Consider the following 143210-nt stretch of genomic DNA (forward strand, 5'->3'; position numbering starts at 1 on the left):
AGCGGCTTGAGACAACACAAATCCGTTCTCTAGCAGTTCCTGAGGCTTCGCTCTCACTGCATGGAAATCAAAGTGTGGACAAGGCCATTTGTCTCCCTCTGGACACTGACAGGAGGACCTGCCTGCTGATGTTCTCCATCTTCTAGAGCTCCAACTCACTTCCCACCTTCCTTGGCCTTTTAACTTCAGAGATGCTGGGCTGAATACCCACAGCATCTCTCCTCTTCCCCTCTATTTGACTTCAACAGGACTGGTGTTTGCACTGAACCCAGTTGGATGATCCCTATGTTAAGGTCAGACTCTCAGTGACTTACATTTCTTCTGCAGCCTTAATTCCTATTTGGCAGGTGTGGCAACACTGAAGTCACATGACCTCAGGATTAAGAAGCCACATTCTCCAAAATTCCCCAAACTAGGGTAGTCAGGGTCAAAGGACAGTGGAGATGAGAAAGAAGCCTTTTTTTTTTTAATATTTATTTATTTGGGGGCTGGAGAGATGGCTCAGTTGTTATAGAGCACTGGCTATGAAAAAGTATAATGTAAAAACAAAATTCTAGGCCTTTAGGCCCAGGCTTGGGAATGTGACCTTTGTGACTCAATGCTCCAAGGTATGCTAATCATAAAACAGATAGCGACATTCCTCCACCCACCCGCTTCCTGGGTTCAAAGAGTGCTCATTCAAAGAATGTGCTATTGTTAGGGGCTCTTAGAAACTGTCTTGAGAGATAACCTGAACAATTACCAGGTATTCCTTGTGACACTTGTGACTTTGCACTTCCTTGTGACTCTTAACTGGTATCTTTGGTATTTTCCAACAACACCCTCCCCACTTCCTTAAGTTGTGGTTTCTTCCTTTAAATACCCCCTTACCCAGCTACTCGGGGTGCCACGGTCCTCTACCCCTGCGTGGTGTATGACCGTGGGCCCAAGAGTGCTCTTGAATAAAAATCCTCTTGCAGTTTGCAGCAAGACCGTTTCTTATGAGTGATTTGGGGTGTTGCCTCTCCTGAGTCAGAACATGGGGGAGTCCTCACATTGTGGGTCTTTCAGCTACTCTTCCAGAGGCCCTGAGTTCAATTCCCAGCAACTATGTGGTGGCTCACAAACATCTGTAATGGGATCTGATGCCCTCTTCTGGTGTGTCTGAAGAGAGTGACAGTATACGCCAGCAAATCTGCTGGGCGTGGTGGCTCCCAGCACTTGGGAGGCAGAGGCAGGCGGATCTCTGAGTTCGAGGCCAGCCTGGTCTACAGAGTGAGTTCCAGGACAGCCAAGTCTACACAGAGAAACCCTGTCTCGAAAAAAAAAAAAAAAAAACCCACACAAATCTTTTCCTTAAAGATTTATTTATTTTATTTTATGTGTTTAAGTGTTTTGCCTGCATATATGTGTGTGTACCACATGTGTGCCTGGGACCGTGGTGCCCCTGGAACTGGAGTTATAGATGTAATAGACAGTTGTGACCCACTAAGTGGGTGCTGGGAACCAAACTCCAGGCTTTTGTAAGAGTCACAGCGCTCTTAACTGCTGAACTACCCCTCCAGGCTCAGAAATCAGGTTTAACGAAGATGGGAGTGTCTGTCTGGTGTAGGAGGAGCCAGAAGGGCTTTCCCATCATGCTAATAAGCTTGAAAGGGGTGAAAAGATCACCCAAAGTGGCTCAAGGAAGAGAATGCCCATTTGTCTGCCCTTTCACACTCTGCGGTTCAGCTACTCATAGGAACTAAAGTCTGAAACCCTGAACAGAAAGGAACAGCCTGAAGGTTCTAAGTCGCACACTCACTCGAGTAGCATGGTGTGTGTGTTCAAGTGTGAGCCGTTTCTGGTTCTATGTGCCCTGGCCGTGCTTATCACTCGCCTATGAGGCATGGGGTACACACTTCGTCTGACTGACTGTGGCAGTATCACAGGCTTGTGTTCAAGTCGGCCTCGGTTTACTCAACAAGTAAACAAAGTTGCTACCTAAGGTTTCCAATTCCCACTGGGGTCTTGGAAAGTGTTCCCTGGAGGCAAAGGTAAACCTTGCTCAAGGAGTTGATGGGACAACCATTTCTCTGGGCGTGGATCGGCAGAGGGGGAGCTTGGTGGAGGCGTGGCTTGGTGGAGGCGTGGCTTGGCGCAGGAGACACTATGGTAGCTATCTTCCAGGTAGGTGTCTTTATCTCAGGCTATCCACCTCAGGTCACTCCTTAGCAGCCACTCCTGCTTTTTAGCAATGCCCCAAGGCACAGGAGTAGTAATGCTGGTAACTGTATCGCAGGGCAGTATTGTATTCATTTTATTTTATTATTAATTAAAATTGTTAATTCCTTACTGTGCTTAATTCATATGTTGAACTTTATCATATCTACACGATTCTATATAGGACCAAACCTCACTAAGCCTTGCTCTCTCACCTGCCCTCTCTTCCCCAACACATCCCCACCGCAGGCTCAGTAGGCTGTGCTTAATCCAAATCATGGGTAGACACAGGGAAGGCAGAGCCAGAAGGGAAATGCTGGTTGCCATGCACCAGATAAGTGATGGTCCCCACCCTGTCCTAGGAACTGTGGCCAGTGTTTCGTACTCTGCTGCCCTTTGCTGCGTGATAGTGAGCAACTGTATTGATGTCTCTAGGCCTTTCTGTAGAAGGCGGGGTGGGACTGGATGCTCTTTAAGGACCTTCCAGCTCCCACAACCTTTTCACTCAGAGGCTTTCCCCATCTGTCTACTCCATCTGCTCTCCTGTGCTTGCAGACACTAGTAGCAACTGTCCTTAGAAAACATAGTATGTTTTCCGTAGAGAAGGCTGCACAAGAGTGATGCTTAGTCTGAGGCAGGGCTCCATGGTAAAGCTTAACGAGGGTTTGTGTTCCATGAGATGTTAGAGAGGGGGCTAGAGAGATGGCTCAGCAACTAAGAGCACCTGCTGCTCCAGTAGAGGACTTGGGCTCAGTTCCCAGCACCCACGCCATGGCTAACAATTGTCTGTAACGCCAGTTCCAAGAGACCCCATGCCTTTTATTTTTTAGCCTTTGTGGGCACTGCACACATGTAGTATATAGACATTTATACAGGCAAACCACTCATACATATGAAATACAAGAATGTTTAAAATGGCTAGGGAGTACTGTGGGGAAGTAAGTATTGGGTTCCTGGAGAATTTGCCAGCTGAGCACAGTCAGGGGCCAACCCGATCCAGGACTCTGGCTTGCCACGGGACTTCAGCCTTACCCTGTGCTTGATGTCAAGGCCTGGTGGTCAGGGCTGGGAGTGCATCTGAATTGGTGAAGGAATGAATGATCCTGCGATGTCTGAGTTAATGACAGTCTGGATCTGGGGTGGGCACAGGCCAGACATTCATTGACAGCACACAGGGCAGGCCCGTGGGCAATTCAGATGTCCTATGGCCTCGTGGGACATCTCGAACATTTACATCATTTGACATGCTACACATTTTATTGTTCCTTGTCAGGCCTGTGGACTAGAATATCAATTCCATGTTTTTTCAGTGACCTTGTTCTCTGTAGTCAGGTTGGAGTGACTGAATAATGCAGAGGGGCCTGCAGCCAGGGGCAGCAAGAACTGTGCACACTAAAGTATAGTTCTGTAGCTTGGCTGCTAGTAGAACCATCTGTGGGGCTCTTCAAAACCCCAGTGCCCAAGCTGCACATCATACAAATTGAGCCGGAGGGGTGGGAGTCTGAGGCTAGACATCACTATCATTTTTTAGATGATTTTTCCCAGGTCCATTCCGCTATACTATGAAGCCTGAGAGCCACTGTATCTGGCCGGGGATAAGTGGGCATACACTTCCTTGGGAGGACACACACAGCAGGCTGTCCATACCATGCAGATGGCAGGAGGGGGGCTGGAGATGGAGCTGCAGTTGGCCCCAGCTTCTGGATGGTTGTTGTGTGAGGAGGGGAAGACATTTTGTTCCAGATCTCTATCACTTTTCTCTGGACACCCACTATGGAGGTGACTACTCTGTTATCACAGAATGGAATTTGGCTGCGAGTCAAGAAGAGCCCTTGTTTCCCAGCTAAAACGACGGCAAATCAATTTGAGGTCTTGGCTGGAGCTGTTGATTAGGGCTGGCAGCCAGGGAGCCTGGGGCTGTCTGAGCCAAGGCAGGGCTCAGCTAGTGTGCGGGAGGAGGTAGCAGGCAGGAGCAGAAGGCCAGTGTTGGATCCAAGAACCCTGTGCTGTCTCTTAAGGCTTGGGGTGTGTGTGTTATAATCTCAATGTGTTTATAATTTGCAGAATTAATAGTCTTTATGCTTGTGTACTTGTTTGGGGCAGGGTTTTGCTATGCAGCCCAGGCTGGCCTGGGAACTCACTATGTAGCCTAAGCTAGCCTTTAATGCACAATGTTCCTGCTTCAGGTTCCTGAATGCTGGGATCATAAGTACGAGCCACCGTGGCTGATGAATATCTGTAGCATCCAGAGTCTTAGATATCATTTATTGAGAAGCTGATATCCCTGGGTCAGGCGTTCTAATATATTTTGTGGCTAACTGCATGTACTGCCTGGTTTTCTGTGTCAACTTGACACAAGCTGGAGTTATCACAGAGAAAGGAGCCTCCCTTGAGGAAATGCCTCCATGAGATCCAGCTGTAAGCCATTTTCTCAATTGGTGATCTAGGGTGGGAGGGCCCATGGTGGCTGGTGCCATCCCTGGGCTGATAGTCCTGGGTTCTATAAGAAAGAAAGCTGAGCAAGCCATGGGAAGCAAGCCAGTAAGCATAACCCCTCCATGGCCTCTGCATCAGCTCCTGCTTCCTGACCTGCTTGAGTTCCAGTCCTGACTTCCCTTGGTGATGAACAGCAATGTAGAAGTGTAAGCTGAATAAACCCTTTCCTCCCCAACTTGCTTCTTGGTCATGATATTTGTGCAGGAATAGAAACCTTGACTAAGACACTGGACATTAGACCGACTCAGCCTTGAAGAAAGATCTGTAAGGTAGGTTGAGGCACATATTGTGAAGTAGGTAGCCCCCACATGTCCCTGCTCCCCAGCCATCTTTCTTTCTAGGATTCATACTCTGTAGAGTCTCCCACGCTGAATCAGAGCTGGTGTCGGGGACCAACAAAGTCCTACGCAAGCAGTGATGTGAGGTGTGCGGCTTCAGAAGCAATGCCTTAAAGTCTTCTCAGCTTCTACCTGGTTCTCTTGGATGGTTCTTTCCTGAGGAGACAAGTAATCATTGTGGGGAGTGCATCCAAGAGGGGCTACAAAGTAGCTTCCTTGGTAAGGAGACTTGCAGACAGCCAGAACTGTCAATGCTGGGACTTAGCTGTTGCAGAGGTATGTCATCTGGACACATTTGGTCAGTTGAGCCTTCAGGTAAGGTTATAGCCCAGATCGCCACCATCTTTGCCGTCGTTTTGGTTTTTGTGACAAGGTCTATGTATCCCTGGCAGGCCTCAAACTCAATATGTAGCATGGGCTGACCTCGAACTCTTAGCTACTCCTGCCTCTGCCTCCTGAAAGCTGGGATTAAAGACATGCACCACCCCTCCCGGTGATCCAGGCCGCTTAATGACATATCCCCATGTGGATACTAAGATGGCTCTAGATAGCCCAAAAGAAAAGCTAATATTTTCTGCTGGAAGCCACTAAGTTGGGGGGGGGGCGGTTTGTTATGTGGCTGCAGATAAATAACTAGTATACATTGCTATCGTTTTGAAAACCAAGAGGGAGTCTTGAAGGAGACAGGTATTATTATTTTTTTATTACTTTTGTTTTTTTGTTGTTTTTTGATACTGTATTTACTTATTTATTATATGTAATTACACTGTAGCTGTCTTCAGATGCTCCAGAAGAGGGTGTCGTTTCTGGTTATGGATGGTTATGAGCCACCATGTGGTTGCTGGGAATTGAACTCAGGACCTCTGGAAGAGCAGTCAAGGCTCTTAACCCACTGAGCCATCTCTCCAGCCACCGAGACAGGTATTATTATCTTCATCATCTCGGCTCGTTTTGTGTTGTTACAATGAGAAAATACAGAGGCAATTTGGTTTTTTATTTGGCTTTCTAATTTGTTTTTCAGGTAGCTGGAGATGGGTTCTCCTGGTCATTTTATATTTCTCCACTCTCCTCTTCCCACTCCCCCATCAGCACTGTTGATATAGTAATAGTGGTAATATTTAGTAACCGTGACAGTTACTTTTAAGATATGTGCCATTACAGTGGTAGACTTACAGGCATCCTTTTACCCAATCCCTCCCATGACCTCCATGGTTAGACATTATTACACTTCGTGTCTGAGTTCCAGGCAAAGCATCTATTTCTGCTGTACAGCCATTTCCCCACAAGAAGTCCCAGGAAGGCCATGAAACCTACATGGCCCACAGAGCCCTTGCTGGGAGAGAGGAGACTGTTTTTCAGAGATGGAACGTGGCTTTTGTGTGTCATCTTTCCTGCAGAGGTGTGGCTTTTTGCTGATGCAGCTGCCCAAGGGTTGCCCACACTCCTGTAAAATAATCCCAAGAAACTCATCAATCACCAAGTTGGACTCGGGCAGAATAATTTTTTGTTTTTTTGTTTTGAGTCTGTTGCTCGTGCCCTATCTGGGGTAAATAGACATTTGTTCATGTGTCCCCAGGAAAAGCCACACAACTTCGAAGCTTCGTCTTTTCATGTATAAGGTGGAGGCAATGATGATCTAATAGACTGCTTTCAAAATAGGTCCTGTGTTTAAAAGCAATCATCTCTTGTGAGTGGCAAGTAGCAGGTGTTTAATGAGTGGGGGAGGGGCGCTCCCTTTTCCTCCCTAGCTTATTGTATTAACATGGCCTCGACACAGACAGGGCCACACTAAGCTTGTCTCCCAGTGAGTGCATCAGGGAGCTGATGTAACCAAGAGCTGACGAGCCCTGGGCCTGCCTCAAGATGGACAAACCAATGCATGCTTTGGGTCTGGAGATGGTTATGCCAGTTCTCATGCAACCTACGAGCCTAAATTTTTTTTTGTCAGCTCTATGCTTGGAGCTGGAGATGCCCCGCCTGAGCTCACACAAAGAGGAAGGACTGGAGTCTGCATTTATACCCAGGTCAGCATGCATGCAGAGGCTGGGTATGAGAGATGTCTCCCGCTGGAGGAACCTAGCTGAGAAAATACTGTCTTCAGGCAGTATCAAATCATCTCTCAGATCAGGCAAGAAACCCCAATTAATTACAAGTGCTAAGTGAATGGTCTAGAAGCTGGGCTTTGCAGTCAATTAGTGAGATAGCGAAGGAGGTTTCATTAACCCTCTGCCTCCTGGCAGTTTAGGGAAAGAAGGGACCTTTCAAGCTAGAGTGTGCTCCAAGACATTGTGGGGCGTGCCAGACATCAGAGTGCCCTCAGCCAAGGGTGGCACAGAGGGGTTCCTGAATGCCCAGGAGAATGGGCTTGACTTTAACTCTTGCCCACTCTAGACTTCTTAACTTCACGATCTTCTGGTCTTGTGGTAAAGTCATCGGTCAAATCCTTTCCAGCCAAGGTATTGGACCGTGCAAAATGCCATCTGTGCTCCCTGTGAGTGAGCCAGTATGAAACATATACCACACACTGGGCTTCACCCTGGTGCCTCGAGCCCAGAATCCTCAAACCCATGACCTTCCTCCAACTTGACCACACCGGGCCCTGTGTTCTGTATCCTGGAGACAGTTCTACCATCAAGTGAGAGACACAGACCCTGGTTGGGATGCCTCCCTCCTGCATGCTCTGTGTACATGGTTCTGTCTAACTGATTCCGAATGAAGGGATCCCTTTATTCTGCCTGCTTCATCCCACCCTTCCCGCAATGGCAAAGGTCAGGCTATATCTTCTCCTATCTTGATATTGCAATGCTCTCTTTCCTGGGTTCTGGGTTCCCAGCCTCTTATTCCCAGCCTGAAAACTCCCTCTGTATCTCTGCTTAAAACCACTCTTAAAAAGGCTCCAGGTGGCCTGCAGGTAGAACCCATAATGGCTGGGCACCTCATTTGCGGTGCTCAGCCTCAGCCTCTCTACAATGGCTCAGCCAGCTCCTGCAGACATCTCTCTTGCCCTTTCTTGCTCTTTCCAACACCCTGGATTGGACTGCTGTTGTCTCTACCTCTCCCATTGGCTTTTCTCTGGGTACCCAAGGTACCCCACTTCTCCACCAATCAGTCTCCTCCTCTTTTCAGGCTCATTCCAGTTGTTGCCTCATCCAGGAAGCCTTCACCAAAGGCCTAAGTTTTCTTGAGTGACCAGATATGCTATCACGTGCTATTGATCCATCTCTACCTTTACAAGTAGTGTTTCGGTTAGATTTGGCTGTGTGGTCGGCATTCTTGGTACCTAATACAATGCCAAGTAGGTGGCAGAAGTTTGATTTAATTAAGAGATTAGGATGCCTAGGGAAAAAAAAACTTTAGAATTAAAAGCAGGAGGGTGGTGGTGTTTATCTGCCAGGGCACAGGTGTGTTGGCGCTTGCTGTAAGGAGAGGAGATGCATTGGGCGTCTGGGTTGAGCTGTCACAAAGCCCATCTGGGTCTTGGGGGTGGGTGGGTAGGGCAGTGTCTTGTGTGACTGGCAGAGTCCACTGTGTGGTGGACTCTCAGGGAATTCTGAGGTCCACATTCTTTTTCTTTCCCATGGTTCTGGGTCTGACCTTGGCTTGCAGAACTCCCCAGGACCTCACAACCTGCCCTTGCTCCTCTGTGCAGCATCTCCTCTACCTCCTGGGACTCTGCCAGTGAAGGTACCGGACTCCGGCACTTTCCGAGGAAGGGAGGCTTTGGGCTTAGTCCTGATAATCTCTTTGGTGCAATTTCCTCCCTGTCAGTGTAGGAAGAACTTGTAATTTCTTCTAGCCAATAGCACATGGCTAATTTACGGCACCTAATTTCTACAATTAGGTGATATAAAATTGTGGCTCCCGCTTTTGCCAGCAGACTCACCAGGAGTTGTCTTGGCTTGCACACTTGGGTAGAACAAGCTTTATGTGTGAGCCGCCTCAGTGGAGGGGGCCCACAGGGCAAAGGATGGAGGATATTCTCCAGCCAACATTCGGCAACTGCATCTTTCCAGCAACTGTGCGAGCTTACAAGTGATCCTTGCTCAGCTGAGCCTCCCGATAAGGACCCCAGCTCTGGTGGCTGGCAGTTTGCTTGCATTTTGCTAGCTAGCATCCTTATGCAGTCCTAAAAGCATAGAATCCAGCTAATCTTGTGCCCAGACTCCTGACTCACAGTCATTGGGAGGTGACAAATGTGCTGCCCTCACAGAGACTGCCTTTGTGGGGGAGATGTGTGCAGTATCATACCTTAAATAGAGTTCACAATGCTAGCCCGGTGAGTGCTTGGTACTTGATGATAAGGACAGGCGTGCAAAACACCACTTACTCTCCACAACGGTGGAGGTTAGAATAATTATTGTCATCCCGTTTCCTGTGTGAGCGGACGCTCAGAGGGGTTAAGTGTCTCGCTCAAGATGGCTCTGCTGGATGACAGTGCCTGTCTGTACGCTTGGGCTTTTATGGCAGCACAAAGCTATAATGCTTTGTGCTCCATGTGCTTGGTGGCAGACTGCTCTGGTCAAGAGACAGGCAGCCATCTCTGTCGGCTTTGCAGAGGGGAGTGACGACTGAGCTAGATCTAGAGAAGCTCGAGAATTCTTAGAGGGTACAAGGAGGGGCGAGGGCAACCATTCATTACGGGTAGAGGGAGATTTATGCAAATGTGACGTGGCATTGGATGTGGGGGCAGAGCTGAGTGCCCCCTGGAACACCGGAGTGGGTGTGGCTCTGACTTAGCAGGTTGGAATCACTGGAGTCAATCACACAGGGACATTTTGACCATCTGGATGCTGTTCCCCCACACCAGGGGTAGATACTATCCTCTAGGCAGGCTGAAGGTGCTGGGCAGGGTGGGGGATGTATTCATGTTTGTAGTTTAGACAGCCGCTCTAGCTGGGGCTGGGGTGCCAGGGAAAGGATGGGGTGGGGGGAGGTACAGCAGTCTGGGAGGACAGACCCATGCATTACATTAGGAAATACTGAGAAGCCAGGAGAAAGGGGGCCTCACTTTGGGCTGGCTATGCAGTCTGACCAGAGGCAAGGAAGTGAAAGGGGTCTTACCCTGAGCCCTCAACGAGGTGAGTCTGTGTCCAAGAGGAAGGCTGAGTGCAGTCCTTTCTGTGTGCCCTCAGCCTCCCTCCCACAAGCCTCCCAGGCTCAGCAGGGAACAGATGCCCCATCTATGGTAGAATGAACAATTGATAGACATTTTCCCATCTATTGTGTTCATGGTGTTCTTAGGATGCCACCCCCGCCCCACCCAAGAGTGAAGCAGGGCAGTCTGAGATGGAATGTGAGTGAGGGTCAGCCTGCATCCCACCCCCACCCCCCAGGATTGTGGAGTTGGCCTTGGGAAATAGATCGATCCTGGAACTTGGGCCAGCCCTAACTCTGGCCTCCATTAATCTCTGAGGTCTTTTCCACAATGTCCTGCCTGGAAGCTGTGGGTATGACTGAGGGTGTTTGGTGCATCCTTAGCCATTGGTGTTGGTTGACTCCCATCACCGGGAGTGCTGACAGACAGACAGAAGAAGGCAGACAGATGGACAGCTGCTGTACAAGGTCTTTTTCTTTGTCGTCATGGTTGGTTTTGTACATCATCTTAGCATTTGCATCATACAAAGTGGGGAGCACGGCCATGGCTTTTGGTCAGGTTCAAGGGAGTTCGGGGGGCGTGGCCCTCCCCTCCCCCAGAGACTGACACATTTAAAGGAAGCAGAGCAACAAGGACACAGCACAGTTGTGGGAAAGAGGTTCCCCTACATGAGCAGGATGGTCCATCTCACCTGGGTCTCAGTGGGACTTCCCACTCCCATCCCGGGGCCAGCAGGAGCACCTCGGGTCTCTCTCTCCCTGGTGAAAGGGCAGGATATCAGGAATGGGGACTAGAGCAGGGGACATTGGCCGGGAGGCATCCCCCATGGGAGGGAGTCTGATCCCCAGGTCTCCCAGTGAGGTCAGGGGCTGGCCAAACCACAGGAAGATGGAAGGGGAGTTGTGGGTGGGCAACTCTGCTTGCTTCATAGTGGGCACTCTCGGGGCTGGAAGCCCCATGCTTAGCCCCCCCCCCCAGCCATGGGCCTTTAGATGGTTTGCTCACCAGCTCTGCCATGTGTGAGGGGTCTCTGGGCTTCTCTTTCCTGTTCTCATTTGCCTGGGACGGCCTATAGAGCTCCTACTTCCATGGAAGGAAGCGCTGTGGAGCTTCGTTGCTAAGGGCTCACTCTCTGGAGCTGAAATGGGGGACATGTACCCTGGATATCCTGTGTCATCTTCACAGAGGCCCAGAGAAGCACTCTTTCTTCTCACTGCTGGTGATTTCCAGGTGTAGGAGCCTGATGGCCTTCCCAAAGAGCGCACATGCCTGTCAGTGATGTGCCTCATCCCCCCTCCAGCCATCTTCCATGCTGTGTGTGTGTGTGTGTGTATGTGAGTGTATGTTTATATATGTGTGTGTATGTATGTATATATGTGTGTGTGTATATGTATGTTTATGTATGTGTATATGTATATATATATATATATATATATGTGTGTGTGTGTGTGTGTATGTATATGGATGTATGTATGTGTGTATCTGTATGTGAGTGAACGTGTGTATGTATGTGTTATATGTGTGTGTGTGTATATATATATATATGTATATATATATATATATATATATATATATATATATATATATATATCCTCTTCTCAGCATGCCAATTGCACACTGCATTTCTGCATGATCTATTCATCTGCCCATTCCGTGGACCACACACACCTCCTGCTCTAGGTACACCAAGTGAACAAACATCCTTTCCAATGCTCAAGCGCCCAAGTTCTGCCCTCCCATGCATGTGTGGTACACAGCATTCTTCCAGGGTCGCCTGTTATTTGCTCCCTATAGCCCAGGCTATGTCAGAAATATCAATCATTACATCTCCCTGGGCTTTGTGTGGGTGGAACCAGGTATGTACCAAGTAGAAATTCTCTTACCTCCACCTTCAAAGGACCTCAGAATCTGCTGCCTGGGCATAGACAGGAGACATAAATCTAGACTAAGTCAGCCCAGCCCGGGGGGGGGGGGCACTGGGTGAGGCTGAAAAGCCCTGAGCTCTCTCTGGGCTCAGAGGAGCCATGGAAACCACCAAGGACTTCAGTTGAAGGGTCTGGGCTCTCTCAGGCCCATGCGGGTCTTGCGTGGCTGGGTTTCCTTGCCTATTTGCACCTCTACAGGTCTTGGTCTCCACTATCCATCTGTTGCTTTGTACTGTGTCATTCATTACCTTTGAGGTCTATCTGTGAAGGGTTAGGCCTTTTTAAACACTGGTGTCCTTCCCTGCCTTCAAGGCAGGGGGGGGCGGTAGGGGTGGGGAGGGAGAAGTCACACTCAGGGTCTAGGGAGACCTGGGGCCCCTGGACTGGTCCCTGCCTGTCTCTGGCCCAGGACCCCAAGGCTCTGAAGAATGACCATCCTGCCCAGGATAAGAAACAGAAACAAACAGACAATAGGGGTGCAAGATGGCTCCCCACCACAGACATAGACACAAACACTGGCCCCCTGTGGGATGACACAGGGGCCCAAGAGGGTGGGGGTGGGAGGAGGGTAAGTCCCAGGAGCTGGAGCTGCCAAGGCCCTGCTCCTTAGAGGAGGGAGAGACCAGGGGACTTTTCTGGTTCCCTACACATATGGATTGTTTAGTCTTATCTTTAAAGTATTGCGGTCTAACTGATATGGCTTTAACTATTGGAAACGGACAGGGAAGACGTCTGTCTTCTCCGAAATAAAAGCGTAAGTCCACTAAAATGGAAAATCTGCAGAATGCAAACTGGGGCCAGAGGGACAGGAGCTTTGGGGGAGGGCAAGTCGCCCCCTCCCAGGCCCCTGGTTTTGGGATAGGCCCTGGTAGGGGCCCAGCATGGCTTCCTGGGGTACTGCCTGGGTCTGTCCCAGTAGCATTCTGAGGACCTCAGGTAGGAAACCCCCAAGGGTGGGAGGACTCTAGGCCAAAGTAAGGTTTCCTGTCAGATGTGGCCATCTGTGACTAACAGTCTGAGGGTGGGGAGGAAGCATCTTACTCCGATTCTTGCATACGACTTCCTGGTTTAGACCCACACACATGAACACCAGTCTTAGCCCACGTGACAGTTGTCTCAAACACACATGTCTGCAGCTAACATGTAACCTGTCGCTCTTGACACACATGCCGTTTTGCAAGTACATGCATATACAAGCTAACACATGCAATCTGAAAACACACGAGATGGCTAGCACATACCAAGAACATTAACTGGAACTCAGGCACACTACATCCCACAAACACATATACACGAGGTACATCAGATACACAGCCTGCAACACAGAGCTAACACATACACATGCGATCTCAAGACACAACCACATCTAGATGTAGGATGGGCCTGCCGTGCATTGCCGAGTGTGTGAGGACTCACACGCTCACCCCTCATTTGCGCCTCCCCCTCTGTCTCTCCATTTCTCCACAAGTCACAGAGCAGGAAGCCTTGACAAGGTGGTATGTGAGGACACATACCAGTCCTATACATCCCAGAGGAGAGCTGACCCTTGGCCAGTGGGATGAATGGACAGTCTTTTGTCAGGTGGCAATTGGCTTCTCCCTAGCTGTTTGGGGCTTTGGCCAAGTAGAGTCCTCCTGGGGACAATGGGGACTTGGAAGCACATGGACAGGACATGGAGGGAAGAAGGGTGGACAGGAATGGGGGCAGTTTGGCTGTGCCAATGAGGAGCCTCATGGCACAGGCCACCACTGCCCGATGGCTCCAAGTATTTTCTGGGGGTCTGGGCAGCCCCTTGGCTGGGCAAACTAGGGCCTAGCCTGGCAGTGGGGTCCCAGGACCTAAGTCAGATGAGAGAGAAATAAGGGTGCTGCCCTGCCCTGGGTTCCTCCACAGATGTGCTAAAGTCCAAAGAGGATCCATTTGGAAGGAGCGGCTTGGCCGGGGCCGTGCTTCTTTAGGTCGGATCGGGGAGAGGTGTGCTCCTGGCCAGCAGCCGCACCAGGAAGAGGAAAAGAGGAGAGCCCAAACCTCCTGCCCAGATTTTAACCTGGCCAGACCCAGCTAGAGCCTCTCGGAGCTAGGCTCTCCAGGACAGGCTCCCTCTAAATAGCCTTCCTGGAGCCAGACCACTCGGTGCCTCTGCCCTGACCTGGACTCCCACTGGGGGGTTCAGAGGCCAAAGGTCAGCATGCTGGGCAGGGCTGGAATGTGTCATTACTTTGGCTGGCTGGGGACAGTGGTCCTCCTGGCAGTGGGGAGCATGAAGGAATGTATGGGGGGAGTGTCACCACATTAACATAGACCATGGGCTTCTTCTGGTGGGACAACCAATGCCTTTGGCTCTGGGTTCAATGCCCCCTGCTAGAGTAAAGCTATCTTCTTCTTTTCTTCTTCTTCTTCTTCTTCTTCTTCTTCTTCTTCTTCTTCTTCTTCTTCTTCTTCTTCTTCTTCTTCTTCTTCTCCTTCTCCTTCTCCTTCTCCTTCTCCTTCTCCTTCTCCTTCTCCTTCTCCTTCTCCTTCTCCTTCTCCTTCTCCTTCTCCTTCTCCTTCTCCGTCTCCTCCTCCTCCTCCTCCTCCTCCTCCTCCTCCTCCTCCTTCTCCTCCTCCTCCTTTTTTCAAGCTACTTGGGAGTGAAACAGGACTAGAAACCCTGGGATGAAGGGTCTGTCAGGGACTGCAGAGGGGAGGAGTCCTTGACTAGGGTAAGGGGCAGAGGTCGACTAAGGTTTTCCCCTTTGGAACTGAGACTTAACTGAATAAAAAGAAAAGAAAGACTAAGAACACACACACACAAAAAAAAAAAAAAAAAAAAAATCCTAACGTGGAAGGGGCCAGAGGAGGGCGGGTTACTTCTTGAACATGTCCTGCAGCGGCCCTGGCAGATATTTGAGCACTGTGTCCAGGATGCTCTCCTCTTCCTCCTCCTCCTCGTCCCCACAGCCTGCAGGGATGGCCTTCTTGGGTCGGGTCAGGCTTCCCTCACAGGGCTGCTCCAGGGCTGCCTTCTCCTCTGCCTCTTTCTCTTCCTTCTTCTTCAGCCCATACTGGGGGAGAGAGGGCAGAGAGGGGCATGAAGTAAAGTCAGAGAGAGCAGAAGGTTGGCTGTGTGTCTCATCAATACGTTTAAGCTCCCTGGGGAAAGCTGCCTTCCCTGGAGAACTGAGCCCAGTCTTTAGCAGGTGACTGATATAAAAGACCAGGACGCCGCCGTTTCTTTCAAAACTCGCACTTACCAATAATACCCCTTTATCCGTTTGAAATCCTCAAGGTTCTGAATGTTGAATGTCTTCCTACGGTCTGAGGCACATTTCTGTGACAGGGCTGGCTGGCTGAAGGAAGGCTACCTGTGCTCTGCAGTGTGATGCTACTAGACACTAAATGAATGGCATAGGACGGTGGGCCGTAGCTAGCACTGTGTTTTCTATGTGCTTAGTTATGTATAATCCTTGAGGGCACGTTCCAAAGACACTTGTTTTCCTGATGAGAGTGAGGCTCGGGGAGAACCAGGTCTTAGATAAGATCTGGGGCTTAGGGGAGTCAGAGGTGGGGCTTGCAAGGGGGTGCTGACCTTGTCTCGGATCTGCTGCCGGACCTTCTCGCGCTCGGCTTCCATGCGGGCGTGTTTCGCCTTGCGCTCTTCCTCCTGCTGCCTCAGGGCCTCCTGCCGCTCCTCCTCCTTCTTCTGTGCGTCTGGGTCCTTCTCCTCCTCTCCCCCCAGCATCTTCCCCATGTCCTTGGTGGCCCCTGCAGGGATGTGGAGTGGTAGGGGAGGAAGGGGGTGTGGTCAGTGGGGCAGGGAAGGCGGGTGGGTCGAGGGTGCGTGGGGGGTGGGGGTGAGGGAAAGTGGCAGGCTCACCTCCGAGGGCTTGCTTCATGACGAAGTCCATCCTGCAGGCTTTGGTTAATGCTCTCTAGCCCGTGGCTGAATTCGCATTCAGCACTCCTGGCTGGTCTGCCTTTGGGAAATGAGCCCACCTGCAAACGGGGAGATGGGGTTAGATGGAAAGGTCTCTTCCCAGGTAGGGTGTTAGAGACTGACGCAGGACAGCCTTATTCTTGTTCTGACAAGGGATCATCAATTGAGAGTAAGGCTCAATGTCTTGAAGGAAGAAAGAAGAGAGGTATTTATTGAGACTGTATTATGGTCCAGGTGTGAATCTGCAATTAAACAGCTTCTCGTTCCTATTCTGTATTATGTTTTAAGGAGGATTAATTAATTAATCAATCAATTAATTAATTAATTAATCATGTAAATGAGTGTTTGCCTGCATGCAGATGCGTACCAGGTGTGTGCAGTGCCTGTGTAAGCCAGAAGAGGGCGCCAGATCTCTTGGAACTGGAGTTACAGATGGGCTTTGGGACTAGAACCTGTGTCCTCTGCTAAAACAGAGCACCTTTTAACCTTGAGCATCTCGTGGTGGTGTACGCCTTTAATCCCAGCAGTTGGGAGGCAGAGGCAGGCGGATTTCTGAGTTTGAGGCCAGCCTGGTCTACAGAGTGAGTTCCAGGACAGCCATAGCTATACAGAGAAACCCTGTCTCAAAAAACCAAAAAACACAAACAAACAAAACAAACCTTGAGCATCTCTTCGTTCCTGTTTTATAACCTTGATTTTGAACACATTTTTTCTTTCTAATTTGATTAAAGCAAGGAGGGTTGCCATGAAGCTGGATTTGGGAAGAGCTGTGTTTTAATGTTCCCCTCATTCACTCTCTGTCACATGACCTTCAGTAAGTGACACCCCTTCCTTAAGCTCTTGTTTCCTCTTCCCTGAAACAGAAGTAGCAGGGGCAGGGCTACTGTGGAGAGCAGAGAGGAGCCAGGCTGGGCCATTGGCTCAACTCACCAAGCAAATGAGCCTTGCTTGTGGCCCCAGAAAATCAGGGGTGTATGGAAAAAAAAAGGGTATAGCTAGCATGAATGGGAATCTATCCAGACTTTGGAAATTAGACACATAGAAAATAACTTATTTTTCATTGTAATGTGTGTGTAGGTTTTGTGTTTGATAGGTTAGTGTTGATTTTTTTTATTTTGAATCACACGTGAGGGCATTGGGGATATTATCACCTCGGTGCTTATGTCTTGTACAGAGGGAGGTCTTTGGAGGAGCTCTGCTAATCTTAGTTTGATAGCCTTCTCCCTAAATGACTGGTTTTCCCTTTTTATTATATTTTTTTATTGTTTTTTTTTCCTCAGAAGATTTTTCTCCAAATAAAGTCATAATTGGAATGCAGTGTAGAGAAAATGAGCAAGTGGGGGCTAGCAATGGCGGTGGAGGGCCTACAGACGGGACACTGGGACCCTCCTGCTGGAACCCCCACACCTCTAAGAATAGGCCCCAATGCTCTAATTTAGAGTCTCCTATCTTGATTGTTGAGTTGTACTGATTCCTGAAGAATGTCTTTAAATGTTTATTTTAACTTACGTGTATGGTTTCCTTTTTAGTCTGTGTACCACGGGTGTGCTGTCCAGAAGAGCGTGTCAAAGCCCCGGCAGGGTTACACATTGTTGTGAGCCATCATGTGGCCACTGGGACTTGAACCTGGGTCCTCAAGAGCAGCTCTTAACCCCTGAGCTATCTCTCCTGCCCCCGAGTGATACTGATTCTTTAACAGACAGGGCTGCTGCCCACATGGCTGCATCTGAAACTGCCCGGAATTCGATGTGGGGCAGAGGTTAACTGGGTCTAGGCCTACCCCTGCTCCGGGGCCTTTTAGCTCATACAGACTTAAAGTCTCTATTACTTTCTAGGAAGAAAAAAGGGCTCTGGGAAAATGATGACAGAGAATTCTGCCAGGCTGGTTTTTGCAGCCAAGTGGAGTTCAAGGTCACAAGCTATTCGTTGATGGATTCTCTCCGTTTCTTTCAAAATGAGAAATCATTGGCAGACGGAGCTTCTCCTAATGAGGGAATCCAAGAATGCATCTACAGAGTTAGACCACTGCCTGGGATCTTTTTGGTATAGAAAAACCATTATGTACTAGATGAAAAAGTTCCCAAGGGCTTTGGCACCAGACTGGTTAAAGATTCCAGACTGGGTCTCTATGAACACTTCAGCTTGTTCCAGATGCGGCAGCGCTAAGGTGATATTTGTTCTGATATTTAAAGGAAAAAGAAAATGCAGGCCAAGTGTCTGGAGGCGTAGAGGAAACTTACACAAAAGGCAGCCAACGCTGACTACATATTTACGGGACCCCATGAAACCCAAAAGGAATGCAGGCTTTCCAGTTAAAGGCAAGAGGACCTACCCTGACCCAGAAATCTGAGTTTGGAGGTTGCTCAGCTCTGTGGAGATGGCTCCCGTTGATTTCAGACCTTGGGGAGAGGACTTAATTTCTAAGAACAGGAAATGAACGGTGAACAAATGGAGTGGTTTCAGGAACTCTGGAGTCTCTGCGTGGTGTTTACACAGAGCTCAGAGCATTGCCAGGTGGTGGAGGAAGGTGCAGCCTGCCGTCTAATTTGAGAGGATTTCCAGTTGGAAGGCAGGGCACCTGGGCTGGAGCTCAGCTCTGTCCCTGACTTGCTGCACGGCTCTCCTGGGACCAGATGCTCCCCCCCCCCCCCGCTCCTCTCCCCCACTCCCCTGCAGAAGCCTCCATGACCTAGGCCCGTACCCTCAACAACTCCCTTCTTCCTCCTGAAACTCAGTTCTCTCCTTGGCTCGCATCTCCCCCCACCCTGCCCCTTCCTCCCTAAGGAATTCTGAGGCATACCTTAGCTTGGCTCCTTGGGTCTACTCCGAAGTCCTGTTGTCTAACCTTGGTGTGGCCCTCTTAGCCTTGAGGCGACCACCTTGCTCATCTGCCTGAGAGAGGCCTAAGCTGTTTCTCACTTACTTCCTCTTCTCCTTCTTCTTCTAGTTTTAACTTTTTTAAAAAAATATTATTTATTTATTTATTTATTTACTTATTATCTCTCATATATTACATCCCAACTGCAGTTTCTCCTCCCTCATCTCCTCCTGGTTCTTCCCCCCTTCCCTCTCCCCCACATCCACTCCTCCTCCATTTTCCTTCAGAAAAGGGCAGGCCTCCCAGGGATATCAACCAAACGTGGCATATCATGTTGCAATAACACTAGGCACCTCCCATATCAAGGCTGGATGAGGCAACCCAGGAGGAGGAAAAGGGTCCCCAAAGCAGGCAAGAGTCAGAGACAGTCCCCACTCCCACTGTTAAAGGTCCCACAAGAACACAAACAACAACTCAGCCGAGGACCTGGGTCAGATCCATGCAGGCTCCCTGATTTTTGGTTCAGTCTCAGTGGGCTCCTATGTGCTCGGCTAGTTGATTCTGTGGGCCATTTTCTTGTGGTGTCCTTTACCTCCCTGGCTCCTATAGTCCTTCCTCCCCCTCTTCTGCAGGGTTCCCTGAGCTCCACCTAATGCTTCACTGTGTAACCCCACCTCTTTCTTTTTTCTTTTCTTTCTTTCTTTCTTTCTTTCTTTCTTTCTTTCTTTCTTTCTTTCTTTCTTTCTTTCTTTCTTTCTTTCTTTCTTTTTCGAGACAGGGTTTCTCTGTATAGTCCTGGCTGTCCTGAAACTCACTCTGTAGACCAGGCTGGCCTCGAACTCAGAAATCCACCTGCCTCTGCCTCCTGAGTGCTGGGATTAAAGCATGTGCCACCATGGCCTATTGTAACACCCCCCCCCCCTTTTTTTGTTTATTTTTCGAGACAGGGTTTCTCTGTGTAGCCCTGGCTGTCCTGGCACTCACTTTGTAGACCAGGCTGGCCTCGAACTCAGAAATCCGCCTGCCTCTGCCTCCCGAGTGCTGGGATTAAAGGCGTGCGCCACCACGCTCGGCTGTTACACCCCCTTCTTAACAGGAGACTTCCCTCCAGGTCGGGCTGGCTGTTGAAGGGGCCCTTTCTTCCAGTGAGGCAGCCCTTTGAAACTGGGTCTTCTCTATAAAAGGAGGGCTACATGGCCAGTCTGAAGGTTAGAAATCATCTGTGAGATGTGTTTGTCACGTGACAGGTGCTCAGCAAATGGAAGTCACTCACGATGTGATTAATGAAAGCTATTGCGCACACCTGCAACCTCCCCTCTCCTAGCTCCAGGGAACTCCCTCCTCCTAGATGAAACCAATCTAGATTTTTCTCTCTGTCCTTTCTCTATCGATCCATCCCCACACCTTCCTTACATCTTTACTGTCCTTTCTCAGTCTCTTGGGTCTCCTCCCTTCCCCAAGCCTTTCCTTGAACTATGGCTTTCTTTGACTCTCTGCCCTGGAGTGTACTGGAGAGTCTTCCCTCATCTCCTCACCTCCTTACTGCTCCTGAGACCTGCTGTCTTCGCACACAGCCCAGAAGTCACCCCCACCAGCATGGCTAGGAGACCCGTGCCTGACCAGGAGTGTCCACAGTCCTCTGCCTCTTTCTCTTTTCATAGCGTTTAGTGCTGATCATCACCCCTCCCCCACTTTCAGCCGTCTCAGATCTGAATTCCATGACACAGCACCCTTGTGGTTCCCCGGGTCTCCCCAAACAGGTCTTTTGTCCTCTTCCTTGTTGGTCCCTTCTCTAAGCAAACTCTTCCTTCTCTTTCCTCTGTTCCTCCCATGGAAATCTCCCATCTGTGCCTACTGATTTAGGAGCCTTAGTTAGTTACACAGATGCACGGTGGCGGCAGCTTTCTCTCCAAAGCCTGCACGTTTTTAACCCTCTGCTGTATGCTGTTTCCATTTCAGTCTCTGGGAGATCAAGCCTGTCCTTACAGGGCTCCCATCTTGTTCTCCTGCATGCTTTGCCAGAATTGTCTCAACCAAAACCTCCAGTCACTACACACACACACACACACACCCACTCACTCACTCACTCACCCATCCTGCACTCCTGAGTACCTACTGTCTACCAGGGGCCATGGAAGAGAACAGGGGCATTTTCCAACACTGGTCCTCCCAGCTGTTAGTTAACCTCATAGCAGAGCACACAGGCTTAGGTGGCCTTGGCTGGGATCGAGGCACAGTCACTGCTTACCCGCCACCTCGTCCTACGGCTTTACTGCCTTGGTTCATGACTCTGTCTCTCCAGCTCTTCCCTATCTTCCACATCACCCTCAGGTTAATCTTCCTCAAAGGCAGATTTGCTCATGCAAACTTAAGACCCTGCAACTGGCTTCCCATGGCCTTTGTTAAACCTACCACAGTCTGTGCTCCAACCTTCAAACCCTGCAGTCTGGAATGGGACATCTTTCTTTGCCTTTCATGTCTCATCTCTTGTACATTGCTGTGTCTTAACCAGCAACCCCCTGCCTCAAATGTTATTTCCACCTCCACCGGAGGCAGGGTGATTTGGTCGTACTAGTCCCACAGCCTCAGGACCGTTTAACGGCATCCCTGCTGACTCAGATCTTGGCACTGCTACTTATTAAATGATCTTGAGTACCTGACTTAATGTTTTCTCATGTGTAAAATGGAGACGGTTGATGCCTTGTGCAAGGCCTGCTGTGAGCACTGAGATTATGCAAATCAGGTGTCTAAGCCAGTAAGTGTCCTTGTTGTTGTCATAGGCATCCACAATAGTGGTAGTATCAACTTTTCTAAGACCCTTTGCTAACAGTACTTCCCTCCGTGCAGACCCTGTTCTCCCTGACACGACAGGATGGGTTGCTTTTGTGAGACCTAAGGCACTTTCTATTCATGCTCTTGCTGTCTGGGTATCTTTCCTTTGTGATCTGGAGAGCTTCTCTGTTGCCTGTCTTACCCATTTCACCTATCTGGAGGCTCCTCAGAGGATATCTTCCTCAGCGTGCTTGCTCAGTGGAATTTAGTGTTGTGTGCACGGGCTCAAAGCATGAGCCTGCATGTCTGATTCTAAACCTCTTAGACACTGGTGTGTGTGTGTGTGTGTGTGTGTGTGTGTGTGTGCGCGCGCGCGCGCGCGCAATTGCTTGCTTGCTTGTGTGCCTGGAGCTACCAGGAGGACCGCGGGAGAGAGGGCCTGCAGATTGTGTGCAGTTGAGAATTTGGGCCTCACCGCCAGGAGGCGCTCCTCAGCGGTGCTGTGGAAAGCTGCCGTCTGTCTCCGCGCGGGAAGGAAGCTGGTGGGGGTGGAGGATGGTGCTGCTGGTAGGGTGTTGGACCGGGGGTAAGGGGGAGGGGGGTGTAGGTAGGCTGATGCAAATGTTTCCATGCTGCCAGTCACCGGTGACCCAGGGCAGGCCCCTCATCTTTCCTCCAGACCCCACACTCCCACACCCCTGCTGTCAGTCCCAGCCAAAAGCAGCTAAGGTACCTGCTCTAGTTCCAGTTCGAGTCCCAGAAACCGGCCCCCTCCTTCTGACAAGCACACATGAGCACCTGCAGTGTTTGTCTTTGCGGCTGTTTTTCTCTGATTCAAGTACGGGCTACAATCACAACTCAATTCAACACTCCGTTGATTTTTTGTTTTGTTTTGTTTTGTTTTGTTTTGTTTTTTTGTTTTTTTTGCAAGGGACTCCACGCTAATGGCGGTGGCCGAGACAGAGGACGTCTCCCCTACTTCCCCATCCCACGCCCCTAGCAGCAAGACGTCTCAGAGGTGGCGGGGAGGGTGTGTGTGTGTGTGGGGGGGGGGGTGCGGCGAGGTCCGGCCAGAGTAAAAGGATCAGTCGTCTGGGTCATGAAAGTGCGGGGGTTTTCCTCCCACAGAAGAGTGGGCAGGCTTCCAGGCACCGCTCCCCGGGCCCTCATGGAGACCAACAGCTCTGCCCTGGGGCCCTCAGTTGGTCAGTGCGTGTCCCCTTCCCCCAACACTTGCCTCTCAATTCTGAACCTTCGCCTGCTCTTAAACTTTGCCAGGGAGGGGAGGGTCTGAGACTGAGGAGCAGCCTGTGACCCTGCACAGGCTCGTGCTACTCCAACAGCGCTCCTGCGGGAAGAGGACAAATAGCCCCCCTGCCCCCCACCGACGTGGCCTCTCCTTTCTCCACCTGGCCTCTGCCACCCTCGGGTTCCCTTGGGAACCTAACTCTACCCCTCGGGGTGACTCTCTGCTCCTGTAGCAGAGTCCCCGGGAGGGCTTCAGGGGTGGCCACACCCCAAACAGCCGGGGACCACGTCCCCCACCCTAGTCTTGCGGGCTCGAAGTTGTTCTCCAGGTTCACACTTGAGTCTCCGCACTCGGGGCGGTCGGAGCTCCCCAAGCCCCACTGCTCCGGGTGCGCATCTGCCCACATCTTCCTGCCCCGGTCTGCAGCACCAGCAGTCCCCCTGGCCTCCGCGGGGAGCTGTCCCTTCAGCACCACAGCGAGCAGGCAGGGGCCGCAGTCCCAGCGCAGCGCCCCGCGGTCTTGGGGAGCCCCTCAAAGCCACACTGCCCGGCTTCCCCGCTGTTCCGGAGCCAGAGCGTCCCCCCCACTGCCCCCAGCCCGGCTCCGCCTCCCCGGCCCACGGCCAGCACCGACCTGGTGGTCCCAGCAACCGTCTAAGCCACTGCAGGGCTCCGGCTGACTCCAGCAGGCGGTGCCGTGTGCTCAGCCAGCTCGCGCCGCTGCCTGGTGTAACTCCGCCAGGCAAGCTGGGGCCGAGGCTGCTGCTGCGGGCGGGCGGATGCCTAAGGCGCCCTCCAATCACGCCCCTCAGCCAGGCCCTGACGCCGAAAAGCTTCTCTTCCAGAAGGGAAATTCAAAACCTCTCTCTCTCTCTCTCTCTCTCTCTCTCTCTCTCTCTCTCTCCTCCCTCCCTCTCTCCCTCCCTTTTCCTCCCTCCCTTTTCTCCCCTCTCTTTCCCGTTCCCCCTCTCTTCATTCTCCTTTCCCTCTCACTGTCTCCTCCCCCTCATTCTCCCCTCTCTTCCTTATCTCCTTTCTACTCTTTTATTCTCTCCGCGTTAAGCTGTACTGATCTGCCTGCAGCTAGCTAGGCTTCATTCCCAACTCCTCCGTGTTCAAGAACCACAAGCTCGAAGGTTTGGAAGGGCTTTGGGGGCACGAGTGGAAGAAAGGATTTTAAAAGCAGAAACTAAAGTAACCACCTCTTCAGGAAAGTTCTCTTTGGTTACTCTGGGCACACTACGATAGGCACACTCCCGTTGGGGTGCCCAATTCCCTAAAGGAGCCCCAGTTTCAATCACCCCTTAGATGTGCCTGGGAGCGGCTTCTGGACTAGACAGTCCACTGTCACATCGTTTCTGCAGTTTATGACTGTAGTGTCCAGCTACTCACTCACTCCAGAACCACTGGTGTGTGGGATGAGGAAGGCCCTCCTAGTGGGTGAGTGGCTCTCTGCTCTGGACCCAGAAGCAGAAAGACTGCTGCAAAATTGCAGCAGGAACCCTAGGTGAGCCACTCCTGGTCCTCTGTAGATGTGTTATCCTCGGAAGAAGGAATAGTTCTCTGGTTATGTTATTCTAGAAGGCGCTGCTTTCCCTCCTAAGCCCAGGGAAGAGAAGGGAGTCTGACAACAGGGGGACCCCTACTCCTCGCTCAGCCTCCCCCCCATACTCATCTTTTTCCCCTCTCTCCTAATGAGCCTCTCCTTTCTGCCTGCCATCTATTGGCTCCCCGCCCCTTCCTTTCATCCAGCCATAGGTGTAGGAAAATGGCTCGGGGGGGGGGGGGGGGAGGGCCTTGCACCTGGCCTTTGGAAGCAGTGCAGGAGTTCATGCATCCATCAGAGCTATGCCAGAGTGGGGATGACTTCTGCTTCTGAGATGAGAGAGATGGCTTCTCTCCCAGGAGCAAGAGCTGCAAGCTGCGGTAGGGCAGAATCCGGGGAGGGAAAGGAGGGGTTCACAGTAGATGCCTCGACGTGGGGGAAACCTTACCAGTCAGAAGACATCAGTGTGCACCCCCTGCTCCCCTGCAGACCAGGAGCTTTGTATGATGGCAGGGCCCCTCTATTTAGGTGGCCTAAAGTGTGTGTATGTGTGTGTGTGTGTGTGTGTGTGTGTGTGTGACATGCTCCTGTTTCATTAGAGCCACTTAGACTGGCCACTAATGCCCAAAGGGAGTTCGAAGCCAAGAGATCTGACATTTTAAGACCTGCAATCTTCCCCCCCGCCCCCCCCCACCCGCCTCTGTCTCCTCCTTTCTATAAGTTCTCCAGCAAACATGCCCTGTGAAGGGGGCCTGTGCCAGCTGCACTCTGGCTACAGCTGGGGCTTTGCCTTTGACATGGACATTGATCAAGCTAGGATCAAAATCCAAGTTGCACTTCAGATAAAAAGACAGAGTTCAGCCCTGGGTGCTGCGTTTTAAGCTGGGCTTGTGTAAGCACCGGGTCCATCCAGCTCTTGAGAGGAGGCTGGGTGGGGGCTAGTGAGGTTGAAGGGCCTGAGGGTGGCTTCCTATCCTCAGGACAGAACAGAGGGGGCGTTAGTCCTGGAAGGGTTGATGAATCTTGGTTAACTGAAATTGACTCAGGTTAGTAGTTGGCAAAGTAGACGCTAAGGGTATGCTTGCTGAGGTGGATAAAATAACCAATGCAGGGGAAGACCAGAGCTACAGGGTTCTCCCTGTTCCCCCCCCCCCCACCCTGCCCCTGCTGTTGATGGAGACAGCCTTAGGACAATGGGTAAAGAGAGGCAGGCTGTAGCTCTAAGAGGAAGACCCAGACCTCAGCTGGTGCTATCCAGCCCTGCCTGTGTGTCCCAGCTCAAGGCTGAAGCTGATAAGAGGACTGGCCATCTGGGCAGTGGTCACATTTGAATCCAAGCCTTTTGTGAATCTCTCTCTCTCTCTCTCTCTCTCTCTCTCTCTCTCTCTCTCTCTCTCTCTCTCCCAAATCCTCATTATTTGACATTAACTGAGCCTAGTCGCAGAAATCTTACTGATGGACAGAAGTTCAGCTTGGCCAAGTTTTGAGGCTTCGTTCTGTTGATCGATTAGGGATAACTCACAGCAGAGCTATTTCCCACAGCCAAACAGAGGTAGGGAGAGGAGTCCTTTCTGCCCAGACATGGTTCCCAAATTCTCTGTTATTATTTAAGAAAAGTAGCTGACTGTTCCAAATATCCCCCAATGATGATAATGCCACTAAACTCGGCAATGAACTACACCCCCCAAAGGGTCCGAGGTGCCAACTTTGGGGCTTTTTATATAAATCACACCTTTTCATTTAATTTCTACAAACCATCATTTTCAAGATGCAGACATTGAAGCCCAGGGGGAGAAAGTGAGTCTTGAACAGAGCCAGAATTCCAACTGATAGGGCACTGGGACTCATGGGTCTTCTAGTGCTCTGAGCTGCTTCTCTTCTGGTACGATCCAACCTTCTGTAACCTATGCAAGTGGAACGTTTGCAGCATATGTATAATGTGTGTGTGTGTACGTGTGTGCGTGTGATATATCTCAATCTCTATCTATGTATCTATGTATCTATCTATTTATCTATATCTCACTGATATTTATAACCATTCCTGTTGTCTGGTTTCTAACACACACACATGCCTGCAAGCTTGTGTGTGTGTGTGTGTGTGCGTGTGTGGTGTGTCTCCGCACACACACACACACACACACACCATATATTTACACTCAGATCAGGATGCTCCTGTCATGCAGACTGTGGTATCTCTTCCCCCTCCTGCCTCTCTAATCCAGCTAGCTCACTGTAATTGAGCGTGGGCAGGGGAGGTGCAAGCAGGCAGCCTCTGGTCTTCACAGAGCGTTGAGAGCAGGGAGATGGATCCAGGTTTGGAAAGATTCACGATATGGTGTAGCTATGCCTTGGATGTTCACTAGGAAGCCAATTAGGAAAGCCAATGCTAGGACTTCCACAGCACCGAGGAGCAGTGCGTGAGGAGTGACAGCTGTCATAGGCTGCAAATGTACATGTCAGTGAGAATGGCTTCCAGAGAGTGCCTGCCCAAAGGTCAGCTCCCCCCCCTGACCTCCCACCCCTGCCCTGTCACCTCCTTCACCCCAGCAAGCACTCTGGATGCCATGGGGGAAAAAAAAGGAAATGACAGATCTGGTTTGACTGAAGCTTTGCTGGCTGCAGAATACCTCAGCTGGTATGGACTGGGTTCAGGGAGGCCTGAGCCGCCCACATCCTGTGGTTCTAGCTTGAGCCTGGGGGGGCAGCATTGGCCTTTGTTTGGGAGGGTGGCCTGGTGCCAGCAGAAGAAAGAATGGTGGGGGTTGAATCACAGAGAAAGGTCCCACATCATATTGCTCCCTTGGTGACTATCTTTCTTCTTGTCACCGACAATGGCTAGGGTATGGCGTGAGTCTCACGGACTACCTTTGTCAACATGGAGTGACATGGTGGGAAGGCCAACTTGCCACTGTGCAATGGTGTGCCTGTGCATGCGGCCAGCGTGGGAGTGGACAGCATCCGTGGAGGATGCGGGTGCCATTGCTGTTGTATTGTGTGACATACCTGGGTCTGCTGCCACTGACCCTCATTGCCTGCTGCTGAGTCCCTCCTGTTAAGAGCTAATGTGACAGTACACAGCTAACTTCATTTTACAACGGGACCTGTCATCAACGGTACTATGGAGGGATCCGCTGTAAGGCAACGGTACACACGTGCAATCGTGTATGCACCAAATGGCTGTGTACCACAGGGCCAAAAATAAAGTGAACTGTTCTAGATTCAGAGGTTCTAAGGGTGTGCCACTGTTTCTGGGTACTAATGTGTTGTTATCAACTAGAGATGACCCAAGGGAGTGTTAGGGTGCTAGTCTTGGGTAACTATTAGCAGGTATAAATATGAGCCACAACGGGTGGGCACACACACACACAACAGGTGGGCACGCACATCATTGTGTGGGGCAGCAGAAACAGTTAGATGTGTGCATGAGCAGCCAGAAATTTGTCCTGACCACTGTGCAAAATATGCTACTGGAGGTGACAAGCTTCCTTCCCACTTCCTCTCCATCCTAAAGGCTGTAAGCCAGTGCACCGGCTCCTGCCCGTTCAGGAAGGAGAGAGACTCCTAGAACCCTGTAGTTTTCCAGAAAGTTCCAAGATTACACACCTGCACCCTGACTCACTGGTAACACGTGAGTTACCAGTCTGTGGAAATTCTCTAGGGATCCGTTCTCATCTCCAGAGCCTCGTCCTCAGTTTGGCTCCCCACTAGCATCCACCTACCAGTTCCTCCTGGGTCCTGCATGCCCTTTATCCGTGCCCATCTCCCCATCCAGGCGCCCATTAGCATGTCAAAGCAGCCCCATTCCAGCCCACATAGTGTACTCTGGGGCATCCCTACACAGTCGCTCCCTCTCATCTGGAGCTTTCCTGAAACCTGGCATTTTCTTGTCTGTTTTCCAGTCTGCAGAACCTCGCCATCGGCCAAAAGGAGGTTGTTTGCATGTGGTCCCCTTCTCGTGTCTCGGGTTCTTTTTTCAAGCGTCCCGTTGTGACTTCTATCCCCTTACAGCTACCCTGAGCCCTTCCAATTCTTCTGGACATGGTCAGATGTCCCTGTCCTAGGATGACCTCATGGTCTTTCAGGCCCTGATTTCCAAGATCTGACCTGTGCCTTGCTTTTGCACAGTGGGTGCAGTGTTAAATTCTGTTACCGGGGTCTTTGGAGGATTCCCTTCTCAATGGTCCTCACACCTTGTAGACTCTTGGTCTCTTGCAAAAAAAAAAAAAAAAAACCTGCTCAAAGACAGTTCTTATACCACAGAAGCCTGCCTTTCAGCACATGGAAACAGCATATGAAAGCAGAAGTCCAAGTGAGAGTCTCAGTTTAAACCTCAGGAACCTCTATCTCTCTTAGACACTATCCATCAAAGTGTCCCACTCTAACTCAGAAGAGAGGGAGTAGGGGGACGTGTGTTTTTTTGTGTGTGTGTGTGGTTTTTCGAGACAGGGTTTCTCTGTGTAGCTCTGGCTGTCCTGGAACTCACTTTGTAGACCAGGCTGGCCTCGAACTCAGAAATCCGCCTGCCTCTGCCTCCCGAGTGCTGGGATTAAAGGCGTGCGCCACCACGCCCGGCCTGGGGGGGGGCGTGTTTTTAAACACTGCAGATTATTTGCAGGTCTTATCCCACGTGGAGCAAAGCAGTCTCTGGCACGGGAGTCCAGGAATCGCATCTTTTATAGGCTCTTCCAATGCTGACCCCTGTACTGACTGGGAAGCCCTGATCTTGAGTTTGAAGAATCTGAGAATGCTGTGATTTCATATCCAATCCCATGCAAAACAAAACAAAAAAACCCAAAGCAAGCAAGCAAGCAAGCAAGCAAACAAGCAAACAAACAAACAGAAAACCTGAATCATGGCGTCACAGACGGTTTTAGGATTAACAGAGGGCCCCTACACACTCACTTAACTTCACAATCCTCAGTTCTACAAATCTGTGTCGAAAGCCTGGAGTTGGGAGGTTCTCCATCTGGGAAGAACTTTTGCTTTCCAGGCTCCTTGCTCTGTTTGCTGTGGAAAGCTCCTCCCCCATCCATCCCTTGAAGGACCATTGTCACATGTCACTCGCGTATATGAGGACCCATCTACTCCCTATTGGAGCAAACAAAGGTAACTGGCAGGATGGTTGAGCAGAAAATGATGTCTGGGTCCAGTTAGGACCAGCATGCGCTGGCCCTGAGATGGATCTTGCTTGCTGATAACGGAACGGCGAGGGCATTATTGCTGTCTTATGAAAGCAACAGATATTGAGGAACTTGGACAGATGATAATAAGCCCCTGGGCCTCTGGTCAGGAGATGAAAGAACTCATTAAAGAGATTCAGGATGCTGTTTTTTGAGGTTGAGGGTGGGAGGAGTCCATGTGTTTAGGAGACAGGGAGGGCAGGAGGTTGTGAAAAAGGCATTGAAAGTTAAAAGCACACAGTGGTGGGACACTAGCCCAGTGTGCACGCTACCCTGGCTTCAATCAGGAGAACCACATATAAAGGTCGAAAGCATCAATGACAAAACTGACAGTTTTCTGTAATCGCCACTTGGGAAAAGGGGGCCAAAGTCACACAGCAAGTTCACGAACCTTCTAATTCCCGGGTAACTGTTCTTTTGTAGGTGTAAGACAGCAGCACCCAGCCACACCTTTTCTTAAAGACTCCTTTCCTACTAGGTGCTATTTTAGGGACATTACAGGTGCCAGCTCTTTAAGCCATGCAACTGCCCTTTGGGGCAGGCGTTCTTCATGCATTTGTTCATTTATCAAGGATGGACGGAGAGCCTATGGCGCACCAGGTACTCCCTGAAGTGCTCCTCACCCTCCGCTTCACACCGAGAGACGCACGTGCTCTGATTCACTTTTCAGGTCCTGTTGGCTCCCAGACTCTATGACGTGAGTGGGGGTGGTGGTGGTGGTGGGGGAACAGATACTCACAAACAGTCCAAGCCATTACAACATGCGAAGTGCTGTCCTAGCAAAGGGAGCTGGAGGGGGAAGGAAACACACACACAGCTTGCCAGCCAGATGGAGCTGAAAGCTCCAAGCAGGGAAGAGAGACATGGGCTCTGGTGCGCCTGACTTCAAAGGCTCTAGGGTATCTGAATAATCTTAGATACCTCTCCCAAGAGGAGACATCATAGTCCTGCCATGGAGAGGTGTGGATGGAGTCTCAGTTGCCCTCTGGCCTTCCTGTCTACATGATGACTCCTGGCTCTCAGTTTTCTCATTAGTACAATAGCCAAGGCCATCTCTACCTCCTGGCATAGTCAGAAGGCTTGATGGGGCTCTGCTTGAAAAATGACAGCGTAACCCCTGAGTATCAGCCTCTCCCAGCTCTCTGGCAACACATAGGGCTCTGTTCTGAGTTTGGGACAGTGTGGCCATTGGACACAGCCTCCTTTCATGACCTTCTTGGCTAAGAATTCTGCCTTTAAATACCCTAGAATTTATGTTGTGATGAGAAAGAGCAGAACAGAATGCTAAGGTAGTTAGGGTGACCCTTCTCCTCCTCCTTCCCCTTTGCTGATTTCCTTTCCAAATGCCGGAGACTGGGGTGAAGCACTCTCTAGGGGGAACCATCAGAAGGAAGTCCAGTGGGGCTCAGACATCAGGCTCGACGACAGGAGGAATTTCACACACAGACACACACACACACACACACACACATTTAGAAATGGCTGTTTCTGTTTCTCCTTAACCTCCAGCTGTTTCTCTCTGGTGAGAAAACAAAAATAAAACAAATGGTCCCTTTTTTTGGCAAGCGAAAGGTCTTGGGAAGACATGTCCAGAAAAAAAAGCTCAAAGGTACTCCAGCAGAGGGGATTCTGTAACCAGGCGTCTCCTTAGGGTAGGAGATTCCCTCTTGCTCCCTAGTGCTCCACTCCACTACCTTAAATGCCATTTACCTGCCCTCCGTTTTCAGTTAGCGACATTCAGGTGCAGAGAGGTTAAACGCTGTGTTCAGGCTGACACAGCAAGGAAATATCAGCATCCGCATCTAAAGTTGGTATGTGAGTAGAGTTGGCCATATCTCTAGAGGGGAGACAGGCAGTTTTCTGGAAGGCCAGGCTGAGTGTATAGCTGTGGGACAACTGCTCCTAGAATCTGGGTGACTCTGAAGGGACCTCATCATAGACTGTTCCTTACAGGGGCTGGATATTCCAGGTTTGAAGTTGGTCCAGTGATGGGAGCTGTAGGTCAAGGCTCTAGAACAGTGCCCCGAGGCTTCAATGATCCCCAACCCTTCCCAGCAAGCACTTCACCTCCACTCAGCCTTAACCTCCTGCCTCTGCTCTTGCCTGCTAGTTTTCTTCCTAACTGGCTTCCAGATCTGTGGGAGATGCTTGCAGAATATACATTTGATGGCATCCCTTAAAGCGCACGGTGGCCACAGCTTCTTTTACCAACCAGCACCCATTCCTTCCTCGAGTGCCATCAGCTCTGGAGATGCCATCTGTGTACTGGTCCCTCAGTATCCAAGGGGAAATCGTGTCCAGGATCCCGTGGATACCAACATTCTTGGATCTTGAACCTCTTGTATAAAATAGTGTCATATTTATGTAACCTGCCCTGAGCTTTGCAGCCCAATGACTGTGTGTGTTGATTTGTCGGCTCAGGCTGTGCGATCCAGAGGAAGCATGGAGTCCCATATCTCCTTGGGCTCAACTGAGCTGGAATCAAAAACCTTTGGAAAATATTGTCTCTGTGCTGAGGATATATGGCCTTTTCTTCTATAGTACACCTCAAGCGATACAGGACAACGGGTTTCATACAGCATTTATACCATCTTAGGCATTGTAAATAATCTAGAGACATTTTCTGGTTTTGTTGTTTGTTTGTGTACTGGCTGGTTTTGTGTATCAACTTGACACAAGCTGGAGTTATCACAGGGAAAGGAGCCTCCCTTGAGGAAATGCCTCCATGAGATCCAGCTGTAAGGCATTTTCTCAGTTAGTGATCAAGGAGGGGAGGGTCTATTGTGGGTGGGGCCATCCCTGGGTTGGTAGTCCTGGGTTCTATAAGAAAGCAAGCAGAGCAAGCCAGGAGAAGCAAGCCAGTAAAGAACATCCCTCCATGGCTTCTGCATCAGCTCCTGCTCCCTAACCTGCTTGAGTTCCAGTTCTGACTTCTTTCAGTGATCAACAGCAGTATGGAAGTATAAGCTGAATAAACCCTTTCCTCCCCAACTTGCTTCTTGGTCATGCTGTTTGTGCAGGAATAGAAACCCTGACTAAGGCAGTTTGTTTTAAAGACAGGGTCTCATGTAGCCCAGGATGGCCTGGAACTGACTATGTAGCCAAAGATGATCTAGAATTCTGTTTTCCTGCCCCCTCTTCAGGAATGCTGGCTGGGTATCTCCATGCTCATCTCACAGGTGACCCACGTCTGTGGCCTCCTTGTCTTTGAGGTATCCTGGAACTAGTCACCTGTGGATACCAAGGGGTGATTTCATGTGCATTGTGCTTAAAGGCCAGAGTATTTTCTGGCTATGGGGAACACTTGCTAAAGCATATACCAATTTCTGCCTCATTAGTAGGAGAATTTGGCACTTTGACTGAGTGATTCCTGAAGGAGATATGGCTATGGTGGGCTGAGACAAGAGGCAGCTGCCTGCTTCATGTCTTTGGACTCAGAGTCTTCACGTCAGGGCAGGGCTCCAGGAAGAGTTTTCTTGGAGGACAAATAGGGATCATCCCCAGATACCCATCAGTGGCCCTCAATCCTTCTGTGACGTCAGCAGGACTCTTCCAGAACTCTCTGTTGGTGATTTAGTCTCCATTTTCAGACTACACCTCCTCTTGGGGTGGGGGTGGGGTCACGGTTATATAAGTAACATCTTTTGTGTGCGGTTCACCTCTTCTGATGGGAGCCGAACAAAGCAATGTCCTCTGATTCCCCAGTGCTGCTCATTCCTGCCTCAGCCCAGCGGCGGGACAGCCTGCTACCCCAGTTGACTTTGATCAAGACTCCCCCTGTCTTGGTTTTTCAGTCTTCACTCTCCCATTCCCTCCACAGGCCTGTTGTCAGCCCTTTGATCAGCTCTGTGACTTTCCACTGTGTCTCCTCTGGCTCCATTAGGATAGCAAAGCTTCCCCTGGCTCCTGTCACTCCTGAGCTTAGAAGATGCTTCTGACTCACTCTTGCCTGCAGCCTGGAGTCCAAGTCCAGGAGCCCTGGATAGATGTCAGCCCTCTCCCTAGCCTGTATACCGAGGCTCTGCTCCTAAACACTACACTCTAGGATGTTTGCTTCCTTTCTTAACTTGTTCATCCTCTTGTTTGTTCCGTGGGATGTAAGAAGCTATAGGACACAGAATGTGTCTTCTTCATGTGTAAGTCTTCAGTGTGAAACCCAAGCCATCTTGACTGATGGTCTGTGGCTGTTTCCAGGAAGTATAGAGCACAGGAGAGTGGTTTCATGCCACTTGCTTGGGGTTGCAATGGCTTCCTATAGCCTGTGATATTTCCATCTCAGGGATGGGACATGTAGACGCAGGCCCTGGGTGAATAAAAAGTTCTGGGACCCTGTTGTAATCCTACACTGGCCCAGCTAGAAGCCACACACACAAAATCTCTCTGGACTCCTTCCATGCTTGAGCCCACAGTGGTGTTCTGTCTTTGGGATGTTTGCGGTGTCATTTGCTATGGGGACAACACAGTTTTAACCTGTCCATCTAGAGTCTATTTGGAGTACCTCAGTCACTACAATCTGGGTGAAGCTGATTTCATGGCTCACTCCTGTGGGTGGGCATCCAACTCAGAACCAACTTAATTAGAGCACTATATGCCTACCAGCCTCAGAGACTGCCCCTGCATGGAACCACATTAGGGTGCTGGCTGTGGGGTTGGCAGTCCTGAGGCTCTAGGTACTTCTGTCAACTTTCAGAAGGGCTCACCTGCGGACAATGGCAACCCAGAGAAGCCCAGAGCTTTGAGATTGGCAAAAGGCAGATCCCTGATGACACCGTATGTGATCTACGATAGCATGGCCCTACACTCGTGGACCTCAAGGCCAAGAGGGGGCTTGCAGTGTGAGATCCAACTCAAAGCTGTGTCTGAGTCCCAACTTTGTACTCACGGGTGGGTCCCATCTCCTATGGCCATATCTGAACATACTGAATGTATTGAAAACAGTCACAGAGTTTTGTCTGTGGTCCACCCACCTCCCTCAATCGGAGTGCTTTAGCTTTGCTGAGTGGGCTGCTGTTGCTTCTGGAGACTGAGTTGAGTTTGTCAATCACAGCTAAAATTTTGCTCCCTGATAGCAGTGTGGAGGGAGGGACTTACAGAAGCGAGTAGGAATGTTCCTCACAGTATTCTCCAGTGGCAATGAGGCTTTCTCAGATCTGGGATCACTTCAGCTCCCAACTCTATCCCAGAGAGCCATTTCTTCAAGCCTCTTGCAGAGACTTTGACCTCTACTTGTTTTTGGTACATTTGAAAGAATTCTTATCCTTGGCTGTTATAGTCTTTTCCAAGGGGATGTTTAGAATATTTTTGAACTGTGTCGTTCTGAGGTCTCTCTGCCCCAGGTGGGTCTCTTGGTTCTAAGGCATCAGTTTTCAAAACCTTTCCCCAGGGGTGCGGTCTGTTTTCCTGTTATCTCTGAGACAGTTCTGCTGGCTTGTTGCTTTGCTTCCTTCTTGTCGTGGTCAGACATTCAAGGGTGGGTAAAAGGGGGTTGCTCAGGGTACTTGTGGTGGTCCCAGTGGCTCATGAAGCCGCTGTTTTAGTGTGTGGCTTTCAAGGGCATTGTGGTGGGGGGAGGGAGTCATGATGTCACCAAGGTTTCCATGCCAAGCAATGACTTGCTGGCCACCTCCCGGGTGTCCTTCCAGTTCATCTTCCTCACCTTGATTTTGGCCAAGGAGGCTGGCCGGTGTGGCCCCTTGTGTGTGTGTTTTATCAAAAATGTATTGGCAGGAGGCAAGGAAGAGTGTGAGGTTATAGTGTCCCTTGGATGAAATTCACAATGCCTGCTGAGTGGTGGTTCTTTGTACAAGTGAGTCTGCCATGAATACACGGCTGAGTTAGCTTGTCCTCAGTTCCAAATTCTCTGATTGTGTTTATCTGGTCAGTTTCTTTAGCAACTGTTTGTTTGTTTGTTTTGTTTTGTTTTTGTTTTGTTTTGTTTTTTGAGACCTAAAAGACCTAAAGGCTTCCACTAAGATCCTACACAGACTCTTATCACTTCTGGGGAACCCAAGGCCCACAGCTGTTGGGTCATATTCATTTCAGCCTCATTGATGAAGCTACAACCCAGCTATCTTCCCCTCCCCTCCCCTTGGCTGGACTCTGGGAGGAGCAGGTCTGGCATTGTCACCATATCCTTTCTCTGGAACTGTTGTCACCAAATAAGGAAACCGAGGACCCAGCGGCGTCTCCCCGTCGCCACTCACCTCAGGACATCCCCTCCCTCCTGCATGCAGCAGCCCACACAGCATCCTGTAAATAACTGCATGTTCCCAACACCTCTCCCTCTTCTCCTTGGAAACCTGTTCTGTCTTTGGACTTGGGCTGTCAGATTTCCCTGCTCTGTTCTGTGCAGAGCATGGCAGGAGGCAGGAGCTCTGGCTGAATCACCAGGCTTAGAGCAGGGAACCAGCTTAGGTGGCTATCAGCTGGCTGACCCTTGCCACAGCACTGTTTCTCTCTGAGCCTCAGCTTCCCAGTCTAAAAGGCAGGGACATCATAGCTAATGTCTTTGGTGAAGATTGAATGAAGACAGTCATACTCAGTGCTTGGCTGAGTGTGAGGCACACAGTAGGTATCACTGAAAACAAGCTTCAGATACACTGTCATGTGGAGCAACTTTGTGGGATGACGCTACATACAGCTAGGCCCATTTTTCAGGTGAAGAAAAGGGTAGCGAGAGGGCAGGAAACAGGCCATGGGCGCACTGCTGGAAGGTGCAAGAAAGATTTGCATTGGGGCCTTTGGTCCTTTTCAATGGAGATGGGAATCTCTCCATGGTTGTGCACAATATGTCCCAAGAGACTACCCATAACAGCCTATACTGCCTAGTCTCTGTGGCTGATCTATGGTTTGAGGATGCTTTGCCAAAGTTCCTGAAAAGGAAACTTAATCCCCCACCTTGCAGCCCTGGGTGGAGCCCTCAAGCTGGGAGAATGCCTTCCTCCTGTGAGTGAATCCTGTCTCTGTCAGGCCTGATTGGTCACCATTGTTCCACAGTGTTCAGTCTTTCTCTTGGGCTCACTCGCCCTAACAACCTCAGCTTCAAGCAGAAGTGGCACAAGGCTGTCATCACAAACAGAGCAGATCTTAGTACCATGTCCTAGGGTGTCTCCTCCAGAGCCACCCTCCTTATCTATAAACCATCCCAGAGGTAGGCAGAGGTGGCAGGGAACAAACTTAGGACATGGTCAAGCTGCTGCAGCAAGACTTTCTGAAGTCCAGTCAATCCTTCAAAGTGTCCATCACTTGACAGATGTCACTGTGTCCCTTTGAAGCCAGTTTACCTCCTTTCTCTACCATGCGTCTGTCTAAATTAGAAATGTTTGGCACTGTGCTCTGTGCGCCTTTGTTTGTTATTTTACTTAAGCCAATGAGGTAGCTAATGTGTCTGCTAGGCAGAAAAGGGAGCAGGGCTGAGAGACATGGGTCATGTCGGCTAAGGAGCGCATGGGAAGGCTGGGATTAGAACCCAGGCGTTCTGATCCCACACATCTTATGGTAACAGGCCTGCCTACCTCTCCTGGGTACTGAGAATAACCTCCATTTAATACATGGCAGCAGGCTGCCTTGCTCACCCCTGCCCGGGACTGAGGATGAAATGGCAGTGTGGCTGTGTGCTGTCTACTGTCCAGCTCCCATCAGTCAGTCAGCCTGTCTGTGTATCTGTCTCTCTCTCTCATTCTCCTGTCCTTACTTCCTCAGGGAAGAAACCTTTGCAGGCCACACTTTCAGACCAAACTGTCCCCTAGCAGGGGTTATCATAGCCTACTTTGTTGTCGTTGTTTGTTTATTTAGAGACAGGCTTTCTTTGTGTAGCTTCTGCTGTCCTGGAATTAGCTCTGTAGACCAGGCTGGCCTTAAACTCAGAGATCCACCTGCCTTTGCTTCCTGGGTGCTGGGATTAAAGGTGTGCCCCAGTCCTGAATGTTTTTCTTTTTTCTTTTTTTTTTTTAAATCTTTTTATCTCTTTTACTTTTTTTTTTTAAAGATTTATTTATTATATGTAAGTACACTGTAGCTGTCTTCAGACACTCCAGAAGAGGGCGCCAGATCTCGTTGCGGATGGTTGTGAGCCACCATGTGGTTGCTGGGATTTGAACTCTGGACCTTCGGAAGAGCAGTCGGGTGCTCTTACCCACTGAGCCATCTCACCAGCCCCTGAATGTTTTTCTTAGCTTGACTGAACCTCAGTATTATTTGGTGTAGCTTTATCTCTGCACCGTGTGGGCATGCAGCGGGTCAGTGGTGACTTGGGTCTGGCCCTCTCTGCAGCCTTGAGGCCCTGGCGCAGTGCCTGACCGGTGGTGGCTGTTTGTACTTCCTTGTCCTCAGCACTGTGTCACAGACCTGTCTGAAAGTGTGCTGCTTTATTTTGACTCTGCAAAATTCCTTCCTGCTCAGTTGAAATTGGCAGAGCAGGTAAAGGGACTTGCCACAAAAGCCTGGCAGCCTGGGTACAACCCCAGAGCACATGAAAAGGTAGAAGGAGAGAGCCGCTCCGGCAAGTTGTCCTTTGAGTTTACATGCATGGCACATGTGCCTCCCCATCACACACACACACACACACACACACACACACACACACACACACACACACACACACAAAACCAGCCATGCACACACACCTCCTACCCATTCACATATACACACACCACATATACATACACCACATATACATGCACACGCCACATACACGCACACACCCCACATCGCACACACCACATATACACACCCCACATACACATGCACACACCACATACACACCTACCACATATACACACATGCATACCATATACCACATACACTCTCCACACACACATACCCCACATACACACACCACATATACACACATGCACACCATAAACCATATATACACACTACACAAACACACATGCACACACACCACACATACACCCCCCATATATACACACACCATACACACATACCACATACACACACACCACATACACATACATAACATACACATGCACACCATATACCACATACACACATCATACACACACACACCACATACACACACATGCACACTATATACCACATATACACAAACATACCACTCATGCATACAGCACACACACATACATCACATACATACACATACATTATACTTCACACACATACACACCACACACACACATCATACATACAGACATATACCACATCCCCACATACCACTCAAGATACCCACACACCTTATACCACACACATACATCACATACAATACAAACACATCACATACCCACACCCACACACCATATGCCACACAAACACACATATATATACACACACAAACACATCACACACACCACATACACATACACCACACATATATACACCATACACTTCATACACACGCGTGCACACATGTACACACACACTAAATAAGTAAATACAGATATATAACTAAAACAATTCCTTCCTGCTTGCCTGTGCTGTGGCTCCTTGGCCACAGCACCCCCTTCTTTGCCTCTGTATGTGTGGGCTGGACACTATGGAGAGCGGCCAGTGTTTCTGAGACTCTTTCCTTGGTGCTATTGATAATAACAGCAGCACAAAGACTATACCAGCTGTGTTACATACTGCGTGGCAGGCTCGGCTCTGAGACTCTGTGCCAACCCTTCAATTCATCCCATGGCAACTGTCCTGTGCACTTCTACAACCCACTGCACTCCAGGGTAAGCCGAGGCTCACCCAGGGCAGTCTGGCTCCTCTGGGTCATCAGATGGAGTTGGGTTCTTTCTCGTGGGATCAGGAGTCCTTGTTTTCTGGTGAGTTTGTAGTGGAAATACAAGGTTGACTCAGCTGGTGGACCTGACTGTCCTCTGATGAGAAAGAGGCCATTGTGGGACCAGGGACCTGTGACTCAGGAGAAGCTCAGGTCAAGGGTGGGGTGGATAAGAGCTCAGGGACGCAGTAGAAAGGGAACAGGCCTTGAGAGGTTCTTATCTGGGCCCTGGCAAGTCCTGTGTGCCTTAGGCTCACCTCCTGTGAGGCTTGTCACTTCACCTCTCTGAGGACACTTTGCAGAGCTGATGCCAGCATTATAATAACACCAGAGATGATCTATGCCAAGTCTCAGGCACCGTGCATGAGTGCAGACCTCAAGCCAGGGATGGTAAAGATTTTCCACTTCTTTGCACTCGGGTGACCATCATGACAACCTCAGGGAATGGTGGCCGGTGTCAGGGCCTGACACAAGGGCGAGGAGCTCTGTGTCCCTGGCGTCACACACTGGAGTAGCACCTCCGTGCATTTTGCCATGTCTGCGTGGCACCTATGCTGTTGACTTAACATTTCTCTCTAATGCACTCACTTACAAAAATAAAGCCCTTCACTGCATTTATTTTTCAAAGAACCCTCAGAGGGCCACTTTAAACCAGCAAGCCCGAGTTCCTTCTGTGCACAGGATGAACAATCTCTACAAAAGCAACAAGAAAGATGCCATGGGAACACTGAGTGAGCTTCCGGCTGCTGAGTACCATCTCAGGATGGGCCTTGAGGCTGAAGCTTGCCCTACAGGCGGTGAAATAAGAGTGGAATGTTAAAGGCATGTTGGGTCTTCTCATACCCATGAGGTGCACACACTGAGAGAGCCAACATGTCAGAAAGGCTTCCTCTGTGAATCTTATCTCAAGGTGCCGATATCTATACTTGATGCTCAGTTTCCCTGAGTCCTGGCACTTGGGAATTTCAGGTGCCATTCCCATTCCCAAAGGATTATAATCAGGCGATGTGTGTGTAGAAGTGACAGTCAGCTGCCTGGCACTGAGAATGGAAACCCTGGTATTGCCCCTTGATCCCTTGGTCAGGTTAAGAAAGCTCTTTGCAAGCTTTCTTCCCCCCCCAGAGAACCTGACAGCCATTGGATCAAGCCCTCTGTCTAATAGTCCCTCAGGGTCAGGCTGCTTCTCCGTACTACAGTTGACTCATTTTCTAAAGTGGAACAGCAGCAGCCACCCGTCCAGGTTTCTGTAGAGCCAACACTTGTCGCAGATGAAGCTTTACCCACATGTGAAGGCTCATCTCAATTCTCTGCCACTCCCTGGCAGTGGACAGATTCAGTGTGCCTCTGGATCAACCATTGTACCTCCCAGGAAATGTGAGCCCACACTGAAGGGCCTAGGTTCCTGACAGAGGAAGTGACTGCCATCAAGCAGGATACTGCAGTTTCCAGCCAAGGCAGCTTCTGTTTTTAGCTGGAATCACTCCTCAGCCCCCTCCCCTAGGAAGCGGGAACATGCTGCAGAAATAGCCCGTCCCAGGGGCTGCCCAAGACAAGGGCTTATTTTGACTTAGGATGCTGCTGAAGCTGTGGCAGCCTTGTCAAAATACATCTGCCTCTTCTTACGCTGCCCACGGATCTGGAGACGCAGCCAGGACCACAGTGTGGCTGCCAGAGGCTCACATCTGGAACCTGACTCTTCGGAGCTGAGGACAACCGGCTTTGGTTTCAGTGGCAATCACCTTCAGAGATTTTGGGGCCATGAAGGGCCATCTCCATATCAAGGTGTTCTCACTTGGGTGGATCCATGGCTGCTGTACTGGCTGGTGTTGTGTCAACTTGACACACACTGGAGTTATCACAGAAAAAGGATCATCTCTTGAGGAAATGTCTCTATGAGATCCAGCTGTGAGGCATTTTCTCAATTAGTGATCAAGAGTGGCAGGACCCATTGTGGGTGGTACCATCCCTGGGCTGGTAGTCCTGGGTTCTATAAGAAAGCAAGCTGAGCTAGCCAGGGAAGGCAAGCCAGTAAGAAACATCCCTCCATGGCCTCTGCATCAGCTCCTGCTTCCTGACCTATTTGAGTTCCAGTCCTGACTTCCTTTGGTGATGAGCAGCAATGTGGAAGTGTAAGCTGAATAAACCCTTTCCTCTCCAACTTGATTCTAGGTCATGATGTTTGTGCAGGAATAGAAACCCTGACTAAGACAGCTGGGGTGTCTAAGCCACTCCTCTGTGGCCCTACAGCGGGGATGCAGTAGAGGAATAGACCCCCGTTCCCCAGGAGGGTAAGCTGGGTGCCCAGGGAGGACTGATTTGCTGTAATAGAGTCTCCCTCCAGCCCTGCCCTTCCTCCTAGTCAGCCCCTGTGCATCCGGAAGCAGCATTAGCCCCTTTTCTCCCTGCAAGCCCTTTCTCTTGTGATTGTTTCCCAGGGGCCCACACAGTTGCCCCGAGCAGGACTACTCCCTAATGCAAATTCACCAAGACCCTCCTGTTGACTCAGCTTGCTCTCCCAACTCTGAGATGCAGGGCCAAGTGGATGCTAACCAATAATGATGAGCAGCACTCATGTGTACTTCTGTGAGGGCGCTACCACTCAAACCCTTGGAGGAGGCTTCTTCCTTCCAGGGTGATAGAAAAGAGTGGGACAGCCACCTGCCGCAGGCTCCCCACCAGGGAGGTACTCTGGGCTCCCCCAGCTCCCAGGGATGTCACCTTTGGATTCCCGAATGTGTGTGACCTCATCATCCCTCTTCCTCTTGGCATTTCTCATTCATCCTGCCTTCAGCCTTCTTCATGCTCCATGCATCACCCTGGAGCCCCCTAGGTGTGTCTTCCAGCCTCTGCCTAGCTCCCTGGTCTCTTGCTTTCTTGCCTGATTCCTCTGCTTGAGCCACCTCTGCAAGCTCAGCTCAGATTCTTCTTGAAAAAGTCTGTCAGCGACTTTCCCCTTTCTAGGTAGCACTTCCCAAAGTGGCCTCTCCAGGGAGTTAAGTGGGGACAGGGGTGTCTGTGCAGCTAAGGGCCTGTGGGGTCGGGGGAGTCTGTTTTTGGTAGCTGAGGCTTTTTTCAGGGTGACTCTCATCTACTTACCCAATTGATAGTTGCTCTGGCCAAAGCTCTGATAGCCAAAAAAAAAAAAAAAAAAAAAAAAAAAAAATCTCAGGAGAGTTTAAAAAAAATAGATGGATGAAAAGGAAGAGCAAGCCAAAACAAATCAAAGCAACACACTTGTGGATACTCTCTGGGCCTCCTGTGGCCCACCCGCCTGCCTGCCTGCGGCCCACTTGCCTCCTGCCTGGTCCACTTGTCTCAGTGTTCTAAACTGCACGACACAAATGCCAGCATGCCTGGCCCTGTGGCTGAACCCTCTAGCAGGGAAAGAGAGTAAAGGAGGCAGGTAAACAAGGAGGAAGACCGTTGCTCTCCTCTTGCCCTGAGGGCCCTACGTTTGGCTGGTGTTAAATCCCACCAGGTCTGATGGATTGCAAAGGAATCTTTAGAGAGACTCTAAAAGTGTTTGTTTGTGAACCTCAGTATTTTAATCAGCCCTGCCAGCAGATGCCTGCCGTATTACATCACTACTCAGTCTGGATGAGTGGCAGGACCCTGTGTTAGGGCTGTACACTTAGTTGCATGTGGCCCATTTGGTGTACTGCCCACCCCCGGTCCATTCAGTAGTAAACAGATGGCGTGAAGAAAGACCTCACAAGGAACGAATGCTTCCTGCACTTTCAGACATGTGGTCACCCCGCCTCCCCCCACTGCAGAGAGGCTACCACAGACAGCCTCGAAGGGACTGGTAACAGAGAGCTCATTGTATAGTTTACGGCCAAGGACAGAGCCTTGGAGGATTGAGGACCTGTCCAGGATACCGTGCTGGAAAGTAGCCACACTAAGAGGCCTCCTGTGGGCGAAACCATCCCCCTGGCTCTTTTCATGCAAGGACTCAGGCAGGACCACATCATACACCCATCAACCTCTGTCATCTCTTCTCTTGAGGTGCCTTCAGCTGCAGCACCCTAGGTTCAGGAATCTGATCTGTGCACATGTCTTCTCCAGACTGATGCCCCTCAAGTTCAACAAAGTCCTGTGAGCACATTCGCACTGGAGTGTGTATGTACGAGCCAAGGGACCAATATTTCTTGACCTAAGGAGGCTTCCCATCCATTGAAAGACAGTCCCTGAGGTCCTATCATGAGACTCACCATCAGGCCTGATGAGCCCACTCTCCCCTCACGGCTGGAGGTTGGTTAGCTTGCTAGTCTCACCACACAAAGGACACGACTGTGAGCCCATTGAGGAGATAGCTGATGGCAGTGGACCGATTAGCAGTACCCAAATGAGCAATAGATTTCTGTCTATACTCCTGACATGTAGGTGCCCTTGTCACACGAACAAACAGTCTTTTCTCTTAGCTGTAGACCTCTGCTTTAAGGCCTCTGTCATTATAAAACCACCACAGGTAGGATGCGAAGCCCCACTTGACTTGAATACCCACATGACTCTGAGTCCCCTATTCTCTGTCCTCATGTACCCACCCCACTCCAGGGACTCAGGCTCCTTGTCTAGGTTGAATTGCCAGGCTTGTTCCTGCCCCAGGACCTTTGCATATGCTGTTGCTTTGCAGGGGGCTCTCCTTCCCTACACCTTTGCTTGCCTGGCCCCTCCATACCTACCTCCTGGCTTCAGTGATCTTTTACCAGTGTGCTCACCGCACCATTTGCTTGATTGGGAAGCACCGTGTCACTTCCAATCACCGTGCTCTGTTTTTGCAGCACCTCTGCTGTCTAGAGTGATTTCTGTCTCTGTTTAAATATGCTTGTTTGCATTTCCACGAGGAGAGGAAGCTCAGGCCCTACCCAGTCCACTGCCCTAAGAAGCATCTGCTACTGGCACTACCATGCGCTGGCTTACCCTCGCTCTCCGGGTCCATTCCTCAGTCATGGTGGCACACTTGATGCTCCAGCTGCCCCCTGTTCTCTGAACTCCATGTTTCTCCTACTCCACCCACCCCCAGTCACTTGGTTCAAGGCACCTCCTGAGCCTGTTTTATACACTGGCAATATGAGTAGCCATCTGGGTCTCTCATTGTATCCCTGGATGGATCCTTCCTTCTCTACCCTGTTTTCCTTCCTCCTTCACCTTCCCTATTCTTGGATACCCTGTCCCTCCTTAGGGGATCCTCCTAGAACATGGTGGCATCTCTGTCTCCTGGGGCCCCCTGTTTTTTCCTATTACCAATTACCACCATGGTGCCCACTGCCAGTCTCAGGGTTGTCTGAGGAAAGGATGTTCAGCTGGCTTCAGAACCAAGCTCGGGGCCTAGCACAGAGCAAGCACCACACTGGTTTACTGAATAAATGGCAACAGGCCACTGCTGGCTTAGTAGAAGCTGTGTATATGGAGCGGTGATGTCAATGTCTCCTTTACCAGCGATTAGAGGTGAGGGCTGGAGTGGAGCACCGACACCCACCCTTCTGTGGTTGTTGCTTTCCTAGTGTGGTCTGGGGGAAGCACTAACGTATCGATCCCAAGATATGGAGTCGGTTTTGTGCTCCGTGAGCTCACAGCCCTCCCTGGGTGGCAGTGCCATGGGCTGCACAGGGCCTCCTGCCTCCTGTCCTTTTAAATCCCAGCCAGTCCAGGAAGCCCTCTGGAAGCTTCCTCGGGTTTCCTATGGAACAACTTAGTTCCTCTGGTATGTCTACCACACCAACATAGCACAGTCCTACCTACACACGGTGTCCTGCACACCTTGGTTCAGGTCACAGCCCCTTGCTTGACTCTGGGGGCTGCCCTGAGCTTGGTGTCTATAGCAAAGGTACTTTATGGTAAAGGGGCTGGCATAGCTCAGGAGGGCCTGGTTCTACGTCCTGGGGCATGCTGACAGCCTTGGAGTCTTGGGTACAATCTGGGAGTGAGGCTCATTTTTCACACTAGACTCTAGAGGGCTTGGAGTGGGGGTCCATTTGTAAGTATTTTCCAGGCATGAATACTGCTCATACTTACCCCCTCCCCCTACAGCTCCTCACTCAACCTGCAGTCTGTTGCCAGAACCTTCCTGAAATACCGTGCACACCGCACCGCACAGCACTGTCACTTCCTGCCCAGACTTTCTGCAGTGGTGGCCTCGTGTCCCCAGTGAGCCCACATCACCAGGAGCCCACTGCCGTTCCTCACTTTTCCTTTGTATCCTAAGCTGCCATACCGAGCCTCTGTGTGTCTCAGCAACATCCTCGAGGATAAGCAAGCAACACTGTTTGTGTTACAGGCGAGGAAGAGGAGGCTGCTTGACCCCCCAAGGCTGTCCAGCTGGATTCTAGGTGCCTCCACAGACCTGTGGGGCCTCTGTGTGCCCAGGCCTGCAAGGTGGTTAGCCTTGCTGCTCTGAGGGCTTCCAGAGCCCAAGCTACCCATGGCTAGAGCAGAGAGGTCACCCTTCAGGTGTGGGGTGTGGGCACTGAGGGGGCCTGAGCTGTGAGGAGTCTTCTAGAAGTTGGTATAAAGGAATGACACAGGCCTGGGCCTAGTCTCAGCTCTGCCACACTAGGTGGGAGGACTTGGGTAGGTCCTTTGTTCTCTGTGTCTGGGATTGTAGTCTTGGGTCTGTTGTTAGAATAAAATATGACAACAGTATACAACAGGAGTCTAATAAGTGCACCGTATCTTTGAAAAGAAGAAGAAGAGGAGGAGGAGGGGAAGGAGGAGAAGGAGAAGGAGGAGAAGGAGAAGAAGGAGAAAGAGGAGGAGGAGGAGAAGGAGGAGAAGGAGGAGGAGGAGGAGAAGAAGGAGAAGAAGGAGAAGGAGGAGGAGAAGGAGGAGAAGGAGAAGGAGAAGAAGGAGAAGAAGGAGAAGAAGGAGAAGAAGGAGAAGAAGGAGAAGAAGGAGAAGAAGGAGAAGCACAACTTCCTCTCTCCTTGGAACTGAAACCCCCCCTTGAGAGCATTAGTTCTCCCTGTTTTCATTTTGCAGATGAGGAACTCAAACCTCAGAGGAGGGAAGAAAGTCACTTGAGGCCATTCCTCCTGACTCTTCACCCAGCCCTCCTGCATCTTTCCCACGGTGGAGCTGATCCTGTGTGTCCCAGCATCTCCAGAAGGCACAGCGAATTCAGGGCTGATGTGCCATGCTTGTCCTGTGGGGCTGCTGACTGTGAGAATGGCTGACCCTTGCCTTCTCTGGAGAGGATGTACTCAGGTGTTGGGGGGGGGGGGCTGTGTGTCTGCTCAGAAGTGAACAGATTTAAGATAAGCCTGAAAATGAGGGAAGGGAAAGTCTGTAGGAGCTGTGTGGCAAGGGATTGGTCACTCCTTAAGTTCTGGTCCCCAGTGGTTCTGGGCAGGGCAGAGTGGGCGAGGGTGGGTGAGTAGGCCTTCACTCCTTTTACTTAGATTGTTGGAGATGAAGGCAGAGGGGACGGAAGCAGGGATGCCCTTCCCAGCCTTGGCAGGAGACTCTGGCCTTAGGTGGTGGCAGCTGAGAGTGGGCTCGGCTACTGTTATTTCCTGGCTATGCCTGCACAGGCATCACATTCCCCCAGCTACCTTGCAAATCCCCTTCTCTTATTCTGTGCCTGGCAGAGTGCCATCCCCAGGACCGGCACCAATGACAGATAATACATAGGCAAACAAAAGGCAAGATCATTTTGGACAGGCAGAGATGCTCTGAAGAAAATACGCCACTGTGAAGCACTATGGGAAAGGAAGGGGAGAGGTGTCCCTCTAGGTGAGCAACCCCCAGGAGGGGGGGGTACCTTTTGCAAGATGGGACCGGCTCAGGGTAGGCTACTCCTCCTAAGGGTTCCATCCGATCCTGCTGTGCTCTGGTGATGACACAAATTTGCATTTTTGAGAACACTCCAGATCCAAACTGTAACAGCACTGAAACTTGGGGAGGAGAACACAGTGAGAGGGTCAGGGAGAAAAAAGTGTGTCATAGGTCTCACAGCCAGGCAAGAGCGGAGCTTGGGCTCTTACCTGTCTAAGCTTTTAACTGCTGTGACAGTTTGGTTTAAGGTACAGAACACACCTCCTGTCTCACCCCCCATGCCTGGAGTCCTATGGCTCCCCATGCATCTGAGGGCTCCCTCCGAGACCTTCTACAGGACAGATATTTTGTGTCCCTGCTGCCTAGATGTTTGATCCTCCTGAGCCTGCCATGTGGAGGAGGCCTCGGGGTTACTAGGGTCTCTGGGTAAAGGACAGAGTTCTTCTGGCAAGAGGGTGTGGTGCTGGGTGCTAGCAGTGGGGGAACACTCAGAGCCACAGGTACCTCTGTAAGTTGCACCAGCAGCTTCTTGGCGTGGACTCACCTGTGTCCTTTCCTAAGTGGGCTGCTCCCTGGGTGGGCACTTGAGTGCTGTTCCCTTCCTGTGAGGATGCACATAAGCTAGGTGTGGGCCCAGGGAGAAACTCTAGGGACCTTCTATGCATTTGAGAGTTCAGATCATGAGCCTGCATATTTGGGGCATGTGTGCACCTGTGTGGGAGCTGGGATAGCGGAGGCTGACAGCTTCTGAGAGCACATGGACACAGAAGCCTTGGGCAGCCACTGCCTTCCGTTTACCTCCCTCTCGAGGTCTTGGCTTCAGGAATTAGAGCATAGAAGGCCAGTGCTCCCCTTGCCTGCACCGTCAAACAGCACTACGGCTCCCCAGAGCTCTCAGAGTGAACACCAATGACAAGCATTTGTTGTGCTGGAGGCTACTTGCTTTCTTAAATGCCTAGGTGCTAGCCATTTAGCTTTCCAATGAGACAGACATTTTCTATTTAAGATGAACACGAAACACAGACTCTTTGAAGGGATTGTAGGCTCTAGAAACTCATACTAATTGGCTTCTCCAGCAGGTCCACCTGGTGGACAAGTTGGATACACCACCCTTGCCTTGTTTTCCCTGGTAAATACTCAAGGAGAAGATAAAGACTTAGAAATGTTTCCCCGGTGCTCACACCACACTAGGCATTACACTGGGTTTGCTCATGTGACTTGCGCCTTCTGCTGTCAGGTAACAATCCCATTTCTCACAGATAGTGTGCTCAGCTTGCTCGGGGCCACGTGACTTGTGGAGTTAGAGCCAGAGTTCAAATCTTGTCTGTCTGAATCCAAGTTGAAACCCTTAAGATAGTGGCACCTGTGGTTCGGGCGAATTAATATGGAAGGGGTGACTCATAGTGATTGAGGCGGTGGAGGGCTTAGAGACCCGAATCTGCTCTCATTCTCTAAGGTGGCCCATGAGACCTGCTGTGGAATCTTGGGACTTCAAAGAACACAGCTGGAGACCCAGGTGGCCACAGGTGACCAACTCCACAAGAAAAGCCCAGAGCTGAGGCCTGGATGGGCAGACAGTCTGGGTAAGGGACCAAAGAGGAAAGATACGAGAATAAGAACACTAGCAATGGTTGCCCTTGCAAAGGGAAGGGCACAATGGTGCTGGTTCCATGCAGCCCTCAGGACGGGGGACTTCCGAGGGTGTTCCCTGACCATCGAAACGAAACTCACAGGTCCACAATTATGTTTACTGTCATCATTTCTTAGGGAATACATCTGAGATTTCTTTTTTTGTTTTGTTTTGGTTTTTTGGTTTATTTTCGAGACAAGGTTTCTCTGTATATCCCTGGTTGTCCTGGAACTCACTGTGTAGACCAGGCTGGCCTCGAACTCAGAAATCCGCCTGCCTCTGCCTCCTGAGTGCTGGAATCAAAGGCGTGCGCCACCACGCCCGGCACATCTGAGATTTCTTGATAAACATGGCAAGAAACAAAGGATTATTATTCTACCATCTGGAATAATTTTTGAGCTATATAAAGTTTTAAAAATAAATATACAAGACTTTTTTTTCCTTTTTAAATAGCTTCATGATGATGAGTTGTAATCTTGCTTAATTACTTATTTTCTTGTTTTTATTCATCTCTCGAAGTCGATTGCGAGCTACATGGTGAGTAAGCCCCTCTCCTGTTCAGTGTAGCATCACAGTTCCTGGCCTAGTGGCTGCTCCACGGTACAGCTTACAAAAGTCTGAGTGACTAATATCTAAGAGCTCCGGAGGGTCAGGCGGGGTGATCTGGAGTTTAAGGTCAGCTCGGGCAACGCAATGAAACCCTGGCTCAGAAATGAGTGAATAAAATCCAAACATAGCTGAAGGACCAGGCGGGCCAACAGGCAACATTATCTTCCTTTTGCAGATAAGAGAACCAAGGGCCCAGAGAGGTTGGAAAGCTCCCATGGTCAAGTCATTGCTGGAGAGCTAAGGCCTCATAGGGACTCAGCTCCCAACTCTGCTAGCGGTACAGCAACAATGCCATGAATAAATGTATTTATTAAGCCCTAATCTTCCTTTTGGTTGTCAGGCTTCGAATCTTTCGGTCTAAAAGCCACTAGCCTGTCTGCAGAACAGGACACAAAGACAGGGAAGTCTCTCTGGGGCCGGAGGATTAATCAGTAATTAGTGTGCAGAACCCTTTCCAGACAAATGTTAAGTATTATCAGTATTTAAATTTAGTTTCATCTTCCTGCATCCTCACAAGAGGGAACAGATGGTCCTGGCTTCAGGTGGAGAGAAGGAGGGTGGGACCAAGTGGGAAGTTAGCAAGGCTCGGGTTTCCAATTAACTCCATGGAGCCGTGGGTGGTGGGAGGCTTCTCCAGCCTCAGCCTAGCCAAGATGACAGGGAGGCTGTGTGGCCTCCTAGACACATGACCTCGAGCAGGCCGTGTGCATCTCAGATCTCCAGTTGGCGACACTGCCTTGAAGGGGTGGAAATGAGACCAATTTCAGAAGGCCCAACCTGCCTCAGCTCTTCTTCCATCCTTTAGGAGACCCAAGCCAGGGGCTTGTTCCCCCAGGAGAGGTTCCTAAGACAAAGACCACTTGGGGTATAGAATCTTGTAGATAGATCTGAACTCAAACTTGGTCCTACTACCTGTTTTGGACCTTGTGTCTGTGACAGTGGCATTAGCTCTGCCTGCCTTACTCAGGGAGGGGGATCAGATGGGGCAATGGCTGTGTCAAATGAAAAGGCCACCAGTGTAGGGACAATGATTCCTTTCCTGTTTCCTTCCCATTCTCACCAAAAACTGCTGTCCGTAGACTGCGCAGGGGCTGTGACCGGAGGTGGAAGTGTGGACAAACTGCAGATATCCCACCCAGGTTTCCTCCCAGGATGATTTGCCAGTAGGTGGACAAACAACCTGGTGTTAAAGGCGTCATCTTGCCGCCTGGGGCCGGGGGTGGGGGAAGCTTGCTTGAGATGCTGGGACAACCCAGAAGAGGGTTAGCGAGGCTGGAGAAAGCTGGCTTCCTGGACACTCACAGTGGGTGCAGGCAACACCTGAACGTCCACACGATACAACAATTTACTGTCATTCAGTCGTTTAAAAAAAAATCACTTACAATGGAAGCTTTTCTGTCTGCAAGCCACCTGCAGTAAATGACCTTTGATTTCAACAATGGGGTTAACTCAGATATGAGCTGCAGTGAAGACCGCATAGGTGGTTGGGTTAACTGTGCTCCTACATGGTGCAACTTACGCATCTGTGTCCCTGAGTGGCATTGGCTGTGGTTTTCTTATAGTGTCCTTGTCTGGCTTGGGGATCAAGCTATGATGCTTCTGAAAGACTTTTCTACACTTCCCAAGCTGGGCTAGGTGACCCCTTTGGCAACTCTATCCCCTGTGCTGGTCTCCCAAAATGACTTGGGAAGGTTTTCTGCTGCTTTTTGAAAGATTTTGAGTAGAATTCCTATTATTTCTCCCTTAAACATTTGATTGGATTTACTGGTGAATCACGATTCAGATTTTTGATGCTATAAATTACATTTAGAAAAAAAAAAGAAAAAAGAAAAAAAAAAAAAAGAAGGAGCTGTTTGGCCCACTATTTCTGGCTTATGTGTTGATTGAACTATTTTCCATCGTCTTGTTTCCCAACATTTCCCCTGGATTCTTGTTTGGGGCTGTACCAGGCTCCAGTAAATGTAATGTGATCTAAATTTATGTGTTGTGATTTTTTTTTTCAGTTTTTACTTTTCAAAAGACACAACAAATTGCTTGCAATCTGTTTTAAAAGAAATGAAAAGGAAAGAGGTTCACTCTGATCCTATGCTGACATGGGCAGCCTCCTCTGGTGTCCCAGCCTGGCCTCCTCTGCTCCTGCCTCCTGGCCTCTGCCTGTACTGCTGTCTTTCTCTCAAACACCTTCCCCAGAGCCTGGCCTGGTTTGCTCCATTGGAATAACACTTCTGTAAGACTTTTCTACACCCCCCGCCCCCAGGCTAGTAGGTGACTCCCTTGGCAACCCTGTCCCCTGTGTTTGATCTACTCGGGCACCAACCACGTTAAGGTCATGAATCACTTAACAATGCAGACACATTCTGAGAACCGAGACATTGTGCAAATGTCACAGAGCACTTACAGAAACCTGGGTGGGGCACAGCAGTTATTTGACTGGCCTACAGCCACCTAAAGACATGGGAAACTTGAGATGGGTGACAGAGAGGGGCAAAGCTTGTCACAGGCACCCTGGTAAACTTCCTGCTGAGTAGAATGTTCATTGCTCTCCATGATGATGGTTGTCACCGCTGCACTTACACCTCCGCGTGGCTCAGGCTGTTTCAGGTACTTGGTGACGACATCTCAGTGTGTGTTTGTGGACCCTGAGACTCAGAGGGACTTGTCAAGCTCTGCAAATGGCAGAGCTAATGTCAAAGGCTGCACCTCTTGGTTCCGAATCCAGGGATTTCTCCAAGTTTCAGTTCCATGCCAAGATGGTGGCAGCCTGGGGAGGTCTTAGGGGTCACATGTAAGTAGACTCTTACAAATGCAGCCAGAGAGGGTGTTCTGGGGAGGAAGGACGGACATCTGTGGACTGAAGCCATGCACCTGTAGAAGATTCACTTTCAGGTAAGATGGGTTCCCTGGTTAGCAGGAAAGGGGACATCAGGCAGCAGCCACATCATCATCATCATCATCATCATCATCATCCACCTTGCTTCCTAAGGGCCTGGCTGTTGAAGCTGGAGTGTCTGCTCTGGTCTGGGAACTTGTTGATTTTGGGGATAGGATCAGTTACTCTCTGTCCAGTCTCTGAAGTCCAGCCCAGATCTATGTTGTCAAACTTCCAGACCACAGCTTCCAGACCATATACAGCAGAACAGGGCTCTTACAGGATGCACAGGCTGGCATCTGGAGTTGCCTGAGCCTTTGATCTATTGCAGACTGTTCTTTCTCATTTCTGCCTAGATCATCTTCAGGGCTCAGCTTGGGTGTCCCATCCAGGAAGCATTTCAGATTTTCCATGTTGGGAAGGAGAGTTTCTGGTATACCCGCCTGCTTGTCCTTTAATTCTGATGTGTTATTCTGGTTTCTTCTTCTTCTTCTTCTTCTTCTTCTTCTTCTTCTTCTTCTTCTTCTTCTTCTTCTTCTTCTTCTTCTTCTTCTTCTTCTTCTTCTTCTTCTTCTCCTCCTCCTCCTCCTCCTCCTTCTCCTCCTCCTCCCCCCTCCTCCTTCTCCTTCTTCTTCCTCCTCCTCTTCTCTTTCTCTTTTTCCTCCTCCTCCTCCTTCCTCTTCCTTCTCTTCTTCCTCTTGGCCTCCACCTCCCTTTCTCCTCCTTCTCTTCCCCTTCCTTTTCTCTCCTCCTCTTCTACTTCCTCTTCCTTCTTCTCCTCTTACTCCTTCCCTCTCTTTTTCCTGAGACAGAGTCTCTCTACATAGTCCTAGCTGTCCTGGAACTCATTATGTAGATCAGGCTGTCCTCGAACTCAAGGAGATCCATCTGCCCCTATCTCTCAAGTGCTGAGATTAAAGGCATGCCCCACCAGACACTTTGTGCTTGTGATTACTGGCCACATGTTCTTGGAGGTTAGGGCCTGGGCTCCTTCAGTTTCTCCACCCTGACAGCCAGTGGTTTTCCTTTGCAAAGTGGGGGTGACAATTCCTCATCAGAGGCCTCACACTAGAGACACAGTAATGCATGAGGTTCTAAAAGCCCTCCAAACTCTAGAGGTGACATCAATGCAGAGGAAACAGGTTTTCTGGGCTAAAGTTGAAAAGCAAGTGCCAACTGCTTCCTGCCTGTGGCCTGCTCAGGTGTTCTTTTAATTTGGGCCATGAAGAGTTCTAGGTAGAGTACTTTCCTGATGGTATGAAACCCTGAGTCAGATTCCCTTAGTTTTCAACATACTGCCCCCCTCCCATTACCTTGACTCTGACATCAAGCCTGTTGCGCTTACATTGGTTCCGCTAGAGAGGAAGTCTCTTTAAGTCTGAGGGCTGACCACCTCCCTCCCGCCATGCATCCTCCATCACCGCAGGCTTTTCCGAAGCATAGGGCTGACATCTCAGGAGTCCAGCAAGATGAGAACAGGCTAAAGAACAGCTCCTTCAGTGTTAGCAAAGCCTAGACTTTCATCTGCGCACAGAGCGCAGCTCACAGAGGGAACCCAGAGTCAGCACCGCATGAACCTATTCTGGTGTGGAGGGCTCTGGTCAGGCTCGTTTCATTCTTCTGTCTCAGCCCTCCACTTCCTTTTGGGCATTTAATTTCCTGTGTTGTTGCAAGGATCCATGTCTGGCACACCATACAGAGCTCCCACCTCTAGCCAGGCCTTCTCTGTTCATCACTGTCCTGGCCCCAGGCCAGGCCAGGAGGAAATGGGGATTTGCAGTGCCGCCTTTCTTCAGACACATACCATGCTCTGACTCCCGGAAACTGTTTAATGCTCAGGAGACCTTTGCTGAAGGAGTGAATGAATTCCAGATGATGAGAATGAATGAGTGAATGGATTTCAGATGGTGAGTACAACCGGAGTTTGCACGAGAGACATGGAGGGCAGAGCCAGCAGATCAGGGAGAAGGGGCAAACTTCTCTAGAACAAGCAGCAGGGGGGCGGGGTAAGATGCTGGCACATAAACTGCGCCCCCAGCTTGGAATGCCCTTTCTCGTTCGATGTCAGACTTGTTTATTTGTTAGATTCTGATCCAAATGTCACTTCCTGATGAGCTTTCTTTAGCCCTCTGGACAGAGTCAGTTGCTTCCCCCTCAGTGTCTTTTTCTGGGCCTCTGTGTCCGTATCATCATGGGCCCTTTTAGCCTCGTGCCAAAGTTTTCAGTTTACCTACATGGCCTCCTGTTATATTCTGAGTTCTTGAAGGCAGAGGCCATGTCCCACCTCTTGGGATTTTCATGGTCTCAGAACCGGATGGCTAACCAGTTGAGTTAATTTTCTTTCCACACAACAAGGCCTGGCGGGCTAGCCAATGTTCTAGTCAGAGTCCAGACCACGTGCCTCAGATGTTTCTGTTCCTCTCCCTCCCCCTTGGAGCTCAGTGGGTGGGTGGTCCAGTCAGTCTCATCCATGAAAGAAAGCAGGGGAGAAGCAGCTGTTGACCCTGGAGATGGCGCTCGCAAGGGCCGCCACGTGACCAGGCTTCTTTAGCCAAGAAGCACATCTGGGTTCCGGCAGTCTCTGCAGCTAACTGGCCTTGGAGTGAGTCCCTCTTTCTCTCTAAGCTTCCATTGCTCTTCTGTGACTGGAGCAGTGGGAGGGAAGGAGCTGAGCTGCAGTGAAAGCCAACGTTCCTCCTACTTCTAGAAGTCAGTGTGTTTGTTTCCTGGGATTCTTGGAGACGGACGGACACACGCAGATACTCATGCATACGCACACTGCACATGTGCGCACGGGAGCAGACATATACAGAGATATATAATACATAAGTGCAGGAGAGTCACATCAGCGTGACATGCGGACGTGGATGCACATGCCCAAATAGCACATTTGCATAGGATGTAGAGACACTTCCAGGCTGCCAGATTCCTAGGCAGGACTTGGAAGGCTGAACGCGCGTGGTCGCAGTGAAGCCGCAGTGGGGACCCCAGGCACACATGCACAGAACATTCTCCTTGGGAATCTGAGGCCCCTCCCACTAGTGGACCTGAGGTCTTTAAAGCGGACCCACCCCCTCTCCTCTGGCAGGCGGTTGCCCTCATCCTCTCCCACACCTTTTGGGCAGCTGTTGATCTCTGGGAGGGTGGTCCACATGGGAGAAGATAGGGATAAGCTTATCTCCCAGGTTGCTGCTGAGGGATGCTGCTGTTTAAAAATAACTTCCTGCTGTTTCCAGGAAAGCTCTGGGGAGTGAGAATTCCAGAGACCAGATTTGCCTGCTTCCATGTCTGCCTGAAGAACCCCATGGAAAGGGCTCCTCGGGTGACCACCAGAGTCCCTGTTGCTGCCCGGTCGCCTGTGGCAGAGGAAGAAATGAAGGGTGCTGGGGGTAGGGGTGAGGGTTGGCCTGTTGCACATGGAGCCTGCCTTCCTGGAGGAAGGGTCGCCGCACACACCACCTAATAAACAACTAGAGCAATTGCACACCTTGGTGACTTATACCTGATTGACTATGCTTCGGGAGCACTGGTGTTAGCAGGAGAGTGGATCAAGTCATGTCTCCCTTCAGCTCGACTGTGAGAGTGAAATCGGGAGATAGGCCCGCCCATCTCTTCTGCTCCACAGGCCTTACCTATATGCAGAGTCACATGACACCCCCCCCCCCCCCCCATACAGTGCCTGCTTTCTTCCTTATTGTCCTCCCTAGCCTCCTTCGGGTACATTGTCTGTCGTTTGCCCTCCGGCTCACCTTGTCTTTCTACTGAATAACTAGGCACTCCCTCCTTTCATCTTTAGAATCTCATTGAGCTCAGAGGGACATCAGGCAATTGGGGTGGGTGAGGGGGACCACCAGTCAGTGACCAGATTCCATTAAAGGCAAAGGACACTGCCGCTTTGATGGAGCAGAAACTGGGAACTGGCTGCTGGCAGGACCGGGGCGTAGCCACCACATTGCCTGATTTTTCTCACATCATGGTGAATCTCATAGCCTGAAACTCGGTCTCTTCAAGAACCCTGAGGAGACATTGTCACAGTGGTAAGGGTCTGAGCCTATCTTTGTGAGAGCCCTGGCAGACACTGTCATGGTGGTGAGGGTCTCAGCTTGCCCCTGGGAGAGCCCTGGGCAGGCACTATATGATGGTGTACTGGCTGGTTGTGTGTGTCAACTTGACACAAGATGGAGTTGTTACAGAGAAAGGAGCCTCCCTTGAGGAAACGCCTCCATGAGATACAGCTGTAAGGCATTTTCTCAATTAGTGATCAAGGGTGGGAGGGTCCAGCCCATTGTGGGTGGTACCATCCCTGGGCTGGTAGTCCTGGGTTCTATAAGAAAGCAAGCTGAGCAAGCCAGGGGAAGCAATCCAGTAAGTAACATCCCTCCATGGCCTCAGCATCAGCTCCTGCCTCCAGGTTCCTGCCCTGTGGGAGTTCCAGTCCTGACTTCCTTTGGTGATGGTCAGCAGTGTGGAAGTGTAAGCTGAATAAACCCTTTCCTCCCCAACTTGCTTCTTGGTCATGATGTTTGTGCAGGAATAGAAACCCTGACTAAGACAGATGGTAAGGATCTGCTCCTCTGCCCTGAGATGAGAGGTACCTTCTTGATTTCTTCCTCTGTATTCTGGGTCCCATCCTGTCTATATTATAGGATTATATCAGGGAAAACTCTAGGTGTGTCCAGATGGGGATCTGGGGTGAGGAGCTATTCCTAGAAGAATGTTGAAGAGACCAAGTCCCTTGAAAGCAATAGGCAATGGAGAGACACAGAGAGAACAAATGGGTGACTTTAAAAGTCTCAGTAAGTTCAGAAGGTGACACAGTACGGTCAGAGGGCAGGTGAAGCTCCGGGCCCTTCTAATACCCACCCCATCCTACGGAGAGACTTGTAGCTCAGGTCTGACTCTGGCTTACAGTCCCTGATCAGGAGTGTCTCCTAGGAGGGGTGGGCAGGCCCTCACTTATCCTAAGGAGGGAATGCAACTCCAACACTCTGATCACCACTTGTTAACAGGTCACAAACAGTTGCTGGCACCTCTGAGTCTCAGTCTACACAAGTTGGAGAAAGCAAGGCCCCCTTTTCAGGGCTGTCAAGGAGCCTTGGACAGTTTGCAGAAGGACTGTGAGGGATGCACTTTCTAGCACTGGGACAGACCTATTTCCATCTCTAGAGCTGACACATGTCTGATCTTAGCAGACTAGACTGTCATGGGGCCTAGGCACGGCAGGGAGGGGGCAGGCCCAGGTCAGCATGTCTGTTGGGGGTGGGAGGTGCTGTTGGCTCAGACTTCACTCTCTGCTTGTCACAGGGGAAGTGCTCCCGGTGGTGGTGAGTCCCAGCATCTCTAGACAGAAGGCCAGACAGAAGCTGCCCGACATCTGCAGCCTGGCTCCACAGACACCAGACACTGGGAGCTTTGAAATGTGCAGTGTGTGACGCAAGAGAAGAGAAATCATTTTGAAGAGGAAGAGGTCATAGGGGTTATCTTGGTCACTAAGGCTCAAAGAGGGATATTATTTCATCCAAAGCTACACAGCAAGAACAGTAACGAAGCTAGAAACTATAAACAATGGTTCAGAGACCACATTGCTGGGGAAAGCTAAGGTCATTTGGTCTGACTTCCCACCCAAAAGTCCTTTGTCAACACTTCCAAGAACAAGGAAGGAGCTCACTATCTTCTATGACAGTCTGTGCATTCTATAACAGCTAGCTAGCTAAAAAACTGGAGCTAAAAATCTACTCCCAGTCATGAAATCTGCTACCCACAAGATTAACAAGCACGGCTCTTTATGCTGACCCTCTACAACAGAGCTTGCACATGCAGAGTCTTTGTTTGGCCGTATTGTGATCATGTGGTCCCCTCTTAATACAGAGGCGTCCAGACCCTCCCTTACTGGCCACTGAAGACCACAGTTTCTCAGAATGCAGGGCCAGACTTAAAGAGGATAAACCATGGGACTCCCAGCGACTGCCTTGCAGCGAATTGTTCAATAAATGTAATAACAATTAGGTATTTTTTTTTTTATCAGTGGAAACAAAATTGACTCAGAAATAAAAGGAGGATTTTAAAGGCATTTTCCATTCCTGAATTTCATGGAAGTCAGTTAAGTTGGCGAGCAGATAAAAGCATACAAGGGCCGGGGGTGGGAGTGGGGGTGGGGGTGGGAGATGGGGGTGAGGAGATGCAGTACCGTGCAGGTTTTGGGAAGGTAAGTCTGCCTATGCCAAACTGTCAGATTATTAGAGCTAAAATGGCCTTTCCTCACTGTAAACCCCACTGGGTCAGAGTAAGGGTCTTTCTGTCCCCATGCCTGCCAGAGCTGGCTGACACACCCTGGAGCAGAGGCACAGACACATGGGTAGTTCTGGGTGGTTGGTATTTCAGTGTACACAAGGTCAAATACATCCGTCTGTCCATTCAGCCTTTGGACTTCACACGTGCTTTGGTATTATACCTGGTATAACATCGCGGCGTGGGTGTCAATGACTGCAAATTCTGGGCCACCCTGGGCAGCCCAGTTGCTCCAGGAGTATGAAATGAGTTCTTTGTCTTGCATTCCATGCCTCCGTGCCCCCCTTTTTTGTTAGTAAGGGCACCTCCACTTACTCCTGGGGAGTAGTCTCTCCCTGGTCTCTTTTTGCATGCTTTGGGAGTGCTGAGGTCCAGTCTGGGGCGCCACTAGAGGGACACCGTTTGGCCAGTCAGTGTAATTCTCCTGCACAGAGCTACACTGAAGTCTGATGTGGCCCACAGTTCTCACTGTCCTCCCTGTAGTTTCTCCCTCAAGGCTGAGTGTTCCATGAGGGCAGGGCCAGGCCCCTTATGTCCCTGAGTCCTCAGAGCCCTACCCACATTGGAACAGGGAAGTGTTTCAGAAACCTTTTGCAAGGTGGTCTCCTTTATCCAGGCTTCTCTTTAAGTCATTTAAATCCCTCTCATCACTCAGGGTTTGAAAACATTAAACAGAAAATCCCAGAACTAAGTATTTCTAAACTGTATACCCTTCTGAGTGGTGGGGTGAAATCTCAGAGCATCCCATGTTCTCTCTCCACAGGTGTGGTTCTTCCTTTTGTTCAGAGTACCAATGCTACAACATCAGGACCACGTTGTTATCACTGAGCAACCATTTCAGTCATCAGAGCATCTTGTGCCACATTTACTGAACTTCCCCCATCCTGTAGGTACGGCGTCATCCAACATCACAAGAATAGAGTGAGTTCGGGCTTTGGGACATATCCCCTATAAATGTAAGGCATGGCTGTTCATTGAATTTCTACCCGAGGAATCGCTCACTGCTCAGTCACAAAGTTACCAAGGGCCTTGTGTGTGTGTGTTTGTGTATGTGTGTGTGTGTGTGTGTGTGTGTGTGTGTTAACTTTCTTCACTTAAAACAACTTCCAGGGAGAGACCAGTCAACCGCTCAATTTCTACCTTGTCCAAGAAAGAGAAGGAAAGGGGACGGCCATCTCCTTAATTTTTAGGCGCTGAAAGTTCACTCCAACTCCCTCAGGCAGCCTTTGGAAGGAGACAGGTTTTCCAGGGATGTGTGAAAAATGCCAAGCTATCTCCAACCCAGCATAGAAACAGACACAGAAGCAGCTAGGAGAGCATAGCTGGGAGAACCATGGCGCTGGGGAGGCGCTCTTGTCCCATCTTCAACTGTCATCTTAGAAGCATCAGGCCAGAGGAAACAGCCCAGCTAACTGATAACAGAGAACAGCAACAGTCTCTTGTTCCACTGCCTAAGACACTCCCGAAGACAGAAGTAATCAAGATGGCACATCCTGGCTAAGCCAGCTTCATGGGGAAGGGATGGAAGGAATAAGAGGCTATTGCTCCCAAGCAGTGTGCTGGGATGAGTGTGGGGCCCCAGCTAGTCATCTCTTCTAGTCCTTGGGATAGATGGGGTAGATGCCTGGTATTTGGGAGCCAGATGAAATCCCGGGGGAGAGAATTTCCCAGGCAGTTTGGGGTGAGCTTGAGGAGACTCCTAGTCCCTCAATTCCCAGTTGGTTGGCTTTTGCATGCTGCAGAGCCCCTTGAATTCTCAGTTTCCTATGTGTACCAGGAGTGAGTAAACTTGTCTCTAGGGGACACTGTTGAGTCTGGGGTGTGCGTGTGTGTGTGCATGTGCGTGTGTGTGTGTGTGTGTGTGTGTGTGTGTGTGTGTAGTGATGGTGCTGGCTAGAATGCTACTTCCTCTCCTCACTCTCCGCTACTAAGGTCTCCTGGGTGGCTGATCTCTTTGCCAAGTTCTGGGTCAGTTAAGCCTGGAGGGGCCAGGCCCTGCTTTCAGATCTCTCATCCCGCCACTGAGACAAGTCCATTCTTGTTTCTGGATCTCAACTGTACAGTCTGGGTAATGAGAGTGCTGTGCAATGTCCCTCTTCCGCAAGCTATGGCTTGCCTGTTTCTGAATTTCTTCCCATGGTAGGATACCAGTGGAGGGTATCTGGCAGCTAGGCAAGCTGACTACCGATTTTGTCTTATTTCTTCACTTTGAGTTAGAGTAATTTCACCTTGTGGCTTACCTCTTGCTGATCAAAGCCCTGACTGGCAGTTAAGTGCCTTTGATTAATAAAAAATGGGGGAAATGAATTAATCATGATTTCAATTCAGCGTGTTTGGGGAACACACTCTTTAAAAAAGCCAAATCTGCTAGGACCAGGAGGGGAAACACTGTGTGTCTTTTGGGGTGAGAGAGTGGGACCAGGAGTATATGTCCGTGGAGTGTCCGGTTGTGGACGGAGGACCCATGCAACAGAAGGCAGCCTGATGCCACTGCTTGGACAGGAGGCTTGGTCCCTTTAAGGCTCCTCTCCCTCTCTGGAGCCCCAGGCCTGTGCGGAGGAGGACATGCATTATTGAAAGCGCATTTCAATACCTATTCTCCCCCTCCTCCTGTGGGTGGCAATCACAGTTTACATAATCTGTCTCTCTGTCCTCCTAGGCAGCTGCTCCCTTCTGGCTGAGTGGTTGAGGAGGGGAGGGAGGAGAGGGAAGAGCTATTAACTCTATGCTGCCACCTCAAGTTTCAGCCAAGGTGTTTTGTATCAAGGGGTGACAGCAGATCTTGACCCTACACAGCCCCAGGCTCAATAGTTCCAAGTGACTTCCATGTACACTTGGTCCCACTCCCATGATCTTGAGTGATTGGATGGCTCCCATCCTAGTATCCTTGTAAATACAACTACCTCTGTCTGGAGTACAGGACCATGCCCCCATCAGGACCATATCCCCATAAGGACCATGCCCCCATCAGGACCATATCCCTATCAGGACCATATCCCCATCAGGACTGTATCTCCATAAGCACCATGCCCCCATCAGGACCATGTCCCCATTAGGACCATATTCCCATCAGGACCATGTCCCTATCAGGACCATATCCCCATCAGGACCGTATCCCCATAAGGACCATGCCCCCATCAGGACCATGTCCCCATCTCTAGGTCCCTCTTCACCTAGTATGACTCATCCATCTCTAGGTCCCTCTACAACCTGCTTGTGAGGCAGCGGTTGACTACCTTGTAGTTCAAGTTCAGCAAACTCTAAACAGCCCTTACCGGCTTTCTCCTGAAGCATCGCTCCTGCATTTGTCCTGGCTCTGCCTTTTCTCTTCCTGTCACTCAGGAAGCCATCAGCTATACATCCATTCACTACTGAGCCACTCAGCCATCCATCATCCTTACTACCGTTCCTTTATCCACCTTTGTATCCATCCATCTAACCATCTTCCATCTGTCCGTCTATCCACTCACTATTTACTAAGAGTCTAGCATTTGTCAATATTGAGAGCACAGTGACAGACAACAGATGCTAGATCTGTCCCTCTCTCTACTTAAAATCTTGTGAAGACAACATGCAGGTGAGTAGACTATTGGACTAAGCAGGAGAGTGTGGGAGAGGGTGAAGCACTGCAGAGGCAGAGGAGAGGAACCTTGGTGGATAGTGAACACTTGTTTTGAGACAGGGTTTCTCTGTGTAGCCCTGGCTGTCCTGGAACTCACTCTGTACACCAGGTTGGCTTTGAACTCACAGATCCGCTTGCCTCTGCCTCCTGAGTGCTGGGATTAAAGGTGTGCGCTACCAACAGCCCTGCTTGAGCGCCTGCTTCAGGTGATGATACCCAAGCAGACCCCTGAGAGTGAAGGAGAGAACCCGATTCTCTCCTCAGGATCCCTTGGCTCTACTTCCTGTGACAACATCCCTTTGGGAGGACTTCCCCTTCCTTCTCTTCTTCTACCTGGTCTTATTTGGCCTGGGTGGGAAGATCACATTGTCACCAACCTTGGGGGACAGAGTGTGACCAGGACCTGGCTGTGGGAATGGGGTTAGGGCTTAGTCTGCTGGTGTTCAATCCAGAATACCACTGGCCCTGTGGGAAGCAGGCTGCCCATTTCCACTGAGGTTCCTGGCTGGTACAAAGGGGGTTTAGACAGCTGGCCAAAGAGTGAGGAGCACAAGTAGAGACCAGATGGAGACAGGAGGGCAGACCTGTGTGCTCCCAGCAATGGCAGACTGCCTTCTCTTTAAGCCTTTTGTAGTTGTGCTCTGTCATTTGCAGTCAAAGGAGCTCTCATTAACAGCAAAGATCCTCAGCAACAGCAGGACACATTTCCACGTCCTTTGTCTTATTTGATTTCACAACAGCCCCAGGAGGCTGTTTATAGGTGCTGAGACACAGGCTTCGACAGTCCAGTCAGCAGATCTAGACTAGGGGGTCTTTAAGTCCTACTCCTTATAGCCCCTGATGGTGATTGCTGAGAGGAGGCAGAAAGGATGCCAGACAAGGACTTAGGTTTGAGAGGAAAGGATGGGTCAAAGGGAACCAAAGACAGCTCGGAAGGAAGCCCTGGTCTTTGAAAGAACCTCTGTGGGTGGAAGCGAGCCGAGTTTATAAGGGAGTGAGTCAGAAGCGGAGAACTATAGACAGGGAGGGGAGGTAACAACACGGAGAGGTTCGCTACATTCTAGCCAAATGAGTTGAGGACCCAGCAACTGGTGTCCCAGAGGGGGCCCTACTCTCCACAGTCAGCCTTTTTTTTATTGCTTGACCATATTTCAAGATCTGACCTCCTCCAGGAAGCATCCCCTGAGCCCAGTCTCCTTTCTGGAGACTCCCCAGTCCTCCTCCTGGGTCCACTTTGTCACGCTGGTCACATTGGTCCCTTTGGTTCACCTAGTATGACTCATCTGCCCCTGAGGAAGTCTACGCCTTGCTTGACTCTGATTAGACCCAAGCTCCTAACCCCATGTCTGGCAACCAGACAGGGCTGAAGGTATATTTTTAAAAAACGGTTTATTTGAAGGAAATGAATTCCAGATAAGGCATAAAGTCAGGATATGAGTCTGACAGAGGACAGAGGCGGGAAAAGCAATCAACACAGACAGAGACCAAGCCAGCGAGGAATATAGACAGGGGAGGTGGAGGTCTGAGGAGAGATCTAGAGTGCAGCTGAGGGGGTAGCTCAGAGCCCATTGGACTTGTACTGCTCGTCTGGCCTTGGTTCTTGGAAAGTTCTTCATCCTATTTTGTGGGAGAACCATCTGGAAAAGATCCAGTTTGCCTAGAATCTCGTAGAACCGGGAAGAATAATCCTAAAGGATGGGGGGGGGGGGGCGGAGAAGTCGGTGTAACAAGAGTTCTTGCAGTTCCTATCCTTGCCGCTGGGGGCATGAGATGCAAGACAGGTAAAAGGATGACGCAACCACCAAAGGTGGGAAAGGGCCCCAGCCCAGAGCAGCCTGGTCCCTTGGCACCGCTGCATCCTGGGCCTCTCCCAGAGACTCTGTGGTGTGTGTGACCTTATCTTTCAGTAACTGAGTTTGGATTCTAACTCGGGAAAGGACCCACCTTCACAGGCTGTCGGTGTGCGAATTCTCCCCCTCTGCTCTGGAACCAGATGGCTGACCAACAATCCCTGTCTACCGCAGCTTTTGTCTTTATCCTCAATGGTCCTGAGTACCGTCCAAAGTAATCCTATTTATTCTGTCCATCTGCTTGTTTATTGTCTGTCTCTCCCACTGTGAGAGACTCGATGGCAGGGACTCTGTGGGTCTCTCAGTGTCTAGCCCGGCACCTGGAGATGCTCACAGAATGCTGGGCATATTAGTGAATGGGAGGACGGGTGGATGAGTGGGGAGGGGATGGAATGTGCTTGGAGGTGGAGTTGATGAAGCATTTCACCGAGTAGGGCTCCAAAAATAAAGGCATCTGAGCTGTGAGACGAGAACCCTTGAGAAGAGAAAAGGCCCTTCCTTCTAGGGCTAATTGCTTGCTCTGAGCTGAAGTACAGCAGCTGCTGGGAGACCAGACACAGGGAGGTCCCGAGGGAGGAATTCTAACCCAACCCCCGGGACACCTGCTCTCCGGCAGAGAGGAAACCCGCTAGGGGCTGGCTGTCTGCTGTAAAGGCAAAGGCATTCTAATGTCACTACTTAGAGATGAGGGAGCCCCAGCACTGGATTGGGCAGGATGAGGGGCACCACTCCTAGAACTTGTGGAGGAACATGAGTGACTGTGTGCCAAGAATTCCCAGGGGGTACTGCTGGACACTTCTTCTTCTTCTTCTTTTTTTTTTTTTTTCGAGACAGGGTTTCTCTGTGTAGCCCTGGCTGTCCTGGAACTCACTCTGTAGACCAAGCTGGCCTTGAACTCAGAAATCCGCCTGCCTCTGCCTCCCAAGTTCTGGGATTAAAGGCGTGGGCCACCACTGCCTGGCTTGGACACTTCTTTTGTTTGCTTGTTTGTGTGTTAAGTCCATCTCACCCTCCATAGCTCAGAGGAAGACTACCAAAGCAGATAAAGAACCTGAAGCCCAGGGAGCTAAAGGGATAAGCCAAGGTTCAGTTGTATAACTATAGCCTAGTCGGGACTTGATCCACTTGATCTAAATGGATAAGCACCCAACATGACACCAGGGTGGGCTGCTCATCTCTGCCAGGATTTTTGGTGTGAGGGGAGCCAAGAAGAGAGAGCAAACGGGTAAAATTACTGTCCAGCAAAATAGGGGTGATGATATTTTTGGAATCGTTCTTTGTTTTTCTTTCTCTCTTCTAATTCTTCCTGGGCCTGCCTGTTCTCATCTGAGATTGGCATAAAAATGGACACAGGGCCCTCACACATAGACTCCATTCCTATCTCCAACTGTATTGGCAAATCACCCCTACCTGTGAGATGCTGATAACAATTCTGAACCCTTAAGGCATAGCAAGAATTCACAGAGGAAGTGGGTGAAAGGTACCAACAGCCTAAGTGATGCTGAGTGAATTGGCCATAGACCCAGGACACTCCACCTGAGATGAAATGTGGATCTTGCCCTAGTCCTGCCAGGGGCTTGAACCCTTCATGAAAGAGGGCAGAGGAATGAGCTGGGCGTAGTGGCGCATGCCTTTGATCCCAGCACTTGGGAGGCAGAGGCAGGCGGATTTCTGAGTTTGAGGCCAGCCTGGTCTACAGAGTGAGTTCCAGAACAGCCAGGGCTACACAGAGAAACCCTGTCTCGAAAAACAAACAAACAAACAAACAAACCCCCAAACAAACAAAAAAAGAGGGCGGAGGAATATAATCTAGCAACGAGAAAGAATCTTAGCTCTAATAGTGAGCGAATGAAGTCAGAGGCTTGAGTTCAATTTTGGCGTGACTTCACTGATATGAAATTCAAAACCAAATCAAGTGCTTCTAGGAGGTTAGCCGTTGAGGTGGTGGTTCCTTTCGTGGGGCAGGTAGGGGCTGTGAAGTGGAGAAATGGAGCTGTCTGTGGTAGCTTCCCTTCCTGGTTTGAGTGGGTTGTGTCGGTACAGTCCGGTGTGGAACTCCATGGAACACTTTGCGGATGCAGGAGAGCAGTTGAACTAGCTTCCTGTGTGGAAGGCGTGGTTCCCAAGGAGGCGTGACTTAAAGACCGGGTTTTGAGAGGGAACAGGCTCATGAGAACTCTGTCTACACCAGCGGAGTAAGTCACTGATGGTTTAGAGCTGGAGGACAAATCTCCCGAGGTATATCCTGGAAGAGTCTGTCCATTTTCTCTGTCCCTGCTTTCTGGCTGACCGGTGGCAAGCAGCTCTTCCTCTGTCTACTCTCTGCCATGGCGTTACTCCCGCATCAAGTCTAACGGCCACAGAGCCAATCACCCACGGAATGAAACTTCGGAAACCTTGATTTAAAATAAATCTTTCCTATTTTACAAAACAAATTCGTCTTAGCTTATATGTATGCGTGTTTGGTGTGCACATATGTGCAGTACACACCGAGGTCAGAAAAGGGCATTGTGCCCTTCCCCCGACCCAGAACTGGAGTAACAGGCAGTTGTGAGCCTCCATGTGGGTGCTGGGAATTGAACCTGGGTCCTCTGTAAGAGCAGCAATATGCTCTTAATCCCTGAGCCACCCCTGAAGCTTTTCCTTCCTTTTTGAGCTGATCTTCTTTGGTGTTTTGTGACAGCGATAGAAGCTGACTAACATAGTCATATTTCAAGATTTTTTTTCTGAAAAATAATCTAAAAACAAGGATTAAATAACTCCATCTATGGTTTGGTCTTAGCTTGGGATGGGACGGGGCGGGGTGGGGGTGGGGGGTGGGGAGGAGGGGTGTCTCAGCTCTGTGGCTATTCATGTCTTAAACAGCAGGGGGGCAGTAGGTAGGTCTTCCACACAGCAGGCTGTTCCCCACCCTCTGCTTTCTCCTATCCTTTCTTGAGTACTTCTCCCCTGGGGGTCCATATGCTCCCTTGCAAGCTCCCATGGCCCTATCACATACCTTCATTTATCTCTGCAGTTCTCACGTGGGTTATGATCGATATCCTGCCAGTTCCCCAGCATCAGGACCAGTGACAGATCCATTTCTATGTCCCCATTGTTGAATTTGTTATGTAGGCCAAGATAGCCTTGAATTCAGAGATCTGCCTGCCTTAGCCTCTTGAGACTTGGATTAAGGGTGTGTGCGACTAGACCCAGTTTAGAAAACCATTATTATTTTAGGCTCCTATTTGCCTTACCAGGGAGTCCATCATTTGATTCAGGTAGAGCCTTCTTTTCTGTCCTGTGATACACTGTCTAGAAATTTCTATTAGACCCTAATTTACATATTTATACCCTGTGTTTCCCCCCCCCCGTGTGTGTCTGTCTGTCTGTCGGTCTTTCTCTGTGCATGTTTGCATGTGTGTGTGCGCGTGCGTGCGTGTTTGTGAAGCACAAATGGCTACACAGCCCCTCTCTTGATCCATCACCTCCATCCTCACCACACTTAGTTCATAAGAACAACTTCTGGAGGCCAAGGTGGTGATTGGTCAGGGGGAGGGGCAGAGTCTTTTTCCTTAAACCTCATTCCCTGGGGACACCAGATCCTCTCATTACACAGAGAGCAGGGCATTGGAGGTGGGGGTAGGAAGCTCTTATTCCTTTCAGCAGAGATATGCAAATGAGAACTGGCTGACGGGACCTAGGAATTTCTGGTGGGACCCTAGACTCACTGCCTCCAGATACAGTGGAAGAGAACTGACCTCAGTGGAGGCCTTAGGGTGCACTGGCCCTTTAAGAGCACAGTCTCATGGACTGCAAAGATTGTTCTCTCCTGGTCTTCCTACCTTTTAGGACGCCCTGCATTAAACACACAAATGAAGAGAGGCTTCCACATCGTGACTATGAGGAGCCCACTGCTATGTGAGGATATTGGATCCTTGCCTGAGACACTCTGGGACTTTAAGGTCACCTCTGGAGCCCCAGACACTGGATGCAGGTCATGGTCCTTGTACAGGTTCAGTGAATATGTGCTTTCACCAATTTCTCCATCTTGAATAGGGAGGAGGCTAATGAGACTACCCTGGCCATTGGCTGAGGTGAGAATCAATGGCTATGGCTTCCAGGCTGAGGTGTTTAAGGTGGGCCCTCTGCTCCTTCCCCTGCTGCACATGACGAAGCCAGTCTGCCTCCCAGAGTTACCACTCGGAAGGAAACTCTCCTCGTTTCCCAGGTGATGTCATGTGAAGGAGAAATGACCACTACTCGGTCAAACCACATACAACCAGCCTTTACTGCTCACCACAGTGCAACCTAGCCATCGTCCACAAGTAGCCCCTCCTCTGTCACTGCCCCAACACCATAGCAGGCTAGCTTCTCTATAACCCAGCACAGTGACTCCTCGGGCCTGCAGTCCAAGAGAAACAGACGAGAAGCGATGAGTGTTTAGAACAGAGAGGGTTGCTATTGTGACAGGAGGTGAATGGGGCCTGAGGATGTCCAAAGAAAGGTGACAAGGCAGAGGGAAGGGCAGAGCATAGGCTTTCTACAGGAAGAGATATGTCAGCTGAGTTATAGTGGAAAAACAAGTGAATTTAGCAGCAACCAGCTGGTAGATATTGTTCAGTCAGCACAATATTAATATTTTTTGTTAATCTGATAATATTTAAGAACGAGTTTCTTGTAGAAGTCTGGATTTGATATTTCACTTTAAAATGAATATAACAAAATGACTAAGACCCAACCAAAACAAAACTTGATTTCCTGGTTCTCAAATGCCAGCTTTGAATATGACAACGTCAAGAGACTGGACATACCATTTGGATTTCCTCAGTCATGTTCATCTTAGACCATCAGCAGTGAGGTCAAGGGTCACTGGTTCAACTTCCTTATCTTCCCTAGAGCTCCAATCTAGAAGATTCTGCAAACCCGAGGGGGTCAGGAGCCCATGCACTGGCCCCTGATTGGGATGGTAACCATGGTCCAAGCCAAACTGAGCACAAGGAGACCCCAGGGACCGTCCTCGAGAGTCAGGCAGAGAGAATCTCATTGCTGGGGCTTCCTTGGCTCTTCGGAAGGGACCACTACTAGCTTGGGCTTTCTGGAGTGCCTCCTTCCTTCCTTTGGTCTCAGCTCTTTCTCAGTGTGAAGTGCTGCCATGCTGCCGGGTCTAGCTTTCATGCTTTCTCTTGGCCAAGAGTACACAGCCAGGCCTACTGGGCTCCCCCGAGACTGTGACTCCCAAGCTCAGCTGTGACTGATGGATCCCACAGGAGGCCTCAAAGTTGCCATCTCAGCTTCTCTTCCAGAGCACTGCGGTTTCTTTGACTTCTAATCTTGCTGGGCCTGGCAGCTAGTCTTCCCACTGAGCCCATGGGCATCTAACGGCTTCTGGGAACCCGCTTTGTAGAGACCCGCACACCTTGCATCTGATGCTTATTATCAACATAGCTGAGTTTATACAAGACCCTTCGAGGGCTGGTATGAACCGTTTGGGGTCGAACCTCATTCTTCAGAATGCTAAGCTCACTCAGGCTACCTCTTCCTGACTCCCAGCTCCCTCCTAGGGGACCCCCACCCCCAGTCATTCTTTTTAAGATTAGCTTTGCTAGATACCAGCAGCCTAAGATCTGTTCCAGCCTTAACTTCTAGCTATGGTCCAGGCCCTACTGACTTTCAGCCAAGCTGCTCTCTTGGTCCATAAACCTCCGGCTCAATCAGGAAACCGTAGGAACTCAGCTCCCCAGCAATATCCCTCTTCCTCAGGAGTCTGCATGATTCCATCCAGGAGATGCCCCCAGAGGATGGCAGTGTGATAGTGAGAGACATCCCTGCCTATGGGCTAGCCTGGGCTCTGAGCTAAGGAACTCCTACAGTGTCCCCACTCCTTCAGTGCTTCCTTAGTCAAGGGCTATCTTGATCTCTCTGACTCCTGTACATTTTGCTTATAGTGCTCCACAGTTTGTAAATATCAGGAAGATTTGTTTCATGGTATCATCTTTAATATAGATGCCTTTAGAAAAGGAACACAAGATTCATCTTAAGCAACAATCCAGTATAGACCCTTCTTGATTTACTATGGGGTCCTATCCTGATAAATTTATTGTAAATCGAGAATATTGGGAGTAGAATCACATTTAAACACCTTCTTTATAGAATGCCCCAGATTAGCACTGCAGATCATGGTGGAGGATTGTGTTTCTCTTTGTAACTGGGTGGCTGACTAGGATCTGGGCTCTCTGCCATCGTGGGCAGTGCTGGAGACAGGTTCACACAGCATACTGATAGCCCAGGAAAAGATCACAGTTCGAGATTCCAAGTATTATTTTGGTGTGTGTGTGTGTGTGTGTGTGTGTGTGTGCGCGCGTGCGTCAGAGGACCACTTTGGTGTGGCTCCTTAAACACTGTCCACATTTTAAAGAACTGCGTTTGTTTATTTATTTTCTTTTTTTTTTCTATTTAAAGATTTATTTATTGTTATATGTGAGTACACTGTAGCTGTCTTCAGACACACCAGGAGAGGGCATCAGATCTCATTACGGATGGTTGTGAGCCACCATGTGATTGCTGGGATTTGAATTCAGGATCTTCAGAAGAGGAGTCAGTCCTTTTAACTCCTGAGCCTTCTCTCCAGCCCTATTTATTTTCTTATTTGTTCATTTGTGTGCTTATGGAGAGGTCATGGGGACCCCTTTGGTTGGTTCTCTCTTTCTACCATACAGGTTTTGGAGACTAAACACAGGCTGTCATGAATGGGCATGCCTCCTCTCTCACTGTGAGCCATCTCACTGGCCTAGGCTGACATCAAACTCATGCTCCTCTGGCCCCTGCCCCATTACCATGTTCTACCAGTGTGTGTCACCACAACTGGCTATTTTTTCTTTTAAATCCCCTTTTTTTGATCTCGCCTAGGACCGGGCCCTTGCTTTGCCTCAGTGAGTGGGCTTTGCTCCAGGCCCACATTCATAAGAAAGCTGAGTGATGAGAAGAAAATAGGAACACAAAGTTTTGACCATGATTGGTGTTTTACATAGATTATCGCCCCCCTCCCCCAGGCTTTCTTCATTCCCCACCTCCACGATTTATGCCATACTAGGTACTATTCATTTACTTGGCAATTCTCATTGTACTGATGTGCCTTTTTTTAAAAAAATGCACAATTTTATCCTCAAAGAAAACGCTACATTATTTCCATAAATCAAAGTTTGATATATGGCTTCCACATTTCCAATATGCATCGACTGTGAGCTGATATAATAACAAACACGCATCTGTATACCACCCAAAGTCATCTTGCACGGCGTCAATCCTGTGCATGCCAGCCTTCGGGATGCTGCATCTCAGCTAAGGCAGCCCACACTCCTGGGAGGATGCTCTACAGATGAGAATGAAGAGATGGAAAAGCTTCCTTCCTGAGTTCCAGGGCTGCGGAGGGTGAGGGATGTTTACCTATGGGTGTTTAAGCCTTTTCAACTCCAGTGCTTCTCACATATATGTCTTTTTAAGTCCAAGGACTCCTTCAAAAATAAAACTGTACAGGAGTCCAGTATATAATATGATGAAAGCAGAGATTTGTGATTAAAATGGGCCTGGTAAGTCATGGCTGGTTTTGGGGGACTTCCCTACCACCAATGTTGTCCTATTAATGTCTCCTGACACCCTTTCTCAGAAGCTTGTGACTCATAAGGACATCAACAAACCCACATCTGTTCTTGTCCCTTGGTCCTATTTAGTTCAACTTTCTTTGTAGACTCCTAAGGGTCTGTGCTGTCCTTCCTGGTTCTTTGCTTTTGGACTCTGGCCACCTTGGTATTTTGAAATGTTTCGTCTTGACATCTTGAAATACCCTGGGAGTGCTGGCTTTCTAAGCCTAGCTCTGACCGCATCGCTCATCCATCAGCCACTGATATAACTGTGCCCAGTGTGTAAGAGGGCACAAATGGGCGGGAAAACTAGAAGATCGTTCCTCTTATGGGGTTTCACTGGTGTGGGAGAAAGACATAGGCCCAAAATGCAATGTGAGTGCCCTGCTCACCCCAAACTCATTTGTTCCCCAGATATCTGTCTTTTTTCAGGGCCCCTTGCATTCTGAGTAGTGGCTGAGCCAGTTGCCTCTGAGATGATGGCTGCTATCCATGCTATGATGCCAGAGGTCTTAGCCCATCCCTACCATGGTCCTGAGACACTGTTCCTTTCAGCAGTGTCTCTGTCACTCTGGAGTCATAGTCACAGATCACTCACAGCCCACATCTTCATCCCAGCAGTTGCCTGGCTCCTGACCTCAGCTTGCTTTCTCCTCTCATTGCTGAGCTCGTTTGATCCCCTAACTTAGAGGTCCTGATCCCTATGAAGTGGGAGCTCCTAAGGGGAGCTTGGCCCAGTAAGACAGGAACCTGTTGGCTTAAAAACACGGGAAGATCTGGACAGAATTTCAATAAGTTGTAAATATTTCTAATGATAGGCCACCTCATTGTACCTTCGACCATACCAACACTACTGCACACTTCCTTTAGTCTTGAATATGGTCCTGGTCCTCTCTGAGATGCCCTGAAATATCCTTAGAACATTATTTGGGGGTCTTCCTCGTGCTGTTAGGCCAGATCTCCACTCAGCCTGAGTTCTAGAAAGGTTTGTCTTGGTGGGTCCGTGTACATTATTAAATGCAAAACTACACAAGTTAACGGATGGTAAGTCAATTACATAACTCTGCACAAATCAAACCAAGTCAGCCAACGCTAACAGGGGGACACTTGCTGTGTACTTCTGCTTATTCATCCTAAGCCAGACTGTTATCAAGAAAGAGAGAGTCCAGCAGTGAACAGGAGATGCTCATGACTCTCCAGGAGGGCTTTTGCTTTGCATCAAGATTCCAGTCGCAACATTCCCTGAGCGCAACACTTCCTACATGTGAATGACTAGATAGGGGATCCTATGCTTCTGACCTTCTTCCCAAGGTTTGCTATAGTTGTCTGAAAGCTGGCGCCTGGCTATAGAGCCTTTAGGAGATGGGGCCTACCTGGCGGAAGGTCCCTGTGTGTGTCATAGGTCCCCATCCAACCCCCATCCTTCACCAGGTAGACAGCTGTTATCTCATACGCCTGCTTCTGAAGAGAGGGCAGTTCCCACCACTGCACTGTTCATATGGGGGGGGGCGGTAGAGGGGATCGACAACTGGAATCTCTATGACCAGGAGCCCAAATAATCTGCCCCTCCTGAGGTGGTGGGCAGGGGTTCTATTGTAGTGACTATTATCCTTTCCAGCCACCTCCTGAAGGACGGATGCCTCAGCAGCTCAGACTGCAGAGCTGGCTGGCCCCTCCCCCTTTAGGGTCCGCTGTGTAAGGGTCTTGAGTCCTTCAGTCTCAGCCAGATGTTTATGTACCCACAAGCCTTCATGAAACACCCAGGACGGACCTGCTCCGTACTACTCAGACATTATTTCATTTAATCCCCATGACAATTAAATTGTCTAGGTCTCTGGGTAATCAATATAAATCTAGAGACATTTAAGTGGCCAGCTAGAATGTAACTGTGTCTCTTCCTCCTGTCTGTTAGAATAACTGGATACATTGTGGTCCCCAGTGCTTAAAGAGACACATTGTATATATAGAGGGAAAGAGAGGAGGATTAATGGTGTTTTATGGAAGGGCTGAATCCCACCTGACTAGTTTATTAGAATTCTTTGAGAAGTGAACTATATAGGGAGATAAATGGTGACTTTCACAAAAAGCCTTTGTTAAGTTTCCATCCCAAAGCCTATTAATAAAATTGATTCATTATAGAATTGGGCAGAAGTGGGTGGCAAGTAGGAGGGAGCCTATTTTTATATGGATAGAGAACTGGCATAGAGACAAGAAGGAATGTGGAGATAACGGAGAACTAAGGTTCTCCAGGAATTGCTACTGAGTTAGGTTTGACTCTAGCTCAGTCCACAGGCACTGAGCACACAGTTTGTGCGAACCCTGATCCAAACACAGGACAGTTCAAGTAAGGAAGATTCTGCTTAGCTCGGCACTTAGAGGAACCAAGGAAGGCAGTGCTGAGAGACCCTCATGCTGGGACAGGATGCTCCTCAGGGGAGCTGCAGAAGGTGGCTAGGGATCGAAAGACCTCCTGGCTATGGTCAACAGGCTGGTAATAGTATCAGTTCTGTCATGGACTCTCTGTGGAACACTGGGAAGGTCCCTAACCCTCCTCAGTCTCAGGTTTTTCTTTTTCTAGTTGTAGAGTGACATGTTGGCTTGCATGGCCTGGGAAGGTGACTGCTCTGGGTGGAGGAAACATCAAAGGGAGAGTTTCCCTTTCTCATAACCGAAATGCCCCCTCTGTCTCTGTTCTGCGATGGGATTTCTCTCCCTTGCCCCTCCCCCATCTATGAGGCAGAGAGCCACGAGGCTGTGATGCTGGGGCTCAGAGCCCAGCCTGGGATTCCTCAGTTGTCTGTGAATGACTCAGTGTCGGAAATAGCTCCCATCTGGAGGAGCCATGGTATCTATAGTGTTCAAGCGATCCCTGTAACCACACACACTCTTTCTGTGCAAATATGTGGATCACTGTATGCTAAATATGAGGTGGCCTGGAGACGGTTCCTCCTCTTAAAAAGACTATTTGCTATGAAACTCAAGGCTGTTTATTTAAAGAAACAAGTTTACAACTATGCACGTTGGATCACTGGTGGTGGGTGGTGGGGAAGAGACATCGAGGATGGAAGGAGGCTAGAGGTGGGGGTGATTAAGCTTGGCCTGCTAACCTGCAGGAGAGCTGAGGTCGGCTGCTCCATCCATGGTCCTTCTGTCTTTGCAGAAGCAGGTAATAGACACCAAGATGAGGGGATGAGGACAAAGAAGAGGAGGGAGAGGAGGAGGGTGCTGTGAGTCGGCAGAAAGAGCAAAGAGCCGGTAGTGACCCAGTCCCACCTTCTTTTTCCCACACAAGACACATCAATTGCCTCATTCATCTGTTAAACACGAACCGTGGAGTCCCCGTCTGCACGGGCTCCTGAACCACAGACAAGAACAGTAGATAGGAACTCAGCCTTAGCCACCTGCCAGCCCTGTGCACTGGCCTGTTCTCTGAGCTTCAGTTTTCTCATCTGGAACCAGGCAGGAGAACGCCCACCTTGGGCTTTAAGAGGAAGTGTTTGATAGAATAATGTACCAAAGATGAAGCCTGAACCATCGAACCGTCCCCTGACCGAATCATCTCACTCCGACTTAGAAGAGGAAGAGTAACCCCCACCATCTTAGTCCCAGGCAAGAGGCTCCCGGAATGGTTATGACCTTGGGCAGTGCCCTTACCTGTGCTTCCTGGACGAGCTGGGATGCAGGAGAGTCAGACACCAAGCAGAGTAGATAGCACGGCAGAGATGCTTAACTCCCTAGAGAAGGAGAGAGGGTTTGGAGTTAGTTGAGAGTACAGCCAGGGGTTGGGCTTCCTAAGTGAACATGACATCCAGTGTTCTCAGTCACTGTGATCTCCATCCAAGGCTACCACTGCTTTTTATCAGTTCTAGCAAAGGGCTGGGTAGGATGGGCCTCTGTCTGGCATCAGATCAAACTCCTGGCTCCTTCTCCACTTAACCTGCTAGCTGTTGCCCATCTTGTTTACTGGCTCAGGAAATGCTTGGGTGGTATCACCAGGGTATCTGGTGTCAACAGATACATTCTGTTGTCAATCATGTCTGGTTTCCAGTTCTGGCTTTGGGGATATCCACTGCATCTCCCCGCATCTCTGCTTCCTCTTCTGTATAATGGGGCTTTAATGGTGCCGACCTCCTGCGTGCCAGCTGGATCCTGGCTGCAGAGGCACATAGATGAGAGCCCCTTAAATCCTAATTACATCCCTCACTTCAGTCCTGGTGGTGCCAATCTTGCTGCAAGATGCCAGCATTGGCTCATCTGTGTCTGTTCCCAGGCCTTTCCCAAGGTCTGGCAATGTCAGCATCTCGCCAGTGTTTGTTGACTGAGCCTGCTCCCATGGTCTGGTAGACCTGTCTTTACACACTGAGGATTAGAGAGGTCCAATTTAACAGAGAGCAGAGGTGGGGGGCAGTTGACGTGATGGTCCAGTTCACATGGAGGTATGCATGGAGCTCGGATCCCAACCCATAGTCCACAAACTGTCTGTCCAGCTGCTGAACTCAGGGCCTGGTGGGCCTCTTCTTGGCTGAGTACCAGATGTAGGCTATTGAGGGGGGGGGGCTGCAACGTCTTACCCAGTTCCTCCCAGTGCAACCTATCACTTCCTCCTGGACTCTCTCTGTCTTCTTTTCAGTAACAGTCCTACTTCAGGTACAATGGTCATTTAACAAAGTGGGGGCTGAGGTTCAGAGGACCACTGACCCCTCTCCCAGATCCTATGTGACTCTGCTTAATCTTCAGCACACACAGCCTCAGCCCTTAGCCCCACTGTTGGAATAGGGGCTCCTTCAGGATGCTCTCCAGAACCCAGGACTGAGCAGGTTTTGACTTGTGGTAGTCAAAAGCGTCAGTTCTCAAACTGACCAGCTCCTTTCACAGACTAGCTATTCTAACTGCACAGCGGAAGGCCTCAGTTTCAGCACTGTCCTAAACGGCTCACTATCTGACCAGTCCAGTGTCACAGCTTTCTTCTGCAGAGGATGACAAAGAGCCTCAATAAGGACTTGACCCACACAGTTCAAGCTCAGATCCCCTCTGGTATTTACCAGAAGTGAGATGTGAAGAGCTGCCAAGAAAGCAGCCAACTGAAATATAGCGTGAGGTCCCACTCTACTGCAGGCTTGTCAAGGCTAGCCCTCCCCAGGAGTAGCAGGGGCTTCGCTGAGAAAATGAGCTGGGGGTTGAAACCTAGAGAGACCAAGAGAACGGCTGGATGGAAAGGGCTCGCCAGACAGAGGGAACACCGCCTGCAAACTCATGCAGAGAGTGTGGTCCAGTAGGGGAATTCAGAAGCACGTGGCTGGCCTTGAGGCAGGGTCCTCGGGGCAGCTAGGGAGAGAACCATTGATGGGTCTCAGAGTTGTGTCTCTGGGGTAGTGGGGGATGGGAATTGAGTGCAGGGGAAGGTGGGAGCTTGGCATAGTCTTGCCGGGATTTGGGCAGAGAGAGGCATGGGACAGACATTTGGAGTATGGAGATGGGAGAAGCAGAAGCAGGCTCTGTGCTTGAGGAGGTGTGGGGTTAGGGAAGAAGGGACCCAGCCTCCTGGGCTGGGTGCAGTAGAGACTTGGGAGAGGTTGTAAATCACCCATCCTGGGAAGCTCTCTGATAGACCTCAAGAAAATCTCTGTGGCAGGCTCCGGTCCCAGCCCCAGCCTCTGTCCTAGCCTCAGCAGTTACTAGATTGTTCCCCAGTTCTCACTCTGTTGAACTTGGCAGCGCCAGCCTCTAAGGGCTCCCACCACCCCTGCCCCCACTGGTCACTCCATTTCTATCCTGCAACCTTGCTGAGTTTCCCATAACCCAGGGTATCTGCTCTTTCTGTTTCTTCTGCCCCTGGTGCTGCACTTTTGCCCTTAGAATATATAGAACCTGGCAAATAATTTTATGTGTTTGTTTTCTTTCTCCCCATTAGACCTGAGCTCTTTGAAGGCCAGGCCCTTGTCCTGGCCCAAGAAGGATAGCCTAGGAAGACACTTCTGGCTTTGTGTTTACGCATTCCGGAAACAGGAGGATACATTTACTATACACTGTTACTGGCAGCATTGAAGTGACACTTATACATGGCCTGCCAAAGTCAAAATGACCCCAGGGACCTCGCTAGCCTTTCTCCTCTTTATAGATTATGACGTTGAAGCTCAGAGAAGGATGGGGCAGGTCACATGGTCCAGCTAAGAGGTGGCAGGATGGGCTTCTCTGCTGTTGGCGAGGTGCCTGGCCCTGTACCCTGCTCTGAGTAGGCGTTCAGCATGGAGAACTGGCGCCTGGCTTATGTAGCCATCTGCTGCTTGAACTGAAAGACCCTGCTTGCTTGCCTGGCTGTCACAGCTTCCCAACGAGTCAGCCACAGGAATTCTAATGGCTGTTTTTTTTTTTTTTTTTTTTTTTTTAACACAAAGGCCTGCCTCTTGCAAATGGAAAAATGCATTTTTCTCTGCATTGGCAATCACCACACTGAAGTCTAGGCAACCAGTTTCATCTTGTAGGCACCTTTCCAAGATTAATTTCTGCACACTACGAAGTGATGCTCGTTGTGGACTGAGGGGGTCAGCGAGGGAAGTACACACATTTGTGTCTTTTATCATAAGAGAACCTGGGGTTTGGAGGGACTTAGGACAAACCTCTCTAGGTGTTTTGATCTATTTTATGGAGGGTGTTTGCTCATTGCCTTAAACGCATTAATCTTCTCAAGGATTCGAGGTTTCTGATGTTTCCTGTTCCATTTGGTCTCTGACTCAGCAATGTATTATATAAATATTTACTGAGAAGATACTAGGAATTCTTATAGGCTCTGAGGATGTCACAGAGGAACAAAATATAACCTGCCGTCGCCATCCTACAGACATGGAGGAGACAGATGGCAGAGTTCTGCTGGTAACTGGCTGTGTGGGGGTAAATTCCCTTCCCTTTCTGGGCCTTGGGGTTTCATTACTCTCCTCTAATAGACTCCCTCTTGAAACGTTCTGATAGCCCTCACTTACTATAGAACATGACAGCCATCTCCAGCCAGTGATTGTAGATCTTCAGAGCTGGGCTCCAGCTGGTGTCACTTGGCACATGCATCTTGCTAGTCTGCTCTCTTTTACCCCCTTTTTATTTAGCACTAACCATACTTTTCTTTCTTTCTTTCTTTCTTTCTTTCTTTCTTTCTTTCTTTCTTTCTTTCTTTCTTTCTTTCTTTCTTTCTTTCTTTCTTCCTTCCTTCCTTCCTTCCTTCCTTCCTTCCTTCCTTTCTTTCTTTCTTTCTTTCTTTCTTTCTTTCTTTCTTTCTTTCTATTTATTCTGCACATAAGGTGCATGTGATTGTGTTTGTGCATATACATCTCTCTCTCTCTCTCTCTCTCTCTCTGTGTGTGTGTGTGTGTGTGTGTGTGTGTGTGTGTGTGTGCAAGTGCCAGAGGTCAATGTCAGGTGACTTCCTCACTTGTTTTTCTACATTATCATCATTATTATTATTATTATTATTATTATTATTATTATTATTTTGAGACAAGGTCTCTCACTGATTTGGGAAGATCATCTGGCCAGAGAACCCTAGGAAGCTTCCTATCTCTACCTCCCCAGCACTAGGATCCCATGTGCACATAACCACACCCAGCTTTTTAGGCGAGTGCTGGGACTCTGAGCTCAGGTGCTCATGCTTGCACAGCAAGCACCTTGTGAAGGAACCATCCTCCAGCCGTCAGATTTACTCTCAGAGTGCCAGGGCTCCCTGAATGTCTCATTGTTTAATCCTTACTGAATCCCCTTGAAGAAGGGACTTGGATCATAAGAATGAGGAGGTGGAGGTCACAAAGATAGATGACTTCCCTGAACTCACCAAGTGTCTTTGCGGAGGGCTGGGATCTGTGCTAGGTTGTCTAGATTCCTCTCTGCCACTGTTGCCTCTGCCTGTCTACCAGCTCTGCTCCTCTCCTTCCCCAAGAACAACCTGACACCCACTGCCTGTGTTGGGGTTGGTCTTGTACACTGTATAGTCACATGTTGAGTGCTGTGCCCCAAGATCAGGTTGCAGTCTGGACATGGACACTGTATTGACCGTGTACTGTAAAGAATGCTCCCCGATCTCTGACTGGACAATAAAAGGCTGGAGCCTGTGACTGAACAGGAGAGAGAGGAAGGTGGAACTTGAGATTGAGTGTTGGGGGGAGGGGCGTCTCAGATAGGGAACGTGAGGAGAAGGAAAAATGTAGGGGAAGACGGAGGTCCTCAAGAGGCAGGATAGACCATGAGGACAGACCATGAGCAGGGACCATGAGCACATGGCCAAATGAAGCTCATATTGAGGACACACATGAAACAGAGCAAGTCTCACTTGGCAGGTAATGGGGCATTTGTCTGGTTATTAATAGCCTAGCCATGTTACAATAGTCTCAGAACCTTCCCAGTTTAGGTTTGTAGCATGTGAATAAATTCGGATGTCTTTGTGTTGTTTACTTGGGAGCAAAACAGGAAAGAGTGGGGCAGAACCCCTCCCCCCATTAAATTACTTCAATATATGGCTCACAATATGGGACACAGACTCTAAGTCTAGAAAACTCCTGACTAGGAAGGCAGATTCTTATTCAAAAAGTGGGTAAAGACCAAGAAACCTCAGTCTGCCTCTTGGAGGCCTCCCAGGGGCCCCTTTGAGCAAACCCTTCTATGTTTCGCTTTGCTGGAGCAAATCCTTTGCTTCAGTGATACAGCCCATGCTGGCTCAACATGGAGGTCATGCTGCCCTTGTCTGTTTGACTGTGTGCTGAGCACCTTCAAGAAGGAAGGCGGTATTTCATCCTCCCTGCCTCCTCTGCTCCTAACTCAGCATTCTAGGCCAACCACTCTCCACATGGCCAACAGAGACAATTTAAAAAGCAAAACCAGTTTTTTATCTTTTTTTTTTAAATGTATATTGCATAAAACTCCACCTTGTGACCATAGCTTGGAAGGTTCTGCTCTGTCTAACCCTGCTCTGCCCTTCCCTGACTTCATCTATGGTCGGTTCTCTGCACACTCACTCTATTCCAGACATGCTGTCCTCCTACCTGTTCCCAAACAGCCCAGGCTTACATTTAGCCCTTTGCTCTTTTCACAGTGTGTGTAGCGTGTGCTTCTCCACAAATGTGACTCTGTTATTTGGACACCAGTTCCATGTTACCATTTCCATGTCTGTCTAAGTGTTTCCATATTTGTCACTGTTTTCAATGATTGTGTCTGCTCTGAGCGTGTGAGCCCCAGGAAAGCAGGCATCATATGTGTCCGGTTACACCATGTCACCATCACCTGCAGTGCTTGATGTGGAAGAGCCAGTCAGTGACTAAGTGTCTTGAAGGAAGAGTAGAGTCCCTCTGGAGCACTCTGCATGGCAATCCATCCAGAGAACATCTGGATCTGTTAGTTCAGGCTAACTTCACAGGCTCACGCTATCTGTCGCTAGCATTGCCTGCAACAGTGCCCAGGCATGAGGCAAGCTCTTTGGCTATTTTCTGCTGATGTCCCCTCATTGGGGATGTTAAGAGCTCCTTGCCTGTTTCCTCATTTATCTTCCTTTAACTTAGGGTAACTTATGAGATATTATCTTTCACAGTATTGCACAGACCAGGGGCTTCCCTGAAAAGGGAAAAATACTAACTTCTGAGTCAGAACACCAGAGCCCAATAAAGGCACAGCCACTCAGCATAGCTGTCACATTGCAGCAGTCACTGGAGAGACTTTATACTCTACAGAGACACAGAATTCTGAGTTCTGCCCGAGCCTGGGCCAAATACTACTCATTGACTACATCAAAGGAGCTGTAGTCTGTAGCCCAGAGGGAGGTGTGGGCAAATTCAGGGCAAATGGAGAAAAAGGCTTCATGTTCATTGGGGGTAATCCTATCAGGAGCAGAACTCCACAGAGATGGAGTATGGGTGCCTAACTTCAGAGGCCTTTGCTAACAAGAACCAGGGAGCCACCTGGGAAGTAAGCACAGTGGCCAGAGGCTTGGTGCCACTAACCTACCTTCAAGTCACTTCTAAAGCCTATAAAGGAAGCTTGCCAGGGCTCAAAGACTAGCTGCCACACACAACCTTCATCACGGAGACCAGGTAAACATCCCCTGCCCTATTTTAGAGTGGAGGAAGGAAATAACATACTCTGCGTGTACCAGGAAAGCCAAAGCACACATCTAGGCAAACAGTGAGTTGAAAAGCTGTATGTGTGATCCATTCAAAGATCCTGGCTCTACCCTCAGTACAGGGGATGCCCACGATTCAGTAAAAGTGACTTATTGATCACCATGCCCCCACTGTATGAATTCACAATGAAGGTCACTTGAAGGGGAAACTCAGTTTTTCTTCACAGGACTCTATTAGTGTTTTGGTTTTCTTTCTGGACACTGGCTGGTGTACCATCGTTGTACAATTCTGTCTGGGTAATGTTTGTCATCTTCTGACTCTTCTCAAAGTAGCTTCTTCTAATGTATGTGTCAGCACAATATGGTTTATTCCTCAAAACTTCCTGCTGAGAACTGGAGAGAACCGGAGGAGGCAGGACAGTCAAGATTTAATAACATCTAAGGTGGCCCAGATGTCTGGGTGACAGAAAGGGGTGACTGATGTTGAAAATATCTCTGCATACAATGATATGAAGTCTTACGTGATGTCTTAGGCTTTTTCAAAAATAAGTCAGTGTGTGTGTGTGTGTGTGTGTGCTGTGTATGTGGTGTGGTGTGTGCGTTTGTGGTGTGTGCATGTGTGGTGTGTATTGTGTATATGTGGGTGGTGTATATGTGGTGGTGGTAGTGGTGGTGAGTGTGTGGTATATGTGGTGTGTTGTGTGTGTATGGTATGTGGTGTGATGTGTGTGGTATATGTGATATGTGTACATGGTATGTGTATGTGGTGGTGGTGGTGTGTGTATGTGTATGTACCCGGTGTATGTGTGGTATGTGTGTGTATGTATGTATGTATATGTGTGTGATGAGAGTGAATATGGGTATAGGGGAAGTTAAATTGGTCAGTCACTGAAGCTGGGTGGTGTCATCCCCCTGCCCTGCTCCCTCCCTCTCCAGTGTCTCCTGAGGTACAGACTGGCCTTGAACTCACTTTGTAGTCAAGGATAACTTTGAACCCCTGATCTTCCTGCCTTCACCTGGAATTACAGCCCTGTGTTCCTTGGCCAGGTTTATGTGGCACTGGGGATCAAACCCAGGGCTTGGCACATGTGCCACTGCTGCCCTAAAGACTGAGCCACGTCCCTAGCTCCCATTCCCCCCCCCATTATAAATATACTTGAAACACTCCATCCTGAAAAGGCACTTTGGGGACTGGCCTCAGCCTTCCATCCTGGGGACCTTCTGGCATGGTGACATCACCCGGGCAGCTGTAATTTCATACCTCCAGGCCTTTATACACAGCTCCATCTGTCTGCCATCTCTTTTCTCCCACAATCCAACACTCTTGCCTCCGAAGTCCCAGAGCCTTGTTTACTAGCCTGAGTACTTAACACACCATATTTTAATTTTACTTTTTGCTTCCTCTGCTGGCCTGTGGCATCCTTGGGGCACTTCTTCATCCTCCCAAAATGTGTCCCCGAACATGTTTTCAGAAGGAATAATTAATGGTGACAGCTACTCGGTTTATTTATGTTCAGTTCTGATGTGCCAGGCACCGCACTAAACTCACTGCATAGCTATGACATTAAACCTTAACCCAGTGTGTACTGCTCAGCTATCATCCCTCTTGAATAGCTAAGGTTTCAGGAGGTTATTTACCTGTCGCTGTGTGCTACCAAATGCTAAAGTTGAGGCTGGGTTCAGAACAGAGGCCACCTGTTCTTCCGTGTCTGGGTCCACAGGGTTCCAGGAGCTAGGGAGCCTGGGTTCTAGGCTCAATTCTACTACTAAATTGCTGAGTGATTTTTAGGGGACACCTCTGCTCCCTAGGCCCTGTCTGCCTGTGAGAGAATCTTTGAGAGCACTAGAGGGTCACGTGACACGAGGGCCCTCCCAGCTTCAACTCCCGAGAGGAGATCTTTCTTCTCCGGTTGGTTTTCTGCCCAGGAGCTGGCTTCCCTGTCTGGGAACCTCCCAGCTTCTCAGGCTCAGCCTCTTTTCTCGTTAATTGTAGTCTCTCTCAGAGCAAAACCGTCTTTTGCAACCTGCTGCCCCGGTCGCTTCGGCTTCCTCCCTCGCTGGCAAGCTCGGATTTTTTTTTTTTTTTCTTTAGGTGGGGGTGGAGCCCTGGACCAGAAGGAGGGGAGCCTGCCGCTGCCCCGCTCCTTCCAGAGGCTTCCCTGTTGTTTCTCAGCCCCTTCCCCCTCCTCCCCGACGGAAACTCAGCCTCACACTTTCTAGGGATGTTCTGGGCAGACCAGCGGTGGCAGCCAGCAGCCGCAGGCTTCTGGGTTGGTCTCTCCCGAGTCCGCCACCCGGAGGTGGGGTGGCCGTTTGCAGGAAAGGGGGGCGGCGCACTCCTGCCTCCCAGTGCAGACTAGGCCCAGCTCGCCCCGCTGGAGCCGGGGACCCTCCTGTGCCGGTCCCCTCCACCCTCTCTCCCAGTCCTAGCTGAGCCCCGCCATTGCTCCGCCAGGCCTCGGGGACCGCAGACCCAGGATGGGGCCGCGGCGGTGACTAGGCCTGGGTCCAGCGCGCCCGGGCCGCCGCTCGGGGAGGAACGGGAGTCCCCGACAGGGCAAGCCTTTCGCTCCGGGAGCGCTCAGGCCCTGGCGCTGCGCTCCGTGGGTCGCGGCCGGGATGCCGCGTCCCTGCGAGTCCCCGTGCGAGAGCTCAGAGCCCCGGGGGCCGCTCGGACCCGCTGCGCGCCGAGCTCCACCGGAGCCAGGAGCTGTCCCCGGGGCGGTGCGGAAGGGTGCGGGGGGGGGGGGGACAGAAAGCGCTGCGGAGGGAGAGGCCAGAGCGGCGGCGCGCAGGGCTCCGGACAGCGCGGGCCCTCGGCCAGGGTCTCCCCGGGCCACTCGGCTGGCGACGCGGAGCGAGCGCGGTTTACGAACCTGTTGGAGGCTGCAGTTCCTCCGCGGCCGACCAGGGCGCCCGGGACCGAGGATCTGGCGCGCCTCTCCCTCCCGTCCTCCTCACTCCTCCGCGGAGAGGCTCCCTCCTGTTGGGCTTAGCCGCGAGCCACGCGGGGGGCGCAGAGCCCCTCTAATGTCACCCCGAAAGCTGGCGGAGCTGCAGGGCACACAGCTCAGAGGCCTCCCCCAAGGGCAGCCGGGCTCCCAGGGAGACCCGAGCTTCCTGAGAAGGGAGGCGGGGGCTGGCTGCTGGGACAACAGCGAGTGGCAGAAGAAACGGCAGGGAAGGCAAGAGGGAGACAGGGGAGTTCCCTAGACTCATAGCTCTGTCTTGAAGTTTGGGGACACGGGGTGGGGGTGTCTGTTGCTAGGACATCCCGACTTGGAAATCTCTCCCCCCCCCTCCATATCTGTACACCTACCTGTTCAGCTGTAGGCTCCGCTCAGTTGTCTTTGGTATCTCCTTCGGATGTGTCATTAATCGTCCCCCAGGGAGATCTTTCTGAAGATAGGATATTTAAGGCCATTCACTAGCAAAAGGCCGAATCTTCCTGGTTCTCAACGTGAGACAGGAACCTGAGCAAACTCATCCAGGGCCTTAGCACCCAGGTCTTGTACCTTTTGGCAGCAACCTTACTACTTAGATTTAATCCACAAAGTGAAGTGTCCTAGTGCCAGTGAAATCTCTCCTGCTGGAGGGTCAGCCTATAAGTCCCTTTACTAGATGTTTGGTCATATATTATCATTATTTCCACCCCAGCTACCGGCCTTGTAAAAGCTGGGTCCACATTTTTCTCGGATCTCCAGCACCTAGCACACAATAGTTGTTCACTTGTAACTGTAAAGGCAGGGGACTCCCTTTTCCTCATGCGACTGCTCATTTGATTTCCATAGTTTCCTCGCAGCCTCAAAGGCCCCATTTGGCAGCTTTAACACCAACACTTGTCCTCTGAGTCACCTACTTCCCTTCCAATGACCTCAATTTCCACCCTGAGCTGCTTAAAGAAAAAAAAAATCTAAGTTGCTATTTTCTTTGCTTGCCACCCTCATCATCGTCTCTCACAGGGCTGAATCCTTCTAGTCATTTGGGTTTTAGCTCAAAACTCAAATGCCGCTCTGTCAAGGAGGCCATCTCTGACCATGTGTTTAATTAGAGTGTGTCCAATACGTTTGTAGACGATAGCATCCTATCATGATATGATTGACTGTATTTACAGTTTTCCTTTGCTGTACGGACGATCAACTTTAAATTCTTTAGTCATTACTACTCTCTGGAATAAATTGACAGCCATTCCTTGTTATCCATGGGGGGATCGGTTCTAGGAACTTGATACAAAACCCTGAAGATGCTCAGATTTCTCCCGTAAAATGTGTTGAATTTGCACGAGGCCCACCCAGTCTTCCCATATGCTCTCATTTGGAGGCAGGGTCTCATGTTGCACAGCCGGCTTCTCCTCCTGCCTCTACCTTCTAAATGTTGGGCCGGCAGGCATGTGCCACAATGCCTGGCCTTCTTCCATGCCTCCAGCTGTCTTTAGAGGACTGTGGTATGACCAGCTGTGAGCATTCTGAGCAGATTTTATCTTAATATGCACACCACAGACTCATCTTTGGGGAGGCTGGGACTGCTGTGTGGGTGACTATGAAATCACTTCTGAAGTCACCAGAGAAGGTTCAACAAGAGGGGCACATAGAGATCCTTAGTAGGGAAAAGTATCCAGGAGAGGCTCTCAGGCCAATTTATCATGCAATAATGGGATATGCCACAGACTAGGCAATTCATCATGAGCAGAAATGGTCTGGGTCATTGTTCGAGTGGCAGGAAAGTCCAACACAGAGGGGTCGGCAAAGGCCTTTTTGCTATGTTATTCTATGAGAGAAGGAATGAAAGAGGAAAAGAGAGAGACAGGGAGAAAGAGAGAACCTTCTAACGTCAAGCTCTGTTACAGTGGGCATTGTCCATTATGAGTTATAGAGCTATGGTGAGCTAATGCCTTCCATAGATATTGCCTGCTTCAGTGTCTTAAGTCTGTTTCTAATTCATGAACTTTGAGAGACATGGTCTGTCATGGAGAACTCACAGGTACATGACTGTGCATGGAGTCATAGGCCTCAACAATGGCCCTTTCCTACTCTGGGCAACAAAATCAGACTAACAATGGCCTTCCCCTCCCTACCTGGACTACTTCTCACCAATGTCACTTGATTGTATATGACAAGCCTTATCCAGTAGGCATCATTCTGCCCATTTTATACCCCAAACAATCGAGGGCAACAGAAGCAGATTGACTTGACCAAATCTAACAGCTTGTAAATGGTGATGCTATACCATGATGCACCCTGGGATCTAGAGCTAGGGTACAACTCTTTGCATCTAGGAATTCATGTCCCTAGGAGACACAGGCTAAATAAACAGTATACTGTAGTTCAAGAGTTACTTTCAACCAGGAGAAGGGTGGGCCGCATAAACGGACAGACACTCAAATCAGGATACAACGAAACTTGAATACCAATTGCAAATGGTGGAGCACTATCCAGATATGACATACTATGGTAAGACTTTTACGTGCTGTGTCTTAGCTAATAATCATTCGTATCTTTCTCTATTTTACAAAGCAAACTGAAGTCACAAAGCTGGTGGACAGCAGGATGAGGCTTAACCTGAGTTTATTTGACTCAAAACCTGAGATCTGAATTCTGAGCCACTGAATCTGAATTTCTGGTGATCAGGAATGGCTCAAAGCTTGCACTGGATGACTGGGTCATATAAAGCCTAATAATGGGGTGCCTAGACGCCTTACTCCTGCTGGGAAACCTTCCTGTAGGCAGTGGAAGGGATGCTAAACTACCCTCAGGAATAGGTTTTAGAGGTTAAAATTGAACTTTAAAGAATTAAGAAGGAGTGTTTACAAGCAGACAAGAGAGAGAGAGAGAGAGAGAGAGAGAGAGAGAGAGAGAGAGAGAGAGAGAGAGAGAGAGAGAGCTTCAGATAGAGACAGAATAGCCAAGGTCTTGGGGTATGAAAATGGAGGTGTGGTATTGTATGTTTGTGTGCACGGAGTTATAAGTTTCATGTTGTTTGCTCATGAAGAGGCTATAGGATGGGAAGTCAGTCTGGAACAGGCTTGGACTCAGATATCATGATTTCGTGTCCCAGGCAGTGGAGACCCACTGATAGCTTTAACAGTGGTCTGTGATATCCTCCATTAACCCACAGGAGCTGTGCCATCTTCTCCAATTTTCAAAGGGCTTTCTCTGGGTGCCACACACCACTCTGCAGGGATGTGGATCTGAAGCTCCGTGAGGGTGCTCTGTGTGCCTGTGGTTCTTACTAGTCAGCGAAACTTGGCAGCAGACCTGGACCTGTGCAGGTGCCCAGTAAGCGTTGGCCGAGAATGAAAAAACTTCAGGTAAGGAGTCTAGTCTAGAGGCAACCAACTGCTTCAAGTGGCAGGAAAATGAGAAGAAACACACCAGTCTTTAGAATATGTACTCTAGAAAGCACAAAGCTAGTGCTTCCCCCCTCCAAAAGCCTGGGGGTCGGCGGGGGTGGGAGGAGGTTAGGATTCAGCTTCCCAAAATGGCTTCCGAACCTCACAATTCATGGTACCCAGAAAAGGCTCCCAGCACCGGACCAGGCCTGGGCTTCTCTCCTGTGTTACATCTTTTGGCTCCTGGATTTTGGTACTGGTGTTCTCTGTTTTGTGGTAATCACATCATATGTCATCATTGGAGTTTATGTTCTGAGAGGGTAGCCGCTGTGCTAATGGCCCTCTTGGCTCGGGTACAGAGATCTGCCTTCTCTCCTTCCACTCCTCTGGGAAGTGCAGCGCGCTGTGGGAATGGCTGACTTGCAGTGCTGGCTGGGCTCAGTTCTGTTTGCTCCGCAGCTCAGCTGCTGTTCAGTGTCTTGCCTTGCGCATCTCTCATTCTCAGTGTGGGGTCATAGAGGAAGATTGTCCCCCAGTGTTCAGACGGAGGTAAGATGTCTCCTATGAGAAGGCAGATGGGTCCGCATTCTCTGAGGTGGTTTCTCCTCACCTTCAATACATAGTACAATTACCTCTCGTTTTATTTCTGATGACACTTTCTGCTCTTTGAAATGTCTGGTCACTTATTCATCATCTCTTCCTTTCACTGAATCCCATCTCCACGGGAACCGAGTCTGCCGTGTTACCCCTGGACCTGTTCTTTCAGTCTGCTTTATGTTGCTATGGTACCTGAGACTGGGGAATTCATAAATGTGTAGAAATTGATTTTCTGAATTCTGGAGGCTGGCGAGTCTGAGATGGGTGAGCTAATACATGTGGGGACAAACACAATGTCCCCATAACTAAGAGTGTGATTTATCCCACGAGCCCTTTCCTACGCAGCACGAATCTATCCACGACACTGTCTGCAAGGTACCACTTCCCAGTACTGCTGCACTGGAGTTTCAGGGGACACCTGTAGCTAGCGGCTGCTGCAGTGCTTGGTCAGGTAGGATGAGCCCTGCCCTTGGCACCTTCCTGTTAGGCTGTCACCATCAGGGCAATGCGTACCACCTCAGAAAGTCCAGCATGGGACATTCCAGCCCCAAGAGACAGAATTTTCACCTTTATCCATTTCACCCTTGACATGTTTTTATAACAAGTATTTTATATTTTATTCATGTATATGTGGTTGTGTGGGTCACATAAGTAATGGGTGCTGGCGGAGGCTAGAAGTGGGCATCAGAGCCTCTGGAGTTGCATACAGTCATGAGATGCTCCATGTGGGTACAGGGAACTGAACTCAGATCCTCTGGAAGAGCCACAAGTGCTTCTAATGACTGAGCCAGCTCTACAGACTTTACTGTTGCCATTGTTGAATTGACTCAACTGATACTCATTGTTGAGAAGGAAACAGGGAAATGTAATTCTTTTGTTTGTTTGTTTGGTTGGTTTTTTGTTTGTTTTTTGTTTTGTTTTGTTTTGTTTTGTTTTTTCGAGACAGGGTTTCTCTGTGTAGCTCTGGCTGTCCTGGAACTCACTTTGTAGACCAGGCTGGTCTTGAACTCAGAAATCCGCCTGCCTCTGCCTCCCAAGTGCTGCGATTAAAGGCGTGCAACACCACTGCCCAGCTTAGGGAAATATAATTCTTTAACTGGTAAATTATATCTCATTTAAATCTTGAAATGGGCATTTGAGGGAAGAACTCTCAGCCTTATTAATTCACAGATGAGGAAGCAGACTCAGGAACCAATATAGTGACTGTTCATTTAGATTGCATAAAGATAGCTTAGTGATACTGGTTCAAATCCAAGTCAGAATGCGCTTCCGAGATCATGCCACACGCAATTGTGACATTTAGGAAAGGATTAAATATAACCATGGGGGGCCATGACTTGTGTTCTAGGCAGGTCTCACCTCTCACTGACTTCTGACATTAGGTAACCCATGAGAAGCTAAATTTTCTTATGTGCCTAGCAAGAGTAACATAGAATGTATTTCTTTGGATTATTTATGGAGAAGGACAAATGGTAACATGCCTGTGAAGTGCTCACGTAGGAAGAGATCGGCAACATTCACTTTGCTATTTCAAGATGTTGGAGGAGAGTCACAGCATGGTAAGATGCTCAGAGCTAATCAGTGTATTGCTTTATATGGTTGTATGTAAATGTCTTCAAAGAAGGACTTTAGACAGCGATTCTCTTCTGGGAAGGAGCAAGCCAAGAGCATCTAAGGATCTGAGGACCAATCTCGGCTGTCAAGTACCTGGAACCATCTAGAACCCAGGGTGCTAGGCGCTCCCAAGAGGGATTTCCTTAATCGGATGATTTGAATAAGTCTGGGCCACACCTTCTGGTGGCAATCCAGATAGAAGGGTATGGAAGAGAGAAGCTATGCTTTTTGCCTGCTTGCCTTTACTCTACTCTGTAGTTCACCTAGTCTGTGACTGCAGCCAGTATTAAATCCAACCTCTTCAGGATTCCCAATGTAGACTAAAGGCCGACAGCGCTCTAGGAATTCCTTTTGACTCCAGCACTAGGCTGGGCCTGCTGATATTATTCAGTTTCAAGGACCGAACAACTACCAGATTTTTGGTATTTCTAACATGATATAGCCATTGTTAGACTACCTGGACCACATTACATAAGAAGGTCTAGTAAATGGCCGGTGTATGTGTACACACACATATATAAAATCATATATATATATATATATATATATATATATATATCTCATATACATTCATTTTATCAGTTTTGTCCCTTTAAGAGGTGTCTAGTTCGTTGTATAGAGGAAAACAACAGGCCCAGGGGGAAGGGACTTGGTCAAGGACAGAGCTTGACTTCAAACCTCAACACATCTGACTCTCAAGCTTTAGAAAAATGTGCGTTGTCAAGGTGCTTGGTCCCCTCCCCTGGGCTCTGACATTACAGCTAATCCCCTCTCCATTGTGTCTGCTGCAAGGGGAGAGAGAAATCCGCAGATAATCTCTAACCCTCATTTGAGCCAATAATCACACCCATTTATCTCCCCATAAAGCTGCTTAGTGCAAGGTGGACAAGAGGGCCAGCCAGCAGGGTCTACAGCTTCTCCCAGCTCTGGCTGCCTGCAAGCAGGGTCTCTCTAATGACTCTTGGGAGGCAGACCCCACAGTGAGAACAGCAGCCAGACACCCTGACTCATTACCTAGGATGGTGTCGCCAGAGCTGGGAACAGCATTACTCATTACCCTCTGGGGAGCAGAGACACGTGATCCTGAGATGCGGAGCTCTCTGAGCCTCAGCTTGCCCATCTGTAAATTAGAAACAAGTATCTGTATGGTGCTGAGCCCTTGGAACCCCTAGTGAGATGCTGTGTACAGAGGTGTATTCCTGTGCTGTTTCTGTCTCTCTGTCAGCTGTTCACAGCAGCCAGTGGGAAGTTTAGACACTGACCTTATCTCAAACCAAAACCAAAACCAAAACCAAAACCAAAACCAAAACCAAAACCAAAACCAAAACCAAAACCAAATCAAATCAAAGTGAACAGGAGGAAGTGACTGGCTGACCACACTCACTATTTCAGTAATATGTACATGTGCCGTTATGTATTTTTCCTTTAAGGGCTTCACTGATGGGAAGGCTAGGTCCAGGCTTGGCCTGAACTCACAGCAATCCCCATGCCTCAGCTTCCTGGGGGCTTGGATTACAAGCATGAACTAGCAATTCAGTGTTCAACAAATGTTCATTTGATCCCTACTGTGTGCCAGTGCCTACTATGTACCATGTATAATTCCAGATACTTAAAAATTGATCATCAAACGAAATAGGTCAATGGGCTCCATGTTCATGGTGTTCACTGTCCCCTGGGATGGAGGGGAGACAAGAAACACGTAGCTGTGTGAGGTGTTTCTTGCAGGAACTGTTATGAGAAAACAGGAATTGAGGGGGTCCAGCTGAACTGAGGGTGTGAACTTGCTTGCTGAAGGGTCAGTGAAGACCTCACATATGGGATGATTTTTGTATAAAAACTTCAGGGAGTGACTGCAGAAGGCACCGTATCTGAGAGACTGTGAAGAGGCAGTTGGCTAAAGTGGTGTGAAGGAGGAGAAGGTGACTGAGCAAAGGCCAGAGGACTCATCATGAGAGACTTCAATGGCACAGTGAGGACACAGAGGTCTGACAGGTGTAAAACAAACAGCGGGTGATGAAAGATGAGAAGAGAAGAGAAGAGAAGAGAAGAGAAGAGAAGAGAAGAGAAGAGAAGAGAAGAGAAGAGAAGAGAAGAGAAGAGAAGAAGAAGAGGGCTAGCTAGTTGGAGCTAATTTGTGTAGACCCAGACTATCTGTCTAATGGGTCATGAAGGTGCTGTCAGGACCTAATGGTGTGCCAGACTGTAACTAGACTGTGGGAGTCTAGCTTGAACTTGGGGTCCCCCAAACAGATCGAGAGATATGGTCTCAAAAGAACAAGGTGGCCAATGCCCAAGGAATGATACTCACAGTTGTTTTCTGGCTGCCTCAGTCGTGCACTCACATGTGTACCTGTACCTCACACAAATGTGCTTTTGTACAAACACATAGACACACACATACACACACAAAGACACACACACACAGACATTGGCATAGACACACACACAGGCACATAAACACACACACATACACACACACACATTGTGAAAGCTTAAGTCTACAAATATCTTAGACACTAGATGTTTATTGTGTCTTTAAACATTAGCTTTGTAAAAACTGGAAGCAGCTAGAGGTGTCCTTCAGTTGGTGAATAGACAAACAAACGTGGGGCAGAAGATAATGGAGCATTTTTAGTGTTCTAAAGGGAAGCACTATCAAGACTTGAATAGACACAGAGAGGATTGAAATGCTTGTGACTGAGCAGAAGGAGGTGGGCTATCACAAAGGCTACTTCACGCATCACTCCAACTCTATGGGGCTCTAGGGGAGTCAAAAGTACGGAGACAGCCAAGATAGCTGGGCGGTTTTGTGAAACTTTCCAAACAGCACCTCAGTGACAGGTACATGTTACTGTCTGTTCCCAGGCCCACCCTAGACTGCCTGACTCAGTGGGAACTCAAAGCAAACTATAGACTTTATATGGTTATTATGTGTCAACGCCGTCTGTCAGATGTAACTAACATGTTACTCCTGCCAGTGGCTGTGCACACACTGTGGGGGAGGAGAGGTAAAGGAAAATCCAGATTCCTCCTGCTGAGTTCTGTGTGAACATAAAACTGCTCTAGTAGGAAAGGCTATTTGGGAAAAGCTGGCAGACACACACCAGTAAACCATCTCTGGGACCGTTAACATGTCTTCCCTCCAGGAAGTAAGTGGAACTTGTGGGCTAGAGTTTAGCTTTGAAATGTCCAGTTTCTCTTTTCCTAAGTGTGTCTTGCATTTCTCACATGGGTGGATCTCCAGCAGGTGGACTCAATGAGTTTAGGCTAACCAGGATGCCACATCCTCTGGACCACAAAGGTTGTATGTACTAGCTAGTTTTGTGAGTCAACTTGACACAAGCTGGTGTTATCACAAAGAAAGGAGCCTCCCTTGAGGACATGCCTCCATGAGATCCAGCTGTAAGGCATTTTCTCAATTAGTGATCAAGGAGAGAGGGCCCAGCCCATTGTGGGTGCTGCCATCCCTGGGCCGGTGGTCCTGGGTTCTATAAGAAAGCAGGCTGAGCAAGCCAGGGGAATCAAGCCAGTAAGCAGCACCCCTCCATGGCCTCTGCATCAGCTCCTGCCTCCAGGTTCCTGCCCTGTGCAAGTTCTTGCCCTGATTTCCTTTGGTGATAAACAGCAATGTGGAAGTGTAAGCTGAATAAACCCTTTCCTCCCCAACTTGCTTCTTGGTCATGATGTTTTGTGCAGGAATACAAACCCTGACCAAGACATTGCATGAAGATCAGTTTGTGGTACAAAGTCCAAGCTATTCAACTAGAACCAAACAGCTTCAGTGATGGACTTCACTTTGAGCTGTTGGGGGTAAGAATGTGTAACCTTTGGAGGTACTAAAAAATGTCTACTGGCCAAGCAAAGGGCCAGCTCTGTGACAAGGCCTAGAGCTGAGCACACTGTCACAGAAGGAAGAGACTTACCCAAAGGGAAGGGAACAGAGTTCTCCCACACATCACCTGAGTCTGGATCAAGCTTCACCTGAAGTTAGGTCTGCTTTCATCCTTTTCTGTCTTACCAGACAATACATTCCTTTTATTGCTCAAACCAATTTAAATTGAGTTTCCTAATATTTTCAACCCAGAGAGTTCTAGCTGATATATAGTGGATTACAAGCTTCCAAAACTTGATGGGGGAGGGGCAAGGTTAGATTCTGAGTTTCCTGTGTGACTTCCTGCCCATTCCAAAGATTTTTCACGAGTACAGCATTGATACTTGCTGGAGACCAAAGCCCACAAATGTCTGCGTCGTTCTCTGGTATTTGGGACTGGGTTTGGGTTCCTCTAAGAAGGAGACTGGCACATATGGAATGAAGCATGCATATGCAATGAAAGTTCACACCCAAGCATCTGTCTGGAATACTCATGCAAAATCAAGAATCCAGACTTGGATGCTTTCAGAGATGCATATGAGAGCACCCACAAGGAGGGCAGAGGCATGCCAAGGTCAGCACAGGGCACTGGGATGAACCAAGGAGCTGGGATGGCTGCAAGAGTGTGGTGGGGCAGGACGTGATGAGACTTTGGGCTGTTTGAGGATCTAAGTGGGTGCAAGGAAGGGACATGCATTTATGATGTGTAGGCAAGCTGGGGGTGAAGATGGTCCTGAGAGGTTGGGGCATGGATAATCCTCTTCTCTTGATGCTAAAGAGAAAGAGGAATAATAGACAGAGCCCTGGAGTCAAAAGAGGCAGCAGTATGGTTCAAGTACACAGCCGTTGCTGGTTTCTTTATGTGTATGTCCATTATGCTGGTCCTCCGGATGGGGATGTCCAGGCAATGTTCGAACATTTGAGTATGTCTGTGAATGAGTTTCTGGAAGAGTTTATTAGCCTTGGAATTGTGAAGCCTGTAATGTCCATGGCCCTCCCAGTGTGGGTAGGTAACACAGAGTTCACTGAGAGCCCAAGCAGAACAAGGGGATGGGAGAAGGGCACATTTGCTGTGCTGCCAAGTCCTGATGTTTCCTCTCCAGCCAGGACCTTTGGTTCTCAGTCTTTTAGATGCAGACTGGATCTTATCTGTCAGCTCTCAGGCTCATGCTTGCAAATCACACCATTGGTTTTCCTAGGTTTCCAGCTTGCAGACAGCAGCTGACTGTGGGGTTTCTCAGCCTCCAGAATGGTGTGAGCCAATTCCTTATAATAAATCTTTTCGTACATCGATGAATATATATATATATATACATACATATATATGAATATGTATGCATATATATGTATGTATATATATGTGTGTATACACACACACACACATATATATGCATTGCTGAGAAACAGGGCCTGTATATATGTATACACACTTTCACACATTCATATATACATGCACACACATACATTACACAGACACATACATATGTAAATAGACATGCATATACACACATACACATATAGATGTATACAAACATACAGATAGAGTTTTTCTGCAGAAGCTTAGTAGAATTTTCTATAAATAACCAGGGACTAGGAGAAAATTCTACTCAATGTGAATTATTCAAATAGGAGTAAAAGTTTGACATGCAGGCAAGTTAGAAGATTTAACTTAGGCTGTCAAGAGTTTGGAATGAGATAAAATTAAATGTCTTACATTTAGCAAAAACACAGAACACAGATTAAAAAGTGAAATAATGTCTGATTTTAAGGATAAATAAGAATTGTTGGGAGAGGGATGTAGGGATAATCTCTGTGCACCGTGCAAAAGCATCTCCTGCCAATAAATACCTGATGGCCAATAAGCTGAGGCAGGATTAGAAGAAGGTGGGACAGCTGGCAGAGAGGGGAACTCTGGGAAAGAATCGCGTGCAGAGGATTCTACCGAGACACCATCCCACGGCAGACATAGAATAGTGTAATCAGGTTGGTTCCGTTACGAGCCAGTTGGGAGAAAGGCTGGCTAGCGGGCCTAGACACTTATCCATAAATAAATAAGCCTCATGAATTTATTTGGGAACTGGGGTGGACATAAAAAGGCCAACCATTTACAAGGGGGGGTCGGGGAGATGGCTCAGTGGTTAAGAACCTGCTGTTCTTACAGAGGACTGGGGCTCCATTCCCTTGGTGGCTCACAACTGCCTGAAATTCCAGTTCCCAGAGCTTCAATGTCCTCTTCTTGTCTTCATTGACACCAGACGTGTCTATGGTATACGTACATACAAGCAGGGAAAACACTCACATACACAAACTAGAGAGAAACCGTTCTAAAAGAGAATTCTTTTGAAGATGTAATTTCTTTCCCAATAAATTTGTTGGATAACCTCATAATATTCCCTCCATCTCGTCTCAGTTGATGTTTGAAGTATGCCTAGCCAGAAGCCTGTTTTTCCGCACAAACTATTCCTGGACTCGAACATTTTCCCCCAGTGGAATCGATCTCCTTAGTCCTCTGAGATCAGAGTGGCTCCTGTTGCAGCCATTTTCCAGCCACAGGCCTGTGCATTGGGTAGTTTCAGTCCAAGTCTCCCCAAAGAGTCTGTGCCTTGAGAAAACCATCACCCCCTTCACTCACAAACGGGTTCTGGGTGGAGCTGGCAGAAAAGCTGGTCTCTGCTGCATAGGATGAGGCTTGACTGGAAAACACACGAGGCCCCTCCCTTGTGTGGTGGGCACGCTGCTGCTCACAATTAGTGGAGTTTGTTTGGGACTGAGAACTGAGGGTGCCTCCACCCTGCCTTCCTGGGCTTCTCCGTGGGCAGCTCTCCACAGCTTCTTCTTTCTCTGGTCTGCATCCCACGGGTGTCTTCAGCGGACCAGGTGGGAGCTACAGACCGTGTATAATTTAACCTGAAAAGCCCAAACTAACTCTCGCTGAGCGGGCTGACTAATCGCTACATTTGAACTAAAAGAGCGATGTTGCAGTTTGCTGTGATAAACATCAAGACCAAAAGCCACCTGGGAAGGGAAGGATGTATTTCAGTTAACAGCTTATAAGGTTCATCACGCAGATAAGTCAAGGCAGGAACCGAACTGAATGAACCACAGCAGCAAGCTGCTCACTGACTTATTCTCTCAGCACCCTTTTATACAACCCAGGCGCTCCTGCCCAGGGGTGCCATTGCCTACAGTGGGCTGGGCCATACCGCATCAGCCATTAATCAAGAAAATGCCCGTAGACTTGCCTACGGGACCACGTGAGGGAGGCAGATTCTCAACTGAGGTTCCCCCTCACCAGATGTCTCTAGTTTGTGTCAGGTTGATAAAAAAACTAAGCAGTGCAGCTGATGATCACAATTATCCTGACATGGAGGGAATGTTCTAGTTTCAGGACCATCTTCTAAAAGCATTTACAGTCTAACTTCTGAGCTGAGGGACCCATGGGGTCACTCTTTGCAATACTTCCCCAGATCTCCCCTCTCTGTCACCTGTGGAGTGGGCTGGTGATTTAGGATCTTGGCTTCTAACAAGGGCTCAGTGGGTGCAGTGCTGTGGGCACAGCTCTGTGAGTGCTATTCCCTTGGGTTTGAAGACCAGTGTCCTGAACACTTCCGAGATCCAGGGTAACCGCGCCGCTGGAAGCACTTCCGGGTGAGCTCCTGAAAGCTCACAGTTTGTAGTGAGCAATACAGCCGTTGAAACAGGAGCTAGGATCCTGACAGCAGAAGAGCTGTCCCAAGTTCGGGCCTTGATCGTGGTCTGCGTTAGGAAGGGGTTGGTATGTGTGTGTCTTTATGTGCGTCTAACCAGCCAGACCTCAAGAAAAAAATTATTTTCCGGGTCAGCATTCCTGATAGCCATGTTTTTTTTCTCTTTATTTATAATTTATTTACAATACATCCCAACTGGTGACCCCAGTTTCCCTTCCTTCCACCCCTTCCAGTTCATCCTCTCCTCTCTTCTCCCCTCCGCCCCCCCCCCCCCAATCCATTGCTCCTCTGTTTCCCTTCAGAAAAGAACAGGCCTCCCAGTGACACCAACTTACTAAATATGGCCTAACAAGACACAGTAAGCCTAGGTACTCATCCTCATGTTAAGGCTGGATGAGGCAACCCCGTGGGGAAAAGGGGGTCTCAAGAGCAGGTGAAAGAGTCCGAGACAGCCCCCGAGACAGCCCCCCACTCCTGCTGTTAGCAGTCCCACAGAACTCCTAAGTTATACAACCATAACAAATATACAGAGGACCTAAGGCAGGCCGACGCAGGTTCTGTGATTGCTGCTTCAGTCTTTGTGAGCCCTTGTGAGCCTGTGTTCTCCTGGCATCTTCGACCCCTCTGGCTCCCACAGTCCTTCCTCTTCCTCCTCCTCAACGGGGGTTCTCTAGCTCTGCCTAATGTTTCTCCGGCCAAGTTTCTATTCTTCCCGCCATCTCTGTGCAAGAATAAGGAAAGTATATTAGGATACAGGAATCCTGCTAATGGGGCCAACGGATGGACATCATTTGCTATGATTACTTTAAACTTCTTATTTGGAAATAATTTCAGGCTCACAGGGGGAAAAAAAAGACCAGTGCAAACTCTTATGCATTCCCCATCTAAGAGGTAGAGGCTTAACAGATTACTTTCTAATTCCAAATTAGATCTTAAGTAGTGGCCGGGGTGGGGAGTGGGGGTGAGGGAGACAGGGTGCTCCAGAGGACACAGGCAAACCTCAGGCCTGCCTCTAGGCACACTTAAAAATGACTGATAATGGACATCTTTCGCCTGCATGTCAGGGGATTCTCCTGTTAATGGTAACAGGATCCCATATTTCCCTTAGGAAATCATCTCTCTCTCTCTCTCTCTCTCTCTCTCTCTCTCTCTCTCTCTCTCTCTCTCTCTCTCTCCAGGCAGCTTGCTTGGGACTGGCCACACCATGGTTCTCTTGAACACATCAAGATGGGACCTAAATGGGTTTAGCCAGCATGAATTTTGTAAGAATGATGCCAGGAATTCTGGTGACATGATTTGTCCCTGTCTGATGGACAATTGGAAGCAGGCACTCCTAGAATCTACTTGAAATTGCTTTAGGAATCCTAGGGATGCACCCTGAGATGGAGTCAGACACTGAAGAAGACAGGATTCCATGAGAGGTGCTGCTGGTTCAGGAAGTCTAGGCCACTTTATGTCTATCAACCGACAGAAGCCAGTTTGTCTTTCAGAAATCGGTTGGAGCAATGATCTTTCTAATATACTTATTCCATGATGGTGGTTGTTAGGGGTCAAGGATAAAGTCCACTGATGGAGAAGGTCCAAGATCTGGGGCCAGAAGTATGGTACCATGTGTGGTGAGCCTTAGAGAACATGGATGGTGTTCTTGAAATTCCCTGCATCTGTCCCAAACTGGCACGACACTGGGCCTGTAAAGAGCAGAGGTCAAGAGGCCCCAAGGGAGAGATGAGCAAAGTCAACAGTGCAGGGGTCTGTGGCGGTCTGAATGGGAATGTCCCATATCGGCTCCTGTACTTGAATACTTGGTGCTGTCAGAAGAGGTGTGGTGTTGGTGGGAGGAATGCTTCACGGGAGATGGGCTTTGAGATGAAAGGCCTGGAAGGCCACTTCAAGTTCATTCTCTCTTTGAGCTCATGGTTGAGGACGGGAACTCTCAGCTTCCTGCTCTGCTGCAATGCCCCTGCCCAACCGTGATGACTGGAGGCCTCTCTGAAAGCACAAGCTAAAAATCAACCCTCTCTTCCCTCAGTTACCTCCGGTCAGGGTGTTTTATCACAGTCATGGAAGAGTGACTGATACAGGCCTGATGCTGGAGAGAGCAGAGACCATGCTATACTAGGTCACAAGACACAAGACATGACAAACACAAGAGCAGTGACGTTATGGCTGGACAATTTTAGGTGGCAGGCAAGCAGGAAAGTGTAGGGGCTTAGAAACAGCCACCTGAGTGTCAAAAGACTTCTATGAAGAGAGTGGTATCTAGAAGGAGCACCAAGTCACAGAAGACACAGTGTAACGTGTGTGGATGCTGCTGCGGCTGCTGCTGCTGCTGCTGCTGCTGCTGCTGCTGCTGCTGCTGCAGAAGATCGCAGCATTTGCTGAAATGGCCTGTGCACATGTTTATTAACATCTCTTATTTTGGCCTTCCAGGGTCCACTACTCCGTGCCACACTTCTTTCTCCACTCTTACCCGGATAGAGTCGAGTCGATCTGGAATCCAGGACTCCCAGGTAGGGACATGTCACCCAGGGTTGGCCGATGGAAATGTGGCATCTCCCCAGGTACAGTAGTTGTTTGAGGGAGTGAATGGGAAACTGGAAGTGGTCTAATCAGAGGTGATTCGGGCCAGCCTTAAGAAAGAAGCACTCTCTCTTGGCTGGTGGAAAGGGAACGTAGAGTCGCTGGTGGCCAGCTTGTCGCTTAGAAGGAAAGCATAGCCAGTTAGAGGACATTAGAACAGAAGTGGGAGGTGATGTATGTTGTGGGAGGTGATGTATGCTGCCATTCATGTGCCTGTGTTCTGTGTCTAAGGTTAGACTCCGGTTTAACTTTTCAGCAACACTTTAACATTAGTCACCGTCCTCATTCAGTTTTGTTGGTGGCTCTCATCCCAATCAGGAGACCTAGAAGCCATAGAATGTCCCTCCTGTGGACACTTCCCACCCATTTCACAGATAAGGAAACTCAGGCTCACATTTAAAAATGGCCGCCTCAACTGGTATGGGGCCAAATTTGTTAAAAATCTAGGCCTCTCTTCACTCCGGGCCCCAGCAGTTGCACGCCCCACATTCTGGGCACCTTCTCCATTCTTTACGGTCGTCAGATTTGCTCTCCCTCTCTCTGTCCTTGCTGTCTCAGCATTGGTCAGGTGCCAGATCGGGGGGCAGCAGGTAGTGGACCAGCTGCTGCTTGGGTCAGGAGCCCAGCATGTTCTCAAGGACACAGATGGGTTGGCAGCCTTGGGCATGGGCAGGGAGCCTGCGGCGGGGGCGGACACTGGTTCCTGTGAAAAGACTCATTCAGGATTCGCCAATTCCCTGGGGCACTGAGCTCTCAGCCTCCAGAGTCCAGGTTTGGTGTAACTTCTCTTTGTGTCCTGGGACCCAGCGTGGAGCTCTTGAGAGCTAGTGCACGGCGGACAGGAACCCCGCTCCACTTTAGTGGTTATGGTTGTTGCTTGGATATGTGTGTGCGTGTTGTAGGAAGATGGAGGAACATGGATAAATATGGAGGTACTGCCTCCATTTCCAGAACTTAGCATAGCCAGGAGATCAGGGTAAAGACTTGTTAAACTGGGAAAACAAATATTTTCTCAAATCTCTTCAAATCATTAGCCTTTCAAGATCTATGCCTTTGACATGGCATTAATAAAAGAATAGATGGCTCTTATAGATTACAGATAAAAACATCTGTAACTACTAGTTGGCACCTTGTAGAATGCTTACTCTGTGACAGGCAGTGGCTTCCTATCTGTGTGCTCATTGGATGCACATTTGGTCCAAGAAGAATAAACTGATGCTCTGTCTCTCCCTTGTACATGAAGGAACCTAGGTACAGAAGAATTTGTGAACTCACACACCCCAAGCCACACAGAATGCATGCCAGCATAGTAAGACATTTCCAGGCAGATCAGACAGCCTCAAGGCCATGGCCTCTCCACTCTACCTCTTCTGACACTCATTATGGAGGAGGAGTGGTCAGAAATCCCAGAGAAGTAAGATACCCAATTAAAGGAGCAACGACGGTCCTGTTACAAAGGTATCTTCCCAGTGGGTATGGGAATCTTTGGGTCCATGGAATGTCTCTGCTAGATGCTTCAAAAGGGTGTGGCCAGTACAGAAGCCCTCATCTCCTCCATCCCAAGGCTCCTATTTTCTCCTTCCCTATCTCAGTGGGTGTGGCCCATTGGACAAGACAGACCTTGGCATTAGCAGAGGCCTTTTCTTCCCATTTCTCATACCTATTGGAGGGTCTTTGCCCTGTTGTTTGCACCTGTGTGGCTGCACGGCTGTTTTACTGGAGAGTCCCCAATGATGGACGGTGTCTTATTCTAACATCCTGTCAGGGCTCCTTGATCAGGATGCTCCGAGTCTAAGTGAAGTCAGTCATCTTGTTCCTTTCAGATGTGTTAGTAATGTCTTGGTTGCTCTTAGAGGCCATGGTGATGCTTCCTCAACAGGGATGGGAGGAAAGAGGGAGGCATCAGGGTTGGGAGGGGAGTGCAGTAAAGGAAGAAGACCAGGAAAGAAGGCAGGGCTGGACCCTGGGAGGCTGCAGAGGTCTGAGGGAGGCAAAGCTGCTCAGTCAACTGGATGTCAATTGGGTAGGTCACTCGGTCCCTTGGTTGGGAATTTAACTGGTTGGGGACGCCTCAGGGAAGTGAGGACAGAAGCCAAGAGAGGCTAAGTGTTCTACCCGATGCCACACAGCTAAGAGGAGGCTTTGAATCTGCGCAGTCTGACGCTGTAACCTGGCCTTCTCCACAGGTATTTGATTCCCGGTTTGTTCTGTTGGAAGGGTACACACTGTGTTGAATGGACACCTTGGGAGTCCCCTCGTAGGGGCACCGGCTTGAGGCTCAGGGGCTGTCAGAGGCTTTTTTCTGCTGTAACATAATATTCAGGTTTGGGGTGGTGTAGAAAGGACAGAAATGGTTGTGTTTCTTTTGCTTTCAGAAGCTGGGAAGTTGAGGATTAAAGTGTTGGCAGGTTCGGTTGTTTGGTGAGACCGCTCTGCTTCCGTCATGGTGCCTCAATAGTCTGCTCCTGGGAGGGCGAAAACGCCATGCCCTCATGTGGCAGAATGGGAAGAGGAAAACAAGAGATTCCCCCTCTGTAGGCTTTTCCTGAGGACAGCTGTCCTGTTCTCAAGGAAAGAATCCGTCCCTTACTGGGTCACTTCTCATCCCATTGACAAGGCCTGCACATTAGGAGGGATACAGTCCGTCCATCTGATAGAGCCCTTGTTTGAGGACAGATACATGGATGAACCCCTTGCTTGTATTATTCCGACTCAACTGAAGGAGGCAGGGGAATCACATGGCACTTTCCATGGGAAGATATGACATATACATCTACTGACCCCAGATGGGGACTGATCACAGTCCAAAGTAATTGTAACACTCAAGACCAGCTTGGCTGACCAATGAAGTTGCTATAGTTACTTTCAGGGGGTTGGGTGAGAGGTTACTTACTGGAGCAGACACAACTCAGGCCACTCAAAGGACAACTGAAAGCCCAATCCAGTGTGGGGGTGAACTCTCTGCATGACTTTCAGGTGGCTTAAGAAGTCAGAGTCTCCTCTAAGCAGGTAGGCTGGGCTGAGACTCCTCAGCAGTCATCACTTGGGAAGGAGGTGCCTTGTGAATATGGTCGACTTCAGGAATTTCTGAGACTTGTAAGTTGTCTGCTTCTGGGGTCTTTACTAGCCTTTCTTAGAACTTTCTGAGTCTTAGGGAGCTTCCCTCTATGACAGAATGAAGGGATTGATACATGTGTGTGTGTGTGTGTGTGTGTGTGTGTGTGTGTATACACGTGTGTATACTGTTGACCCATCAAAAAAAGTGCATCAGAGACATGTCTTTCTAAGCAGAGTCAGAGCTGAAGCCTGGCTTCACTTCCCATAAGACTTTGTTAGAGCCTGATCCTGCTTGAGCTCCCACCCACAACTGTATGTGAATGGCATTTTAACATGCAAAGAACAGAAGTTTGTAATATACCAGGCCTTCAGTTCATAATTTCATATGCATTCCATATACTCCCCAAGCAGAAGGAGCCCAGTACACTGTGGCTCAGAGAGGCTAATTACTTATCTTAGGTCACACAGCCAGAATTGACAGAGGTGGGATGTGACTCAGGGATGATGGTCCTGGTTAATAATGATAATGATGGCCAGCCTGCTCTTGGGGTGGCTGGGATCTAGAAGATGGTAGGGCCCCTGGCAAAGGGTCATCTCCTGAGTGTGAAGTGGTGAGGTTGCTGTCCTTAGCTGTACTCCTCAACTTCTGTCTTGAGCTGTCCCAGTTGGTGTTGTTGTTTTGTTTCCCTCTCTATTGTCGCTAATGTTTCAGCCGGCATTTCTGTCCCGAGGCGCTTTAATCACCAAGGGCCCTGTTCCAACGTGTTGTGCATAAATAATGAAGGAAATAAATGACGTCTGCTGCTTCCGCGGGGAAGCTGCCAGGCTGAGCTGGGCGGGCCCCAAACCTCGCACCTTGTAGTGGGACCCAGCTTTGCTTGCCTGGCGTTGGGGGCGTGGCTTCTCGCCCGCCCAGTAAGCTTGCACGCTTTAGTTTTCTGGTAGCCAAACAGGAGGAAACTCTGGCCATTAGTCCTCACAGCCAAGGCCAAACCAGACAGTGCGAAAGGTCTGGAAAGGTTGAGGTCGAAGGTGGGGAGTGGGGAGGGTCTTGGTAAGGTGTGTGTTCTTCAGCGATCATTCATTGGCTCAGCTCTGTCTTGTGGCAGGGAAGCCCTAAGATACCAGCCACTTCTGAGGTTTAAGAAATGGTGTCCAGTGGAGTGAGATGGCCTTGCTCCTTGTCCCCTAAGCCAGCAGGGGCAAGCTAAGGAGAGCCGTTGCCTGAGGCAGTTCCTCACAAGCTAGCAGCTTTCCTTTGAACAGAAATCTTCAGATTTACAAAGCTCCTGCAGGCTGGAGAGGTAAACAGGGTTCTCAGCCAGGCGTGGGTGGACTCCCTGCTGCCCTGAGCCTCTCACACAGCCCAGACAGCCTCAGAAACCCGAATGGAGTGCAGGACACAGTGTGTGGGAGCCAGGCAGGGACTGAAAAGAATGGGATCCAGGAAGGGGCTGGGAGTGAGGGCTGTTGGGAGTCAAGAGAGGGCCCAAGTGAGTCCCTGTCATAGACACTGGGGTCCTGGAGTCCTCCCATGCCATCAGGACTGCAAGCCCAGGAGATTGAACTTGTGCACATTTGTGTCTGTACCTTGCCACATCTGTGACCTTGAGCAAATGACCTGTGGCTTCCTTCCAATTCTGTTCTGGGCATTGGATAATTATGCTATTGTGAGATACGGTGAAACTGAGACATTGGTCTCTGATTCCCTCCACTCCTGACAATGCTCCCGAGGCCACTGCAGGTGGGGTGCTAGGAGAACTGTGCCTTCTAATATTCAGTCTTTGGCCCTGGTTCTGACACAAGAGTGCCTAAGACCTCCCCAATTTCCGAAAGTGATGGAAATACCTTTTGTTCTCCTGAGGCATACTTAGGGGGCTCCTGGAGAGAATCCAGGTGGGAACCAGTTGCCAGGGAGACCGCAGCGGTAAAGCTGCCTGATCTCCAGAGGGGGCAGGAGCACAGAGGATTGGTCACCAACGGCCAGTGATTTTTATCAGCTGCGCCCATGTGAGGAAGCTTCCGTAAATGTCTCAAAGGACAAGCTCCAGGGAGCCACCCGTTCCTTCCGGAATAAGTGGCAGTATGGGAAGGTGATGAGTCTGAAGGGGGCCTAGAAGCCCCCCTCCCATTTTTCTTGCATAAAATAACCCATGCAGATTTTCCGTGCCTCTCTGTATCTGCAACCTTGATCACTTCTTTTAAAACAGATGGGTTGTTGCCCCTAAGTCATGGAAGGGGCATGGATCCAAAGGCAGACAACTGGATTCAAAGGAGGGGGAATGGGAACCCTGGTTCACACCCCTGTAAGTCAGAAGCACAGGTGGCAAACTGTGACTTCGATGTGCATCTCCGCTGTCAGGAGACCTTTCAGATAAAATCCAGGCAGATCATGCCGGGATGGATTAAATCAGAGGACCCAGCTAGTGTTGGCTGGAGAGCTGCCCATTAGTCAGCATCCCAGTGACCAGAGACAGCATGCTCTGTGTCTTGGTGCATATGGTGAGGTGTCCTCTCTATCAGGTGACCAGGGAACACGTTCCAATACCCTGTGGATGCCAGAAAGCTCAGGACAGTTCTGAACCACACACACTGGTGTGTCTCCTTGTCCTAGCTGCTTTCCTGTTGCTGTCGTGAACACCCTGACCAAAGGCAACTTTGGGGAAGAAAGGATTTATTTAGCTTACAGCTTAGTCATCCAGGGAAGCCGAGGCAGGAGCTCATGAGAGGGTCTTGAAGCAGAGACTACAAAGAAATGCTGCTTATTGGCTTGCTCACCTACCTCTTGCTCAGACAGCTTTGCTACACAACCCAGGAGCACCTGCCCAGGTGGCACTGCCCACAGTAGGCTGGGCCCTCCCATATCAATCAATCATCAAGAATAAGAAAATGCCCTCAGACACGCCCAGAGGCCAATCTGATGGAGGCCATCCCCCAATTGGGGTTGCCTCAGATACCCCTGGGCTTGTTAAGTTGAGAGCTGAAGCTAACTGGAAGATTCCTATACATACAGTATGCATCTATGATACACATTTTCACTTCAAACACTTCTTGGCTTCCCCTGGGCACATCCGAGTTACTAACATCATTGCTCTTGTGCTTTGGGCTATAAATAAGCAAAATGGGGAATTACTTGAACACAAACTCGGAGTTACTGCGGGGGTGGATCTGACAGCCCTACTGTGACCGCACAGCTGGTAGCACATCCAGTCTGGCCATAGCATGACTCACAGCCTGGGAAGATCAAGGAACTGTGGAAGTCAGAATGGTGCACAAATCAAAATTCACAGACGATGTATTTCTGGAATTTTCCATTTCCTATTAAAGACTACAGTTGATCCTAGGCAACTGAAACGTTGGAGAGTAAGACCACAGGGTGGGGTGTTACGGCCCTGGGTGTGAGCGGGTAGAAGGGAAGGTCTTCTTTTGTTTACAGAGCACACAGGATCCCACATAGTACCTGATGAGTGGTGACGACCCAAGGGATCCTAGCTGTGACTGCTGTCTGTGAAAGGTCTGGGTATCTGCCACCCATTTGCCCATCCAGGCCTGTGTCTAGCTGCCATTTTGTCCATCCATATGTCTGGCCATCAAGTGTTCTTTACTTAATTATGTGTTCAGGGAGCCATTATGAGACCATGATACTTAGGTCCTATCAGAGGCAGCCTGTGGGATGTCTGCCTGTCTGTCTGTCTTCCTTTTTCCTTCCTTCCTTCCTTCCTTCCTTCCTTCCTTCCTTCCTTCCTTCCTTCCTTCCTTCCTCCCTCCCTCCCTCCCTCCCTCTCTCCTTCCCTTCTTCCTTCTGTTCTTTTTTTCTTTCTTGACAGGGTCTCACTATGAAGCTCCAACTGGTACTCTTCTATGGAGACCAGGCTGGCCTGAACTCACATGGGTCTCCCTGTCTCTGTCTCTTCCATTTAAGTGCTAAGATTAAAGGCACACACCATTTGTCTTAGGGTTTCCATTGCTGTGAAGGGACACCATGACCAACGCAACTCTTATAAGGGGCAACATTTAAGTGGGGCTGGCTTACATGAGGTTCAGTCCATTATCATCACGGTGGGAGCATAGCAGTGTCCAGGCATGCATGGCGCTGGAGGACCTGAGAGCTCTACATCTTGTTCTGAAGGCAAACAGAAGACTGCTATCTTCTAGGCAGCTAGGAGGAGGGTTTCAAAGCCAATGCCCAAAGTGACACACTTCCTCTAACAAGGCCACATCTACTCCATCGTGGCCATACCTCCTAATAGTGCCACTCCCTGGGGTAAGCATATACAAACCATCACACCATTGCAGCCTCTTTTGTTTAGCTATTTCATTTTATGCATATGAATGTTTTGCCTACATGTATGTATGTGCACCACATGTGTTCCCCGTCTCCATGTGGTGCTCCTGGTATCTAGTGAGCAGAAGCTGTTAAAGCAAACTCAATGGCCTGGGTCATACAAAACAGCAACCTTCAAATGCCAGCAGTGCTGGGGACACGGGCACTGATGCAGGCCCGGGAAGCAAGCCTTTCTCTGAGCTCTTGTTCTCCAGATGCCTTTTACACGTCCCTCAGTCTTTCCTCCCTCCCTCCACGGAGCGTTTTAATACTGAGGATAAACTCTGCTTAGATCTGCGTTAGACACAAGAATGGCAAGAGTCTTTTAGGTTCCCAGTGATCAGTAATTGACCCCTTAGGAGGCAATCAATTACCAAGAATTCAAGGCATATGTACTTTACACAGGAACCACACTGGGTGCGTGCATATGTGTGTGCGCATGCGCTTGCGTGTACTTGTTTTCTTATATACCATGTTGTATGAAGTGTTCTGTTTATCTATCTATCATCTATATGTCATTTATCTATCATCATCTGTATGTCATCTATCTATATCTATGTATCTATCATCTATCTATTATCTGTCTATATATCTGTTCTGTCTATCCATCTGTCTATCTATCATCTATATGTCATTTATCTATCATATTTCATGTGTATGTCATCTATCTATCTATCTATCTATCTATCTATCTATCTATCTATCATCATTCAATGTAACAAGTACACTCCTGGACATTTGCCACTAAGAAATTAAAACTTAGGTTTATCCCCCCCAATACACACACACACACACACACACACACACACACACACAGAGAGAGAGAGAGAGAGAGAGAGATTACTTTAGATACTTACTCTGTTCAATGTTCTGTCGTCGTTTACCATTTCTCTACTGATGATTTGCTAGGTGGTTTCCAAATTTTTCTCCCTTGAATACAAGGAATGCTGCTGACAATTACAGTATTATTATTTTTAAAACAATTCATTTTTTATTATTTTTAATTTGTGTATGTAGGTGTGTGTCTATGCTGAGTATGTGCATGTAAGTGCAGGTCCTCCTGGAGGCCAGTAGAGGGTGCAGGGTTCCCTGTAACAGAACTACAGGTGGTAGTGAGCTTCCTGGCTTGAATGCTGGAAACTGAACTCAGGTCCATTGCAGAAGTAATGAGCACTCTTAGCTACAGAGTTGTCTCTCTAACTCCAAATATTATTATTCTTTAATTAAATCTTTTACTTCGAGGTAGATGTGCAACACAGAGAAGTCTTATGTCTCCTTAGCCAGTGTCTTGCAAAGTTGTAGGAAAATATACAAATCAGGATGTTAACATGACTACATCAAGTCACAGCCCACTTGTCTCTCAGGGTCTTTCAGGGACTCCACTCTCCACACACCTTTGGAGGTCACTAATCTGTTCTCACCCCCAAACCTCAGTAGAGCTTTGTCATTCTAAGAACCCTGCAGATAGAGTCACCCAATGTGCCATCTTTCCCATTGGCTTTTCCACTCAGGAGAACTCTCTGGAGAGTCATCCTGCAGCCTTACCTTGGTGATATTTTCCTCAGCCATTGCCAGGGCTGGTTTGTCAGCGGTGTCTGTGAGCATCTGGAAGATCCCTGCATGGGTTATCAGTGTAGACGTAGGTTTGACTCCTCCACAGGAAGTTCCAGGAGCGGGGTTGATGGTCGGCTGTGTGGGAGGTGTATATTTTGTTCTTTTAAGAACCCACTAAACTGGGAACAACAGCAGCTCCTTTTTCACACCCTTACCAGCAACGGAGGGATGGTAAGTCTCTCTGAGTCCTCATCAGAGTTCAGAGCCTTTGTAGCTACCCCAGTGTTGTGTAGCAACACGCACTTCCTGACAGCCAGTGCTGCCTACTAGTTTCTTGTGCTTGCTTGCTCACCGTCCTGTTCCTTCTTCGCTGAAGCAGCTCTTCATAGCTTTTGCTTATTTTCTAGTTGGGCTGTTTTATCATTTTGCTGCTAAGTCCTTAAGAGTTTGGAATGTTGTGTATTTGTGTAAAGTTTATACATGATTGGGTGTATTTTAGGGACCTAGTGCTATTAATTTTGATAAATGCACACAACCATGTAACTATAGCCCCCAAACAATATATAAAGTGTTTCTACCGCTTCCTCTCAAATTCCCTCCTTCCTCTTTCTAGTCAATCCCATGCCCAGCAACGCAGAGCTGCCTTCTGTCCTTCGTTCAGAGTTTATAGTTTCACCTTTTGTAGAAAGCAGCACATCTTAGTTAGGATTTTTACAACAGTGACAAACACCATAGTCTAAGGCAACTTGGGAAGGAAAGGGCTTATTTCCTCCTACAACTCTCAGGTCATGCCCCATCACTGAGGGGAGTCAGGGCAGGGACTGAAGCAGAGACCATGGAGGAACCCTGCAGACTGGCTTGCTCCCCATGGGGCTTGATAAGTCTGTCTGTCTGTCTGTCTGTCTGTCTGTCTTCCTTCCTTCTTTGTTTCCTGCTTGGTTTGTTTGTTTGTTTGTTTGTTTCTGCTTTACTATTTATTTATTTATTTGCATCCCAAATGCTGCTCCCCCATCCCCCCTTCTCCTTCCCTTCTGAGGGGGCAGCCCCCTCACATGTTCCCCACCCTATGCATCAAGTTTCTGCAGGATTAGGCACAACCTTTCCCACGGAGGCCAGATATGGCAGTCCTCTGCTACTTATGTGCTGAGAGCCTTGGACCAACCCATGTATATTCTTTGGTTGGTAACTCAGTCTCTGGGAGCTCCCAGGGGTCGGGGTTAGTTGGCACTGTTGGTTTTCCTGTAGGGTTCAGCCTGCTTTCTTATATAATTCCACCCATCATGGACTGGGCCCTTCCTTATCTGTCACCAATCAGGAAGTTGTAGCACAGGCTTGCCCACAGCCACTCTGATGGAGAAATCATGACTAACACATCAGGCTGACATAAAATTAGCAAGACCATAATGTAATATAAGTGGAATGATATCATTTGTAGTTTTGGGGATTCTAGGATTTGAACTCTGGGCTCCCCACACGGGGAACTAGGTCCCCAGAACCTTTTATTTCCTTTTTATGTTTTGAGACAGAGACTCACTTCAGACTCACTTTGTAGCTCAGGGTGGCCTTGAACTTGTCATCCTCCTGCCTCAGTCTCCTGAGTAGCTGGGATTACAGGAAGGTGCTATTAGGCCAGGCTTGATATGATGAATTTGAAATGCTCTTCCTATCGCTTACTATTTGATATAATTTAATAATTAAGCTCAGGTCTAGAATCGCTGCTTGAGCCTACTACACCAGCCCTTTGTTGTTAAGCATTTCCCGGGGCCTTCTCTCTGTCAGCCGCTCACCTTTTAATCCTCGCAACAGTATTGTTCACAGAGGAGAAACTTTAAAATTTTAATGAGATCCATTTTCAATTTTTTCTTTTGCAAATTAGAGTTCTGATGTTGAGCCTAGAGATGCTTTGCCTAGCTCTGGACCCTGAAGATCTCCTATTTTTACAAAAGGTTTTATAGCTTAACATTTTCTATGTAAGTCTATGATCCATTTTAAATTTTGTATAAGATGTGAGCTTTAGTTTGAAGGGATTTTTTTTTTTTTTTTTTTTTTTTTTTTTTTTTTTTTTTTTTTTTTGGCAGCGAACATCCAGGCGCTTCAGCAACCGTAGTCTGGGTCTGCTCAACGGCTTCTGCACCTCTGTCAGAAATCTCTTGGGTGTTTTTATATGAGTTTCCTTCTGGATTCTCATCTCTGTTCCATTAATCTGTGCATCTATCCACGCACCAGCGTCATAGCCTGGATTCCTGCAACTGTTTAGTCTTGAAATATTAATTTTTTAATTTTATAAACTTTATTATGGAAAATTGCAAGTAAAATAAACATTATACAATCAATCTCATCCGATGCAAAGTCCGTAAATCTCAGTGAGCGCTGATACGGTGAGGATGGCCTAAATTTTAAAGTCAAGCAAACCGGGTCCTCTCACACCATTCTTGATTTTTAAAATTACATCAGCTCTTCTAGTTACTTTGATTCTCCTACATGAATTTTAGAACAGTCTTTTCTATAGCTATAGAAACATTTCTTGGGTCTTGGGGGGAATTGGTGTTTTGCTCCGTCAAGACTTCTGCTCGATAAGTGTGGCTGACTTTACATGACTTGATTTAGGGTTTTAATCTCTTCCCCAGCACTGTGCACTTGAGGCACATCAGTCCTGCACGTGTCCAGTTTGGTAGGTAACGCTCGCTTCTCAGAGTGATTGCAGGTGGTGTTGAATTGGAGCTGATGGTGTCTCAACACTAGCAACCAGAAGCACGCCTGATTTTTGCACACTTGATTTTTGCACACTTGTCTTACTCCTCAGTCTAGCCAAATTTGCTCACAGTTCCAGGCTTTGGTTTTATTTTTATATTCCTTAGATTGCTATGCATATGTAATTATAACATCTGAAAATACTGATGCTTTCATTTATTCCTGTATGCTCTGCATGCTTCTGGGGGGGCATATGAATGAATTTATGATGTGAAAGCTGTGTCTGTGCACACATGTATTTATGTTCATATGTGTGTGGGTACACATGTTTGTATATGTGTATGTGTGTGAGTGTGAATGTTTGAGTATACATGTGCATATGTGCATGCATGTGCATGAGTGTGCCTGTGCATATGCATGTTTGTGAGTGTATGTGTGTGTTTGAGTGAGTGTGCTTGTGTGTGAGTATGTCTGTGTGTGCATGGGCATGTGTGTGTGCATGTGTGTGAAAGTGAGTGTGCCTTTGTGTGTGTGAGTGTGCATGTGAGTGTGAATGTGCATGTATGCATGCATGTTTGTGTGTGTGTGCCTAGGGTCTCTTGCGGAACCTGGGGCTCAGTTTGGCTCTGTTGGCTAGCCAGTTTGCTCTATGCTATCCTGTTTCACCCCTGAGTGCTGGGATAGAGGCAGGCCACTCAGACCTGACTATTACAAGGTGTCTGGAGATCTGGATTTCTGTCCTCACTGAGCTGCCTCTGCATGCTTTTAACTCCTTTGTTGCATTTAGTTTTGTTTTTTTTTTAAATCATTTTGTTATTTTACGTATATGAGTCTTTGCCTGTGTGTATGTCTGTGTACCATATTTATGTCTGGTGCCTGTAGAGGGCATTGGATCACTTGGAACTGGAGTTGAGATGGTTGAGAGCTGCCTTGTAGGTGCTGGGAATTGAACCTGGGTCCTCTGGAAGACCATCTTGTGCTCTTAATCCCTAAGCCATCTCTCCAAGCCCAATTTTTTTACCTTTAAAAATATTTTCTCTTCTCTTCTCTTCTCTTCTCTTCTCTTCTCTTCTCTTCTCTTCTCTTCTCTTCTCTTCTCTTCTCTTCTCTTCTCTTCTCTTCTCTTCTCTTCTCTTCTCCCTTCTCCTCCCCTCCCCTCCCCTCCCCTCCTCTCTCCTCCCCTCTCCTCTCCTCTCCTCTTCCACAAGGACACTGGCTACAACTTCTAGTACCTGTAAGGAATAAGAGCACAAAGATTAGACGTGCTTGGCATTCCTGGTTTTATGGAGAAAACATCCCGTGACCATTCACATTAACTATAGTGTTGGTTGTAGATTTTATGTAGACATTTTGATCAAGTGAAAGAAGTCCTCCCTAGTCCTATTTTTCCCTCCAAGTTTTGATCACGAGTGGATTGTTGAATTTTTGACATCAATTACATACTGTATTATTATTATTATTATTATTATTATTATTATTGGTTCATCAATATGGAGGTTTGCATTGGTTGGTCTGTCAACATTGATTGCAGTTCATTGTTGTAGAAATTATTTAATCCTGTCCTGAGGTTTCTACCCTGCCTTAGACTATTTAAGTTCCCAGATGAAAGATACATACAATACAACCTTTTTATTTACAAAAAGTCTTAAACAGCACAATCTCTGGGCAGCGATCACTCTTCGTGTTATTAGAATCTACTTTCCTACCGATAACACTGAGTTATTACTATGTTCATCTGGGCTGCTCTTATCTCCAATTGCCAGCCCTCAGGGCCACCCTCTCTTGACTCCTAACCCCTGGTGGCTTCTCCTTCCTCTTCCTGCACCTTCTTCTCCTCCGGGTTCACCTTTCAAGCCTGGGAAACCTAAACCCCACCTATGTCTTTTTTGCCCAGCTATTGGCTATTGGCATCTCTAATTACCAATCAGAAATAACTTGGGTGCAGGGTCACTCAGCATCTTATGCATGGGGCAACCAGTCTTGGGGACCCAATATTAGCATTCAAATACAAGTAGCATTAGGCCAACCTACTACAGTTCATGGTAAAATAGCACAAATTCTGTCTGCTAACATTTTGTGAGGGAAATTGTGTCTATATTCATGAAGGATACTGGTCTGTGGCCTGTGGTTTTCTCCTTCTTGGATTCTGTGTTTATCTCTGGTGTTAGCATCGTTGTGTCGGTACTAACTTCATGAAAGGCACTTAGACATGTTGTTCCTTTTACTGTCCCTTGGGAAGAGATTTACAGAACGGGTGTTACTTTAAACATTTGGTAGAATTCTTCAGGGAGGCCATCTGGGTCTGAAGATTTTTTTTTTGGAAGGTTTAAAATTATGAATTGAATGTCCTTCATGGGGCTGCCCAAGTGATCTACTTCTTATCTGGGAAGATGAGAGTAGTTATATTTTTCAGGGAACTGGAACCATTTTTATCCAGTTCCACACATTGCCATTTATATCTCCTGGTTGGAGGGGAAAATCTTTCCTCAGGTGGACTTCCCTGATGCCTCAGGTGAGAGAGGCTTACTACTGCACGCTACCTGCCTGTTGTTGATAGTATCTATGTCTGGGGTGTGGGAAGCTTATAGCAAAGTAGGATGGAGGTCAAGTCTCCCAGCTTGGCCATAGCTCGGCGGCAAGGGGTGGGTCTACAGCCTTTCCATCAGTTTATCAGTTGTTGACAAATGGCTTTCTGTCTTTCTGGGCTGCACATCTCCTGGTTCTTTGTATGTGAAACGTTCCTCTAAAGGCTTTTGGATGTGATTAGAATATGAAGGAGCTGCCTTCTTAAATGGTCTTATCTATTGATATTCTTACGGTTTAATAGTGTTACTGGAGACTTGGGGGGGGGTTACCATGCCTTTGCAAGGCTCCCTTTCCCTGGGTCCCTTTTGGTCAGCCTGCCTCTCTACTCTCCAGCTGCCACACAGTGAGCAGAGTTGTTCTTTATGTCCTTCTGTCATGATGCTCTGCTCACCATGACCCAGTTTGATGGTTTGTATACACCGGCCCAGGGAGTGGCATTATTAGAAGGTGTGACCTTGTTGGAGTAGGTGTGGCTTTGTTGGAGTAGGAGTGTCCTTGTTGGAGTAGGGGTGTCACTGTGGCGTAGGCTTTAAGACCCTCATCCTAGCTACCTGGAAGCCAGTATCCTCCTGCACCATGCCTTACTGGATGCTGCCATGTTCCAGCCTTGATGATAATGGACTGAACCTCTGAACCTATAAGCCAGCCCCAATTAAATGCTGGCCTTAGAAGAGTTGCCTTGGTCATGGTGTCTCTTCACAGCAGTAAAACCCACATTGAGACATTGAGCTGGCTCCAGAAAGAGGAGCCAGCTGACCATACACTGACACATGAGCCCAAATAAATTCAAATTCATCCAGATATTCTGTCACCAGTGAAGCGAGAGGCTTACCTGGTCCAAAATAAGGACTTGTCGGACTTTATCATGTTGGTTGGCATGCACAGGTGTTTCTCAGATGCTGTCTTCTTTAGCTTAATGTGTGACAGGTAAAAAAACAAACTCACAAACATTGACACTGTGTGCACCTTGTGTTGTAAAGCCACTACTTGGTCTGCCTTCTTTCTTCTACCTTCCAGCCCTTTGTTGTTTGTTGTGTGCATAACCCCCAGGGTTCTCAGTTGCTCCTGTCTGAAGAATAGAGAAAACCATGTCTATTCTGTCTTCTGGTGGTTCAAATCCTTATTTTATGTTTTTTAAACACCCCCCCTCTTTTTCCCCCCTTTTGAGACCAGGTCATTCTACTTAGCCCTGGCTGTCGTGGAACTCATTATAGACCAGACTGGCTTTGAACTCACAGAAATGCACCTGGCTCTGCCTCCTGAGTGGTAGGGCTAAGGATGTAAATACCCAGAACATTTTCAACATTTTTCCATGGAAGGATTGGAGATGAGTCTCTGGGGTAGAGACGAAGAAGTGCAAAGGCTTCATCATAGGTCCCTGTATCTGCCACCATGGTGGAGTGTGTCCCTCAGAGGACCCTGTGTCTGCCACTATGATGAAGTGTCTCTCAAAGGCCTCTGTGTCTGCCACCATGGTGGAGTCTCCCTGTGGAGCAGCAAACTCAAATAAACTCATCTATAAGTTGTCTTTATCATGGCGTTTCTGCACAACAATGGGAAAGTAACTAGACATCATGCAAATGCATTTTCCGTAGACTTCTTGGCTGCTTATATGGACTTTATATTTCAGTGAGGGAGAGAGACAAAGAACAAGCAAATACATTAACCGAACAGTCTTAGAAAGTAAGAGTTGGGGCTGGTGAGATGGCTCAGTGGTTAAAAACACTGACTGCTCTTCTGAAGGTCCTGAGTTCAAATCCCAGCAGCCACATGGCGGCTCACAACCATCCATAATGAGATCTGACACCCTCCTCTGGTGTGTCTGAAGACAGCTACAGTGTACTTGCATATAATAATAAATAAATCTTTTTTAAAAAGAAAGTAATGGTATTATGAAGAGAAAGGTGCTGCTAAAGGGCATGGGGTGGGGTGGGGTGGGGTAGATGCACCTAGGTGTTGGCTAAAGTGTTCAAGGAGCCACCCCGTGAAAGTGATGGAGGACGAGAGAACCTTAGATGAGAGGCAGGAGACTTTGTTGACATATCCAGGTGATGTTGCTCGGAATGACATCAGGGACTCTGTGACAGTTTTCCCTAAAGGCAATAGAACCTGGAGACTTATAATCATAAGCTATTTTTATTAACACCCAGCAGAGGAAGGTATAGTTTTATGGAATATGCAAATCTTTAGATCAGGAGTAAGTAAAAAACGTTGCTTTATTGAACTATTCTTAAAACTAAATGTATAGCAATTTGATTTCCCCCCACCCCACCCCCGCTGTGGGCTTTTAACTAGTCTCAGCCTACTGTGCAGAAATAACCTTGGGACCAATACACAGGGCTATCTTTGGCACATTTATACAACAAAGAGCCGTGGGACAGAGAAGCTTGCTTCAAGAGGGTACAGTCAGGGAGCGCGGGTCTCCCGAGAAAAGAGACACCAGAGCTGGCACCTGAGGAAGACGGGGGCAGCTGTGGGAAGATTTTAAAGAACTTAATAGTGAGAAAAAGCCTCGCAGAGAAACAGAAGATCCAGAAGCTGTGACACTCTCCGAGCAGTGTTTAACGAGATGAGAGGAGGAAGGGATGGATTAGCCACTGGTGGCGGAGCGGGGCGCTATTCTTAGCCCCACGTGGAGCCAGTAGAGGGTTTTGATGAATATTTTAAGTGTTCTGCTTTATATTTGGACCCCCATCCCCTATCCTGTGTAGGGAGGATGGATCAAGGCGATTGGTGTGGAGGCCCTGGCTAGGAGAACATGGCAGCTTGAAACTGGGAGAAGGTGTGGATGCGGCTCGAAGGGGCAGATGGTAAGAGTAGGAAGCAGCCTGCAGCCTTGGCTCAGTGTGGGATGGGGAGGTGTGCGCAGGGGAGGTGATCCAGTGTAGCTCTGGAAGATGGTGCTTTGGTGCTCAAGGTAGAGTAGACCAGCCAAGGAGCAAAGTGGGAGGAAACAGAGAGCTCTGCCTGTGTGAGTTTGTCTTCCCTGCAGGTGGACACAAATGACCTGGAGATGTGCAGTTGGCTCTCGTGATGACTAATTCCTGTTGGCTGATCTGACGAGGGCCTCCCGACTCTCTGAGGAGGACGTTGGGGACTCTGTGTAGCCAACCAAGAAAAAAAAAAAACGAGAGAACAGACTTCAAACTGTCATTAGCCAAGGAGCAAAAATAAATTCTTAATTAGCCTTTGCTGACTGCATATTAATTACAGTTCCATTTACATGGCTTCTTCCTAGACTCGGGCAGAACAGAGGAGGAACAAGTCAAAGCCAGGATTGCCCTGTGTGGAGGAGGAGGAGGAGGAGGAGGAGGAGGAGGAGGAGGAGGAGGAGGATTGCCCTGTGCCTCTTACTAGGCAGGGCACCCTGTTGCTGGCATCTTTCCAGCAGGTCCTGTTATTTTCTTACTTTATAGATGAAGCAGCTGTGTCTTGAGGATACAAAAGATGTATCCAGGGTCTCATTCTCCAGGCCGGAATCCTCCTCTTTGGACACCATGGTTACCAGCATTACCATGTTGCCCTGCCACAGGGTCACTGGCTGACAGTTCTTACTTTCTCTACATCAATTTAAAACTCATCACACCTGTCAGATCAGAAGGCCAGTGACAGTCCTTGTGGGAACATCTCACCCCTGGTTTAAGGCATGGGCTTTTGCATTCTTAGCCCTTACTAAATCCTCCCCCAAGAGTGACCTTGTCTCTGGACGGTGGTACCCATTGGTTGCCATAGTGATGTTTCCTGTCTCAAGCCAATAGCTCTGGGATACTGCAAGGCTGGTGCCTCTGTGCTGTTCTTGGGACCAGAGAAACTTTGTTATGGTGGGGTCCCTTCCAACTGTGGGGAAATCTCTACACTCGTCTCTTGCTAAGTTCTATAGTGTTCTTCATTTGCTTCAGTGAAAACTCAAGTGGTTGCTGGTTCCTGCTTTGCCTTCGGCTCCCTGGAAATCAGAAAGAACAAGTTAGGAATCTTGATAGAGAGAGAGAGAGAGAGAGAGAGGAAGAGAGAGACTGCAGGAGGTATAGACTCAGAGAGGTCTTCTTCATGGTTATTCAGGTCTCTTCTTTTTGTTTTCCTTTGCCCAATTAGGCACTGGTGTTTGTTACACCTGAAATGCACTGGAGTAGCCCACCCTGGGATTGGGGCAGAGCCTTTATTTGTTTTTTGATATTTTATTTTAAAAATTACAAATGATGCCCTATTAGAAAGGACAGCAGTGAACCTTCCTGACCTCTTGCTGCAGCTTCCTCAGACTCTGTGTCCCCCTCCCCCACTCTTCTATATCATGTTGAAGCAAATCCCAGATGGCAGACGGTCTGATCTGTACGGCTGACAATCCATAGCTTTAGAAACCAGTGGCAGACATGCTTGTGAAGGAAGCGCTTTCTACCTGAAATCTTTACTTATTCGACAGATGTCTGGCATCTCAGCAAGAACTGTGGGTTGTTAAGCAACTCCTGCCCCAGAGGTTGTGCCTGTCTTGCCTGCTTGCTTCTTCATCTCCAGCACAAAGCAAGAAAGTATCCCCACTTGATAGATGAGACACTTCAGGCCCAAGGAAAGCAAAGGATTTTCTCAAAATATTTGGGCTGGCTGTGGACCAGAGGGTCACTTAGGCAGGTCGGAGTCCCTTCTGAACAACATTTTCTAAATACCTGATGAACTTGTTTGTAGAAGAGAAGCTGGTGCTGCCTAAATGAGGGTGAAGGGTGAGATTCTAGAGGCAGCCTGAGCCTGTCTCCTCTAGCAACTCACTTCTGGACTCTTCTTGTTTAAGGAACCCCTCCTCTGCTTCTTCCCCTCTCTCTTTGAAGGCAGCATCCACTCTCGCTCATGAACTTGCTATTGGGGCTCTCAATTTGGCCCCACCCAGATTTTTCCTAGTTCTTCCCAACTCCACGGGGCTCTGCCCCTGAAATGAGCGGTGTCAGTCTACCAAGACCATCCCAGGAAGAACTGCCCCAAACCCAGCTGCATTGCTTCAGGATAAGGCTATACTTTGGAATGGACTGGGTCCAGAGAGAAAAACCTGCTGTTCTCTGCTTTCTGACCTTGCTTTCATGATGTTGCTGGCTGCCTCCTCAGGCTAGCTCTGCCAGGATGGCTGCACGCTCCTAGCCTATAGGTTGTCCTGTTAGCTGTCCATCAGAGGAGAAGGTCCGATTCCTGATTCCTGATTTTTTTTTTATTGTTTTGTTTCAGATAACATAACTGCCTGAGCCAGCTATCATGGACAGAGATTGAGCTGTATCAGTTGGGTTAGACCTGGATTATCAGTCTGGTTAATCCCCAGTGGATGTGACCAGCAGAGTCTGGTTTCCCACAGAAGAATAGGGGCTATGACTGAGGAGGAGGTGGATGGATGCTGAGCAAGAAAGTGACATATCTCACCATCCTTCTGGTGATACTTCTAGAACAGTCAAATGTCCCTTAGAAACAGTGTCCCGAGCAGCTGCTCTCTCCTTATTGAAGCATTGCTCAGGGCTGAACTGTGGAACCCAACATCATGGCTCGTGGCCTGTCTTCTTGGTGGCCTCTCTCTCCCATTATCTACAAGTGTGGCCAACACTAAGTTGCCTGGACCCAGCTGCCCTGGGGCTAGTCTGTGAGTCCCTCTTGGCCTAGAGCAAGCTTCCAGCCTTGCTACCTGAGGACTGGGGAGCTATTCCTAGTAGACCCAACCTCCTCTGCCCTTGCAAATGCTCTTCCTGTCTTCCAGTTTTATGCATTAGAACATCTGTAGAGAGCAGCAGGCTAGTGATGGCCACCCTGGGGCTATGGGAGCAGAATTTGTGAATTGTGAATAATACAATAGCCACTCCCTTCTCCCCCTTGGGAAGTGCCCTCTTGGTTCCCCCCCTTCTCCGGTTTTTCTCAGGGAGCAGAGGCTCTTGATGGAGATGAGTTTAGATGGCTTGGAAGCCTCTCTAGCCGCCCACTCTTCCTCCTCCCTCCCGCTGAGCTGACAGTTTCGCATGACATCAATTCCTCTGACAGCAGTGTAAACAGATGGTGGTCCCTGCTGCCCCGGTGCTGGGGAGCGATACCATGGTAACCTGTTAAACTGTGACAGGTGCCAGGACGGTTGGAAACCAGGACCTGCAGACACACAGGCACACATGGCTCAGGCACGGTGTGACATCAAGGACTCGGGCTTGAGGACTGCCCCTGTCTCTAGCTGCGTGACCATGACTGAATTGCTCCCTCCTCCAGGCTCAAGAGACTTACAGACTACCCGGAGCAGTGAGGGCTATGGATTTGGAAGCGCCTACTGTGGAGATGAGCTTGTGGTGTTCCCCCAAATACCACAGGTGGGGTGAGTGACCTCAGAGGTCAAAGGGGACTGGGGCATCAACTGCCTGGAAGGTGGCCACGAGGTAAAGATAGTAGAAAAGTTATAGGGACAGGAGAAGCAATGAGAACTCCCATCCCAGAGTGTGACTGAAACCTCTTGACGATCAGGATCCTGCATCACAGGACATGTTCTGACTCCCTTGTACAACATTAGTGGCTCCTGGCTTTACTTTATCTGGTTGTAATCCTGTCTAAGGCACTTCCGGAGCCATCCTACACTCAATCATTGAAGAGAAGATCATAGACAGAGGAGGGAGGTGTCCCTCAGAAACCCATTAACAATCAAGTTTCAAGAGCATCCCAAATCCTATTTACAATCATCACCCTGATACCTCAATGTGACTCTCCCTTGGGAAGCTCACATCCACAGGTGGGTCTGTCTCTTACTTCCTGAGCATCTCCCTTAAGATCTGTGTTCAATTAAAATAAGACAATAAACTCCAGCTCTGCTTCCTATTGGTATGCCTTGAAGTTCTTTCCCACGGAGAAGCCGAGCATCCGGCCTTACCTGCAGGGAGGTACTTGGAAGCTAAGGGGTGTCTCAGGCTGCAAGAGGTGCTGCCTCTTTCTGCCACTGCTCGTAGTTGGAAGCTGGAACTTCCATAGTTGTGGGACTCCAGCTTTATAGTTGTCTAAGTCAGGGTTTTACTGCTGTGAACAGACACCATGACCAAGGCAAGTCTTATAAAAACAACAATTAATTGGGGCTGGCTTACAGATTCAGAGGTTCAGTCCATTATCATCAAGGTGGGAGCATGGCAGTATCCAGGCAGGCATGGTGCAAGCAGAGCTGAGAGTTCTATGTCTTCATCCAAAGGCTGCTAGTGGAAGACTGACTTCCAGGCAGCTAGGGTGAGTATCTTATACCCACACCCACAGTGGCACACCCATTCCAACCAGGTCACACCTATTCCAACAAGGCCACACCGTGAGATGGTGCCACTCCCTGGTCCAAGGATATACAAACCATCACAATAGTTGAAGCATCTAGATGGGAAAAAAAGGCAGAATGTATAAATGAGATCTGAGAGAGGTGGGCATACGGGGCTCCATGGAAGAGTACAAGTAGGGTAAGCCAACACTGGGTCGGGGAGGGGGGCTGGGACATCAACTGCCTTGAAGGTGCTCATGAGGCAGGATAGAGAGACAGGACAAAAGCCATGGTGACACAGGAAAAGAAGGATCCCCCTCATTCCCTGGTATCTCAGATCCTTCTCTGAGGAGCTGGGACTTCATTCTTAGCAAATATTAGGAGTGCAAATCCCCACAGGGACTGAGAGGGTAAATGGTTATGCTCCCAGCTGGAAATGACCCAGCTCCCAGCTGGGAACCAGTGAGCAGACCAGGACGCTCTGGGTTCATGGAGTTGTGGGGTTTTTTGTTTGTTTGTTTTTTTGGTTTTTTTTTTAAATTTTTTTTTTTTATTCTGCTTATCAGGAATGGGTGTGCCACTGTGGGTGTGGGTATAAGATACTCACCCTAGCTGCCTGGAAGTCAGTCTTCCACTAGCAGTTTCCCAAACTTGTTTGTCCTCTTGTACTGCTAGGCTTAAAGCTATGCTTTAAACCTTGGCTTATCTCAAGCTTAGGGAGCGGCAGTCAGTCACTCAAGTCACACATAGCAACCACACAAACCACTGGGTCATGGGCTGATCTCCCCATTTCTGTAGCCAAGCTCCTGGCCTGAAGGCCTTCCTCAGGCCCTCCATAATCCTCTTGAGTTCTCCCTCACAGTTCCAATCGCTCTGGCTCCGCTCATTTTCTCATTGTCTCCTCTCCCGGGCTATGTGGCCAAGTTTGCCCTTGCAGAGATAGGGTCAGTCTCATAGCTGTCTGGCTGTGCCAGACTAGATCTGCCAGAGTGGCTGTGGCCTTAGGCAAGCTACATTGGCTTTGAGGATCAGTTCCTTCATTAGCGAGAGCAACGATTTGAGTGGATTAGAGTATATAATACAGGGATGTGCTAAAAGGAACCTGGTGAAACTCAATTCAGCGGTTAGGATCAAGGCAACACAGGCTTGCTTTCCACTGGTGGGACTGGTAGCTGGGAGCACAAGGGACCACAAGCGCACTGGTGCAGGACACAGGAGGTCACAGGACAAGCTTCATAATCCCGAAGAAGACATGTACCTTCCTTGAGCACCGGTAACATCAGACTAGTAACCCCACATCTCAGTGCTGTGAGGGAAAGACAGAGCTGCTCAAAGCAAGCAATTAGAGCACAAAACTCTACCTGCTGGCTCAGAGAAATTCTCTAAAAGTAAATATCATTCCAGTCCCATTAACCCATTGTCAACCAAGGCAGAGGGTGCCCACACCATATTCCAAGAGGTGACAGTTTGGCCTCTGTGTCTACCCCCAGGAAGAGAAAGCTCACTCTTGCCCAGCTGGGCAGTTGTGTTAAGAGAATGATCACTGGATTTTAAGTTTGTCTTCCTATGGTTTCTCTGGGGTCTGTTGCTCAGTCTTGGGGTCCCCAGAATCACAATCCCCTGTGTATTTTAGTGGTGTGGCAGGTTTGCCTCTCCTCTAGCTCACGGAGAACTGGCAGGGGTAGGAAATCCACAGCCCTGCCTCACAGACCTCACTGTGTTGGCCAGGCTGAGAGAGGAGCAGACAGACAATTGACAATCAGGCATGGGAGTTTAAGCCTGGACTGGATTGAGTCTCAGGACTGAACTGGGGGCGGGGAGGGGGGGTGTGGAGGGGGGGGGGGACTATGTCATGACTGGGCCCAGAGGATGAGTCAGGTTTGAGGCTGGGTCCCTAGATCTGTCTGGGTTTAGGGGAGTGTGATAACAGTCCCTGTCTCATGTGGGGCCTCTAAGAGTTAAATGGTCAGGAGCATTTTTCATGTCCAACATGGCTTTCGGAGTCTGTTAATCAATCTTCCACCCTACCCCTCTTCCCCCGCTGCCAAATCTGTCATCGGTGAATGAGCTAATCCACCTCAGAGAGAGGCTTCAGACGAGCCAAGCTTTGAAACATTTATTACCCCTTCAGCTTCAAGGTTATTAAAAATTATTTTATGCTTCTTTTAAATTTTCATCAGCTGTGGGAAAGCTGGCTGCCTTCATGCTAGGACTGGAAACTGACAAAGCCCTACACACAGACTCCCACTTTGGTCCTTGAGAGGAAACATCTTAAAACACCCTTCCAGGGCCATGCTGGTCACTCTGAAGTCATGTGGCTCCCACTTCCCTTACAAAAGGTAGGGAAATTGGTAAGGAGATAGGCAGAGAACCCAAAGAGAGAAGAAAGTGAGTGATAAACACGGCATTAAACTGTTTGGCGCTGCTGTAACCGGATGCCCGAGACTGGAAGGTTATCAAGAACGAAGGTTTAGTCCTACAGTTCTGTAGGTCGGGACTTTCAGCTTTGTGCCGTATCATCCCATGGAGAACGGCAGAAGGCCCACAGCATGGGGGTGAGGGTGGGGGACGCAGCCACTGTACAGCATCTGTCAGAACTGTTTTAGCTGCAAATGTTGGCCGAGCGCCCCTACTCTGGAAATCCCAAACACAAAATATTCCAAAAGCCAGAACTCTAGAAGCTCCAGCAAGAGGAAAATTCCACAGCATGAAACTCTATAGACACACTGTTAAAAATTCCACTATGTCATTATGGGTTGGGTGAAAGGTACATTTGAAATAGGAAGGAGTCATGTTTAGACCTGGGTCCTACGCAAGGTTTCTCGTTATGTAGATTAACATATTTACAGATCTGAAAAGAAAAAAAAATCCAAATTCTAAATGCTCATAGTCTGAAACATTCCAGATAAGGGATGCTGAACCCAACACATGAACCCTGACTGCAGCTGTTCTCTCAGACTTGGTGTCTCTAGGAAGGTGAGTCAGGCTGACCCACTGAAACGCCACAGCCTGGCCTAGCGCAGGTTCCCCCACCTGCTACTCCCTCTCAGACGCAGTGTGGCACTGTCCTGAGACTGAATGAAGATAAATGGTCACTTGGTCCCAGGAACTACACAGAGACTCAGGAATACCCCAGCAAAGAGAGAATGTTTGTAATCACTGGCAACTTGCTTTTAGGTGCGAAGTGATTTTCTCCACATCTCTCATACCTGTGGGTAGTATTAGACTATACCTCCACTCCTGGGCAAGATACCAACAAAACCCAAGGGCAACAAATAGCTTCTAGATCATTCCCTCCCTCCCCCAGAAGCTTGGGGCTCCACATGGAGCGATGGACACAGCTAAAGCAGGGCTGTGGAGATGGGGAAGGGGAGAGGAGAGTGTGAGCAGCCTGACCACAGCTGTGGACACAAAGGTTATCTCCACTTTGCAGCAAACAGACTGAGGCCCAGAGAGGGCAGGTGATTTGACTGGGGTCACACAGCCTGGAACAGGCAGAGGAAGAGGAATCGCATTGTCTCATGGCCAAGGTACTTAGTGTCGCAGTCACAGGAGGGAAGGGTTTAGATGTCACTATTTAGTGTTTGTCAGATGTCAGCATCTTGTCCACGGTCACAGTGATTTTTTTCCACAATTTTCTCCCACATCTGCACAGTCATCAGCTCAATATTATTATTAAATTAAATTTATTGTGGCTCTGGCAAGATGGCTCCTGTCAACAAGGCTGACAACCTGTGTTTGATCCCTAGGATTCTTATGGTAGAAGGAGAGAACAGGCTCCTGAATGTTGTCCTCTGACCTACACACACACACACACACACACACACACACACACACACACACACGCTAAATAAGACATTAACATCAACAGAAGGCCTATACAATGCAAGTATTCACTCATTCTATGCAACAGAGGTACCGAGGGCATTTTTTTAAAAGAATTCATCTTAATGAATGTAGGGTTCAAGGGTAGTTTTTAAGAATCATCAATAAGGATAAAAGTGTCGAAAGCTGGCCAGCACCAAAGATGCTTCCCTTATGGTGAGAGGAGAGAGGAACTAAAGATAATGTGTGCACTGGCTCCTCGCGATGTGACTCAGCGCCTTTTACAGCTCTGCCATCCTTGTTTGAGTTCCTCTCCAGGCAGATCTTTGTGAACTGTTACCTTAGGCCGCTCTGGGGGAGGTTGGTCCTGGTGTGTTCCATACCACGTGGTCTCGGGAGCTTAGCACTCTAATAAACACCCTCCCTGAGACATCTTGGTGTCGGCTGGCACTGCTGACCTGAACTGGGACTCCCTGGTGACTCCTTTATAGTCATCAGCTGTTTCTATGAGTTCTCAGAAAGTAAATACTTCAGATGTAAGTTATACAGGTGTTATTATGACAGCTCAGCTCAGCTGCTCTAGCACAGTGTCGTCTTTGGCTTGCTGCAGTTGCAGAAAGGGAACCTGTCAATGACCAAGCTTAACACTGAAGGTTTCGATAAAGCTTAACACTGAAGTTCAAAATTCATGTTAGTAAGAAATGTCACCAAATAGCACCCTTCTTTTGCTATAGCTATTTGAAAATAGAAATCAATGGTAGCTCCAGGGTCATCTATTCAAAGCCACGTGATGGCTGGGCCTTTACTTTAGGAGCAGTGTTTGCTAGTGACCCTAAAACAAGAGCTCCTACTACCTCCACTAGGGTAGGCTTTATGGGTGCTGGACCCCAGCAGCTGCACAGAGCCTGCATAAAGAAGGGTCCTCACTGGGTTTAGTGATCTGCTATCGGTATCCCACCCTGCATGGGAATTTTTCAGAAGGGCCTACAAGTTATATAACCATCCTTGGTCTCTGCTCCCAAGATGGGTAGAGGCAGGGGAGCAACCCCCATGTGCCTGCTGTCCTCACAGTGATGGTGGAATTTAAGGAGGCAAGACTAGATATCTATCCTCTAAAGGTCTAGGCCAGGAACATTCTGTCGGCCGAAGCAAGTCACATGGCTGTGACTGCGGTTGAGGGAAGGAGAGACTTGCCCTAGTCACTTGATGAGTGAAACTCTACAATCACACCACAAAGATAACCAGAAGTCAAAACGGGTCAGACTGTCTGACCCTAAACAAGTAGATTGGTCATTGCTGAAAAAGAAGATTTACTGGCATGCTGCTTTTGGTTTCAGGGAAGATGGAGCAGAGACTCTTTCTGCACCTTCCGTGGGAGTAAGGACACAGCACAGGATGGGTGACACTTGCGTAGAGGAGAAGGGAGTAGAGCTCGGTGGCATTTCAATGTGCCAGCCAGCATGCCAATCTCCACCCACTGGGCTCAGCCTGCTCCCTTTCTTGGAACAGCCCCTTGGGGCTCTCAGTACCTTGGATAGCACCTTCGTTCTGCACCGCATGAGAAGAAGAAACGTCTGGCTCTCGCTTGGGAATTCATTCTTTCTAGGTTTTAAACACATTTGAATAAACAGAGCGACTCCACATACATATAATACAAGGTGCCTTTCCTCTGCTGCGCAGCCCTTGCCAGGTTCCGGTGGCTTATGCCTGGCGTGGTGTGATTCAGAAGTGTCCCGATTGGTGAGAGAGCCCAGTTTGATGAACTCTTTTGGAAGCATTGGGACATGGGATCCTGCTGTAGGTCACTAAGAGAGAAGAGAGCCATTGAAGATTATGGCCGTCTTTAAGGATGATTGCTTTCTTTGTTTCCTAAATTGCCGTTGTGTGAGGAGCTCCCAATACTTACTTCCTCCACCGGGAACCCCTCTGTGCCTCCCTGCCAATGATGGGCAGAAACCTCCCTGACACTTTAAGTCCCCAAAGCCTTTACTTCTGCCCGATGCTCCCGTGGGGGGCATTTTGGTCACAGTGATGCAGAAACAATGCATCTGCAGTTACCTTTGGTCCTGTGTGTTCTGGTCACGTGGCACTTATGAATCTTCATTTCCTGCCACAGCCTGCTCATTTTGAAAGTCACACACACACACACACACATCACTGTCCTCACACAGGTATTTTCACTCATTCATGGTCCTAGGGGTTGTAAGTATGAATAAACCAGTTAAATGTTGCTAAACAGAAAGGGGAAATTACTGACTTATGTAATGGAATATCCAAAGGCAGAGGGGGAATCAGACATAAAGTGCTGAAGAAATGTCTCTCCATACTGACTCCATTCTCAGTCGGGCACTCCCTCACCTAACTACAAGTAACTCCAGGAAAAAAAAAAAAAAGAAAGAAAAGCTGGGCCAAAGGAGGTGTGGCCTTATTGGAGTGGGTGTGGCCTTGTTGGAGTGGGTGTGGCCTTGTTGGAGAAAATGTGTCAGCCTTGTTGGAGTAGGTGTGAACATTTTAGAGTAGTTGTAGCCTTGTTGGAGGAAGTGTGTCACTGTTGGGGTGGGCTTTGAGACCCTTCTCTTAGCTACCTGGAAGAGACAGTCTTCTGTCTGCCCTTGGAACAAGTTGTAGAACTCTTCCAGCGCCATCCCTGCCTGGACGCTGCCATGCTTTCGCCTTAATGATAATAGACTGAACCTCAGAACCTGTAAGCTGGCCCCAGTTAAATGTTGTCCTTATAAGAGTTGCCTTGGCCATGGTGTCTCTTTACAGCAGTGGAAACCCTGAGACAGCCTGTTTCCTAGGTTTTCCTGCAAAACTTCTAGGGCAGCGGGTCATTACTGATTCAGGTCATGGTGTCCATCGAGTCACGTGTTGTTGGAGGTGGAGGGTGTTGATTGGCTAAGTGGAATTGACCCTTGGATTCGGGAGGGCATCTACACTGCTTAAACCATAAGGACCAGGAGTAGAGATCTCCCCACCCCCCACCAAATCAGGATCTGGTTATCAAATATATTGCGGAACAGCAGCTGGGATCTAAGAGGACAAATCGTCCCACTCTCAAGGGTTCCTTTGTCTGGAATGTTTTCTTCTCTGTGTAGAAACATCTCACTCTGTCTCTTGGTTTCACCTACTTTACAGATCCCACTTGCTGCCCTACAGTGAGTAGCTCCTTTCTTCGTGGCTCTATTCCACACCATACTAGCCTGTTGGGTGCACTTGCCTTCATAAGATGTCAGTGACTTTGGCTAACCCTCTCAGGTTCAGAGCCCGTGTACTTGGCTTTCAGGGCCTTCTCCGTATTCCATTCTCCGTGGCCTCCTCCAAAGGCTCAGTTCCTGTGTCTCCGGGTGTCTTGCCTGTTGTCTAGGGGTGGTGTGTACACTGAGGAACCTCAGGGCTATAGCAGGCTTTACCATCATTAGGCTCCTCCCCACTGTCCCTCACCCATTCAAAGACCATCCGGGAATTCCTATTGGACCCAGTCTTGGGGGCGTGCCCCTCTCTCTCCTTCCTTTGGCCCCCTCCTCTTGCAAAGCCCAGACTTGTTTGACCTGTCTATACTCACGACCGCTCCCCCCCCCCCACTTCCTTCCTCCCACCTGCTGGTAACTGTGGTGAATAATTTACGGGGTAGCAATTCTAACTCATTCTCTCTCCTATTTTTCTCCGCTTATCCCCTCCTCGCTCTTCGCCTCCTTCCCCTTCTTTCCCCACCCCCTTCTCTCCTAAGCAAGGGACTACCAGGTCATCCCTGGGCACTCCACTGCCTACAACAGTTTGTGGCACCAAAGTATATGCTCAGTGGATGCTAAATTCAAACACTCGCTTCAATAAAAGGCTGCATTACTTAAAAAGAAAAAAAAAATCATCAAGAAATGTCTTTAGCTATGCTGGCAGCCCAGGGTGTGTGGGTGAGCGATGACTTCAGCAGAAAGCCACGGAGCGCACGGGTTCTCCATTATTTATGGCACGGAGGGAGCCTGTTCCTACAGCGCTGTGATGTATTCCAAGGATGCCAGGGCAGAGTGTGAGCAGCTTTGTTCCTGGGAGCCCCTGTCGACCCTTTCCGTGCATCCCAGGAAGAGGGGTTAGGCTATTTATTTATTTATTTATTTTCAACAATAAAAAACTGATTTGGAGCTCAGCTCTGCTCCTGCCTGTGTATATTCCTCAGTGTGTTGGCAAGGGTGGGGATGAGGCTGTCAGTTTTTTGGGGGTGGAGTCTGGGTTAAACTTCTTCTTTGCTCTTTTTTCATCCTTCTCACTGGGTACCATTTTCTCATCGGTTTGATGGAGCCCGGCACTATCACCCTCACAGGGCCAGAAGAGTAGGACTCAACCTTCATATATACACAGTGGCTGCCCTACACTCTGCTCTAGCTAAGCTGGATCCAGTTAGCCCTATGTGATTATGAGTTCTTGGCACTTGGACTCAAGAGCCGGATTTCTGGATGGCACTGTCACAGTTTCCAAAGGATCTGGTTTCACCCAAACCAGCGGGAAGAGGCTGTATAAATGTCTGCGAGGGGTTTTCTTGTTTAGTAAAGGAGAGTGGGAGGGTTTTCAGGCAGCACTTGAGCTTGTCATAAGAGCAGAGGTGGTGTCAGTCCTAAGTGTGGGAGCAGTGCTTGCATCAGGTGAGGGCTATGCTGGTTTCAGGGCTGGGTGCATAGGTCCTGGGATGGGAGGACATGCTGTCCTGCAGATGAAGGATGTGCTGCCTAGAGATGGATGATGGTCCCAGGGCAGAGTGTGTGGTGTCCTGTGGGTGGAGCCTGTATTTGTCTTATCGATGGAGGATGTACTGGTCCTGGGGATGCTGGGAGTGCTGGTCCTGTGGGTTTGTCTAGGGTGGGGCAGACACTGTTCGTACTCAGGAACCGAGAGAGGATGTACTAGTGCTGGTACACAGAGGGTTTGACTTTGACCGTAGGCACAGAGGGCATGCTGACCTTCAAGGCAGACAAAGAATGCATGGATCTATGGGCAGAGAGTATTTCAGGCCTGGAGACAGAGGTTTCACTGACCCTAAGGTAATCACAGGCCCTGCAACCAGGCAATCTTGGATTTTCACCTTTGCCTTCGACACCTTAGAATGGTTGAGGGTGGTGTGGCCTCTGATGTCTCCATCGGCTCTGTCTGTAGTTGCAGAACGGCTTGCTCATTTGAGATGCCTCCTGTGATGTTCTATGATGACCGTGGGGCCTGGAGGCCACAGGAGCTCACCAAACAGTTGTGGAACGATATTGTGATGAGAAGATGACCTCGCAGCTGGCATCTGTGTGCCTGTGTGTGCGTGTGTGCTTGACTAAGTTTGAACATCAATAGCCTCACTTATGTAGCTGCATGTCACATCCCTGAGTGTGTGGGGGTGTTTGAGGGTTAGACATACACATAGTAGGAAGCATCTTGCACAGAGTCAGCACTCAACCCACAGTGGGTGTTCCCTGCACACAGTCAGCCCTTAACTCAGGGTGGGTCTCAGGACTCAACTATTTCAGATGATTCCACATTCTTCTTCCTTATCCCCTGGTGCATCCTATCAATTATTTCCAGTTTTAAAGATACTTAACTTTTGTTGCGGTGAGAACACAGCAAAATCCTTACGGCCTGAACAGGATTTTCAGTGTGAAATACCTCATGATTACCTGTGCTCTCCGAGGTGCACAAGAGATCACTAGATCCTGCTGATCTGTCTAAAAAGCCTTGATGCTGGATGTAGAAGGCAGGACCTCACACAGAGCAGACAAGCGCTTGCTTGGCTGCTGTTGAGTTACTTCAGCTTCATTCCTCTTGCTTTCGTAGCTATTGATCAACAACCCAGGGCTTCCTCTCCCCCCAGCTCCTGGCAGCCACCCTTCTACTCTTCCCATTTGAGTTTGATTGGTTTTCCCTAAGTAAATAATTCCCGCTTTAAGTACTGCCTTGGAGATAAGGAAAAAAACATTCGTATTTAATTGGACTGTTTTCCTGTTTGTTTAATTACTACCATTAAAATGCTAATAACTGTCTCCACAATTTTTTTTGGTGGCACGTGATAGTTTGGCTGGGTTTTCTTAGGGTTGCTGCATTTGTCAAGGCTGTAGTAAGGACTGGAACCCGGATTCAAACTGGCTCAAGGGAAAGGGGGAATTTACTTATTTCTCTAAGTGTTCCACGATGTTGCCTTAACCAAACTTGAGGCTGCTCCAGAGAATCTGAGGATAGCTATGGACTTCTGGTCTCCAACCCTGCCCCCCCTCCCAGGCACCCCTGTGCTGTCCTCACTTTGGGGTGGGCACAGCTGACTTTTGGTTCAGCCTCATCCTCTCCAAAGTCACACTAAAGGAGACACCAAGAGTTTGGGACTTGGGCACCAGTCCCACAGAGGCAGGATGTGACATTCTCACCATCTTGCTAAGCTCTGTACCTGGAGCTGGGGGCTTCGTTTCCACTCACACATCACAACCCCTCGGGTGTGAGGAAGATCCCAGAGTGAACCCCAAGGTGAAGCTTTGCTACCGTAGTAACAGGACCAGAAAGAAGATGGATGGGTGATGTCTGTATCGGTGACAGAGCTGCCTGTGCCCATCACTTGACTTCTGGACATCCAGCTGCTCGTGAAGACTCTGGCATTAGCACTTGGGCCAGAAAGGTTGGACCTTTATTTCCTCATCTGCAAGGTGAGGTAGATAATTCCACAGACATTGGAGAGTTTGATGGGACAATGGACAGGGAAAAGTGCTTAGTGGATGCAGCAAAGTCTTGTCTGCTCTTCGGAACCAGGCATCTTGGTATGTAGTGAGATACTGAGTCTGCACCTACGGTGAGGCATGCAGGGGCACCCAGGAGTCGTGGTTAGAAAAGACAAGCATCTTATCTCACCAGGGATAAGATGTTCTCACTATTATCTTACTAAGTGCTATGCTGTTTAGATGAGGAAAGCGGTACTCTGAGAAGCAAACCTACTCTTCCAGGACCACATGGCTAAGAGCAGAGACTGATGCTGAGCTTACAAAGCCCCCAGTCTTGGTTGCTTTCAGGAATTAGGCAGCTGCTTTTTGCATACTCTATGTCCCTTAAGGCATGGCTAGAAGGCTGGCTCTCACTGTGTCTCCCTGGCACTCTAGGTTGAATCAAAGTTGTCTTAGTCTGTTTTATGTTGCTGTAACAAAGTATCTAGAGCCGGGTGATCTGTAAAGTACATAAGGTTATTTGACACAATGTCCCTGGAAACCAGGGTGTCAGTGAGCTTGGAGCTAGCATCTGGTGAGGGCGCATGGTGGAGGTTTGGGCATGGTGAGAAAGCCAGAGTGTGTTCAGGTCAGGTCTTTCTTCTTCCTGTTAAAGAGCCACTAGTGCTATCTTGGGGGCCTGACCTCATGGCCTTATTTCACCCCAATCACTTCTCAAATTACTCATCTCCTAACACTCCAACATTTGAATTTGGGGGTTAGGTTTTTAACATGTGATTGATGGGGGGCACATTTAAGCCAGAGCCAAGCCCTACCTGTCCATCCCTAGTCCTCTAGATGGCTCTCACTACCTGGCACCCTAATTCTGTTGAGGTGTCTGGCTTCCTTCACTGGCCTGGAAGTCTGTTGCTGTATCTCCTCTTCCTTAGCCCTGATGTAGTGAAAGTGAAGACGGCATTCCCTGATGTTGTGTCCAGCTGAGGATGCTTTTGCTTGCATCGAGTTTGGCCTTGGACCTTGGGCATGGTCCTGAAGCTCCTTGGCCTCAGGGTTTTTTTGTTTGTTTGGTTTTATTTGTTTGTTTTTGTTTGTTTGTTTGTTTGTTTTTCCGAGACAGGGTTTCTCTGTGTAGCTCTGACTGTCCTGGAACTCACTTTGTAGACCAGGCTGGCCTCAAACTCAGAAATCCACCTGCCTCTGCCTAATCCTCGAGTGTTGGGATTAAAGGCGTGCGCCACCACCGCCTGGCCTTGGCCTCAGTTTTGCATTTTGTGAAATGAGACCAGCGGTACCTTTCTCTGATGTGCTGCTGAGAGGCTTGCAGTCAATGAATGGTGACAGTGAGCGCTATTTGGCAAATGAGGGCTTGCTCATGTGCAGCTGTCTTTTAAGGCTGACACTAGAATCATCATTTCATGCATATGAAACGGAGACTCCTGGTTGCTGCTGGAAGTTGTACAGCTAGGACCTACAGCACGCATGGTGGAGACCTGTAAGTGGTAGTTATAGTACCAACCAATGTGCAGGGAACAGCTATGTGGAAGGGTCACCTAGCCACCTCTCCAGCACAGCCCCAGATGCCAGCACATCATAGGTTACTGAGATATGACTGGCTATGAAGGACTCTGGGCACCCAGGCTGGGTGTGGCTTCTGGAGGAGAACAAGGCAGGAGGTCACCTGGCTCTAAGAAGAAGCCAGCTCAGGTTCTGGGGGAAGTGAGACACTGCCTTTCTCCCTGAGCTTCCCTCCCATCTTCCTCTCTCTTGTGGAACAGGCTATGGTCACTGTATTCGCTCTCTTTGGGAGCCTAACAGTGCTGAGGAGAGATGTGGAGCATGGATGGCTGGGGCTGCAATCCCTGCTCTGGTACCCACTGACTGTTAGACCCTGACCAAGCTGTCTTCCTTCTCAAAGCAGAGGAACAACTGCTCTATCTCAAGGAGATGGTACAGGGCCTGGCACCCAGTAGGTAGTCAAAGATCCATCTCCTCCTTTCTGTCTCCCCTTTACTGAAAGTCTTGAATCCACCTGAGGCTGCCATCCCTCAAAGGTCCCCTGAGGCCGTGAAGAACTGGAAAATCCAAAGCTGTAGCTCAGACCGATGCTGGCTCCTGCAGTGTAACCACAGGCTTTCCCACCCGGCCTCTTTGTTCCCTGAAATAATGACTTGAGACTTCTTTTATATGAATAAATGCCTAGGCCAATAGCTTTGACTCATTTCTGCTGGCTCCTAACTCTATTATTACTGTTTAAAGTAGTCTGAGTCACGCCATGTGCCTAGTTACCTCTCCTCAGGTTCACATGTCTGCCTCCGTCAGCGTTGGGGTGAATGTCTCGTGCCAGACTCTTTCCCAGAATGCCCATCTCTCTCTGCCAGATGTCCCACCTTCTGATCCCACCCCAGCTCATTGGTCATAGGCTTTTGATTGACAGGTAATGCTTTCACACAGTACATAAAGATTCTACACTGTAGCCCATCTACCCCAGGGTCAATGTCCTTGGCTACAGGTACTTATATGTCTCTGTGGTATAGGAATGTCCGGTCTAGCCTTCTGCAGCCTAGAGGTACCAGTGTAGGTTACCCAGTGCGAGAGAAAGGGACCCTTGGCCTGAGCCCTCTAGCTATGTGCTCCCAGCCTCCTGCCAGCTCTTCCCTCCCCAGCAGGTCTGAAGATGGAGGTGCTCTATCTCTCCCCTTCCTTGGCCTTGGTTGATGTCATGACACTCAGTGAGAGCTCCAGAGGCTCTGGAATCCTGGTTTTGCCCTCAGAACATGGTGTCCATGTTGAGGGCTCCTCAGACAACAGCGGGAACACTTAAAGTGCTCCATGGAAAGGCAGGGTGGGGCAGTGGGATGGGAACCCAAGAGACTCCTGTCCTGTAATGCCCATGGGAGGGACAATACCCAACCAGGCTTTCTGGGGGGAGGGACGAGAAGAAAAGGCACGTTTAGGTGGTAGACTGGGGTTCACTGTCATCAGAAGAGTGATCTGCTAGATGGGAGGTGGACATTTTGTCTCTTGAAACATCCCAACATATACACATGAGTCAGAGGCAGAGACAGTTATGGCATAGACACTGGGCCGCAAAAGGATGCTCCCTAATTTCTTGTACCTGGGGACAAATATCAGTGCTCTGGTTTCTTCTCTGGGGGATGATGGTGGCCTTGCAGAGATAGCAGAGCGAGAAGCCTTGCATAGCGTTTGGTGCCCTGTCAAGAATAGGTCATAGCAACCTCTGGCAAGGGGACAATGACACTTTCCGTCCTCTGATCTCAGACAGCAGCTGCTGGCTGGCCTTCTTTTTTTTTGCAGTTTAGGATCTGGTGCTGACAGACTCATGAAAGGCTATGTTCCTTCCTGGAGCTGTGAGTGACCAGAGAAAAGTGACAGGGGGTGATAGAGGTGATACATGAGTCGAGGGGGCTGTGGGCAGTGCCATAGAGGAGGAGGCCATCTTAAGAGGCTGGGGTCTCTCTGGAAAACTGGGATGTAATTATGGAAGAGGTGACATGCGTTTTAAGACAAGAGGCACAGCTGTCCTCAGCAGGGGCCAGGACCCGGTGCCAGGCTCCATGCTGGTGTTTTTCCTTCTGACTCTAAGAACGGAGGGCTCTCCTGTCCTTGTGTGTGGCCATCTGCACAGATGTCCCTGTTTCTGTCTCAGTGCCCTTGGAATGTCGGCTGAATAGTGACCCCTGGAGAGACTCATTTCCTCTTCCCTGCATCCCAAGTTGCCTTCCGTGGCACAGGTACATTAGGGGTTTGAGGTAGGGAGGCCACTCTGGCTTATCCCCCTAAGTCAGGTGTGCGGTACACAATGTCGGTGTTTTGGCCAATGGCTAATAACAGGATAAAGGAAAGCTGAGAAGCCCAGTCCTTTATGGCACCTCTGTAGTGGTCCTAACATCATAGCACAATACTTTACTCACAGTGGTGGGGCCAAGCACAGCCCATGTGACAATGGGCAGAGCAGGTAACTTGCTCTTAACCATAACAGGGGACCCAGTGTGTGTATTTGTTCTGCTATAGCATTGGTTGCTATTTTAGGGTATACTCTAGGTACTTCGAATTTACCACAAAAGTTTGTCTGCCTCACCAGTCAATGGTGTTCACCCTCCTAGGATTGTTCTGAGAGGGTGTCCTCACTGCTAAGGTGACATCTGCATGTAAACAGGGCAGATGATACCGGGACTGAGATGGTTGTAGGGATGCTGTTATCACTATGGCTGGAAGCAAGGATATAGACAACCTCCAGATGCTGGAGGCTGGGAGCCTCCCAGGGGGCACACCCTGACTTGTACCATAACTTAGCTCCTTGGGTCCCCACTTGCCCCCTCCCCCAACCTAACCGGCATCTATATGGTTTTTTACACCCTTAAGTGTGTGGCCGTTTGCTACGGTAGCAGAAGAAGCGGCATAAACACTGTAGTAGCAGACACACTCCTTTCTGGATGCCTTGCTTCAGACTGCTCTCTCCCCTCATTGGCCAAAGGAAGAACCATCTCTCAAGCTCTCTCCACTAATGGTCTCCTAAGCTGACATTGGTGACGACCTGCGATTTACCTTTGACCTTATCTTCTATCAAAACATTTCCTCACAAACGGGCCTCTGCTTCAGGGCCACCTCCTCCGGGCAGTCTGACTCATGCTCCTTTGATATTTTGTCAGTCCCCTCCACCCCCACTTTTGTACATTTCCTATAGATGTGAATTACACTAGAGTGTCAGTTGTGTGCTCCTTTGGTGTCTGGTGACCGGAAGCCAAATGCACAAGCCTGGTGTCAATTTGGCTTGAGACTTGCACAAAGCACGTGGCAAGTCAGATGAATGCATGGCCGACAACAGATGTGAGGGTCAGAGAGAAACTCCTAGAGATCACTGTTGGGAATCCCTTTTGATGGCTGGCTTCTCCCAGTTCCTGCCACAGCTGCATTCAAAGCTCTGGCCTGGTGGATGGAAGAGGTGGTGCTGAGCCTTGCCCCTCCTCATCGTCTCCCACAGTCATACAAGTTAGAAACAGGGCCCTTGTCTTCAAGGGGAGCTGCCTGCAGTGATGGAGGCCTGACAGGGTCCTAGTGAAGAGGTCTTTCATTGATCAGGACCGCAGGGCCCACAGACCGTCGTGTGAAGAAGGAGCCAAGTTCTAGTGCTTTGAACACTTGGGATCCACGTATCCCCACATCTTGCATTACTATAATTAATGCAAACAGCATCCGGGAGTGAAAATGTTGCCATAACAACAAACCTAAATCACGTGGGACTGGCCCAGGGGATGGGCAGTGGGAGGAAAGGGCATGGAGATCCCAGGTAGGGAAGCTGGGACTCACATGGTGTGGTTACAGAACAGTTAATGGCCTGTCTCTTAGAGTAGTTTGGAAGATGGGGGGCTATGTCCCTGGGGAGGTGTGAATCCTGAAAGCTCTTGGGTACCTCTTTGTGCTGTGCTGTGCTCTCTATAGTGTGCTAATCTAAAAACATCCTGAACCCAGGGAAGGACTGTTCAAGATATGGGCAGAAAGGGAGGAATGTCATTTAAAAAAAACAAAAACAAAAACAAAAAACCCTCTCTGGGCTAATTTTTTTTTTTTTTTTGATTCGTCTGTGGGGATATCAGAGATTTCTATAGGGCTTGAATACCCATATATTCCCCAGGTCTAATTTCATAACAGTTCTTTCTGTACCAACATATGATTTTGGTAAATACCACCTTTGGATATAAATAGGACTCTGGACCCACATGTTGGCTGAGTCTCCAGTGGCAGGATTGGGCTGCACTGAGTCACCTTCTCTCCAGATGTCTCATCCTGGACTCTGTGGCCTGGGTCTGCTGCTGGTGGAGAGCTGGACCCGAGGGACACGGATTCCTCTGAGCTTTAACATCCACCACTTTCCCAGGACCATATGGCTAGTGAATGGGGGAATCAACTCCTGGGAAGCCAGCTCCCCTGGTTCTAGGAACTTGCCATTTAATGACCAGCAGTGCCTAGAGCCCCTGTTGCACCGGAGCCTGGCAATTAGAGAAAGTGTGTACATGTGTGAGTGTGCTCAGGATAGCTGAGTGTTGTCACCACGGATGCTACATCCCTGTTCTTGGTAAGGGAAGCACTGCTGGCCAGAGAGCTACCTGAGGGCACGTGAGCTTGTCCAGGAAAATCTTTACTGGACAAGCTGGACTTGGAGAATCCCAGGGCTTGGCAGTGTTCACTCAGGAAATAGTTGTCAGTGCTGGGACAAGCAGCAGCTGAGGCTCATATTTCTGCACAGAGGGCTCGGTCTCTCCCGATACCTCCCATGCATTCACTCAGTCTACTTGGTCTTCCACAAGCCTCTCATTGAACTCTGCACATCCCCAAGGAAGGACACTGCCTGTTCCTTCCCCAGGCCCACCTTTCCATGTTTGGGTAATACAGAGTCAGACTCAGGGACCAGAAAGCGTGTGTGTGTGTGTGTGTGTGTGTGTGTGTGTGTGTGTGTGTTGGGGGCTTGATTCCCAGCGCAGACTCGCTGATTTGCCTTGTGACATCAACCTTGACTGGCCGTGGTTTCCTCAGATCCTTTGCCCTACTCCCTGGATATTCTTTCTCCATTATGAGTGGCATTCTCCAGGCTAGCCCATGGAGGTTGGGTGTGAGCAGACACCAGACATTTAGATTCACAGCTCCCCTTGTTTCCTCTCAGCTTCCTGACAGCTTCCTGATAGATTAACTTTACTCAAGTCAGTGTTCAGGGCTTGCAGTCAGCGTTTCCTGATGATGCAGACCGAAGCTGAGGCAGACAGTGGAACGGTCAGTATTTCTCAAAGCCTTCCTCTAAGCACCGTAGCGCAGGACACACATAGACTGTGCTGGCCCCACAGTCCCGGGGCTGCTGAGAGGTGGCAGAGAGACCCCTCAGCCGGTCGGTCGGCACTCCACTCTTGTTAGGTGAGAAACCCCTAACGGCTAATTCAGCTGGCACTCAGAAGCCTTGCTCAACTACCCTCTCATCTCCCTTCAATATAAAATTGAGCAATGGCCTGGGCTGTCTTTTTCTGCTTGTAGCTCAGATCATTGTTAACACTCAATTAATCAGCGCTTTTCCTAACAGAGCTTTGGGATCGGTGTTTTCCCCTCTCCCAAGCGGAAGTCAGATTAACGCGGCATCTTTGAGAAATTGAACAGTGATTTAGCCCATTACTAACTTGTGTTTGGCAGATGAATGTCTCCAGGAAACTCCTAAGGACATAAAAAACAATCTTACACACACGTTAGGGAAGCCATGACTCCAGGTGGAAAGAATTTACTTGAAACTCCCACAGCGTAGATAGGATGATTTGATGCTGCCTCTGCCTGTCTCCTTAGCCTTGGTCTCCTTCTGTCTAACCTAGTAGCTAAGATTCTGTAACCCTCACATGGGGTGGTTCTGCCTTGTTTAGGTGGTGCCTGCGCTAGCCAAATGGGTATTATGGTCCTGCACTGCCCCCTGGTGGACGCTCATGCCCTGATGCTCTGGGTGCTGGCAGTTTGTCTGGGACTTTCAAGCTGGTAGCCGTGGGTGTGTTGGAGCCTAGCCTAGTGGCATGGCTTCTAGCTTTTGGAGAAATGACTGTTTCAGCATGCTGAGACACACTGTAGCTGTTGCAGGTCTTGTTTACTCGTGGTATATACACTTGTTACTAATTAATTTACAACTGTCAACCGAGACACCTGAATTTTCCCTGCTGAAATGATGAAAGATGGGCACAGCCTTTGCTCCAGCCTCAAAGGATGATTAGACCCACAGATAGATGTCCACAGTCCTGGGCATGATGGGAGCCCTAGCTAAATGGAAAAAATGCTGTAGTTTGGATATAGAAGGTCCCCATGTTTAAAGGCTTGGTCCCCCAGTTCATGGCACTATGGACAGACAGTCCCTAATCCTGTTATCAGGTGAGCCCAGGCCTTTCCTTGGCCCTGAATCTCTACAAGGCAACAAGACTGGCAGCTCAAGGAGATCTCTTAGGGGGCAGAGCCTCCTGAGAGGAGTTGCTGGTTGGAGCTATAGTTGGGTAGGAAGGTCTGCTGACTCTAGGCCCCCTTCGCTGACCCTCATGTGACTGCTTATTTATGAACACCTCCTCTGGGTTGTCTGTGAGCTGAGCTCACACAGGGTCAGGCAAGGTTGGGTATCCTCAGGACAGCTGGAGGGGCCATTCTGACAGGGTTCCAACAATGACAACACACAGTGTCCACAGGGTAAGAAATACCCAGGTATGGGTATTGACATTGAAGAACTTGGTGCTCATAATTCCTGGCTCTCAGTGGCCCAGTAATGGGCTAGGTGGTACAAGACAACGGAAGAGGCCCCCCCTCATGGGTGGAAACTCCTTATGGGGGTAGGAAGAAATCTGGCTTCGCTTTACTGGTCTGGCCCCTGGGGTGCAGGCTAGGCCCCCATTCTCTCAGGATGGGGTTTCCACCCTGTCTGAGCCCCCTGGGAGGGAGCGGGCGGGTACTCAGAGGCGGAAGGGAGGAAATGCCTCTCTGGCCCAGCCTCATAATTAGACCCTTCAATTGCAATTACTTTTGCAATTAGCTCAGCTGGTAATTGGAACTGGAGGTGGTAATTTCTGTCCTTCACGGAAGCTCCCTTTGAATTGAGCTTTACTTATCTGTCCAGGATGCTGGGGAGTGCTCTGGGGAGCACTCAACTCTTGGGAGCAGCTCAGAGAGCACAGCCTTGGGCTTGGCACAGTAGGAGGTGCGGGGATTCTTCTGAGTCCTCGAAGATGGAACCTGAGGTGTGGTTGAACAGGAGCCTCACAGGCTTCTTAGCAAAGGGTGATTCTGAGCTTAAGTTTTGCAGAGCTTGGAAACGCAACATCCTAACCACCTCCATAACCGGAAGTCATGAGCTGAGCCAGTGCAGGTAGGCAGGCTCTCCAACAGCCCATACTTCTGGTATTTGTGTCCTGGTATAACTAGCTCTCTGAGTGCAGGATGGCGTGGTGATCCTTGCTTTGAATCATTTGAACATAACAAAGGTTTCTATGATATTTGTCACAAGGGTTTATGTGTCAGAAGGTTTAATCTCCAAGTTCATGGGTCAATGGTATTTGGAGGCGGGGAACTTGGGGGGCAAACATGGTTGAGTGAAACAGGAGGGTGGGCAGGAGAGTGGGTAGGAGGGTGGGCAGGAGAGTGGGCAAGAGGGTGGGCAGGAGGGTGGGCAGGAACGTGGGCAGGAAGGTGGGCAGGAAGATGGACAGGAGGGTGGGCAGGAGGGTGGACAGGAAGGTGGGCAGAAGTGTGGACAGGAAGGTGGGCAGGAGGGTGGACAGGAAGGTGGGCAGGAGGGTGGACAGGAAGGTGGGCAGGAGGGTGGATAGGAAGGTGGGCAGGAGGGTAGGCAGGAAGGTGGGCAGGAGGGTGGATAGGAAGGTGGGCAGGAGGGTGGATAGGAAGGTGGGCAGGAGGGTGGGCAGAAGGGTGGACAAGAGGATGGGCAGGAGGGTGGACAGGAGGGTGGGCCTCCCTGTCCTTATTACAGCTTTCTGAGGAGAGATGGGCCGAGCTGAGAGACTTGCTCGCTCTTGTCCTGTGATACCGTCTATTAAGGTCCTTCCTACTCTCTAGTGTCCTGCTCTCCCACTCCCCACTCTCTCTGGTACCTTGAGCAAATACCCTCACAGTCTCCATGAATCACCTAGGTGTGTGTAGACTGAGACAAAGGCTATAGAGAAGAAAAGACCTCTCTGCCATTGTATTTTACTCCCAGAAACATGGAAAACCCTTCTGTGTCTCTAGTTAATAGAACCGTGGGGATTTCTGCTTTCCGAGCAAGCAGTCCTGCAGATTCTTGCCACAGGCTCCTTTAATTCAGTACAGACACAGTCTGTTTGGAGGGGGCGGTAGCTGCTGCAGCCTGAGCTCCTGACACACTGGCTGCAGGCTGGTTTCATGGACACTGTCCTGGGCTTGGTGGCTTTGTTAATGGGGCTTACATAATGCAGGAAAACATGTTTATTGGCTTCTTACTTGCTGCTGAGCAGCAGGTGGAGAGATGTGCAGGACAAGGCATGAGGACACGGACTTGGAGCGTTGGGTGTGCCTCTCCATGGGGGTCTGCATGAACTCAGGGGTCTGGGGATTTGACAAACGTGTCTTTTGGGGTTTTATGGATAGTTTGTTACTCCGGCATGATTGAGTACATCGTGAACCATCAATGAAAACTTAACCTCCTGTCTCTTTCCCTTCCCCAGATGTTGGGGGAAGGGACTGAGAGTCATACCTTGGTCTTTTTAGTGACTAGTACCTATGCTGAAGCCAGGCCATGGTCTCTGGATACCAGTCCTTTATTAGCATGCAAAAGATATCCTTGTTACTCCCCCAAGTCCAAGGATTTCAGGTGCTCTGCGTCAGGAGGCAGATGAAAGTCTACTTTACCGTGTTATAGGTATTGTCTCCAGGTGGCTTACTCTCAGTCGGGGAACAGGACCCACAGGATAAAAACACAGTGCAGATGGGCAGCTGCTGGGCTCACACAACCCAGTCATGGGAGGTCAGCCAAGGCTATCTACACATTGAGAGCCCGAGAGCAGCTCCTTCCATGAAGTGGGATGCCAGTACTCCCAACCTGGCATCAACAGCCTGGAGGATCTGGAGAGCTATTGGAATTCAGCTTGTGTTGGAAGCTCAAAGAAGCTGGATTCTGATGTCAGCAAAGAACAAAAGCAACATCACCACCATCATGGCCATCATTGTCATCATCATCATCATCACCACCATCACCACCATCATCCTCCTCCTCTTCCTCCACAGCAGGGCATCAAGACAGGCAGCCAAAGAACAACATAAACTCACATTTAAAGTGGGTCTTTCCAGATCAATGAACCTAGTCAAGCATCCCTCAAGGGTGAGGGATGATTGGAGGTCAGGATGAAAAGCAGGGTCCTTCTGACCTGGGTTTGAAGGTAGTCTTGAAAGACCCCTTGTTCTAACCATC

The 143210-nt window shown here is 49.1% G+C and overlaps 1 protein-coding gene across 3 annotated transcripts; it reads right to left on the bottom strand.

The window, feature by feature from the left end:
- Nucleotides 1–14638: 14638 nt before the first annotated feature.
- Nucleotides 14639–84952, bottom strand: Cplx2 (complexin 2). 3 transcript variants are annotated; one of them, XM_029468453.2, is made up of 5 exons: nucleotides 84931–84952; nucleotides 75176–75255; nucleotides 15892–16010; nucleotides 15604–15779; nucleotides 14639–15079 (listed from the first exon to the last, which is right to left on the bottom strand). In XM_029468453.2, exons 3-5 carry the CDS (start codon nucleotides 15920–15922, stop codon nucleotides 14882–14884), a joined length of 405 nt encoding a protein of 134 aa, XP_029324313.1. In that variant the 5' UTR covers nucleotides 15923–16010; nucleotides 75176–75255; nucleotides 84931–84952; the 3' UTR covers nucleotides 14639–14881. The 3 variants fall into 3 exon arrangements, with proteins under 3 accessions (XP_029324313.1, XP_029324314.1, XP_021036708.1); XM_029468454.2 differs by lacking the exon at nucleotides 84931–84952 and adding an exon at nucleotides 84488–84757; XM_021181049.3 differs by lacking the exons at nucleotides 75176–75255; nucleotides 84931–84952 and adding an exon at nucleotides 23425–23636.
- Nucleotides 84953–143210: the final 58258 nt, after the last annotated feature.

This window comes from Mus caroli, unplaced genomic scaffold (genome assembly GCF_978045245.1).
Source record: "Mus caroli unplaced genomic scaffold, Mus_caroli_1 scaffold_15, whole genome shotgun sequence".
Classification (NCBI taxonomy): domain Eukaryota; kingdom Metazoa; phylum Chordata; class Mammalia; order Rodentia; family Muridae; genus Mus; species Mus caroli.

Excerpts from the sequence above, each read along its gene's own strand:
- Cplx2 (XM_029468453.2), bottom strand. The coding sequence starts at position 15,922 with ATGGACTTCGTCATGAAGCAAGCCCTCGGAG. Across the intron at positions 15,780-15,891 it reads CATGAAGCAAGCCCTCGGAG|GGGCCACCAAGGACATGGGG; the intron begins GTGAGCCTGCCA and ends ACATCCCTGCAG. Across the intron at positions 15,080-15,603 it reads GGCAGCAGATCCGAGACAAG|TATGGGCTGAAGAAGAAGGA; the intron begins GTCAGCACCCCC and ends TCTCTCCCCCAG.